This window comes from Urocitellus parryii, chromosome 12 (genome assembly GCF_045843805.1).
Source record: "Urocitellus parryii isolate mUroPar1 chromosome 12, mUroPar1.hap1, whole genome shotgun sequence".
In the NCBI taxonomy this organism is placed as follows: Eukaryota; Metazoa; Chordata; class Mammalia; order Rodentia; family Sciuridae; genus Urocitellus; species Urocitellus parryii.
In genome coordinates this window covers 5,577,584-5,721,762 of record NC_135542.1, presented here as the reverse complement: position 1 = coordinate 5,721,762, position 144,179 = coordinate 5,577,584, and the positions used below count along the sequence as shown (strand labels likewise).

At 44.4% G+C, this 144,179-nt stretch overlaps 2 protein-coding genes across 2 annotated transcripts; both read left to right on the top strand.

Annotated features, from left to right (window-relative positions):
- The first annotated feature begins 26,955 nt into the window (after positions 1-26,955).
- Rfx8 (regulatory factor X8) lies at positions 26,956-97,253 on the top strand. The gene is made up of 15 exons (XM_026408624.2): positions 26,956-27,033; positions 33,428-33,551; positions 40,595-40,656; positions 41,793-41,879; positions 60,930-60,993; positions 66,190-66,300; positions 66,852-66,929; positions 70,951-71,064; positions 71,869-72,019; positions 76,264-76,322; positions 77,782-77,938; positions 80,015-80,109; positions 85,891-86,005; positions 89,213-89,523; positions 97,059-97,253. The coding sequence occupies exons 1-15, from the start codon at positions 26,969-26,971 to the stop codon at positions 97,251-97,253; spliced, it is 1,788 nt and encodes a 595-aa protein (XP_026264409.2). The 5' UTR covers positions 26,956-26,968.
- A 12,668-nt stretch (positions 97,254-109,921) lies between these two features.
- Positions 109,922-143,038, top strand: Creg2 (cellular repressor of E1A stimulated genes 2). Its single transcript, XM_026408595.2, has 4 exons — positions 109,922-110,362; positions 112,666-112,835; positions 141,650-141,763; positions 142,891-143,038. The coding sequence occupies exons 1-4, from the start codon at positions 109,922-109,924 to the stop codon at positions 143,036-143,038; spliced, it is 873 nt and encodes a 290-aa protein (XP_026264380.2).
- The last annotated feature ends 1,141 nt before the right edge of the window (positions 143,039-144,179 follow it).

Sequence of the window (144,179 nt, the reverse complement as noted above, 5' to 3'; positions counted from 1 at the left end):
CCTAACTTACCTGGGCCCCCACTTTCAGCCCATTGAGTCTCGGATCCATGTTCACCCACGAACAAGGCATGGCCCATGGTGGGTAATTAGTAAATACGTATTGAACGATTGGACCCTGTGTAGCCTATTGCAACACATTACCAATGACTGCCCAGTTTTTCCTTTGGTTGCTACAATAGTTTGAATGTCCTTCAAAAGTTCATATGGTGCATACATAACCCCCAGATTCTTTATGTTAATGTTTGAAGGTGGGCCTTTGGAAGTTAATTAGAATTAGATGAGGTCATGCGGGTAGGTCCCCATGATGGCGTTAGTGGTTTTATTAAAAACAGGAAGAGAGACCAGACCTAACACACTTGCCCTCTCTCATCATTTGATGCCCTCTGCCATGTTATCATGCAGCATGGGGGCCCTCACCAGATGCCAATGCCATACTCTTGAACCAGGAGTCAAGCAAACCTCTGTTCTTCATTAATTACTCAGACTCAGGTGTTCTGTTATAGCAACAGAAAACCTTACCACAAGCTGAACTCCGCACAGGCATCTGTCCCAACATATAGGGATTCTAGTCAGAATTTGAGCAGAAAACTATGCAGACAGCATCTGTATCATAAAAAGAATTTGAGAAACACAGAGGAAAGGGGTTTAAATGACAGCCCCTAAACACAAACACCTTCTCTTATTCCCATCCCTCCCCCTTCTTACTTATAATAGAAACCAGATGGCTAAACAGAGTAGCCAAGGACCCTCCCTCAGGGAATCCTGACTCTGGATGGGCAATGACGTCTTACTGGAATATCAGAGGGTCTGGGGTGCCCATGGGCATGTGGATGGTCTGCTTCTGTACCCTGCGGCTCCCCTCAGGAGAGCCATCTGGGTTCTGCCTCCCACATCTGTGAACCTCCCCTGGGAGGAGCAGGCTGAAGCAGAGTGGGCACCATGAATGAAGTTTTCCCAGGACCCCCGTCCTACCTTCCTTCCCCTTCACCGTCGCCTTCCTAAGACAATACCTACGACACCGAGGATACTTTAAGCATGTGTGGGCCGGCTGGCTAGTGGACTTTTTTCTCACTTTCTTACTTACTTCTTTCTTTCTTACTCATTAGAAATGAAGACTTGGGCCAATGGAAACCTACTCTCCGTCTAGCAGTTAGCTAGTTCTCCCAGGTGTTTTGTTTGTGCCCAAATCTAGGTAACTCTTTGTTGCCCACTGACTGATCATGTCCCTCCCCAAGGAAATGAGCACAGAAAAGCCCCTGTTCACAGGGGAATCTGTGCAGATCCCCAAACATTAAGTGGCATCAAGAGACTTTTATGGGTAATGTTCTGGAATCGAATGGCAACTAAGTTTCTGTTCCTTAAAAAACGACTTGAACCGGGCCCTGTGTCTCTCAGGACCACCTTTCTATTCAGCTCTCCCATTTCTGTGACTGAGATCCGCCTACTGTCCACGTGTCGGTGAGCCTGACTCCCGGGTTCTGACCATCAAATCAGACACATCTTCTTGGGAGGGAGCAGAGCACTGTAGCTCCCAGTTTTAGCAAGTTATTTTGGAATTTATCTCAAGTGACATGATTTCAGTATGTGGAGCACAGAAGTGTCTGAAAGACACTTTTTGAAATAATGTGAAAGCTACTTCCTCACATGGACTCAAAAGAATTCTCTTTTTTGAAAAAGCAAGATACATTCTCATTGTGCCACTTACAGATGCAAGAGAGCAGCTTTCAGAAACCGTGTTCCCAAGGGTGACCAAATGCCTTGCGGCAGAGGTGGGTTCTTCGGTTTGGTAATAAAAAGTGGTCACAGTGACCTATTCGTTTACAGAAACTAGTTCAAGCCCGGGGACGCAGTCGGGAATTTTTTAGGCAGTTACCAACAGCTGCAAAAAGCCCTGGGAATCCTGAGCCAGAGCAGAATCATCGTAAAAATTGTAGCAATGGGATCTTCAAGGATTATGGAGCAGCTATGATAAAATTAGAGCCAAACTAATTTCTGTTATACAGATTGTGTCATATGGGAGACTGGCCTGCCTGGATTTAACTTCAGCTCAGGAAGTCACTGTGTCTACTCTGTGCCAGGCATGTACATAGAGGAATAAATATAAAGCAACCATGACAAGTTCAATCACAAACAAACACATTTCTTTGAGAATCATGTCAAAGGAATGACTAACATTCACCCAGGGGTTGGGAACGTTCTTTGGAAGGAAACATCATCTGTCCATCATTTAGATAAAAAAGTAAGGAAGAAGGGGGAATCCAAGATGACTCAAGGTTTTCGAGCATGGATATTAGAGCAGGTAAGGTTGGCATTAGCCAAGACATCAGGGGGAGGCTTGGAATGGAACCGGAGGCTGAATTAGTGCCCTTGTCATTTGAGGTGTCTGCAGAATTATCAGCTGGATCTTGGTAACTATGAGTGACAACGTATTTTTTTTACCTTTTCAGTTCTACTGAACTTTTGTTAAGCTACAAACACGATTTCACACTCTTTTTAAAGCCGAATTGTTAATGTTCTGTGGCCTCAGTTCCTCTCAGTTATTCTTGGCTATGAATTTGGATTTGTGGGAACCCAGAGATGTCCTCTGTCTTCTCATCCCATGCTGAGCGAACCCAGATAATTGCTGGTCACAGCTGCAGATCTGTGTTTGTAAGTGATCTCTTGGAAAATAGCCGTGAAGTTGCTGAAATTTTCCTTTTAAAGTTTTTATTTTGTTTTGTGACATAAAATACTTGAGCTTTGTTATTGAGACTAGATCTCAATTCCTGGCATTTGCCCAAACACTCTGTAGTATCAAAGAGCTTCATGCATTTTTAAACAAAATTAGCCTACTTTCCTCAGTATTTATTTTTCTAGAGACTTCAACTTCTTAAAGACCAGTTATACTACCTGAGAAATCCAGAGTCTTTTTTTTTTCTTAGCATGTGATTTTTCATTGCAAAGTAATTGATTTTTCTTTTTTCTTTTTTTTTTAAGATATTTATTTTTTAGTTTTAGGTGGACACAATATCTTTATTTTATTTTTATGTGGTGCTGAGAATCGAACCCAGTGCCTCACGCATGCTAGGTGAGTGCGCTACCACTTGAGCCACATCCCCAGCCCCTGATTTTTCTTTATGTACCTAAATTTGTTGCTATGTAATAATTGCCTAATTTCCAAAATAAAAATAAGAATGAAACATAGGTCCCTATCTTTTAAAAAATTATTTTATAAATATATAATTCTCTTAGCCTGACACTAGGATCTCAATAAAAGATTAGTATACAGTACAGAACTTGCACATGGCAAAAATTCACCCAAATAATAAACAAATAAAATTATCAATCAAAGGAAAAGCAAGGGTAAATATTTGTACCATATCTAAGTGAAATGGTTAATATCCAAATTATAATCCTTACTAAGGAAGGGCTCCTAAGACTCAATAAGGAAAAACCCAAACACCCTCATAGAAAAAGAGATTTTTTAAAAAGTAATCAATCAATTCACAAAAGAAAATTTAACAGCCATGAAACGTGAAAAAAATAAACATTATTAATATTCAAAAAGAAATAAAAACTAAAATAGAAATGAGAAAAATTCACTGATTTGATTGACAACATCTAATGTGATTTTTAAAATAAACCAAAGGCCTGGGGGTGTAGCTCAATGGTAGAGGGCTTGCCTAGCGTGCATCAAAGTCCTGGGTTCAATCCCCACTACTTCAAAAAAAAAAAAAAAGAAAGAAAAAGAAAAAGAAAACTAAATAAAAAACAAACCCAAAGCATCCCAGGATTGACTGGGATATGTATGAGGAAATGGGCAGACATTTGAAACTGGTGTGGCAGGAAAAGTAGAAATAACTTTTCCATAGAGCAATTTGACAGTAGCTATTAAAATTTTAAGTATGCATGCTCTTGAATGTGATAATTACTTCACAATTACTTTTGTGAGAAAATCATTCACTTGTGTCAAGAACTTAAAGAATTTTATTCATTGCTCTATTGTTTGCAATGGAGGGAAGGAATAAGATGTCCTGTTTGTTTAATAACAAATGTATATTTGTTTAATAGCAAATGTATATTTATTAACAATAATAAAGCTATTACTATTGAGAGGAAAAATAAAATATGTGATTGAAATTTTCTAAAAATGAATGGTAGAATTTTCCCCTTTGTATTCATAAGAAAAGCAATCACTGTGAATAAAACAAACTGAATTGAAAAAAAAGAAAGAAAAGCAATCATATCTCATTCATTTGGGTAATTTGGGGGAGCCTAGAGGAGACGAGCCACAGCGAGTGTTTGCCACCCAAAAGTCACTTTAAGCCAGCACAAGGTTAGTAGCTAAGAAAACAGTTCTGAAGTCAAGGTTCAGTGAATCTATGGTAATAAAAATGAGGATCATTTTCTTTTCTTTTTTTTTTAATTTATTTATTTGTTCTAATCAGTTATACATGACAACAGAATGCACTTCCACTCCTAGTACACAAATGCAGCACACTTTTTCACTTCTCTGGTTGTACATGAAGTAGGGTCACACCATTTGTGCAATCATACATGTACCTAGGGTAATGATGCCTGTCTCATTCCACCATCTTTTTCCTACCCCCATGCCCCTCCCCTCCCCAGCCTCCCCTTTGCCCCAGCCTCCCCTTTGCCCCATCCAAAGTTCCTCCACTCATCCCATGCCCCACCCCTCCATTATGGATTAGCATACTATCATGATGCAGCCACATCAATGTTTATAGCAGCATAATTCACAATTGCTAAACTGTGGAACCAACTTAGATGCCCTTCAATAGATTAATGGATAAAGAAATGGTGGTATATATACATAATGGAATATTACTCAGGAATAAAAGAGAATAAAATCGTGGCATTTGCAGATAAATGGATGGAGTTGGAGAATGTCATGCTAAATGAAGTTAGCCAATCCCCAAAGACCAAAAGCCAGATATTTTCTAGAGTATCATTTTCAAGAGATGTACTTTAATTGTTCTGTGAAAAGAATTCTTGTTCAAGTAAACATGTATCTGTGGAAAAATTAATATTAGTTTCTCAAATTCACTTTTATGTAGTGCAGAGTTCAGTTTGGGCCTGTGACTAAATGAATAAATGAATACTAATTTAGTATGAATTTTGAATATAGGTTGAAAGTGGCAATAAAATGGTTGCAATGTTCTTAAATGGATTTTGCAAATAATCTAATCTTGGAGCAATCCACTGAGTGAAAGTCAAAACAGCTAATTTCTCCCCTGCACACTCTGTGGTACTGAGTTTCCTGACATCTTGCATTGCCATTCGTCTCTTTTTGCTTATGTTTTGTATGTTATGCATGTTAAAAGATGATGCAAAAGTTGGAACTAAGATAAAAGGGTGACTTGCATCTCCTTTCAAAGTCCTTTTGGGAGGTTATTGAACTGGCTGGCTCTGACTCTCTGGGGAATGTACTGTTTTTTTAGTTACTAATGATGATGTGTTATGGCCCAGATTCTCAATTTTAGATTTTAGTCCAGGACATTTGCAAATGATTTCTGTTGTGTAAATGAGGATACACCAAAGATGACCTTTTTCTTGCCCTATTAGGACATTATTCAGTTTTGTTAATCACTTAGTATTATGGATATGTCCTATTCCCCAAAATTCTTTTTTTTTTAAAGAGAGAGAGAGAGAGAGAATTTTTTTAATATTTATTTTTTATTTTTCAGTGGACACAACATCTTTGTTTGTATGTGGTGCTGAGGATCGAACCCGGGCCGCACGCATGCCAGGCGAGCGCGCTATCGCTTGAGCCACATCCCCAGCCCCCAAAATTCTTACGTTAGGTTTCTAACACCCAGTTCCTCAGAATGCATTCGGAGGTAGAACCTTTATTCAGGTAATCAGTTAAAGCAAAGTCATTAGAGTGGCTCTAATCCAATATCATGGGTGTCCTTATACGAGGAGGAGATTAAGACAGACACAGAGGGAGAGAGCACATGCAGAAGCCAAGGAGAGGTCTCCAAGGAACCACCCTGCCAACCCCTGGATCTTGAACTTCCAGCCTCTAGAATTGCAAAGTCATAAATTTCTGTTGGTTAGGTCTCCCTGTTTGTGGTGGTTTTGTTTTTGTTTCTGTTTTTTGCAGTGCCAGGGATGGAACCCAAGGTCTCCACACATGCTCGGCAAAGTCTTTACCACTATGCCACACCTCTTCTTTGAAGCAGTTTCAGTGTCCTGTGGAGTCTCCTAATAAGGTGTTAATCAAGTCTTTCATGTGTGTATGAAAGTCATGTTTTTAGCCTCTTGAACATTATACTTTAACACACATTTTTTAAACACGATCAATTTATTTTCCTGATTTTGTCCTGTTTGACACCTATTCCGCCTGAGTGCTCACTTCCAAATGTCCCATTGTTCATTCCTTTGGTATCTGGGATATTGATCAATAGGCTGGGAGTCAATATTCTCATGGCTCTTTTTTTTTTCCTTTTGTTCGTAGCATCTCATCAGGATTTCAGTTTGAGTGCCCCATCCTCAGTCACCTTCCAGTTCATGCAAATAATTCTCATCCTTTTTTGTGTGTTATCTTAGGTCAAAGGAGCTGGGAGATTTTTTTTTTTTTTTACCGCCACATGTCCAAGTCCCAGGAGGCTTTTGAGAGTAAATGGGGACAGACAGGCGAAGGAAATGGAGGTGTCTCTAGCCTAAGAAAGTTTTCAGAGAGCAGTTACTCTGGTACTGGAGCTGCTCAGCAGGGGAGTATGACATGGAACACTCTGTATCAGCCTCATCCAGTGACATGAGCAGACATAAGGTCCCATATAACCCCTCTGCAGTTCATCTGGGACCATATCTTAACCTCACCAGTCAGATCTGACCCTCTTCCCAGCAAGGCCTCCCCATTTATATTAATATCATGCCTATTCCACATCATTGAGGTGGATTAAATTTCTCCCATCTTCCCAAGATAGAGAGCAGGCCCGATCTTCCCAATAGGATGGGAGGTAGCTGTTTTATTAAGAAACACATTAGATGATTTTAAGTTAGAAAACCATGTATGGGTTTACTCGAGGCCCTGGGAGCCAATAGTAGGAACTCTTAGGCCGAGGCAGAAAATGACATCGGGGTGTTTGGAATCATTAATGAACTAGTAATTATTTAATTAAATAGTTGACTTAAGATCAGATCGATAATTAAGATATTAATTAATTAATTAATAATTAATTAATTAATCATTAGTGGGTACTCCTGTCAAGGCAGACTGCAGACTGGTTGGAGAAGGCGATAGGAAAGTGGGACTCAGCTGCAAGACTAGAGACCCCAAGTGAGTAGGCCCTGGGAACAGAAGCAGAGAAACTGCCTCACTTCTTCTCTTTAATTCCCGAGAGGAAATCAGCAGTGAGTACTGTAAATGCCTGTGTCTGGGGGGTGAGCGGCTGTGGAGCCTGGGTGGTGGCAGCCTGCCCAACTCATTGCTGAGCACGTCACTTCAGATTCGGATAACCACCCACCCACAGCAGGCACTCACTACCACCATCTCATCTCTTGTCACCTTCACAAATAGCCCCAAAGAGAAGCTGCTCTCGTTCTGTTTACTGGAGGAGACAAAATTCAGTGTGAAGAATTCTGTTCACAATCACTTAGTGGCCACATCAAGTGACAGATTCTGACCCCTATTCTCGTTGGTTTCTGGAGGTCATGTTCTGTTCCACCACAAGGGCACCCGGAAATCAAACGTGGGTCATCCAATGAGTACCGGATTCAGGGAGTATTTTTCTTAACTGTTTTCTTGATCTCACAAGCAACATTATAACAATAATCACAAAGCATTTTTAAAAGAGAAAAGTCATAATAAACAAAAACCTGTTCATTGAACTTGGAAGGATAACCAAGATGGTCCCTATCTCCTGACCTTACACCCTATGCTTTCTTCCTGTCTGTTGGACCATGGATTTATTAATTTTTCTCACTTGCCCTACATGGATATTTCTTGCAGTTGTTTTCCTATCTGACCTTGACTGTGTCCCTAAAACCAACCTTTGCTGCACTGTACAAAATTGGATTTTGACCTGACACAAATGTTCTTCTGGTATCTTCCCAGAGATTAGGAGGAATTAGTCCACTCGACGAATGTTTAGTGAGCTCATAAAAAAAAAAAAAAAAAAATGTTGGGCATTCACAACAAGTCTTAGGTTCTGAGGCCACAAAAATAATACAACATAGACCTTGACCTTAATAAACCTTAGAACTGGTGAGGAAAGAGAATTGCAATTGCAAAACAATTGCAATACAGACGACAATAACTAGGTAATTCAGACCCACCTGCCTGCTAGAGAAAACTTAAAAACGATGTGTGGAAATTTTTTTTGAAGAAGAAGACTTAATGTATCAGTCACCTTTTTGCTATGATGACAAACAAACAAACCAAAACCCCTGAGAAAATCATCTTAAAGGAGGAAAGATGTTTTTGGCTCACAGTTTCAGAGCATGGCTGGCTGGCTCCATGGCTAAGGGCCTGTAATGAAGCAGAATATCATGGTAGAGAGGGCATGGTGGAGCAGGGCCACCCACCTTGAGGTGACTGGGAAGCAGAGAAAGAGAGACAGAGACAGAGAGGAAGGAAGGATCCAGGGACAAGTTATCAACCCACAGCATTCCCCGAAGGACCTACTCCCTTTAGGTAGGTTCTACCTCCCACAGTTTCCACCAAACTAAGAATCTCTCAGTGGATTAATGCACTGATGTTGTTAGAGCCCTCGTGATTCAACCTCTCCCCCAAACCCCACCTCTGAACACTGCTGCGCTGGGGACCGAGCTGTCAACACACGAGCCTTGTGGGACATTCTAGAGCCAAACCCTAACATTCAGATCATCCAGGAATCAGTGTGACAGTGAAATGTTACTGGGCCAAGAGGGAGAGCGGTGAGCGTCTGAGTTAATTTTGTGATACTATAATAAATACCCAAGTTTGGGCAATTTATAGGAAAACATGAAAGTATTTTCTTACAGTTATAGAGTCTGGGAAGTCTGAGATCATGGCACCAGCAGGTCTGGCTGCCTAGTGAGGGCTGCTCTCTGTATCCAAGACATTTCAGAGATTTCAGAGTGGAGGGAGGAATGCTCTCTCCTCATAGGGTGGAGGGCAAGAAGGGCAAATGACCCAGTGTGAAGTAAAAGCCTCTTTTATACAAGCACTAATCTTATTCACATGGGAAGAACCCCATGGACTAATCACTTCTTTAAGGCCCTACCTCGTAATACCGCCACGTTGGCAAACATTCAAATCACAGCCATAGGCCACGTGTCTGGAGTCACTTCCTTGTGAGTGCATTTGTTGAGGTGGGATAAATGACTCTGAGGCAGAGCTGCACTTCTGAAGGCCTCACGAAGTGGCTTCCACTTGAGTACGTTGCTAAATTAACTCCCTACTTCAAGCAGAGAATATGAAGTTCTGATCCTGAGAAGTAAAAGTAAATAAAAAAAAATAATAATAATAAAGAAGAAGTCTGCACTCCCATGGACTGCAACCAGATTTCAGACCCTTTTGGAGACTCAGAAAACCTCCACACCTGAAGACAGATTAAGATGATACTCTATTGCTGGAGCATCCAAGTACCCCACAGAAATAAATGAAAAAATCTTTCACAGGGGAAGAAAACTTTACTCTAGACTTCATATATTTCTACAAATAATTTCTCAAGGACAATGTCAAGCACATAATAAAAAATAACCAGTCATCCCTCATTTCCATTAAGATGACGTGTATACATCATTCCAGAAGACAACAGATGTCAATGAGAATGTGGAGAAATTGGAACACCTATGTACTGTTGATAGGAAAATTATACAATACAGCAACTATGGAAAACTGGTGGTTTTTAAAAAAAAATTAAAATCAGGTCTTGGTTTGTAGCTCAGTGGTAGAGCATTTACCTAGCATGCACAAAGTCCAGGGTTCCATCTACAGCAATCAACAACAAAGCTACAATTACTATCTGATCTGCCATTCCACTTTTTGTTATATACCCCCCAAATTGAAAGCAGGATCTCAAGGAGATATGACTACACCCATGTGCATATCAGCCTTAATCACAATAGCTAAAAACATGGAAGCAATGGTGAATGGACAAGCAAAATGTGGAGTATACTCCTAACTATATAATCAAAAGATATGAAAACATATGACCGCACAAAGACTTGTACATGAATGTTCATACTAGAACGATTCGTAATATTCCAAAGGCATGTAATACAGCAAACAGCCCAAATGTTCACCAACCAATGGATGGATTAATAAAATATGATATGTAAGAATTTGTCTTCTGAAAAAGATAGAGGATCTTCTATTTCTGGTAATTGAGTGGGCTAGTTTACTCAAAATGGCTCTCTTGCTGAAGCTCAATGACAAAGAATATATGAAATATTTTAAAACATATCAAGTGTTTCAAAGAGCTGACAAGATAGTAAGGAACTACCAAACCAAAAAATCTAAAGGGAAGCCTAGATGGGTAAGTGGAGTTCTGCTCTTCCTGAGCCTTGAAGACATCTGTTGATCTGGCCAAAATTGAGCCTGGATGTTCTTGGCTTCATAGACAATGGTAGGAAAATCAATATCCGGTGCATGATCAGAATGGACTTAGTCTTACGGGAGACTCTCCCTCTATAAAGATGGGATGACAAAAGGCTGTTCCTCAAGTAAAAGGAAAATGAAATCAATACCATACAGACACAGGAAATAAAAGTTTCCCAACAGAATCCTAACCACAAGCTAGTCTTTGTGTGGATCTTCAAACCAATACCATATTTCCTGTGTGGTCCAAACCACCGCAAACCTTGAAGTTAGTTTAAAGTTCTCCCAGACGAGTAGCATCCCAAGACTCTTGAGGAAATAAGCACAAATTCTCTCCAGAAGAAGTCACCTTAATCCTAGAATAGATAAAACTCCAAAGACAATTTTTCAAGGACAGTGGTCAACACACAGCTAAAGCAAAGAAGCAGGTAAAGTAACCAAACAAATTGAGCAAGAACCAGTAAAACAGTAGATTATGGAAACTGAACCATAAGAACTTCAGATAATTAGTTTACATGGAATATAAAACAGTAATATTTCCTCTTTTTTTTTAAAAAAAAAAAGAAAAGCTTATAAAAAGGCATAAACTCATGTCTCCAGAGAATAAGTAACTACAAAACATGGTCCAGCTGATTTGAACTTGTATAAATGAAAAATAGAAAATCAAAATTAAATACTCAACGAATTACACAAACAAGAGAAAATACATGAAGAGATATTTAAAAATCTTGTAAAAGGTTAAAAAAAATCTATTGAGTGATATTTTCAGAAGAAGACAGAGAATGAGGTAGAAGAAACATTTGGATATAATGGCTGAGAATTTTTCACAAGTGATGAAACCTTTTGATGTACTGATTGAAGAAATCCAACCAATCCCAAACAGGATAAAGTATAAGAACTTGACACTAAAAACCCACTTAGAGTGAAGCTAGAGAACTCTGGAGTCAAATAAAACTTCAAAAGGCAGGAGAAACAAAAGACATGTTATCTCTTAAAAAATATTTTTTAGTTATCAATGAATGTTTATTTTATTTATTGATATAAGGTGCTGAGAATCGAACCCAGTGTCTCACACATGCTAGTGCTCTACCACTGAGCCACAACCCAGCCCCCAAAGACATGTTACCTTTAAAGACACGGTGGGATGACCTCCTGACTATTTGGCGCCAACAATGGAAGACAGAAGACAGGGGAATGACGTCTTCGACATGCTGAAGGCAGCCAGGGCCAAGCAAGAATTCTGAAACCAGAGGAAACGTCTTCCAAAAGAGTGGGCAAGGTAAAGACAAGGTGAGAAAGAAGAACCGAGTTATCCAAAAGCATCCGATTCGGGATGATTCTAAAGCATGATCTTTGGGTAGAAGAAGGTGCTGCCCAGGTGGGAGTATTATAAAGAAAGATGTGGAGAAGCTAAGGGAGAAATGGAAACCACGCAGGGAGAATGAGACCAAGATCATTTGTTTAAAAAAAATTATACTAAACTGGAATTAAAAGAAATGACCCTTAAATGGGCCTAGTGGTCCACATCTGTGATTCCAGCTACTTGGAAGCCTGAGGCAGGAGGATCCTGAGTTCCAGGCCAGCTTCTGGAATTTAGTGACACTCTGTCTCAAGAAAAATGCAAAAGGCTGGATGGAGCTCAGTTGTAGTGTCCCTGGGTTTGGTCCTGGGTTCTAAAATGAATGGATAAATGAATGAATGAGTGAATAATATATCTAAAAAAAAAAAAAAAAACAGAAAGGTGGGTAGAACTAAGTGTTTCTAACTCTCTTTGATTGTTTAGGAGTAGACTAAATGTGCTGATCAATTTAAACTTTGAGAGGTTGAAGAATTTAAGCTGTAACTTTTAGAAGAATCATGAAGAACATGGAAACATAGGATATTACTTCCATACTACTAGAGGGCTTGAAAAATGCAATGATAGAAATATAAAATCAATCACCAAAAAAAAAAAAAGGCAAGAAAGGAGGGAATATATTTGTAAGCATATCATGAAACCAGAGGCGCTTGACAAGTAATGAACCGAGCACCGTGGACATCCTGGGAGGAGTCACTATGGAATCACGCGGCAGCAGCACTGCCATCCACCATGATCGGGGAGGGCACAAGAACAGGGCCTGCAGCAATGCTCGGTGAGACTCAGCGGGCTCCCAGCTTCTCCAAAACAATGATGCTTTCACGGTGGGTTTTCAAACACGCGTATCGTCCAAAGATGCTGCAGCTCATAGTGTTGTCCATCCCGTACTCAAAACCAAGTGCATCCCCTTCCCAATGGGGCCCTGACCACCCCGCCCTCTGCCAAGAGCTGTTGGGCTCACAAAGTGCAGAGCTGTTGGGCTCCGGACCTGGATCCAGAACACTCCCCTCATGACTGGCGAAGCTGCTCTCTCCAGGAAGAAGCATGGCCTTTGTTGGATGTGAGGAACCCTCTTCCTCGGTGCAAGACAAATAGTTTTTAGCCACACGAGAGCTGAGTTGGGGAGTCATTGTTTAAGCTTTCCTGTGCTGGGCTTTGTGATAAATTGAGACTTTTGTTTTGTCTTGTTTTTCTTCCTTGCAGAGGAAATCGAATGCAGCAGGCCTCTTTATGCCGGGCTGAAACTGATGTGGCAGAGCCAACTAAGTCAGGAAGTTCCAGGGATGGATCCAGACAGAAGCCCCTCCCCCACCTCAGGAACTAGAAACCATTGTGCCAAGGCGAACTATTGTGCAAGACATGAGAAACATGAAACTCCAGTTTCTGGACAATGTCTCTCTCTCTCTCTCTTTTTTTTTTTTTTTTTTTTCAGTCATTTAACAAACATTTATCGAGTATCTGACCAGTACTGTGCTAGTTAGGGCCACCCTGAAGAAACTTTAGGGAGAAAGGGCAGTCAAGCACATGGACGTTTGACCCCAGCCTGCATGCTATGAGCCCCAGGGGTGGGAAGGAAAGGGCAGTGAGGAGACTTCTACTAACACAGGCTCAAGAAGAGGGAGTCTTTGAAAAGGCTTTCATGACCAAGAGATTAGGCTGGGCAGCATCTAGCCAGGAACAAATAAGAAGTCTACAGACTGTGGCAGGTAGGACAGCTGTGCAAAGGCACTGGGACATGCAAATGTGCAGCTGCTCAAGGAACTGCAAGCTCCATACTTCAGAAGGCTAGAGGGGAGGTCAGGGGGTGAGGCCAGAGAAGCAGTTGTTCAAATCTGGCTAATTTTACGAATATTTCAAATGACAGACTCATCCTTGTGGAGAGGAAAAGAATTCCTCAGATGTGTGGTCATGTTGCTGTTCTCATTTTTGGTCAACCGAGAGCCCGGAGTGTGATGGAAATGTGAATGATGGCGAGAATCGAGGTAGGTCACAGATTTAGTTGCAATACAAATTGCAATTATATAATCTCAAGCAAACTCCTTAAATTTTTTAGAATTCTGTGTACCTATGAAACAATAAAAATATCCAGACACAGTGGCACACACCTGTAATCCTGGCTCCTCAGGAGACTGGGCCACTTAGCAAGACCCTCAGCAACTGAGCAAGACCCTGTCTCAAAACGAAAATATAAAAAGGGCTGGGGATATAGCTCAGTGTAGAGTGCCACTGGGTTCAAGCCCCACTACCCAAACAAACAAAAAAACAATAAAAATATCGACTCCCTAGGTGGATGAATTTTTGCTCATTTGTCTGTTTGGTGCTGGGGGTGGAACCCAGGGCCTTACACAAGCTGTGCTCTCCACCACTGAGCAACGCCCCCAGCCCCCCTGCCTGATGAGTTTTGAGTAAATGTGATGCAATGGTAATAACAATGGCATTGAGGAAAACTGTGGTTAACGTTCCCATTATTATCAGTCTGATCATCCCAAGTTTCTACCGCCCTGAGTGATGAGAGATGGAAAGGAAAAAAGAGTAGAGAAGAGAAGGAATGAAGGAGAGGGAGGAGGACCCCCGAGACCCAGAAGCCCTGGGGACCAGTCACAGAGGAGACTCAGTCTGAAGGCTGAGGAGGAAGGCGTGGGGGCCTCTGGCCGGGCAGAAGAAAGGCCAAAAAGCAGAAGTGATGGGTTGTGTGGTGGGTGGATGAACAAAAGAGCCATCTAGACACTCACATTCTGTGACTCGGCAGATTTCTTGAGCAGTTATCATCACACTCGTTGCAAAATGATGATCACAGGTTTGATTTTTTTTTTTTTTAATAAAACTTCCGGAGCAAGGAAATCCTACCTTACTAAGTGTGCTCAGGTTTCATAATGTTTTCATAACGGAAGCATGAGTACTGGTGCTAGCTAAGAGAAATGTATCCTATCAGAAAGCGGAGTGTGTACAACGTGGCTAAACGTGGATTTGTGACTTGATGTGTCTCACTGCCTTGGATAAAGCCAATCATCCCTGGAGAGGGCAGGCTGTGGGTCCAGCTCCTTACCTGGAGTTCCCAGGGCCAGAAATGTTTCCACTTTCCTGTTTCTACAGGCACAGCTGGAGATGGTGTGCGGGAGATCAGCCAAGTGTCCCCATGAGGTAGCTCTTTGCTCTCCTCCAGCTGTGTGCCAGGAGGCAGTGGAGGGACAGGAAAGTAGAGAACAGAAAAGAGACGAAGAAGCGCAAGAGGAGGGTGCTGTCTTGACTGTTTCTGCTGCTGTAACAAAATGCTCATGACTAGTGATTTATAAGTGGTCTAAGTTTATTTCTCACCATGCTGGGGAGCGGGAAGTCCAAGGTCAAGAGGTCATCGGGTTCGGTGTCTGGTGAGGGCTGTGGTCTCTGCTTCTGGGGTGGTGCCCTGAATCTGTGTCCTCACATGGCAGAAGGAGTGGAAGCTGGCAGAGCCAAGGCCTGAGCTAGTGCCTGCCAGTTCTTTTGCAAGGCATAAGCATGCCTGGGGGTCACTTAGTCACTCCCCCAAAGTCCCACCTCTTAATAGCACCTCAGTGGGGACTGCTGAGTCTCAATGTCAGTTTGGGAGAGGACACATTCAAACCAGAACGGCACTAAGTTTGCTTTCCATCAAACCTTTGGAAACCACAGCTTTTCTCACTGCTGTGACTGAAGGACCCGAGCGGAACAACCGTAAAGGAAGAAGAGTTTATTGGGGAGCCCACAGTTTCAGAGGTCCCAGTCCATAAGAGGCTGGCTACATCCCCCAGGACTCATGGGAGGCCTGACATCATGGCAGAAGAGTGAGGCAGAGGGAAGCAGCTCACATGGTGATCAGGCAGCAGAGAGAGAGGGGCCCCACTTGCCAGATAAAAAAAATATATATACCCAAAGCCACACCCCCCATGCCCTGCCTCCTCCAGCCACACCCCACCTGCCCTCAATCACCACTCAGTCCCATCAGGTGGTTAATTCACTGACTGGGTTAAGGCTCTCCTAACCCAAATATTTCTCCTCTGAACCTTCTTTTTTTAATTTTTTTTTTTTAGCTGTAGATGGACACAATATCTTTTATTTATTTATTTATTCTTATATGGTGCTGAGGATTGAACCCAGTTCTTCATGCACACGAGGCAAGGGCTCTACCACTGAGCTACAACCACAGCCCTGAACCTTCTTGTATTGTCTCACACATGAGCTTTTGGGGGACACCTCACATCTAAACCATAACGCCTGCTGTTTGATGTGTGAGTCCAAACTCCTAGGATAGCTTACAAAACCTGATTTATTCCATGATACCAAGTGTTTCCCAAACTAGGATCTAGGGAAGCTCAGTATCTTTTATAAGCAATAATCATAGTTTTATGAAAACAAATGAGATTCTGTAGATAAACTAGGAAACACTAAGTAAAATAGAGCTAAAAGGCTCGTTTGCTGCAGAAGCCTCAGATCCTTAATTCGGTTCTCTGTCTGTGAGTCATCAAGCCAGAAACACAGAACTTGAGAGTTTCTGAAAAGGAAGCGTTGGGGGATGGAATACCTTGTTGCAAGTGTCCTACAGAACACAAGCCCTAGTCCTGATAAGGCCATATTGATGAATTCTAGCAATAATTATGCTGCTAATCACATGCTGTGTTTTGGTATTCTACATGTTGAAGAGGGTTTGTAGGCTGGTCGAAAGCACAGTGTGCCTGTGTGTATCATTGTCATTCATATATCATCTCCTAGGAGATGATATGATGATCTCCTAGTGTCAAAAAATACATCAAAACTTCTAATCATGGGGGCTGGGGTTGTGGCTCAGCGGTAGAACACTCCCCTAGCACATGCGAGGCCCTGGGTTCGATCCTCAGCACCACATAAAAAAATAAATAAACAAAATAAATGTATTGTATACAACTAAAAAATAAATATTAAAAAAATTTAAAAAAAACAACAAAACTTCTAATCATGGACAATTCCAATACATAGATACAAAGAGCAAAGAGTAACAAACTGTTAACTTCAAGACCCTTCAGCCTCTGCCCACCCGTTTCATTGACCCTCCACATCCTCTCCCCTCTCCTGCCAACTGCATTATTTTCATTTCATCTCCAAATATTAAAGGATGCATTTCTAAAGGGTGTAAGAATTATCTTGAAAAGCACAACCATAATACCATTAGCACACTAAAAATCATGAAATAATGGAAACCAATTTAAGCATTTCTTGTTAGGGAAAACTAAACTATGCAGCAGTACAAAATTTATTGAGCACTTACTATGCACTAGGCATTGTGCTAAAAACCTTATTGGCTTTTTTTCCCCCCTAATCCTCACAGATTACACCTGGCTGTAGGTACTTTAGTATATGTATGAGTCATTATCCCAATGTCATGGTTCAACCAGTCCTCTGAGATCATGTCTAGTCTCCTTAGGCAAAAATGAGTTATCTCCCAGTTTCACTTCCCTCCTTTACCTTTCTCCAAGATGGCGCCAGAGCACATTAATAGGTTATGTACATATACACACATGCATATATATCATTACACATATATATGTTAGACATGTATGAAGGTATTTATTAGTGGAATGGCCTCATTCAATGATGGAGGATGAGAAGCCCACAAGAGGCTGACTACAAGGAGCAGACCCTGGAATGCTGGGAATGACTCAGTGCAAGTTCAAAAGCTTCCCAGCCACAGAAACCCTGGGTAACTCTGAGCCTGAGGCCAAAGGCTACTGCTCTAACACTGGAGAGCCCGAGTTTTGATGACCAAGGCCAGGACCTAAAGCCTATATCCCAGCTCCCTGAGGGATGGGAAATCGCCTCTTCCTTCTCCCTGGGCCCCCAGGGGACTGAGTGGTGCCTGTTCACACTGAGGGCAGATCTCACCCACTTAGTCCACTGACTCATACACCAGTATCTACAGACATTCTCACGGATGTGCCCACAGTGGATGGTCCACTGGTGTGGATTAACCGGGTGGTAACTGTAGGCGGGTGGGGTGTGGCTGGAGGAGTGGGTCACCGGGGCGTGCCTTGGGGCCTCATACTTTGTCCCTGGTGAGTGGAGCGCTCTCTGCTTCTCGACTGTCCTGTCCTGAGCTTCTTTCCTCCTCCACTCCCTTCTGCCATGAGGTCCTGTCTCATCCGAGGCCTAGGGCAATGGAGTTGGCTGACCACAAACTGAACCTGTGAAACTATGGGCCAACATGAAATTTTCCTCTTCTAACTAACTGTTCTTGTCGGGTCTTTTGGTCACAGCCACACAAAAGCTGACCGAAACACTAGGTAATAGTTAATCCGGTCAAGTGAACACGTAAAATTAACCTTCGCAGTGCCCCATTTGAAACCAGGAAACTGATTCCTTATTCATCTTCCAGGAGAGCGGTTAAACCAGCGTGCGGTGTCACTTATTGGCTACACGACTTCCTACAAAATCACTGCCAATCTCTCCCCCATTCTCTTCAAGTCTCCCTCCCCATCCCTGTAAAATGAGTTCATTCTAATGGTGTCGTAAACTCATGTGTAAGACCCTAACAAGGGGCTGATCTGTTGTGCACATGCTGTGTGGGAAGGGAGCAGGGAAACCTAGATTTTCGTCTGACTTACTAGAATTATCCCAATGTCATGGTTCAACCAGTCCTCTGAGATCATGTCTAGTCTCCTGAGGCAAAAATGAGTTATCTCCCAGTTTCGCTTCCCTCCTTTACGTTTCTCCAAGATGGCCCCAGAGCACATGGGGAAGAGGTCCACTGTGTGGGAGGACCATTTGGTCATCCCTCATCCCTTAGTGTCTATGGGGTACTGATTCCAGGATCTCTGCCAATATCAGTAGCCCAAGGATGTTCAAGTCTCTTACATAAAACGGTGTCATATCTGCAGAAAGCCTACATACATCTTCCCGTGTAGTTTAAATCATCTCTAGATAACCTGTAACATCTACTAAAATGTCGGTGATCCACAAATAATTATTAAACTGTATTGTTATTGTTTTTATTATTGTATTTTTTATTGTTTTATCTAAATGTTTGCTATCTGGGATTGCTTTCATCTGTGGATTTGGATCGTAAGGCTATGGAGGGAGACTGTGTAGCTCATGGTTCAAACCAAGGTACCCTTCAGAGTCAGAGAGGGAGCTAGCGAGAGTTGGATGAGGCATTGGGCATGAACTGGCCCTGTGCCCCGTGATCCCCGTGCCCATGGACTCCTCCCAGGCCCTTCTGGACGCAAAGGCCACTCCCTTGGCCTCATGGGTGCTGCTGGGTCTAGAGGCAGCTGTGGTCACTGTGTGTGTCTGGATATGGCTGGACCTCATTCCTGTCCCCCCCCCCACCCCAATTTCTTCCTGCTTGTTCCTGTGGGCTCTGTGGGCCCCTGAGGTCTAGCTGTGTGTCCCCTGGGAATCCTGTCCCAAGGCCCGTGCTGTGGTCCTCCACTCCTGGACACGCTCATCTCTATAATCTAGTGCCTTCTATTTTGCAGGACCCTTTGAGGCAGGCCCGTTTTCATTCTTGGGTCTTTGTCAAAAACAGTGGTGGCCCTGGATGCCACGAGGACAAGGACCACTGCAGTGTATCCTTCCTGAGGCCTCTCCAGCCCAGCACACAGGTGGGGCACAGGGGGCTTTCTAAATATGAACTCTAGCCCCCGCCCTGCTTGGCCATGATGCCCTTTGAAAGCACCACCTACAGGTGAACTACCTGCTCCCGGCCTCCTCACCGAGAGGAAAAGGGTGGGAGTCAGAGATGCCTGCATTCACCATAAGGAAAGGAAGCCTCCAAGCAGTTCAGGTGAGAAGGTGGCTGCGTGGATGACACAGAGTTATCCTACACAGCATTCAGGAGGGAAGGTGAGCCCCACGGTAGCCAGGAAGTTCTCAGGTCTCTGTCCCTCTAGCTCTCCCCACCTGTGACTGCTCAGCTCAGTTTCTCTGGGCTCATCTGCCTGAGCATCCCTGATCTGAAAATCTGAAATTCGAATCACCCCACAACCATAAACTTTTTAAGCAGTGACCTGATGTCACAAGTGAAAAGTTCTACACCATGAAACCTTGTTTCATGCACAAAATTATTTAAAATATTGCAGAAAGTTAACTGCAGGCGACGTGCGTAAGTTTTATCTGGAACCTAAAAGAATTCCATGTTTGGACTTGACTCCTATCCCCAAGAATTCTCATTATGTCTAAGCAGGTATTCCAAAATCTGAACAAAAGATGAAATCCAAAACGCTTCCGCCCTTGAACCTTCAGATAAGGGATATCCATCCTGAATTTGCATCTTGGACTGGCTTGGTGGGGGTCTTAATATTAGTGTGTTGTGTTTTTTTAAACCCAAATGGGTAGAACAATCTTCAGATTCTATTTGCATTTGTCTACTTTTGTTCTCCAGCAAGACTCATAGACAGATGCTCTTCATAAAGCACTTTCCAGCTTCTCTCTGCTGGGGAATTCCAATTGGTCATCAGCAGGGGAGTCACGTGACCGAATGAAAGGCAGCCTGCTGTCCTTCTGAAAGATGTGTCAAACATGTATTTTGTTTGGGGATGTTTTAGTGAAATTCATTTCATGGTGGGGATAAGTATCGGGAAATAATTCCATGCAGAATGGTGGGAGCAAGCAGCTGTTTGAATTTTTTTTTAATCAAAGAATATTTTAAACTGTGTGAAAAGATGAAGATTGTCTCCCCCCAAAAGCAGCTCATACTATCATTTAAAAACTGCTTTAAAAATAATTCCTCCATGCCTGTAAAAACCTTTAAAATAATATTTACACCAATCCAAAGCAATTGCTTTAGTGTGGTCTTTTTCCATTCTTTTGGAAAATTATTTAGCAAATTAGGGCAGGATTGATGATTTTGCACATTATTGAGATTTGGAAAAGGGCCTAACGGCCTGCCTCACTTGCATGACAGCCCTAATAAGAAAACTTCTTAAATTTCTACGAATCCTCTGCAGGAAAGGAAACCACTATTCATTTTGTTTTTGCTTGGTTTTCTACCAGACTTCCAGAAAAATCCCATTTTGAGTGTAACAAAAGAGTTCAGATGTGTTACTCTACGCATTACAATTAATAAGCATTCTGTGACGAACGAAGGCTGTTCCTTTTCATTCCACACATTCTCAGAGGTCCTCAGCAGATAATGATATTTGTCACACCACATGTGGCCAGCTTTCCACGTGACCTGGACAGAAATGGGGAGAGGAATACTGGGTTGGAGAAAACCACCTCGACAGAAATGGGCTATTTCCACAGTGCTCCAAATTATGGGTTTCAGATCCCAAACTGGCAGAAAGCTGAGCTGTCCCAGCTACCCAGGAGGCTGAGGCAGGAGGACCGCTTGAGATCAGATATTGGAGACCAGCCTGGACAACATGGAGAGACCCCTATCTCAAAACAACAAAAACCACACAAACAGGAAAAAAAAAAAAAAGAAAGAAAGACAAGACGTGCTTTATGTGAAGTTAGATTTTCCCATTATATACCTTCTCACAAATGCAGTGTTTCTATGCATTTCAACTGAGGCAGGACCCAGATACTCAGAAGGTCAATGCAGACCAAGGAGAATTGTAAGACAAGGGGCAGCGATGTGGAATCTTTCCAGTGAGGTTGTTTGGCTCTGTGGTCATTTTTGAAAGGCTGTACAGCCTGCAGGTTTACAGCCCAATATCGTGGACAGTTTCTTCCAGGCTAAGATGGAACACACCATTGTCTGATCTCTATAATGGTCTGTCGGTACGCACGCCAGCTCCTCTGTGCATTCCTGACCCGATGCATTACACACCCTCATTAGCTTCATTTAAAAATGCATCCATTGTCTGAAGACACCTGGGTACATCCACAGAAAGTGAATAATTGCAAGAATGAATAAAATCAAGCACCCTATATCATCAGGGATGGTCTTGTGAAAAGATAAGGCACAGCTGGTACCCTCTGAGAAGGTGAATTGAGACTAATTGGATAATCTAGAAACCAATTAGACTGAAGTAGGCAAAAGAAGTCACATCGGAGCTAAAAGAGATGTATTCTCCTGGAGAGGGAGAGAAAAAGCTTCGGGTGTATAAAATGCAACAAAAGGAACTGAAATTCTATTTTATATAAATTTAGATTTATTTTCCTTGCAATAGTATTCGATATTAATGATACTGAGCCTGGACTCAGATGGAAACTGGACTTTTCTGGTACAAGACAGTCATATGCACGACTCAGACTGTCTGGTTAATGAATGCTGCATAATGAAATTTTTGTTATGTCAGTTGCAATTCAGTGAAAGTGCAAATGGATTTTATACCTAATTTTACTTAGCAGTCTATGTGGCTATATGCTCGACTCAAAGGAAAGGCAGAATCATGCTGCTAGAAGAGTCACAGGCAGAGGTAAATGTCCTTTGCACTTTTAGCACATTAGGAAGTCATAAGTTGTGAATAAATCTTCTAAGAGTGTCATTGTATGAGCAGGTGACTGCTCAGGGTCTAAATCCTTAAGATGACTGGTCAAATTAAGGACACCAGCTGGCACCTGTAGTAGACAAAATTAACAGGCCCTCTGGGTGGGGGGGTGGGGTGTAAAATCAACCTCATGGCCTGGACTCATTCTTGAGTCCTCTAACCAAAGGACTCAATAGTTCTGGGCCAAGATGAGTGATATTTGCATTTCACAGTGTCTAACATTCAATGCAGTCAACAGCAAGGGACCACTGGTCAGTCCGAGGGTCGAGGTCCTGCTGTTGTGTTTCCACAGTCAGTTCCGGTGCCTGGACTGTTGGGTGCTCAGTACATGTGCAACTATCACAGGACCAGTAGTAGTGTACAAGGACCTCAAGCGACATGACATATGCTCTCGCCTTGGGTATTTTCAGTCTCTGGGGACATGCGTGGGCATCTTGGGATATTTCCTGGGTGGAAGGGATCTGGGAAGGAACAGCATGAGGGGTGAGGAGGAGCCATGCCCTGGACTTCAGGGGACCACTGAGCAGGACCAGCCCACCCCACTGCAGGAGGCCCAGGATTTGAGCACTCAGGACAAAGCACATCCGAGGAAGGGATCTGTCACCTCTGCTAGAGGAAGAGGCTGACCTGGAGAGAGCAGCCTTCAGAGAGTTTCCTCTGCTCCTTTTTCCTTCTTCCTGTTCTTCAGTGCCATTCAACCTGCTTCCTACCCACACAGCTGGCCTCCCATCCTCTGGGCCTCGAGGGATTCTCTCCAGAGGCAGGAAGCTCCTGGCTTCTGAGAGAGTGATACGGGGTCAACTGTCCCCTACTGGATGGCTTTTAAAAGCAGCCAGCCCCGAATCACGAAACCCAGCTGAGAAGATAAATCAGGGGGCAGTGGCCCCAGTCACCTGCTGATTATGAGTCACCCCCCCAATCCAGCCCACCCAGGCCTGCCTGAAAATTCTCCAAGCTTCAGGACCAAGTCAGCCCTTGCCACAGCTCCCCAGAGAAGAATCCGATGCCATCCTGGGTCGGCTCCAGGGCCCTGGCCCAATTTCAGGGCTCAGATTTTTCCTTGACAAGTGTCGTGGGAGCCCTGCCCTGGAACTGCCCAGGGACCTCACCCCTGGAGAGTGCTGTTCCTGGAGACCTCTGGTGGACCAATGACTGCTAGGGCCGGCTTTGGGAGGCAGTTGGCAGATTCTTTTGTCTGTGGACTGAGTCTCTGTCCTACTTCTAGAAATGGTTCTTACATAAATGTGCTTTTGGGGTCAGACTTTTTTTTTAAAAAAAAAAAGCAGTAAAATATGAATTCATGTTATGTGCATGTGTGAATGTCACAGTGAATCTCACTGTTAGGCATTATTGTGTATCAATAAAAGTTTTCAAAAAACGAAAAAAAGGGTGAAATGCACATGACATAAAACTCACTGTCATCATTTTCAGCTGTACGATTCAGGGCCATTACGCCTTCACCTTACTGTGCAACTGTCCTTACTACCCATCTCTGGGACTCTTCATCATTCCACGACTGAACCTCTGCATTCACAAACACATTTCCCCAGTTCCCTGTGCCACAAGTCCCCAACCACCATCTATTTTCTGTCTCTATGCATTTTACTATTGTAAGTACTTCGTATAAATGGAGCCATTCTTTTGGGTCTTGCACAATATTTTCAAAATTCATCTACATTGTAGCATGTCTCAGAATTTCATTATATTTCAAGGCTGAATACTATTCCATGGCATATGTGCACTACCTTTTATTTATTCATTCATCTGTTCGAAGACACTTGGTTGCTTCCTCTTGTTTGCTACTATGATTAAGGCTGCTATGAACATTGTTGCACATATTTAGCATCCAGTCCTTGTTTTCAATTATTTTGGATATAGGTTCAGAAGTGGAATTTGCCGGATCATTTGGTAAGTCTGTATTTGATTTTTGAGGAATGGCCATACTAATTGCCATAGCAACTGCACCATTATATATTCCCATGTGCAACGAACAAGCATTCCAATTTCTTCGCATCCTCACCAGAACTTCTAATTTTCTACTTTTCTAAACAATAACAAAAACATTCCAACAGATATGATTTTTTTAAAAGTTGTTCTTTTTAGATATATATGGCAGTAGAATGTATTTTGACATATTGGAGTATAACTTTCCATTCTTGTGGTGGTACATAATGTGGAGTTACTCTGGTCGTGTATACAAATACAAGGATAGGAAAGTTATGTCCCATTCGTTCTACTGTCTTTCCTATTCCTATCCACCACCCCCCCTTCTCATTCCCCTTTGTGAACTCCAATGAACTTCTTCCCTCCCCCTACCCCTTATTGTGTGTGAGCATCTGCATATCAGAGAGAAATATGGCCTTTGGATTTTTGGAATTGGTTTATTTCATTTAGTATAGTCTCTAGTTCTATCAATTTACCTGCAAATGCCATAATTTCATTCTTCTTTAATGCTGAGTAATATTCCATTGTGTATATGTACCACATTTTCTTTATCCATTCATCTGTTGAAGGGCACCTAGGTTGGTTCCATAGCTTAGCTATTGTGAATTGAGCTGCTATAAACACTGATGTGGCTGCATCGCTATCGTATGCTGATTTTAGGGCCTTTGGGTATATGCTGAGAAGTGGGATAACTGGGTCAAATGGTGGTTCCATTCCAAGTTTTCTGAGGAATCTCCATACTGCTTTCCATAATGGTTGCATCAATTTGTAGTCCCACCAGCAATTTATGAATATACCTTTTTTCCCACATCTGCACCAACATTTATCATTACTTACATTCTTGATAATTGCCATTCTGATTGGAGATGAACTCTCACTGTGATTTTAATTTGTGTTTCTTTAATTGTGAGACATGTTGACATTTTTTTATGTATTTGTTAACCATTTGTATTTCTTCTTCTGTGAAGTGTCTGTTCAGTTCCTTTGCCCATGTATTGATTGGGTTATTTGTGTTTTTGGTGTTAAGTTTTTTGGGTTCTTTATATATCCTGGATATTAATGCTCTATCTGAGCTGAATGTGGCAAAGATTTTCTCCCATTCTCTGGCTTTCTCTTCACATTCTTGTTTCCTTTTCTGCGAAGAAGCTTTTTAGTTTGATGCCATCCCATTTATTGATTCTTGATTTCATTTCTTGGGCTTTAGGAGTCTTACTGAGGAATTGGGTTCCTAAACTGACATGATGGAGAGTTGCTCAGCCCTTTTGTGTATTTTTTTTTATTTTGAGACAGGGCCTCAGCAAGTTGCTTAGGGCTTCCCTAAAAGCTGAGGCTGGCTTTGAACCTGTGATCCTACATCAGCCTCCCGAAATGCTGGGATGACAGGGGTGTGCCACTACGCCCAGCCAGATATGGTTTTGATTTACACCTCCTTCATGTTTAACGATAATGAGCGTCTTGTCAGTGTACTCCAGAGGCATTTGTGTATCTATGTCTATTCAAGTCCTTTGCTGTTTTTGAATTGGGCTGTTTGTTTTTCTGTTGTTGAGTTGTCAAATATGTTTTTCATCTAGATTGAGAAATCCTGACGGGGAGACTTTTAATCAGTCAGCAGCCACTGCAACGGCTGCATGACTGAATTCTTACTATGCCACATGCCTTAGAAGTGAGTATCATTTGAAGGGTGGGGGTGGGGGGGTGTTGGCGGGGCTCTGCTGAAAGTCACCTCCGGAGGCTGGAGGATTGCAGGTTCCAGGCCAGCTGGGGCAACTTGGCCAGCCCTGTTTCAAATTAAAACAAATAAATGAAATAAAAAGAGCTGAGGGTGTAGCTCAATGGTCCACTGTTACTGCAGCATGCCTGAGGGAGACCCTGGGTTCCATTCCTAATACACCAAAAACTACCCAAAACCAAACCAAACCAAACCAAACCCCAACCAAACAAAACACACTTGAATCTGAAGATCCAGCCACCACGAAAAGGAAGCGAGGCTCTGCGAGAGTAAGCAGCTCAGTGAACAAGAACTGGGCTGGCTGCAGGTGTGGGGGTCACCGGGCATCAGCTCTCCCCTGGTGGGCAGCAGCTCTCCTCTGGTGCTGCACACTGGACTCGCCTGGGGCTCCCCTCCCTGGGTCTGAGCTTCAGGGCCAGGGCTTCTCAGCAGTAGAATGCACAGCTGGACCCGCTGGGGGGCTTGAGCCGGTGTGCCCAGGCCTTCCTCCCTGCCATCCCCTGCCCAGGCCCAAGTACACCCACCTTCCTGGGGGAGGGGGAGGGGGATGTTTAGGTGACAGTATTTTTTAAAGTACTCCCCGGCGCCACCGCGGTTGAGGACCCTGGCTAACCGCACCCCTCGGCCCCATGGGAAAGATCCACATCGGTTTGGGTTGGCTGCTTCCCGATCTGGTTGGCACCGAGGTGTCCAGGGCACCGGGTGTTGGCACTGTGCCTTTCAGTCCCACGATCCAGGGGGAGGCGACCCTGACCCGCGCCGCGGGCTGCAGGGCGAGCGCCTGCGCGCGGGCCTGGCGGGTCGGCTCGGGGGTCTCTGCCCCGGCGCCCCGCGCGCCCCACCCCGCGCGCCCCCCGCGCGCCCAGCTCTAAAGTAAACACCCGGGAGCGGCGGCGGCGAGACGGGTGCAGCTTCGCCCGCGACGCGCCGCAGCCCGCTCCCCGCTCCCCGCTCCCCGCCCGGGCGCTGCGGCCGCCCCAGCCATGGCCGAGGGTGTGCCGCCCTCCCCCGCCGGCAGCCGGGGCCTGCACAGCGGCATCATCCAGTGGTGAGCGGCCCGAGCGACCGGGGGGCGCAGGGCGGAGAGGGTGGAAGAGGGGGCGCGGGGAAGGGGGGACCAGCGCCGGCAGCGGCTGCCCCCGGACATCGGATCAAGGTCAAGTACCTGGAGGGACCGTCTGCGCTCCAGACCAGGTCTAGAGGACGCCCGGACAGACGGACACACACACACACACACACACACACACACACACACACACAAGAGGGGTTTTCCACCAGGGGTGGGTCACACTTCCCCGGGAAGCAATCGGAGACCGGCCCCCACCGGGGGGCTTGTTGGTTGGACCTCGACCTAGACATCTGAAAGCACGTGGGCGTGGGTCCCTGCAGGAAACGGTTCTCTGCACATGGGATCCAGAATAGGATGTTTTCTAACTTAAAGCGAAGTTAAGTTTTAGCCTGAACAATGCATTCCACTTTGTTGGTGAAATTCACTTCTGGCTATTTAAATAGAGTCAGGGAAAAAAAAAACAACTGGAAAGAAAAATACCCTTAGCCCTTGGGACCGAGGAGTTCATGGGTTTGCAGCCCTTCATATCAATAGGAAAATAACTGAAACCAGTCCTGGGACCTTGGTTTTATAAGGTGAACAATTATTATACATCAGTGTATATTTTTCTTTTTTGTTAAGTTTCTAAAAGAGTCTTTCTCAGGGAAGAAGTCTTTCTGAAAAGAAGTCCTGCAAGTGAAACAGAAAAATGAAGGGTGTGTTTGTGATTATAACCCTCAAAGACCTAAAGGGTTACCACTTTTCAAAAAGAAAAATTGTGCTGTGTCTTATCTTGTATGAGAGGGGGCAAAACATCAAATGAAGAAACACTGAACTCACAAATTTTTCCGAGTTACATACCATCCCTGGATTGCTGTTACAGTCATAGACCTGGACCCTTTGTGCATCAGGCCTTAAAGAACTCTCAAAGAATGCCTTTCCCAACTATTTCAGGTCACCACTAAGAAAATTAGAGTCTGGGGACTTTGAATTATGCCCTGGACATTGGAAAGAATGATTAGAGATTCAAAAGTACTTGGACACCCTCTGTAGTTTGTGAAATGACAAGGCCGGTGTTCTAAATCTTTAGAGTAGTAACCTAAAGCCCATTGATTCAAGTTTGATGCCATTGATTCCTAACCTTACAGGCCTCTGACTCACAGGGTCATCTTCAAGATTGGAGGGAAGGGCAGTGGAAGTGAGGAGGGACTTGATTTTGCCATGGAGGTGGCTTTGGACATCTCTTCTGTGAGGTGGCATGTTTTACAGATCATGGACACTGGCACTCACAACTCAGCCCTAAACTTGTAACCCAGAGCCTTGGTATCTTCAGGAGGTACCCAGAGGAACAGCAGAGGGCGAGGGCAGGCCAGCCATCAGCGCGCAGAAGAGTACACGTGTCACCGTGTACTCAGGCTTCTGACTGAGAGAGCAGGTAGGAGCCTGGCTGGTGTCCTCTGGACAAAAGTGCTACATTTTCAGCATCACTCCATTGTTTTGTTAGGACCCCACCTGTCTTAGACACATTAATGTCATTATCATTGGGTACATGATAAATTCTCCTGGGGGAGAGGTCGAGGAAGCTGGTTAGTCCCAAGAAACAGAAATAATCGAAGCCTTCTCTTTCATGGACAGGAAGGACTGCAGAAATGGGGAGAGAAGCAGTCAGACCTCTGAGGAGCACAGAGAAATAGAAAATAGTAATACAGACACAGACCTCGTACATCTGACTGAGAGGGACCTGTGGTTTCCAATCTTAGAGGAAACCCTAAAGACTGTCTAATTCCTGTGCATGCTGAGCCCTGGTTATTTAGCCCTAAAGACTAAGTAACATCTCCTGCTTTCCTAAATATGGCTTTTTCCTATTTTTGTAGACTGTTAAAAAATGCAAATTTATTTAAAAAGCTACAGAACTGATGGTGTCTCTTGATGAGACAGAACCAAAAGGTGCTATAATTCCAAAAGGTAAGATGGCAAAGCCGCCAGCCCACTGGGTGTATGTGCTCTGCAGTCAGCCATCATTGTCGATCACTAGATACAAGAGCATCCTGAATGTTCTCAAGATCTTAGCAACCCACCTTGTCTTACTCAGGGACCTGAGAAATCATGATACTCGGCAAAGCTAGCAGTTTAGTGGTCAGATCCAGTTAAAACTTGGACAGGTTTGATGATTATCACCAAAGATTTTTTGGTGGCAAGTTTAAAACCCTTAACCATTGACGCTCTGCCTGACCCTCCCCGCTCAGCCTCTCCTCAGAGACACTCACAGTGGAGGGCAGACTCACCTGCAGCAGGTCTCCAGGTACTGGGCCACCTCCATTGTTCTCCTTCTGGCTCCCGCTCTGCATTTTGGTGGGAGACATCAAATGATATGGAGAAAGCTTCTATGTGTCAGCCAGGGTGAGGCACGGCAGCTACTTGTCTTTGAATCACAAAACTAATAGGTATCACAGAGTCAGAACTTAAACCTAGGTTCTAGAGGTTTAAAGTCCTGTAATAGTCCTGATTATGGTTTCTTCTAAGTGTGGAGATGACAGCTGAAGCAAGCACTGTTTGGAGGGAAGTCAAAGCAGGACCCTGAGCCAGGCCCAGAGTGTATACCTATAAACCCACTGACTCAGGAGGCTAAGGCAGGAGGATGGCAAGTTCAAAGCTGGCCTGGGCAACTCAGGGGGACCCTGTCTTAAAATAGACATAAAAGGATGTCAGTGGTAGTTTGGTGGTAGAGCACTTGCCTAGCATGTACCAAAAAAAAAAAAAGGCATGACCATGACCTGAACAGGACACATTTTGAACCCTGAATTCGTGTAGGTGATGGACGTTGACCGCTGGCCAAGGCCAGGCTTTGATATTTGGCTGAGAACATTGGGGAAACGGCCATGGTCAGAAGTGGGGTGATTCTCTGAGAGCAGCCAGGATCAAAGCAGCAGCACAGGCTGAGATCCGGAGGTGGCCTTTTCTTCATTTGGGTACACAGGCCTTTATTATTATCATTCTTAACACAGGTTAAGTCTCTCATATCTGAAATCCTTGGGACCAGAAATTTTGGATTTCTGATTTTTTTTTTTTTTTGTATTTTGGAATGTTTGCATATACATAATGATATATCTTGGGGATAGGGCCCAAGTCTAAATACAAAATTATTTTGTTTTATATACACTTTACATATAAACCTGAAAGTAATTTCATTCCCCCCCTCAAAAAAAATATATAAAATATATATACACATATATTTTTTCCAGTGGTGCTGGGGATTGAACCCAGGGCCTTGTGCATGCTAGGCAAGCACTCTACCAACTGAGCTCTATTCTCAGCCCCTATAATATATATTTTTAAAAAGAAAATGTTCATCTTTCCATTTTTTATTGGTGCATTATAATTGTAAATAATACATAAGGGTGGGCTTTGTTGTTACCTATTCATATATGCACATACTATATCAATATAATTTGGTCAATATCATTCATAACATTTCCCCTAATTTTTATTATATATATATATATGTGTGTGTGTGTGTGTGTATGTATGTGTATATATATATATATATATATATATATATAACTGGGAAGTGAATCCAGGGGTGCTTAACCACTGAGCAACATCAGCCCTTTTTTATATTTTATTTAGACACAGGGTCTCACTGAGTTACTTAGGGCCTCACTAAGTTGCTGAGGCTGGCTTTGAAACTCTTGATCCTCCTGACTCAGCCTCCTGAGCTGCTGGGATTACAAACATGCTCTACCATACCCCGCTTATGCTATATTTTTGATAGTTTTGTGCAGGGAACAATATTTCACAGTGTGGAATTTTCCTCTTGTGGTGTCATGTCAGTGCTTAAAAATTGGGGGGTTTGGAGAATTTGGGATTTGGGATTTTCATATTGGGGATGCTCACCTGTGATTTTCACTTGGCCTTATTGTCCATCTAGCTAACAGACAGAGTCAGTCATTTTGAAATAGAAGGATGGAAGTTCACAGGGATCTCAAACAAATGAGTGTCTATGACAAGGAAGAGCAATTAGCAAAATTTTAAATAGGAGTTCATTTTAAGGAGTTAGTATTTTGTACCATTCTTTTTAAGGACACTGTTCCCTGACTAAATCTGTAGTAACTATGAATAAAGAGACGTGAGTTTGAATTTGATGTATGTCATGTTTTGCTGCAGCTCCCCTAACTTAGCCAATATTTTTCTATGATTTTTCAGATATAGAGTTTTTTTTATATGTCAACAAGTGATGTCTTACAAAAGAAATACGGTTGGGTGTGGTGACATGTACCTGTAGTCCCAGCTACTTGGGAGGCTGAAGCAGGAAGATCATTTAACTAGGAATTCAGGGCGAGCCTGAGCAACACAGTGAGACCCTATCTCTTAAATTTAAAAAAATAAATAAATATAAATGCCACCTAGAAGCATGAGTTTTTCACTCCCCCACCTTGAGCCAAATAAATGAAGCAGTAGTTGCCATAATTAACATTGTGTATCTGAAGGGCCAGATTCCCATGCTGAGGTTACCTCTTGGGGACCTGTACTGAGCTGAATAGCATCTACCCCATGTCTACCTGGAATCTCAAAATGTGGCCTTGTTTTGAACTAGGGTCTTGACAGATGAAATGAGTTAAGCTGAGGTTGTACTGGATTAGGATGGTCCCTAAATCCAGTCCCTGGTACCCTTATAAGAAAACTACACAGAGCCCCAGGCATGCAGGGAGAAGGCCACCTGGAGATCCAGAGAGAGTTGGAAGGACACATCTACAAGCCAGGAACACCAAGGTTTCCAGCAGTCACCAGAGCTAGGAAGGAAGCAGGGAAGAGTCTGCTTCTGAGCCTCTGGAAGGAACCCACCCTGTGACCCCGACACGGGGCTCCTGCTGTCAGGACTGTGGCAATTTGTTACTACAGGAGACCCATAGGGGCCAGAGATTCCCCGTCTCTTATGTGTGGATTTCTCTTTCTTTTTTCTTTTCCCTTCCTTTCTTTCTTTCTCTCTCTCTCTCTCTCTCTCTCTCTCTCTCTCTCTCTCTCTCTCTCTCTCTCTTTCTTTCTTTTGAAATGCTAATGGGGTTACAATTGTGACTGTTCTTTAGTTTCTTCAGGAAAGTAAGTCTGGGCCTTCGTTGCCTCATCCCAGAAAATAAGCTGCATTTCATCAGTGAGAAAGGGGAGAATGTGTTTGCCTATAAATTTCCAGCTTTAAAAATTCCTGTGAATTCCCTGCTTTGTGCAAAGGCATCCCTGTCTCCACAGAGGAGATTGTTACCAAAACCTGCAGATACTCAGGTTCCTTAGAAAACGCAGAGCACTTGCCCTGAATCTGCACACCTCCTCCTGTGGACTTTAAACCATCTCTTGGTGACTGACAGAAGCTAAAACAACATCAACATTATGTACATCGTGATACTGCATTTGTTTAGGGAATAGTGGAAAGAAAAAAAAAGGTCACATATGTTCAGGACAGATCTGATTTTCTTTTCTAAATATTTTTGACTGGAGGCTGGTGGTATCCACGGGGGCAGGAAGCCACAGATAAGGAGGCTGAGTATTTCTTTAAAGGAAGGAAGAGAAATCTGACCTTCGGTTGGCAAGCAGAACAGGGGAGGTTGTCATGTTGTGACTGACATCACTATGGACACTTTCTGACCCAGGGTCACCTGTGCTGATGGTCCCCACACGGTCACATGCCACTGGTGGATCCGGTACCTGGTTGTTGTGGTCTGTGAACCTCAGGCAGAGTCCTTAGTGACCAGGAAATCCATGCCCCATCCAGGGCCAGAACATTTGGGCACAGGAAGGACCTACCTAGGGCAGAGGTCACAGGTTCTGCAGGTCACACCTAAATGCTGCTTTTGCTGTGCACCCAACAGGAAATTAAAAGAGAGCGAAAATCTACTGCCTCTCTGTGCCTCTCTGTTCCTGCCTTACGGGTTTACACCTCATTACAATTCAAAGAGTCAAATACAGTGTCCTTCCCTGAGTTGCAGGGGTCAGGGACCACGTGAGCCATTGCTACAGAGAGGGGAGAAGGCTGATAACTCTGAAGTGATATGGATCTTGCTGTCCTGTCAAGGCGGATGACCTCTGTCTGCCGTGACCTCTGAGTGCTGTTACCGCTGTCTGCTGAGCCCAGTAACGTGGGCTTGCTTTTAGCATGCCAACCCACCCAGAGCCAAACAAAAGCAAAAGCCCAGCCACAACTAAAAGCCCCTAATTCATATTCTTAGCCCAGGCTCGCAAGCAAAAGGTAGACTGGATGTGAGCCTTTCAGGAGTTCAATAACCCACAGGCTTCATTTAGCTGGATCCCACCATGCATCTGTCTGATCATTGGCTCTATCAGAATGCCCTATTCTAGAAAAATAGGTATTAACTTCCTCCTCTTTGTCCTGCTGTCTCCCCAGGTTGGTTGACAATTTCTGCGTCTGTGAAGGGTACAGTGTGCCTCGCTGTCTCATGTATGAGATCTATGTGGAGACCTGTGGGCAGAATGCCGAGAACCAGGTCAACCCAGCAATGTTTGGGAAGGTGAGTTAGGAAGAGCTAGCAAGACTGTCTTCACTGAGAACACTAACAAGTGACAGGCCAGGGTTGTTCACCAGCGCCCCCAAACTCCCAGTACTGAAGATTGAGCCCAGGGGATGCTCTACCGCTGAGCCACAACCCCAGCCCCCTTTATTTTTTATTTTTGAGACAAGGTCTCACTAGATTATCCTGGCTGGTCTTGAACTTGTGATTCGTCTGCCTCTGCCTCTGGAACTGCTGAGGTCACAGGTGTGCGCCACCATGCCTGGCCAAGGACGAAGCTGTTGGGTGATTTCATTATAGTCTGTACTTACATAAGCTCAGACAGTGGCAGTGTCACTAGGTAGTACAAACTTATGGAGCACTGTCATACAGGCAGCCTGTCAGTATCTAAGACGCCATCATGTGGTACATGACTACGCTGGAAAAATTTTTGGAATGTATTTGGGGCTAGTGGGTATAGCTGGCTTCATTCTAGGAAGCCCTCACTGGGCAGAGACATCAAACTGCATGAGGGGACCGCACAGTTCTGTAAAGGGGAAAGGGTTCTTCCCCTGGACAGACATGGCCCACGTCAGATTTGCAGCTTGGCAGGCAGAATACATGCTGATGAAAATCTCTTCCTCTCCTTGCCCAGAGCCTTGGTGCAGTTTACAACCTACACATCCACTTTGGGTGGCCCTGTAGCTTGAGCTTAAATAATTTGAGTGAAAAGGAGCTTGCTGACTAGGTCATAGAGATGCCAAATCATTTTCCTCTTTTCCTCCCTCCTACCCTCTTCTCTTTATTTCTTCCCCTGTTTTAGTGATCTTCAAGGGGACAGAATTGAATGGTCCGTGAAATACTTTCATCCCTAATGCATGCACGGCCTGATTTGTTAAAAAGAACTTGTCTAGATAAGAAAACTAGATAAAAAGACAAAAAGAACAAGAGAAAGATTAAAAAAAGAACTAGATACAGATAAAAGAACTAGATAAGTTATTTTTAACCATGTGGGAAACATCTGTGAACCCACTACCCAAAATGAACAGTACCAGCAGTTCCCCCCGCCCCCATCCTATCACCCTGGCTTTCCCACCGGTGGGAACCCCAACCCTAGTCATCATCATCTTGCCTTTATCAAAAAAAGTTTTAGGGGGCCAAAGGTGTAGCTTAGTGGGAGAGGGTGAGCTTGGCCTGGTGTTCAATCCCCGGCACCAAAGAAGTCAAGAGTTGTATAGTACATTTATATGTATTAGTAAAAGCCTGTTTTTCATTATTGTCATTTAGCTTTGTTAAAAGGAGTATTGTCTGAAATCTTTGGGAAAAAAATTTCATTTCTAAGTTTATTTGACTGTTGGGAAACATTTCACAGTTTACGCATCCACTCTCCCATGGATCATGGATTTGCGTTTGGGCTTTTTCCAGATGTTGCCATTGAGAACACTCATGTATCTGTGTCCTGGTGTGCATGTAAAGATTTTTTCTTGCACATGTGTGTGTGGGAGAGAACTAACAGAGTCACAGAGTGTTCAGCTGAGTGACATCAGGGCCCAAGGTGGTTGCTCCAAGTGGCTTCCCATCAGCAAAAAATCCCGTGGATTCCAGTTTTGTTTTTGAAATATTGAAATATGTAGATCCGTTCTTCCAACTCAGGTCCTCATCCCTGAAACTTCTGGTCGCTGGAAGTTCTTGTGATAATCACAGGATACGGGGTGGAATCTTCTAATACGTCCACTGCTGAAGTATTTGAAATGACTATTCACATCTCCCTGTCTTCCCTCCCCGACTGTGAACATTCTGGGCTCCCAAACCTTCACCTCCCTGCCCACGCACTTCATCATGATTTCAACTTCTTGTTGCTCCTCTTAAAAATGGCCCCAAGGGTAAGAGCAGAGCCCAGGTGTGCTTGGAAGACAGCAGCACTAACTCTTTTCTTTTGGAGCAGGGAGCTTCTCTTGGCCTTTGTCCTACCATGTCATTTTGTGTGTTTCACTTTAAGCTTGTGGTCAACGAAAATAACCCAAGTATTTTTTTTTCACATGAATTGAAATGAAACTAGGCCTCCCCAAACTGCTTTGTAAACTGTGAAATACTCTACGTAAGTATAAAAGAATGTTGTTGTTGTGAGCCGATGGTTATCATGGTGCAGTTAACTCTTTGGACCCAGGAGCTGCCACTTCTTGCAGTTCGCCTCTCCCCGTTTGGACCTGCAGCTCTGCTTAGCACCGTTTTCTGGAATCCCAGGGAGGTTGCCCAGCCTTCTCCACCTGGTAGAATTCACGTGTTTATAAGCAGATCTGTTTGTCACTCTCAGTGAGGCTTTCCGCCCAGCCCGGAATTCCCCAGGCCACGTTCTGCCGTTTCCTCACTCAGAATATTAGGCGACTTCATCAAGGGCCTGGCTGAGTTTGGGGCAGCCTGGCACCACGACCTTTTCTTGTTAGAGGGAAGGGAAGTGGGTGACTTCAGGTGGTCACGTTTTGGCTACATATGATCGCTGCTTCCTTTTCCAAGGTGGCAAAACTTCTTTTCCCGTGTCTTTTAAAGATCTGGTTACAAGGTTGTTTCAGTTTTAGAGCAAAAACTCTTTTCTCCATATTTTTGTAAGATCTTGGAGCTCGGGGTGAAGCTTCAAACGGCAGAGTATGTATTATTTTGCACTTTTCATCCTAATACCTCCCTTAGAATGCATTCCCTGAAACACCAAGGTGCCAACTTCTAAGCTCTGATTAGCAATTGGCTGGGTCTAGTTGAGCCAGTGCTGGGAGAGACCCTGGGCTGCCAAGTCTGTGACTAAATGGAGAAGGGAAGGGAAGGGGAAAAGGATATGATCCCAAAGCATGTTTACAAGAGAAACAACAAAGTACCCAATTCTCACTTCCTCCCTCCTCCCCTGGGAATGGCGTGGATTCCACAGCGGGTTCCTGCACAGATGTCGGAAGGCTGCAGTTTGGGGCAGTGTGGGGCATGTGATGGGTGATGCCTGTTCCCAGTGCAAGTGATGTCTTCCATGGGTTAGGGAGCTTCCGGAGGGCTGCTTCCTCTGTTAAAATAACATTCACTGATGTTTTCTGATGAGAACAGGAATACGTCCCCTTTGCAGGAAATGGGGAAATTGAGAGTATGAAAAAGAAGATAGTAAATACTGGCTGTGCCTGCACCGTCCAGGGTTAGAGCTACATGTGCATAGTGTACTGGCACACGCACACGCACACGCACACACAGCAGCAGCAGCAGCAGCAGCAGCAGAAGCAGCAGGAGCCAGGAAATGACCACATTCATCTTCATTTCGGTTTCCCCTTGGCCCTGCTCTTGGTGGCTCTCCCACTGTCCCTAGCCGCCCTTTCCACTCACCCACAACGAGGTGGAGTGAGGAAGAAGTGTCAAGGATTTCTTGCGCAAGAAATCCTTGACACTTCTTCCTCACTCCACCTCGTTGTGGGTGAGTAGAGTTGAAAACTTTTTCTTTTTCTTTCTCTTTTCTTTTTTGCTTTTTTTTTTTTTTTTTTTGAGTTTTACAGCTAAATTTTAGCTAAAAGCTCAAGGAAACAGTTCCCAGAGGTGTGTCTCACTGTCTGCTGCCCTGGCATAAAGAGACAATGTGAATGGACGGACTGAGAAATCAGTGTAAGGATGGGTGGTGGGCAGATAGACAGAGGATAGATAGATAGACCTCTGTGAAGACATTCTCCTTCCCAGTTTGATTTTTGTCTCTTCTTGAGGCTGTGGGTCCTGCAGGGTCTCTGATTATTCCCCTACTTCCTGGCCACATTTGTCTTAAACACTTATTCAAATTTTTGTTTCTTTTTTTTGTGTGTGTGCTGAGGACTGAACCCAGGGGTACTTAACCACTGAGCCACATCCCCAGCCCTTTTTAATATTTTATTTAGATTCAGGGTCTCCCTGAGTTGCTTAGGGCCTCACTAAGTTGCTGAGGCTGACCTTAAACTCATGATCCTCCTGCCTCAGCCTCCCAAACTGCTGGAATTTTAGGTGTTCACCACCACACCCGGTTTCTTTTTCAATTATTTTTGTTTGAGCACGCCTTTTCAATTATTGGTAAGTTGGAGCATACCAATAACATCTATAGATAGATAAATAGCCAGCCAGCATGTAATTTTTAACAGCACCAAACCCAGGATCAAATTTCTTAGGTTATAACCCTGGGCAAGTTATTTAACCACATTGTGCCTCAATTTCATCATTTGTAAAATGCCAACATTAATAATAGTAAGGTTAATAATAGTATCTACCTCATGAGACTGTTTAAAGGAATGAATGAGAAAACACAGTAAAGAGAATAAAACCATCCTGGTGTGTCTATAGGAAGCACATGAAATGTTAGCTTCCATCACTATCATGCTTCCTTTTGCTTAAAATATCACAAATGTTTTCACATTAAACTATTTTTCAGATGCATGTTATATTGAGGCACCATAATTAATTTAACCATGTCCCTTATTGGGAATATAGGTTGTTAGTAATTTTTCCCTGTTCTAAGCAACGTAAATCATCTGGTAATTTCCCTAGGATGGATTCTTGGACATGGCCTATGGATTTGCTTCCCACGGCGAACTGTAAACAATTATAACTAATTCAAAGCCCTCATAATAGCTCATAATATTCTTATCCAAATCTATGATATTCCTAACCTTGCAAACCTATTGGGTTAAGATTATATTTAGCCATTTCTAAGTAGATATTTATTGGATTATTGGAGGCATTTAGTACTTTTCCATGTGCTCTGGTCAGGTGTATTTAGGTGTGTATATATTATCATCATATCATTTTATCTTGGATACAACTTGAGTAACCCTGAGTAACCCTTATCTCAAAATATTTGGGGCCAAAAGTGTGGCAGATTTCAGATTTTTTTTTTTTTTGATCCTGGAATATTTCCATATATATATACATATACACACACACATGCACATACTGGAATACTTGTGTGTGTGTGTGTGTGTGTGTGTGTGTGTGTGTGTGTGTGTATGGAATGATCTGTCTTGGGGATGGGGTCCAAGTTTAAATATGAAATTTACTTAAGCTTCATATATACCTGAAGGTAATTTAAAACAATATATTGAATGATTTTGTACATGAAATAAATTCCATGGTGTGGATTTTCCCACTTTTTTTCATGGTGTGCTCAGAATATTTTGGAGTTTGAAGCATTTCAGATTTTGGAGTTTCAAATTAGGAATGTTCAACCCATAGTTGTATTTTTTCTATCGATTTTGTGATGTCTATATTAAGAATATAAATTTTAAACTAAATTATGTTTTTTTGCAAGTACTCACTCAAGCCTTCTTTTTTCCATTTTAACTATAATATATCTGTTCATAAAATGAAATCACAGGACATCCTGACTTTGCAGATACTCAATAATATAAAATGTGCTGATAATTATGTTGCCAGACAATCAGGCTTTTCCCTTCAAAATACCAGATTATTTCCCAGGACCTCCCCTCTGAGCCTGCTGCCTGCTTTCTAACAAACGTTTATAGCTGCCCACTCTTTGCATCTTGGTTTCATTTCACAATTAGACATATGGGAAGGTTTTGAGTGATTTGCACAAGTCAGAGGAGATGAAATTGTCAGAATGTCTTAAAAACAGGAGCTTCTGACTGTTGATCCTGCATTCACCGTTGGCTCACTTTGGCTTTTGTCTCCTGTCCTTTGTTTTTCTACTGTATATTTTGGTTCTTCCCTGAGAGAGCCTCTCCATTTTCACTCCTGGCACAGATCCTGCCTGCCTTGATCTTTCATTTCGCCTCCTCCACACCCAGGCCTGTGTTGGCTTCCTGTAGGAAGAGCCAGGCATGATGATGTTTCAGTGTAGGGTCAAATCCTGCTCTTGGGAGCCAGTAGGAAATCCAGCAGAAGCCGGGGCTGAGCGGTTATGGAGGGTTGTAGAAAAAGAGATCAATTCTAGCCAGCTCCAAACATCATGGCTTCCCTGCCCCGTGGCTTGTCATTTCACCACAACCCAGCAGGCACCTGGATGCCCTGAACGTCATTAACCTCTCCGACAAGGAAACTGGGGCAGACTTTTATTGATCTCCAAGTGTGATATTTGTGCCCTCTAACAAGGAGCACATCAAGACAACGGGGATGAGAAGTCCAATCCGAAGTAGTTATGTTATTAAACAGCTTAATAGCATTCTCAAAAAATAGAACCAAAAAAAACCTTGAGAATGAAAGAGATTGATAATTGAATAATAAAAAGTGAAAATAACTATTACGTTAGAAAAAGAGGGAAAACAGTATAATTACAGCATCTCACAAGACGGTCTAACTGTGATGTGTCTGTTAAATAGTCCCATTTGCAGAGAATCTTTCATGACAAGGGGAAATGATTATCATATAGAGGGAAGAAACTAGAATGAAAAGCTATGGACACGCGAATTGTAGGAAGCCCATTATTTAACACAGAGATACATAGAACACATACACATATGGAGGCTTGGGGGGAAAAGACTGGAAGGAATGACACTGGAGTTTTGTTTTCTTATTTTCTTATTTTATTTTTGGTGCTGGGGATGGAACAAGGGCCTCATACATGCTAAACTGTGCCATACACCGAGGCACAGCCCCTCCTTGACATCAAGATTTAAATGGCAATTTTTTTTCTGAGAAGTGTGTATACATGTGTGTGTGTGAGTGTGTGTGTGTGTGTGTGTGTGTGTGTATGTGCATATATAGTGTACATATATACATGGGGCACTCAACCACTGAGCCACATCCTCAGCCCCGTTTTGTATTATATATGAGACAGGGTCTCACTGAGTGGCTTAGCATCTCATCGTTGCTGAAGCTGGCTTTGAGCTCATGGTCCTCCTGTCTCAGCCTCCCGAGCAGCTGGGATTACAGGCATGTGCCACCTTGCCTGGCTGAGAAGTATATTTTATTTTTCAAACTGGTCTGACTTTTTTCAAGTTTCATTAACATTTATTTTCCTTATAGTCAGAATAGAGGAAATATAATTTAAACATCATAAGAATCACGATTGGAAGTTTGTTTCTCAGTTTTTAAACTGAATCTCTAAGTCTGGCTTCTTCTTTTAGCTCGTGCGCTTGGTTTTCCCTGATCTTGGCACTCGGAGGCTGGGCACAAGAGGAAGCGCCAGGTGGGTTTGTAATCTTTGTTTGATTTTAAAAGTTAAAAGCAAGAACTTGGAAAAAATCACAAGATAAGTGACAATATGTGTAACACAGAACAATCAACTCTTGCCAAATAGTGTCCATAATTCAAATTCAGTCCTAGTGTCTCAACTTATTCAGAACTAAATACTGGTCTCTAATTTCTTAGGAATTTTGTTAAAATACAAAGGTCACTAGGTATATATATTTGTGTTAATGCTTTAAATGTTTAGACATGTAAATGCCTGTATTGAAATATTTAAGTAATGGCACACACAGAAGAGTGGAACTGTTTTAATTACTTTTTGAACTAAAATTTCTAAGTGGTTGCCCAATCAGCATATCTGAATTCTCTTTGGGAGGCTAGGGCCCAAGGTCGTAGTTTTAAGAAAGGAAATTCCAGCGTTATCTGGTGCATCCTTATCACAGATGTCACTCAATGATTATTGTCATTGGTTGTTTGCTTTAAATCAAGATGGAAAATCAGTGAGAAGGGTTGGAAGCCAAGTTAGGGAAGGGCCTGCCACCCATGGAGGAATTGAAGACAGTGGAAGGGTTTGCCAAACCTAACATTGGGCAGTAATTATCTTCAAAAACATTTTGTTTTGCTCTTCTGAGTCTGGACAAGCTGCTGCTGTTTGTTGGGCTCAGCAGAGGAGGACCTGGGCTGCAGAGTGGGAGCCTGGCTTCCTTACTGGGATTCTGAAAGGGGAGGGGGCCTTCGCAAAGCTAATGGCCAGGAGGCTGGGCCCCCAGGGCAGCAGGAGGCATGGCTCATCCCACCGCCTGAAGATCAGATGGTGCTCAATCCCGAGGAGGCAGAGTTGGGATCCACAAGCCCATTTCAAGGCTGCTGTGTATGAAGTCTGTGTGCTCCTGGACTTGGCTGATGTCCCAGTAAAGCCGCTTGTCCACCTAAGTTGGTTTCTGTCCCAGTAAAGCTGCTTTGTCCACCTAATGGATCTTAATTAGGCTGAAGGGCCAGTTAGCTTTTCTTAATAAGTGGAGTCATGATGGAACCCAGGAAAGAACTGCAGGTCTTTCTTTGCTATCCTGCTCTGTGTCTTCCACAAAACCTGTCCAGTAGTTTGACATAATTTTAAAGACAACTTTTGCTTTTCAGGTATCATTATGATGGAATATACATCAAGAAAACTTCTTTCTTCTATGCCCAGTATTCATACCTGCTGGGTGAGAAAAGCTATCCCAGGTCAGTGTCTGCCCTTCGGGTGCTTGGGTCCTGTTAGAACCATTCCTGTTTTCAGTGGTGTCTCACTGGCTTGAGTCCTTCTTAAGGATGGAAACACGTCAGCGCTCTAGATCAGCACACCTTTGTTAGACTCTGGCGACATTATTGGCCAGATAAATCTTTTTCCGTGGATGTTTTTATTTTGATTCTTGTCCCATTTACCAAAGCCATGTTTCACTGAGTGAGTCTCTACTCTTCTGAACCTTTCTGTAAAAGGTTCTGACACAATTGGCTACTTCTTTCTGGAACCTTCCTTTAGCCCAGAGGACTCTGTGTCATCTAATATCCAGTGACTCTTGTCTCTTAACCTCTCCCCTCCCCATTGAGTGCAGATCTACTCTGATAACCACTGTCAACCTTCCTATTGTTTGGCCCTAAGATACCTCATAACTTTTTTTTTTTTTTTTTAAATCTTTGATCTATTGGTTCCCCCAGGTCCATGACTTCCAAATCACTAGCATTGGTCCTGAGCCCTCCCACTTCCTAGGATTTTATTTCTTAGCTCTCTACCGGACTTTTCCATTTAGATGACCCACTGGAACCTCACACTCAATATGCAAAAAAACTAAATTTATAATCTCCCTCCAAATCGCCTCTGCCACATAACTTCCTTATTTCAATCTATGATACCAAACAGAATCTGTACCCAGGGTCATCCCAAAAGCACCCTTGACTCCCTTGGGTCGCAAAGTTCTGTTAATGCCTTTTTTTTTTTTCCTCCGGTTCTCCTGATTCACTCTTTTCGGTCACTGCTCTTTCCTTTAAACCCTTGTCGTCCTGCACTGAGATTACTGTTGGCCCTACTTATTAGAGGGTTCCTCATCCACAGACTTGACCAGCTTCAGATGGTGCGCCATGTGGGTAGGCCTATGATGGCTACATCCATAACAAACGTAGACAGACATTTCCCATCCGGGTCACTGTCCATCTACCCGGCCAGCATTTCTGCCAAACTGTGCATTGGGCTTCAGTTAGCATAAATAGATGCCTGGCTGTCCACGTAGCTAAGACAATTCCAGTCTCACTTGTAGTCCAGCATAATGGTCAATCGTGCCCCTTTCACTCAGAACTTTTCAAGTGTGGACAATAAGTTATTAAAAACTGGATTGCCTCCCTTTTTATGAAGCACCCTCTGTGCCAGGCACCTGCTCTGGTGGAGAGATGAGGAACCTCCTGTAAGGACCAGACAAGGTTCCTTCTCTCTGACTGCTTGATAGGGGAGCTAAGAGGAACACTTATCTGTCATACCAAGCACAACATGATACATTTCAGAAATGGACTAAAGTCCCCATGAGAGGGAGAGCACAGATTTGGGGCAGGGGAACTTGAAGGACCTGTGAGGGAGTCGGGCTTTGAGCTGAACCATGAAGGACAGATGAGAATTTTGACAGGTGGAGTGGGAGATCGAGACAGGAGGTCCGAGGATGTGCAGACTGAGGGAGGAAGATGAGCAGAGATGAAGGGAGGTGGATAAGCACTCGGAATCTCCTGCTGTCCCGCCATGGAGTTTAGTAGAGGGTGAACCTGGAGGGCAAGTTCTGAGGGCCTGGGCTGCCAGGCCAGGAGATGAGGGTTACCTCCTCTGGAGGCATCTCTTTGAGAAACAGGTGGAGCCATCATTGAAACCTCCACCAGGGCAAGAACCATGGAGCTTGGCTTATTTCTGTCCTGCTGTGGTGTGAATCTTTGGGTCCCTTTAAAGTTCATGTTAAACCGATCCCCAGTGCAACCAGAGTAAGAGAGTGATCGGGCCGTGAGGACTCCACCCTCGTGAATTAAGTCGATGATGTTAATCAAAGTGGTTTCCTGAGTGCCTGGCCCTTTGGTCTCCTCTGCCATGGGAGGAGACAGCATTCATCCTTTTGCCTTTCTGCCTTCCTCCATGTGAGGATGCAGCAACAAGGAGCCCTCTTAGGAAGCAGAGAGAGAGCCTTCACTGGACAGTGGATCCGCTGGTGCCGCCATCTTGGATTGCCCAGCCTCCAGAACTGGGAGAAACAAATCTCTTTTGTTTTTGAATTACCCTGTCTAAGGTGCTTTGTTGTCGCTGCAGGGATGAAAACACATCCCCAGTTAGGCTAGGCACTGAAGTATCTTCAGAAAACTGGAAATTGGAGATTAAGAAGAATAGATGAAGGAGGAGAGGGTGATGGGCCTGGAGATGGGCCTGGGGCTCCTGCCGTCATTTAGAAGAGCACCGTGACCAAGAAGGAGGTGGGTCAAAGGGCCTCACAGAAGCAGAGTCCTCAGGATCTGGCCGTTGGCTGAGTCAGTGTCATGGTAGGGAGCACAGATGACTCAGCCTCATGTGCCCCACAGAGGCCTCACACACAACCCCAAATACCCCAGCTCTTCCTCCTATATCTCCTCATCATCCCTTAGTCACACACAAGGAAAAGTGACATGGACAAAAACTGAGGAGTCAGGAAAGGGAGCCGTCGTGATGAGAGATTCACTTCAGCTACTGTCCCTACTCATACTGTCCCTACTATGGGCGCAGAGGTCTCCACCCCTCTGCCAACAGTGCACTCCAGAGAGGCTGCGCTGAGGTCCCAGCAGCTTTGCAGGCCAGCGCACCCCGCGGCCAGTTAACTGCAGATGGCTTGGGGAGCCCTGCACACTCGGGAAAACCACTGACCGGCAGTCCCTAGTGTCCAAGGACACTGCACTGGTTTCAGAGGGGAACAAAAATAGGCATCGCCATCATGAGGGGGAAGAGGGCTACCAGGGGCAAAGATAAGGATAAGAGTGACATTGACTGTCCCATGAGATAAGCCCCGGGCTATTCTGGTGCTCCCTGTTGAACAAATAGTTAATAACTGATGAACTTCAGTGTCTTGGCCAATTAAGGGATTTTTTAAAAAAAGCATTAAGATTGAAGGGTAACTTTCTTACCAACGCCACCTTTCAAGAAATGCTAACTGTATATTTTTGAAGGTAGAAACATATTAAGTGCTACATTGCTAAGAATCAGATATGAAAATGTTGCCTATTGTGTTTTTTATGTGAGGCCCTGTGGGAGAAAGTCTTACAAATCAGGCCTCCAGTGAGCGAGTTCATCTGTGGTTTTCCTGTAACGGAAACTCTATAACTCATCCTCCATTCATTAATTCATTCACTCAGCAAATATTTGGGTGGCCACGCACGATGAGCCAGGCCTGCTGTAGCTACTTCTGGTAAAGCAGTGAAACAGATACCCAAGACCTCTCCTCTCACTGGACTGCAGTCAGGGAGAAAGAAAATGCTGACCCCAGACAAGGGAGGTTGGGAGGGGAGTAACAGAGATCCGCTGGATTAGGCGAAGGGAACCGAAGGGAAGGTTGAGGGGGCAGAATAGGGAAGACAGCAGAATCAATCGGTCCTAACTTTCCTAGTGTATTGTGTCTGAATACACCACCAGGGTAACTCCACATCATGTACAGCCACGAGAGCGGGATCCTGAATAGAACCAGTTATACTCTATGTATGTATATTTTGCCAAAACACATTCTACTGTCATGTGTAACTAAAAAGAACAAATTAAAAGAAAAAAGAAGCTGTGATCTGAAGACAAAAAGTTGAAGGCACGTCACTTGAAGGGCTCACTGAGACTGTGTCATTTCAGCAGAAATGTGAAAAAAGGAGCCAGACAATGAAGACCTGGAGAAAAACATTCTATAAAGGGAAAAGAGCAAGTGCAAAGGGCCTGAGGTAGGGATGAGTTGAAAGATGAGATAGGAAGGCTGAAGGTGGAGCTTGGTGGATGAGCAGGAGGGTGGGAGGAGAGGACCCTAGGCAAGGAGATGAGGGAGGTAATGGAGATCAGTTAGGAGACTTTTGCAGAAGGCCTGAAGAGATGGCCCATTAGATTTTTATGGAAACACTTTAATTCTCCCAAAGAGGCAGCAATAGTAGACAATGCTACATGTGGATAAGAGTTGTTCATATCAGTTGACAGCTCTACTAGTAAGCTGTGTGATCTTAGGCAAGTCACTCAACCTCTCTCAGTTTTCTCATCCATTAAACAAAGATAATAATAGTATTTAGTTTGTGGAGCTCTTAAAAGAGTTAATATAAGAAAACATGCACAGAACAGCCTCGGGCACATGGAGGAACATATTCCTCTTGGCTTTGAAGCACTTATTGTATCATACCTGCATGGTTTTCTCAGGGTGCTTGTAGATAGTTTTTATTCCAGTTACTGTGTTTTTCAGTTCTATAATTTTAACTTGGTTCTTGTGTATGACTTTTTTTTTTTTGAAGCTACTTTTTTATTTGTTTCGAGAAGTTCATAATTACTTGTTGGAACATTTTTAGGACGGCTTGACATTCCTGTCAGGTAATCCCAGCATCTGATTTGCCTTGGTATTGTCATCTGTTGACAGTCTTTTGTCATCCCTTGTGGGTTGCCTGGCTCTTGGGGTTATGGGTAGGTTCTGTTGTCTCTTGGGCATTGTGGTTGTGATACGGAACATTCTGGATCCTGTGAAACCCTCTCCTGTAGGTAGAAGGCAGCCTCCTTAGTTAGGCTTAGCAGGGAGCTTCTGGCCTGTTTTGTGGGCTGTGGTTCCAATGACAGTTCAGTTTTAGGAGTTCTCGCGTGCTCCTCTGCTCTTTTTTCTTCTGGTGCTGCTAGAACTTCTGAGCTGTCCCCGTCTATGCCACCTGTAGGGGCTGAACCACATCCATGGGTCACAGTCTGTGGGAGTGGGGAGAGCCAGAGTGAGAGGGCCTGGGCTCCTTGTGCCCCTTGTGGGATGGAGACACACACAGGTCCTGCTGGGCCTGCGCTTCCAGTGCTCCAAGTGTGTGCTGGGCGTTTGATTGGCCCAGGGCTGCACTGTGGTCCATGCAGATGGGTCAGTGCCCTGGGCATGGGTACGTGTGCAGTGGGCAGCCCACCGGGACTTTGAAGCTGCCGCTGTGGGCAGAGTGCGCCACCAGCCCATGCCCTGGTTGCAGAGGGAAGGTTGCGGCCCCCTCTAGGTCTCTGCTGGGCCCCCCTCCTCTCTCCTAGTCCTTGGACCAGAGAGTGAAGGCTCTCCTTGGGATTTGTTTCTGTGCTTGTTGACCATGTTGGGTTGTGGATTTCTCCAGGGCCCAGCCCAGGAGCATGTGGGAGTTAGAAGGAAAACCCAGGCAACTTACCATAACTGCCACTTTCTATTCCACCTTCTTTTTTCCAGCTTTTGGAATTCTTTTATCGTCATCTTTTGGATAATTTCCAGGTTGTTGGTTGTATTAGAGGACAGAAGCAGGAAAAAGTGAATCTATAGTATCTCGGAATCTTTGATAGAAATCTTTGATAGTACCATCTTTAATAGGAACTATCTCAGATACTTCTTGAAAGCAAAATATATACATATTTATATTAATATCTATATTTATATAAATAATTTGTTGCTAGTGAGTGGAATGCTAGCAATTGTAGGGCTGCTCCTAATAAGTTAAAACATGATGAGTTAAAATTGATGGAGACTTCAGTGGTATACCACAGTGGTGTAGGCATAGACCATTCCTCTCTTCCCCTCCATCTAAAAGAAACTCTAAATCCTGGAGCTAATGTAAGAGGCAGCTGAAGGGAAACCCTGACAGGTAAAGTGAGCTGCCCTGGGACCCAGGCCCGTGTGCCCAGCACAGTGGCAGGGCACCTTGCCTCCTCCTATGCCCCCATAGCCAGCCAGTGTCTCCCAGCCCCAGCCTAGACAGCAGAGTCAGCTCAGGTGGACTCATTCTTCCTCGAGCTCCTAACTATCAGGCAAAAAGTGGGGTGGAGGTAAGTTTTAATGGAGAATCCTGCAAAGATCAATTGCCAGGGGCAGGAACGCTCTCCTTCCTCCACGAGTGTGAGGCATCCCTTTCCCACCAAAAGACACTGAGGAATGCAAGCTCATCTATCCAGAGAGACCCAGCTACACAAGCCTCCTGGTCCAGGAAGCCTCTGTCCTTCAGCTCGAGGTCCTCCTTCCCACCCAGAGGTAGCGCACCAGTAGGAAGAAGGCCTCCTCCGCGGACCACAGAGAGGAGTCCTGCAGTCCAGCCTGGGAAGCCCTTCTGCCCCCTCAGGCAGCACCAGCAGGCACCAGGTAAACCCAAGAGGCAGAAATAACACCCAAAGATGCTAAAAATTAAGCTGTTGAAAACTAAAGACAAAAGAAACCCTGAAATCCACCGGAGGGATGACACATGACCCATGGCAGAGGCTCTGATGACAACACGTTTCTGGTTCAAACCACCAAGGGGCCATAAGGAAAAGGCACTGGGTTTTTCAAGAGCTGGAAGAGAATGTATTTCAACCACGAGTTCCCATCTGGATGGCAAAATTACCCTTCAGGAATGAAGGGGAGAGAAAGACATTCTCAGGTGCAGGAAAACAAATACACCTTGCCCTAGCTCACTAACCCTTAAAGATGAGCTAAAGGAAGTCCTCTGAAAGAAATGAAATGATAACAGCAGGAAACTTGGGGCATCGGGAAAGAAGAAACACGGAGAAGAGCAGAAGGAGCCTGGTGGGGTGGCACACACCTGCAACCCCTGAGACTCAGGGGGCTGAGGCAGGAGGATTGCAAATTTGAAAGCCAGTCTGGTCCAGCCATTTAGCAAGGCTCTGTCTTAAAAAATGAAAGAGGGCTGAGAATGTAGCTCAGTGGTAGGGTGTCTCTGGCTTCAATTTTAATACTGGAGAGGGGTGGGGGAGGGAGGGAGGGAGGGAGGAAGGAAGGAGGGAGGGAGGGAAGGAAGGAAGGAGGGAGGGAAAGAAGGGGAGGAAGGGGAAAGGAGGGCAGAGAAAGAAGGAAGAATGAGGAATAGACTCTTCTTTCTTTATGAATTTTATAAATCATATTTGGTGATTGAAATAAAGGTCATAAAAACATTTGATACTCAAAACAAAGATGTTTAAATCAGGGAAGGTAAGGGGAGCTAAGTGGAAAAGAGATTTGTACCTGTTGCTCAAAGCGGTAAAATCCTGCTAGCAATAAATTGACAAGACACTCACTTCAAGTTTAATGGAAGAGTCAGGTGGCAAGTGAAAGGATGAGGGTAGGAAGGAGAGTAGAGTGAATTGGACATTGTGACCTTTGTGCATATAGGTTGACATGACCTGTGTAACTCTGCGTCACGCGCAACCAGAAGAACGAGAAATAGTACTCCATTTATGTATGATGTGTCCAAATGCATTCTGCTGTCATGTATAACTAACTAGAACACATTTTTCAATTTGTTAACAGTAAAAGGATGAGAAAATATTCAGCATGCAAACCTGAATCCCACCCTCCACCCCCACCCCCGCCACCAAGAAAAAAGGCAGGTGTAGCTGTCTTGACGTCGAATCAAGTGAACTTCAGAGAAAAGAAAGTTATGAGGGACGAAGGGGAACATGACATGGGATAGAAAGACCAGTCCCCCAGGAAGACACAGCCATCCTAAATGCGTGCCCACCTAACCCATCTGGGGAATCTCTTTCTCCCAAGTAACTAGATAGCCCTATTTCAATGAGTGGAGGCTTCCTCTAGCAAGCTCGTCAATGCCACCACTGTGTCCTAGATCCCCAAGGTCATAGGTCCCCAAGGCCATCTCCACCTCTGGAGATCCAGTAGAACCCCCAGGACTTGGCCACAGTTGTCCTCATGACTAAAGTTCACGACAGCGATGTAGGCTACACAGGCAGAACCCAAAGGGAAAAGGAAGAGGCATGTGGGGGAGCCAGCTGGGCTCCTCCCTCCCTGTCCTTCCCAGAGAGAACATGACAACAGGCACTGATCCTTCTGCCCAGGGAAGCGCAGGAGGGCCGCAGCATCCTTCCAGGTTCTCATGGAGGAGCTGGTGACCTGAGCACCTTCTGCCTAGCACCTGCCCAAATTACAGACTCCCAGAAGGAAAGCAGGTGTTCAGCACAAACCATATGATTTAATTTCTAGGCACAGCGGACCACTCTTATCAGCTAACTGTTGACTGGGAACACTCCGAGAGCCAATTTCCCAGACGCCAGCTCACGGGCCAGACTTGCAGAGAGCCTTTCTAAGGACAGAAGTCCCAGGCCTGTTATCTCTTTTCTGCACAATTGTAGAACCCAGAAAGTAGACTAAGGAAACGTTGAATTGCTCTCTTTGTGTGGGTAAATTGTGTGGTATATGAATTATCTCTCAATGAGGTTGTTAGAAAAAAAAATCACAGCAGGGTTTTCCTTAGACACAGAAAAGCTTATTCTTAAGCTATATGGAAAGGCAAATAGTTCAGACAATCTTAAAAAAAGAATATAATAGGAGGAAACACGGTACCTGAGATTAAGGCCCACTGTGTAGCAGCTGTATTCAGGTTCTGTGATATTGGTGTCAGCATAGATATTCAGATCAGTGGAACAGAGTAGAGAACCTGGAACTAGACCCACTGTGTTATGCTCAGCTGATTTTTGACAAAGGTACAAGAGTCATTCAGTGGAAGGAGGGTAGTTTTTCAGCAGATGGTGCTGGAGAGATTGGACACCCCCAGGCGACACCACGAACCTCAACCTGTATTTCATGGGTTGTATGAAAATCAACTCAGAGTAGATCAGAGGCTTGAATTTAAAATACAAGAATACAGCCAGCACCTGTAGTCCCAGCTACTTGGGAGACTGAGGCGGGAGGATTGTTTGAGTGGGATCATCTTGGGCAATATGGTGAGACCCTGTTTTAAAAAAACAAAACAAGGGCTGGGGGTAGAGCTCAGTGCTTGCCTAGCAAGCCCAAGGCCGTGTGTTTGATCCCCAGCACGGCAAAACAAAAACAAAACACAACAAAAAAACCAAAGCAAAAATAGTATGGAATCACTGGGACCTACAGTGAGGCTGGAAGTTCTTAGATTTGACATCAAGGACCTGATCCATAGCAGAAAAACTTAAGTTGAACTTCATCAAAACCAAAACACTAGATCTGGGAAATCCCACGAGAAGAGGGTGGAAAGACAAGCTACAAGGAGACGTCTGTGAATCAGCTGACAAAGGACTGGCAACTATTTTTAAAATTTGTTCTTTTTAGATAGACGTGACAGTAGAATGTATTTTGATATGTTACACATACAGGGAATAGAACTTATTCTAATTAGGATTGCATTCTTGTGGTTGTATGTGATGTGGACTTTCACTGTGTATTCATATATGAACATAGGAAAGCGATGTCTGATTCATTCTATTGTCTCTCCTATTCCCATCCTCCCTCCCTTCCCTTCATTCGCCTTTGACTAGTCCAGTGAACTTCTATTCTTCCCTCCCCATTCCACTTATTGTGTGTTAGCAGCCACATATCAAAACTAACATTCAACCTTTGGTTTTTAGGATTGGCTTATTTCCCTTAGCATGATATTCTCCAGTTCCATCCATTTACCGACAATTGCCATAATTTCATTCTTCTTTATGGCTGAGTAATATTCTAATGTGTATATATACCACATTTTCTTTATCCATTCGTCTGTTGAAGGGCATCTAGGTTGGTTTCATAGCTTAGTTATTATGAATTGAGCTGCTGCAAACATTGATGTGGCTGTGTTGCTATAGTATGCTGATTTTAAGTCTTCTGGGTATCTACCAAGGAGTGGGATAACTGGGTTAAATGGTGGTTCCAATCCAAGTTTTCTGAGGACTCTCCATTCTGCTTTCCATATTTGTTGCACCAATTTGCAGTCCTACCAGCAACATATGAGTGTACCTTTTCCCTACATTTTCTTTAAGAACTAGTTTCTAGAGTATAGAACAAATGCTTTAAACTCAACAGTACAAAAACAAATGATCCAATTAGAAAATAAGCAAAAGACATAAACATGCATCTCTCACAGAAGCAGATAAACAGCAAATAAGCACAGGAAAAGACGGTCAGCATCCTTAGTCATTAAGGAAATACCAATTAAAACCATAATGAGATGTAAGTACCTACTTATCAAATTAACTAAAATAAGAAACGGTGACAACACCCCCCTCCTCAGCTTTTTCCAACTTTGGTGAGGATGCAGAGAAACCGGATCACCAATGAATTGCTGGTAGGAATATAAAATGGTTCATCTGGGCAGTTTCTTATGAAACTAAACATAAGTTCCATTCCAACCAGCAATTTCACTTTTGAGCTTTTATCCCAGAGAAATAAAAACTAATGTCCACACAAAAACCTGTACATGAACGTTATAGCATATTTATATGTTTGGGCTATTACAATAGCCCCAAACTGGAATAAGCCCAGATGTCCTTCAACAGGTAACTGGTTAAACAGATATACCCACACCATGGAAGACTATTCAGCATTGAAGATGACTTTGTATACACAACAACTTCAGGGACTCTCCAGGGAATTTTGCTGAAGGAAAAAACCTCCAATTTCCAGAAGTCATATCCCGTAGGATTCCACTTACACAACATCGTGCAATGATAAAGTGTTTAAAATGGGGGAACATGAGGGGTTGCCAGAAGTTAGGGACCCCGGGGGGGGCGGGGTGGTAGGAGCAACACACGGGTGTGGTTATAAAAGGGCAAACCAAATCTGTCCCTGCAGTGATGGAACCGTTCAATATCTTGTCTGTGGTGGTGGGTATGTGAGCCTACAGAGATACACACACACACACACACACACACTGAGAAATGAGTTTAAGTAAAACTTTGGAAATCTGAGTAAGATTAGTGAATTGTATCATTGTCAATATCTGGTTGTGATACTGTACATTTGACCCTTCATATCCATGGTGCCACATCCTCAGATTCAACCAACCATGAAGAGAAAATATTTGGGACAAATTGCATCTGGATTGAATATACACAGACTTATTTACATAGAATTTACATCGTATTAGGTATTGTAAGTGATCTAGAGGTGATTTTTAAATACAGAGGAGGTTGTGCCTAGGTGCTGTGCAAAGACTACCTCATTTTTTATAGGGCCTGAGCACCCCCAGGCCTTTGTATCTGCAGGGGTTCGTGGAATCAGTCCCTGATGGAGACCCAGGCACAGGGGAAATGAGACCCTTGGAGATTCCCGGAAACCATTTCTCATGGATACCAAGGAATGACTGCTCTCTAGTTTTTGTAAAATAATACTGTTGGGGGAAGTGAGTCAGCATAGAAGTGATCTCTCAGTTATCTCTTATAACTGCATATAAATATACAGTTACCTCAATAAAAATTTCAATTAAAATTAATCAAGCATAACCCTATAATAATAATTTAAAAAAAGAAATGTCATGGTGGAAATATCCCCCACCCATTTCGGGGTGGCCCAGAGGTTTTAGTGTTTGCTCTGCTCACACCTGGTCCCTTTTCTCAGTTGAAGTTCCAGCCTTTCCTTTCTCTGGAAGCATTCTCCTGGCGTCCCCATCCGTGTGGACGGTGAAATGGCGGTGCAGTTGCTTCTCCTCTGGGGACGTGTGCACTGTGCATCTCTCACAGCCAGAACAGGGCTCTTCAGCACTGGGAGGCCGGTCACCAAAGGAGAAGCAGAACCCGCACACCTGGAAGTCATCAGCCCCAGGGTGTGCAGCTGGCTCCGCTCACAAATGGCTTTTAAGAGATTCTCTCTCTTTCTTGTTTAAAAGCCAAAGGGGAACCCCCCTCCCCAACCCCCAGCAAGGCTTCAGATGAGTATTTTCATTGTTCTCCAAAATTTCATGCCTCGGGGAAGCAGGTATTTTTCTGTAGTACAGCAAAGACGACGTTCAGAAACCCTCTTCCTCTTATTTGATCTAAAATTGGAATTCAATTGGGAGAGGCGAGTTGAACATTCCTTGGGGTGCAGCCCAGTGGTCGAGTGCTTGCCTCGCATGCAAAAGGGCTTGGGTTCAGTCCCCAGCAACACACACACACACACACACACACACACACACACACACACACACCTAATTAAAATACACGGTCTCAAGACCAGCCCCTGTCTCCTCCCGATGGCCTCTATATTGTCCCCCTAAGAGCCATCAGTTCAGAGGCCCAGATGCCCAGGTCTCTGGGACCCCCTAGGGCACCCCTTCCCTGAAGAAGCAGCAGGACACTGAAGGTGGCTTAGCTCTGGACACCTGAAGCAGGGGCCGGCAGCAAAGGCCCCTGGTGTTCAGTGGGTGGCGTGGGGTCGTGGTGATTCTTCCTGAAAACTGCTGAGGCAGCCTCTGTCCTGGATCCAGGAGAGACCAGTTTGATTTTTAAAACAAATGAAACTCTCGAGGGCCTGGTGTCTGTTTTCATGAAGATGACCGCAGTGTGCCGTGCCCACCATGCCCACAAGGCCCCCACGACGTCCAGAGCCCTTCCTGCCTCCGGCCTCTCAAGGGCAGCACAGTTTGGCAGGGATCAGGCTTCTCGGACTCCAGTCTTGTTTAGCTGCCAACCAGACCTGGGTATAACTGCTGACCTAGAAATTCACCGAAGAATCGAGGCCCAAGTACAGTTACTGTAGTCTGGGGGGCCACGGGGGCCAGGGGCAGGCAGTGGAGTGTGTGTGTGTGTGTGTGTGTGTGTGTGTGTGACCTAGAGAGGAGCTATGCTGAACTCACTTATATTCTTCACCTCTTGGGCAAAATCCCTGGTTAAGGGTTTGATCGTTTTCCAGATATGTGAACCCCCATGGTGTTCACTGTCAATTCTGGAATCAGGTGTGCAGGGTCTCACACGGCTCTTCAGGATCTATGGAAACTAACCCCTGCCCTCACCCACCCCCCACAATGCTCTTTTTCTCTCCCCACTCCCCAGCTTGTCCAACTCTGTGCCTTAAAAGCCTTTAAAAAGCATCCAACGCTTTGCCTTCACCACCCTGTGCCTTTGTTCTTCGGTTCCTTTGTTGTACAGCCAACTCATGAGCTCAGGGGGCTGCCTGGGAATGTGGGCCACGGGTCCACAGCTGGCTCCGCCGCTGCGTGCAGACAAAGCAGAAAGGCCGAGGGCTCATCTTCCAGCCCCGCCCTGGGGAGAGCAAGTTCTGGGGGAGCCAGCCTTCAGCCTGGCCGTTGTGGGCACCCACTGTCTGACGATGCCAGCCCCCAGTGGTTCCCTCAGAGGGTCTGCCTCCTGCAGCAGGACCTCTTTGCCTTCTGTTGGTGCAGCCGATGTACCAGAAGGGGCTGAGAGGGGGAGCTGGGTCTTTGTGGGGCCAGCCCCCCACCCCCACCCCCTGCTAGGCCTCTGATGAACCCCGGGAGCCTAATTCACAGGTACTAATGAGCTGTCCAAGTTGCAACCCGCTTTTTGGCCCTGTCCACCCTATGGTTTTCAAGACTGGTTAGAACTTGTGAAGGTTAAAAAAATATGCATTACCTGGTTGTTGTCTAGCAGCTTAAAACATACATGTGGGGAAGTATGCACCAGACCACACCCTTGCCTGGCAAAGGCTTTGATGCAGATACCATGCCGAGTCCTCTGACATCGTCTGGAGGACTATATCATTTGTTCAAAGCATCCCTGGTTGTCTGTCTCCCCTGGAGAGACGCCCAGTGAATGCAACGTGTTATTTGCTGTCTGCCAGTGAAATCTTACCCCCAAGTGGCTGAGTTGTGACTCAAGAAGGCGAACGCGGTGGACTTATACTTTCCACCCCTTAGAGATTTCCCCTGGGTCATCATTTTGCAATTAAGTTGTTCATAAAAGCTAATCGGTCAGGATACAGTTAATTAGTAGGATAGCAACAGCCCATGATGCAGGAAATGAGCAAGCCACTCTGAGAGCGCACGCCAGTTTTTGAAATAATGTTGTTCTTGTTCATTTTGAGTTTCAAAAAACTTAGGTCTTTCTTTATTCTGTGTGTGTGTGTGTGTTGGTGGGGTGGGCAGAGAAAGAAGAGGAGAAGAGAGAGGAGAGTTTGTGGTTCTGGGGATTGAATCAGAGCCTTGTGCGCGCTAGGCATATACACTGCCACTGAGCTACATCCCTAGTCCCTGCATCATCTTTTTTAATCTGACACATGTGTATACTAAATAGTAGAAAAGGCAATACTCTACTCTGAAATCAGATCAGGGTCTCCAGCTCTGTGAATTCATATTTTCTCTCTCTGTGTCTCTCTCTCCCCCCCCACCGTATCTGTAAAATGGGATAATAATTCTCATCTACCTTCCTAACAGGCTTCTGTGAGGATTAGTGTAAACCAAGTCAAGCACTTAGCCATAAGTGCTCAGTGTATTTTAGTGATTCACGTTGTTAGTATAATCAAAATAACACAAGATTTTTGTAATCTCAATGACATATATTCTTATATGAATGTGTATATATATTTTACTGTTTTATTTCCTGCATAAAAATATTCATGAAGTTAAGGGTATCATTGTCTAATCAAAATCAAAAATAATTATTTTATCTGCGTTGGGAGAGGATTGCAGATTGGCCCTTCCTTGACTGGGAGATGAAGCACCTTTGCTCTGAAACCCGACCCTGAACAAGTCTGGTACATGAATTAGGTTTTATTACATTTTTATCCTCTTACCTTCGTAATTGCTTCAAGTTGTTTCCCTGCTGTTAGAGTGATTTGTGAGGGCAGATGACGATGCCAAAATGATGTAAATGAAAGTCTGGATTAGTGACAAAACGATGTCAAAACCTGAGAATGTAAATGCAGATTGTTAGCGAGACCCAAGAAGCAAAAACACCCCCAAAGCGTAGGAAGCGAATGTTACCCTTGAAAGACCTCGTGGGAAATGTTATTTTTAAAGTTGTGTGCTGTACAAGTGTGTCTCAGTCCTCTTTATGCCCATCCCTCCCTGCTTTTTTAAGCCAAATTGATCACAAAAACTAGTGAAGTTCACGTGATCCTCATGCCAGGTCTGTGCTGCACAGAGAGCAGGTTGTCGATTTGCTGATTCACACAAGAAGCAAGGCCTTGAGAATCTGACCTTGGGTGGATGAGCTGGGAGGAACTCGTAGTGTTAGTGGAGAGCTGGAAAACATCTTGGGGGTCATCAAACCCCATCCCCTCCCTTGATGGGGTGGAAGATTGAGGTCAGAGCTCAGGAGTCTTGCTCAAGGAACTGCAGCTGGTTTGCTGCAGAGCTAGAGAGGAATGCAGGTTGACCACATTGGGAGATTTCCTCCATCTTCCTGGTCCTTGCTCTCTCCCCTCCCATGCCTCCATTGGTCATTCACCTTGACATCCTAGGTTGGGATGCAGCAGATGGAGGGGACAGTCCACAAGGACCCCAAATGACCTCATGGTTCAAACTTGCCTCAGGTCATTCCTGTGCCACAAGCTTCGAGACCGCTAATGCATCTCAGGCCTCAGAAAGCAGGCAGCAGAAGACGTCCTCTGGGACTGGAAGCCCTTCCATCTCAGCAAGGTCAACTCTGGATGCTGTGTGTGGTTTCACTGGAGCCATAGTTTATAGTGGCTGTGCTTTTGATCACAGCCTAATAAATGACCCAAAGACCTGACTCAGAACCACACTGGGGAAAATCCAGGGCCAGTGAGCCTGGAGACATGGGGCCATCCTGGCTGGCACCCTGGCAGCTTCCTCTCCAGGCCGACTCTGGCCTCAGCCTCCCCATGCTGCCTCCTGGGTGGTAGACCCCAGTATGGGGAGGTGGGGCGCTGGTCTACCACAGCCTGACTTTTTAGCGCAGCCCAGCCTTGGCTGCCAGATTCAAGCACAGCCCACATGGGCAGCGTTTCATCAGCCAAATCTGCAGCTCCTCGGGGCACCACCACCCTTGACTTGGACCTCCTCAACGCCCACCTTGCCAGGAGGCTGGTCTCCAGCAGCGATTGTCTGCTCACCTGCCTTGTAGCCCAGCAGTATTATTACCTCCTGCTCACCCCCTAACTCTTGCATGTTTGCAAGAGGCCTCTGAACCGAGGTTGATTTTTTTTTTTTTATAAAAATGCACCTGACCTCACCCTTCCTGATGACCCATGTTATGCATCGTTCTCCTGAATCGGGGCCTCACAGAGGTGAGAACACAGCCCCACCATGTCTTTTTTTTTAATATTTATTTTTTAGTTGTAGTTGAACACACTACCTTTATTTTATTTAGTTATTCTTATGTGGTGCGGAGGATCGAACCCAGGGCCTCACACGTGCTAGGCCAGCGCTTTACCGCTGAGCCACAAGCCCAGCCCCTCACCACCATTTCTTTGAAGAAGCAAGTTGCTTCTGACTGGCCGAGTGGAGAAAGGCGCTTTGTTATACAAGATCCCATCTCTCTGTGAGGTTGGAATATTTTCTCTTTCCCACTATTGTTGTTCCAATGCATAAAATCCCCCAAAGTATTCTAAAAAGTGACATAGCTCCCCCCAAGAGGATTCCTGCCACACACACACACAGGCCCCCAATGGCAGGCAGTTGCCTTCGTCGTCCTTTTAAGACGAGGAGGGTAATGCCACCCTCTGTTCAATTACTGCTGAATTAAATCCACATTCAGCATGGACCACATGGCAGAGACTTGGGAGTTTCATCTAAAAACTTGAAATAATTGAGAGCCTTACTCAGTCAAGGGAGTATTACTCATTACTCCAAAGTATGAGAGTCAGGGGTGGGGGCGGGCGGCGAGTGGTGAGGCTGAAGGTCTCCCTCAGGGTTCCTTTTCATCGAACCAGGCCTGGACCGTACACAGAGAGCCAGAGGACTCGGTTTCTATAATCACAGGCTCCACAGTGCTGCTCTACTCTAGGTGGCGTGCCGGGAACTGAGGCTCTGTGGTGGGCGGCCATGTGCTGTTGTTCTCTAGCTGAAGAGGAGGGTAACTTGGCTCCTCGGTGGAATGAGTGTGGGGCTGATTGGCTTCATGAGGAGATCCAGAGAACTGGGGATGTCTAGAGAAGGCAGAATTGCTGGGTTTTAAGTAGAAACCCAGGGACATGGGGTTTAGTAATGGTAGGATTCACGGTGCTTCTGATCTCTACCCAGTGAGCCAGATTCCGATTTCTGAGTACCCCACGAAGATTACTGTCATCGTCTGAAGAGTTTAATAAGTGCTGTGCAAGTGTCTTGTACCAACCAAGTGAAGTTAACTAATCACAATGGATGCTCTCTTGAGACGGTCAAGTTGTCATTAGACATGCATGTGGACTGTTGAGCTAACGGAAGACCAGGATGCGACCCTGGCAAACACCCTAACAGTATACTTCAGCTGCCAGCAAATAGCCCTTACTAACATCTCTGCAATTGTTTGAGTGTGTGTGTGTGTGTGTGTGTTTCCTTCCTTAATAGATAAGGTAAGTCAGACATACTTTGTTTCAATCACACCTTTATCCAAGGACCAACACAATGCCTGACATACAATGAGCAATAAATGTTTGATGAATGAATGAGAAGTGGATAGATGGATAATTGAATGGATGGATAGGTAGATAGGTGGGTAGATGTTTGAATGGAAGGATGAGTGGATGGGTGGATGGATGAGTGAGTGGGTGGGTGGGTAGGTGGATGGATGGATGGTGGGTAAATAGATGAATGGGTGGGTGGTTGGCTGGATGGACCAGGTGGCTGTAGGGTGCTTAAGGAATGGGTAATGGATGGATGGATGGAGCTGAATTTGTTCACATTATGGTCTTGCATTCATTTTCCATAGCAAACATAAGGAGTAGCATGTTGATACAGTGTGGAATTGTAGAGAAATTGCACTCCGTCCAATTTGGTTGAAGAAACCCTTGCAATGATTTTAAAAACATCTCTAAAGGCTGGAAGTCATATGTTCCCGATTATGTTTCTCTTCTGTTATCCCTGTAGTCAGCAAATTTTCTTTTCTAACATTTTCTTCTGTCTTATTCCATTCTCAGCTGAATTCTACTTTAGTGATTGTCTATTGTTTGTGTTGACATAATGTTCCAGAATCTGTGATAGTGGGCTGCTTATAAATTCTACCTGAGGAAATTCTATCATTGTCATACTTACTCAAGATATTGAGACATGATGTGTTAGGTTGGGCTGTAGTAACGAGGCATCATAGAAGGGGGTCTTAAACAGTAGGAATTGACTGTCTCACTCATCGGGAGGCTGCAAGTCCAAGGTCAAGGTGTCAGCAGGTTTGGTTTTGGGTGAGGCTTTCTTGCTGGCTTGTAGATGGCTGCCTTCTCATTGTCCCCTCATACGGCCTTTCATGTGTGGGGAAGTGGGGCGGGGGGAGTAAGTGAAGAAGAGAGAGAGAGAAAGAGAGAGAGAGAGAGAGAGAGAGAGAGAGAAAGAGGGAGAGACACCACTCTTACTGGATTAGGGACATACTCTTATGACCTCATTTAATTTTAGTTATGTTCTAAAAATAATTCTATCTCCAAACATAGTCACATTAAGGGCTAGGACTTCAATATATGAATGGGGGGGTGGAGAAACACAATTCAGTTCCTAAAATGTGACAAATTCCCAACACACTGCAAATTCTTCTTTTAACTTTGCTGATTACGTGCAGGGTTAATGTATATATCCCTCCAAGTTGAATGGATTTCGTGTCCCATGAGCCTCCATCCATTGGAATATTCAAAGTAAAACGTAAGCTCTGGGCTGACCGGGAAAAGTGGGAAGGAGATGCCACCTGAGTCCCTGAGCTCCCAGTTTCTCTAATGCCCATAATTACATGAAAGGTGAACCATGCCGCAAGTATAGGACTGAATCTGTTCTCCATTTTATATAAATGTCTTCACTATATTATTTGAATCCAAGAGGCACAGTGGAATGAAGTTTGCATGTCTATTATTAATTTCCAGTTTCCTTGTTGTGTGCTCTGCTACATCCATTGGCTCTGAGGATATCTCCATTTCTGGATCGATCATTTTAAAAGCATTGAAATCAGAAAATAGTACAATTTCATTTTCATGATGATTTTTCTTTTCCCACAGGACTGCATTATACCCATGATGACATCATATCTTTGCTTCTGAAGGGAATTACCTTGAAAAATAAATATAGGGTTGTCCCAGTTACAGAAGAGGATTAAAAAAAAAAAAAACTCAAGCATGCAATAATTTACCATTTTTTGCAGATAGAAACTTGGAGGAGAGTTTTTCAATAGAAGTTATAACCCCAAACAAATAACCTGGCTGCAAAGGAAATTTCATTCCTGTGCTCAGAGACAGGCATCTTACTAAAATTACTTCTCTGTTATCTGTTCTTCCACAGTGAAGATGCCGTTGCCTTTGAAAAGTCTACTGACTACAGCAGCATTATTCAAGAGGAAGAAACTGTGAGTTGGTTGAAATAGATGCATTGTAATAGACTCAGAAATATTTAGTAATACTTAATCAGAGACAACTTTTTTCTGTGTGTGATGTTCTTGTGTTGGGTAAGCCTTAAGCAGCCACCCATTTGTCTTTTATTGCTGAGTGTTTCCTGTGCACCAAGCACTGTGCTGGGTAAGGTATGTCCTCAAGGAGCAAGGACACATTTGCTGTGTCACTCTTTCTTTAGCCACAATTTAGAAGGGTGTATAGGTTGTTAACAGTGAATTTGTCCATAAGGATCTCTTTTTTATTAATAATTTTTTATTTATATATGACAGCGGAATGCAGTACGATTCTTATTCCACATATCGAGCACAATTTTTCATATCTCTGGTTGAATCCAAAGTATATTCACACCAATTCATGTCTTTATACATGTACTTTGGATAATGATGTCCATCACATTCCACCATCATTTCTAACCCCATGCCCCCTCCCTTCCCCTCCCACACCTCTGCCCTATCTAGAGTTTGTCTATTTCTCTTACTCTCCCCCTCCCTATCCGACTATGAATCAGCCTCCTTAAATCAAAGAAAACATTCAGCATTTGGTTTTTTGGAATTGGCTAACTTCACTTGGCATTATCTTCTCTAACTCCATCCACTTACCTGCAAATGCCATGATTTTATTTTCTTTTATTGCTGAGTAATATTCCATTGTGTATAAATGCCACATTTTTTATCCATTCATCTATTGAAGGGCATCTAGGTTGCTTCCACAGTTTAAGTATTGTGAATTGTGCTGCTAGATAAAGGTCTCTATATTACAGTTATAGCTCTTGTAAGATCAAAACTTTTAATAGCTAATCTATGAATTTTGTGTTGAATTTTAATTGGTTGACCAAGGCAGCATGACATTCTCTGGCACTGTCTTAGCTCAAGCTGCTATAACAAAAGGCCATAAACTGGGTGGTTTAAAAACCACAGATTTATTTCTCACAGTTGTGGTGTTTGGAAGTCTGAGATCAGGGTGCCGTTGTGGCTGGGTACTGACGAATGCTCTTTAATGCGTTGCAGACAGCTGACTTCCTGGAGTATAAGAGGGAGCTGGCCTCCCCTGGCCTCCTTTAGGACACTAATCCCATAGGGGGGTTCCATCCTCCTGACACAGTCGCCTCTCAAAGGCCCTATCTCCTACCATCACTTTGGGGTGACCATCACATATGGATGGGGGGTGCAGACGTTCTCTCCATTACAGATGGTGTCTCGTTGACAAGTGCCATTGAACAGACAACTTTTTAAACTCCTGTTTTGTGACCAGCACTCTTGAGGACTGAACAGGGTGTGAAAAAACAGTAACAAAACAGCGACGAGGGACGCAGCCTCTCAGCTGGGCAGCTGTGATAGACTGAAACAATGGGCACCATGTTGGCTGGGCAGGGAGGCCATGGGTGCATTGGGAAACCCAGGGTGCTGGTGGGGGAGGCTGTGGTTGGCCCCACTGATGAGGGAGGACTTCCTGGAAGAGGTGGTCTGGGTTTATTTCCTACTGCTGCTGTAAGAAACTAGCCTACATTCCATGGCTATCAACAATACAAACCGATTGTCTTCCAATTGTGGAGGTCAGGAGTCTCACAGTGGTCCTCGCCGAGCTCAGGCCACGATGTGCACAGGGCTGTGCTCCTTCTGCAGATTCTGGCAGGGATCCCTTCCCGGCCTTTTTCCACCTCCCAGAGGCCACCCACATTCCTTGATACTGACCCCTGGCTCATGACCCCTTGCTTCATCATCCCCTCCAGCAAAGGCAAACTGAGTCCTTCCCTTTCTGCCATCTCTCTGGCTCTCTGTAGCTCGGAAAGGTCACCTGATTTTAAGGACCTTGGGATTGCATGGGGCACCCAGACAATGCAGAGTGACCTCCTTGTCTCTAGGTCCTCAACTTCTTCATATCTGCAAGTCTCACTGTGCCTGTAACATAGTCACAAGCTCTGGAGATCAGGATGTGGACTTTTATTTTGAAGGGGGTAGTACCGGGGATTGAACTCAGGAGCACTTGACCACTGAGCCACATCCCCAGCCCTATTTTGTATTTTATTTAGAGACAGGGTCTCACTGAGTTGCTTAGTGCCTCCCTTTTTTGCTGAGGCTGGCTTTGAACTAGCAATCCTCCTGTCTCAGTCTCCCAAGCCACTGGGATTATAGGCGTGTGTCACCGCACCCAGCTGATGTGAACATTTTTGAGGACCACTAGGTATCTGTGTATCGTACTGTCTTTTGAGCTCATCCTGGAAGGGATCACTGAGCTTCGTTGTTATGAGGGCCCTTATCTTGGAAGTGTAGTTTGCATTTGAGCAGGGAGGTCATAGCAGTAATGTGGAGGTAGCAAGGAGACAGGTGTTAGAATGTTGGGGAACATGATGATGCTAGCCTGGGAAATTTGGATTTGACCCAAGAGACTTTAGGAGACCTTCTGACATCTTCAAAAGGAGAATGAGAGAATGTATTAGCTTTGGTAGTGATAATTTCTGGGAGCAGTGTGTTTAAGGATGAAGGAAGGACAAAGGCATCCTGGAGAATTGGTGGAATAATTCAGGAGAGGCAGATGGTGCCTGAAGGAGTAGGTAATAGTGGGGAGGTGTTCCCCATTGTATCCTCAAGATCTGACATCTTAGTCCTGTTAGTCAGCTTTCTGCGACTGTAACAAAATAACTGAGATAGTCAACTTTTAAAAAGAAAAGGCTTATTTTGGTTCACAGTTGTGGAGGTTTCCAGTTCATGGCAATCTGGCCCTGTCTCTTTTGTGCTGATGATCAAGCAGTACATCATGTCAGGGTGTGAATGGTGGAGCAAAACTATGTAGCTCATAGCTGAGATATAAAAAAGAGGAAGAGGAAGGGACTAGTGTCCCATAATGCCCTTCAAGGTAATGCCCCCATTGACCTGAAGACCTCCCACTAGGTTCCACCTTTTAAAACTCTGTGACCTCCCAATAGCACCACAAGCCGGGGATCAAGCCTTTAACACATGGACCTTTGGGGACATTAAATATCCAAATTATAGCATGCATGCTCACTATAGGCTGAGTAAATGATACAAATCCCAATGGCATTTCTTGGGTCTCTTGAAAATTGTCATCTCAATTTAATATACCTGGAAAATCTAAACTGAATTTCTCACTTTTTTCTTTGCCATTTTGCTGAATTGTTTCTCCAGCACCCAAGTCCTCCCATTTGCTACCTGCATGCCTTCTTTTACAGATATTCAAACTTTAGTAGCTCTGCATCATGCAGTTACTTTGGCCTCTGATTTGTTGTAAAGAAAATATTTCAATTCATAATATCTAATATATTTTTCCCCTAAGGCTAGAGGCATAGCTCAGTGGTAGAGTGCATGCTTAGTTATGTGTGCAACCCTGGGTTCAATCCCCAGCACCAAAAAATTAAAATTAAAGCAGAATTTTTTTTTTCTGAAAGAACAGTTATTTTCACCGTGTATAATGAAAGAATTATGCTGTAAGTAATTTCTACAGAGGAAGAGACCTAAGGGAATCAGCTTCAGGAACTCATGAATTTACTTTTTATGATGTTTTGTAATAATGCACTTTTACATTCTCCTTGTAATCATTTCTTGAATATCCCAATACTACATTGCCAGATGACTTCTGATTAGGTGAAACAGGGATGTGTTCATTATGTTGAAATGCAAAGATTTTTGTAGCTTTAGACAAAAAGCAGTCTGCCTAGACCTCTAGTTCTCAACTACAGCATGCTTGGTTGGAAAGATGGTTAAAATTCTAGACTTCAGGTCTCTTCTCGTTCACTTAGGGCCCAGGGATATGGTCCTCAGGTACCCTAAGGGACTCTGGTGTGGATGGCTTCAGGACCACATCTTGAGAAGCGCTGGCTTTGGAAGTAGCAGCGGCAGTATTCAGAGAACACTGATGTCACCAGGAAGTCCAGCTGTGCTCTTGAGCTGCTGGGTACAGTTGGGGTTTTGCAGTTTGAGAAACTGGCCTAGAGTTGGAATTGAGAGTTCCTCAGGTCTTGTTTAGAGGAACTAGTGGATTAATCCACTGATGGGTTAAGTGAGTGGTAACTGTAGGCAGCTTGGATGTGCCGGAAGGAAGTAGGTCACTGGAGATGTACCTTTGGGGTACATACTTTGTCCTGGTGAGCAGAGCTGTCTGCTTTCTGATTGCCATGCCTTTCCACCTGGTATCATCCTGTATGTGTGCAACCCTGGGTTGAATCCCCAGAGCTATGGAGTTGGCCAACCACGGACTGAACCTCTGAAATTGTGAGCCTCAAATAAACTTTTTCTTCCCCAAGTTGTTGTTCTCAGGTATTTTGGTCATAGCAATACAAAAAAAAAACTAACTGAAACCCCCTCAGAAGTCATTCTACACATGAATAACTTAGTTCAGCTGTGGGTGATGTGAAGACCGAGACCTTCCACTGTACCTTCACCGAGCAGACACAGGGTTGGGGAGAGAATGAAAAATCACCCCGTAGGCTTTGCAACTCAATGTCCAACTTGTAGGAATTATTTTAAGCTACTGAATTATAAGGGAGTTTATTCCAAAGCCCAGGAAGATCCTGAGGAAGTTATTTCACATAAAATTGATGTCCTTTCTTCAAATCAGGAAGGGTCATGGCTGCCCTGCCCTGTGGATAACACAGAGAGGAATGGCAAATGCACCTTCTGCAATTTCACCTGTTTTCCCCCCTTACCGTTCTGTTATTTGTTCTTCTAAGGGGAAAACCTCATTTGCCTGATTGGCGATAGTCCTGAGATTTCTGATTAATTCACCATTTTTTTGATTCAGACATGATGATCCAGACAAGATCGAGTTTTATTTCAAAGAGCCACAACTGTATGGACAAAGGTTGTAGAAATAGACTCGTGACATTAAAAGATTCATCAACGATGTTTTTTATTGGTCATGACTATACTGCACTTGACCCTAACACTGCTATGTTTGGGTAGTGTATTAAATCCTAACTCCTCCCTGGTGAGCAAAGTTCATGGAGTTATAGAAAAAAAAGGTCAGGGTCTTCGGAATGAAAAACGAGGGGAAAGTCTCTGGAATCCATAGAATGTCCAGGAGTGTGGATAACAGAGCATTGACTCATAGTAGCAATGTCATTCTGACATGGATTATAGGCCAGAAAAATGCATTTTTATTTTAAAGAAATCATCCATTGTGTAAATTATTTCTAGTGTGAAAACCGTTCACCGATAAAGACAGACCCCGCTGGATCTCCTCTGTCTGAATTCAGAAGATGTCCATTTTGGGAGCAAGAGCTGGCAAAGAAACACTCCTATAAAATGGTAGGTCTGTCTCGTAGGGGAGACCCGCTTTCCCTGCTGGCTGCTGCTCAAGGCGGTAAATACCTTCTTGTACTGCCCAAGGTCATGGCTATAACACATGGGGTGATATGGCCTCTTCTGGGACCTGTGAGGACCAACGTTCCCTCCTGGGCTCCATGGTGGTGGTGGGCAGGACATTCAGGTCTGCCCTTCACATTGTTGGGAAAGGCCCAGCTCTGTCATCCTCGTGAGTGAGGGCCTCCCCATGACAGAGAGGAAACAGAGACACAGAATTTCTGGACCCTGGAGCTGGGAAATAATGGGGGAGTGTCAAAAGTGGGTGGCTTTGTGGTGGTGGGAAAAACCCTTACTCGTGTTGTGATACATGAGTTACAACTACCTGACCTACGTGTCCGGCATTACCCCACAAAAATTAAGAACTCTGTGACCCAAGTGAAGAGCTCAGCTAAAACGGCCATGTCAGAATTGCAAGAGCTTCCGCAGGGTCTTTGAGGGTCCAGTCGTTCCTGAAGGGGCCTGAAAGCTGGGGTAACCTTCCATGTCCTTCCTAGATGGCTTGCCTTGCTGACAAATACTGCGACTATTGTCAGGACATTTTACAAAACGTGAGGAACCAAGAGCTCCAGAGGGTAGGTTGCTCTCTGTAATATACAAGCGTTTGCGACTGAGTATTAACTGCTTTACCTGATGGGACCCCTCCAGGGAGATGGAGAGGTGATCCACTGTACTAAAGTGCTTGGAATGCAGCAGTTTGACAGGGAGTTCTTTAAGGTGGCATGGATACTCAGTTTAATCATTTGGAAATTCTCCAAGGTGCTAAATGTGGATAACTTTATGCTTTAAGTACAAATTCAGCTTTTCTTCTTTAGAACCTAATTCCAGCAGAGTTTGAATAAATTATTGATGGTTATGGACATCCTGGAATTTTTAATGATGCTAAAGGGTCATTTTATTAATAAGTGCCAACTGAAAAAGAAGCAGGTCGTCTGACATGGGTGGGGACTATAGATTTCATTCTAGAAGTGGCTGTGCAACAATGGGTGTAGCTCAGTGGCAGAGCATGTACTTAGCATGTACAAGGCCCAGGGTTCAGTCCCCTTTTGTTAAAAGAAAAATAAAAGAAAAGTATAATTGACAGTGGAAAACATGAATAAATCTTTAACTAACCTGAATTTTATCTTCTTCAGTATCAGATGAAAATCAGGGAAACAAGTGCACATTCAAATGAACATTTTTTTTCCAATGCATTAATATTCTAAGCGCTTAAACTTTATCTAATAATATTCAGCATAAGCCTATAAGGTACCTATGCACTTTGAAAGCATTATAGTGAGGGAGAAACTGAGGTGTCTTCAGAGTAGTCTGTGTTCTCTTTGTGCAACATTATACTAACCATCTACCCTGAGTGTCTGACATATTCCTTCACTCACTCACTCACTCACTCATCAAATATTTACTTAAATCAAATCCTGTGACCAGCACCATTTCTGAGAGTAGGAAGATAACTCTTGGGAAACTTGTAGTCTGGTAATAAAAGGAGATATATTAGCCAATAAATAGGATATGACAAGTTCTAGAATAGCTGTTTATTAATCAGCTTTTCCTTACTGTGTTAGTTTCTGTTACTATAACAAAATACCTGAGATAATCAACTTAAAAAGATGAAATGTGTATTTTGGCTCATGGTTTTGGAGTTTTCAGTCCACAGTTGATTGGCAACTGTCCATTTTGAGTCTGTGAAGAGGCAACATCTCATGGCAGGGAGCAAGAGGCGAAGCAGAATTCCTCATAGCTGGGAAATTGAAAAGAAAAAGAAGAAGAACAACAAAAAAACAGAAAAAAGGACGAGATCAGGGTCCTGAAATCCCCTTCAAGAGCTTTGCTAGAAGACCTCCCATTAGGCCTCCCTCTTACTATTTTTACCACTTTTCCATTCTCTGATAGCACTATTGCTATCCCAGATTGACCCTCATCCCTTCTCACCCTGACTGTGACAAAACCTCCCATCTCTACCACTTCCTAGAGGCCAAGCCTGTAACACATGGGCATTTGGGGAACAGTACAGATCCAAACAACAATAGTTACTGTAACAAAATACTCAAGGCAGGCTACTTTATAAAGAAAGAAGATTTATTTCAGCTCATAGTTCTGGAGGTGCAAAGTGTAGAGGCCTCAGAAGTGGTGAGAGCCTTCTTGCTGGAGCCCAGAGCAGCACAGAGCATCCCCACTGCAAGTAACAGGGTGTACATGGGTATGTTTACAGAGCCCCCAGCATTCCGTCCTGAGATCTCCACCCTGATGAGACTTGTCTAATTCTAACCACCTCCCAAAGGCTCCACCTTTAGTTCCCTGGTCAGATTGTCTCTACCTTCTTCTTTTTAAAAAGATATTTTTAGTTGTTGATGGATCTTTATTTTATTTACTGTTATGTGGTGCTGAGAATTGAACCCAGTGCCTCAAGCATGCTAGGCAAGCGCTCTACCGCTGAGCTGCAGCCCAGCCCAAGTCTCCACCTTCTTAATACGTCACAATGGAATTTAAACTTCTGCATGAGTTCAGTGAGGGACAAACCACATTCAAACTGTAGCAAACTATGTGATTAGAATATTCTGGGTGCCCAGGAAGAGCAACAGGGAATGTTATGCTCGAATTCGGGACCCCCAAAAGACCACCAGAGACCCAAGATCGATGTAAGCAGCAAGGAGGTGTTTATTGCGAGCTAGCTCCGTCCTCCTCGCACACACACAGCAACTGGTGACGCTGAGAGGCCCGAGCCCAGGGTTTGCAGCAGTTTTATACATTCTTTGGAGAAGGCAGGGACTTCCCATACATCATAGCATCTCTTAGCAAATCACCACACACCGCGGGAAAATCAATAACAACTCTAAAACATGATTAGCACATTCACTGGTGGGAACAAGTTGGGTAGGGGTGATTGGTTACTACAAGAGGGGGACTCTTTTGAACTGATTGGTTTAAGCCAAGAGGGGTGTAGTGCTGAACTACATGGTTTCCCAACATGTTATCAACCTCCATAAACTACTGGGGGGTCATCTGGCATCCCAGGTATTTTCCCTGTCTCATGCTGATGGGTGGCTGCTAGGGGGTTGCTTTGGGTCCCCACCTAGCCTGACTGAGTCGGGGACACCTGGTGAGCAGATCTCTCCTGTTATTTGTAGATAAACCACTAAGCAGGGTGGGAATGTGCCTAGGAGTGCTCTGTGGGTCTTTCCAAGGACAAAGGTCATGTCCCCTTCCTTGGATAGGCTTTGCTCTGAGGTAGAGGCTGGTTTTTCAGGAAGGCTAGAGAGTGCCCCCCCCCCCAGCAGGCCATGTTGCTGCTAACTCCAGTGGGAAAACTGGAGGCTCCACGGAGAGGAAACAGGATAGGAAATGGATTCCAGGTAGAGCCCGTGAAAAGTCAGCAGGATGTTCACGGGCCTGGCATGATAAAAAGCTCACCCTGGCCAGATTCATCTCTAAAGGAGGGGAGCTGGAGGGGAGAGAGGCCAGGAAGTTGGCACTGGAAAGAGAATTCCAATGCACTGAGGAGACGGTGGGGGAGCGGTGACCGGGTCAGCCCCCTGGCAGTGGGAGGATTTGTCACATCAAGGTGAGCAGGGATGAGGCTCAACCTGGGATAGCCAGAGGGCTATCAGAGAAGGGGCCAGAATAGACAGTGTCTCTGCGGCACGCAGTGGGGTGGATGACTGCACGTGGTGCTGAGGGAGTAAGCCCACGGGTCTGTGGTGGCTAACCCAGGTCCCCACCAGGCCAAGCTCCCCAGTCACCAAGGTGAGAGGCCAACCCATCCTGTGCCATGTTTTTTCTGAGTCTCTTTGGAGAAATCTTCTCTAGGATCTTCTCTGGAATACATGCCCCTGATGACAGGATTTCCCACCAGGAACATTCTAGATGGAGCTCAAGAGCTGACCCTTACCCCTTGAGAGTCCACGCGGGGGAATGGCTCATTTTCTTGGGAGTCACTCACTGACGGGTCCTTGCAATGCCTCAGGGTATCTGAGCCTGGGAACTGTTTATTAGCTGGGAACTCAGATTGGCCACCTCCTTCAGGAGTGGAAGGCGAAGAGTCAAGCTGGAGGAAAACAGGAAAAGGAAGAAAGCAGCCATTTTGTTCCTCCACCCAGTCGCCCCCCCAAGTCTTTAGCGATGGCTCCCACGTAGAATCACTCCCTGCTTTTGCTCATGCAGCCCTTGGGTGACTTCCCACTTGATGTCAAAGAGGAGACCTCTGTGATGAGACACACCTCTTTCTGAACTGAAAAATGATGGAGGAGATCCGTCCATGAACACTTATCCTCCACCCTTGGCCGGGCCACGGTGGCCCAATCCTCCTCCTATCATAATCACCCAGAGCCCCCTTGTGGTCAGAAACCGCTTTCCCTCTAGACACCACCCTCAAGGAAATAGATTCCAGGAGTCCTATCCAACTGGCAGGCTCCCTCCGAGGCGTTGCTGGAAAAAAAAAAGTATTTGCATGGTGCAGTTGGAAGAGCTGACAGGGAAAGCCTTAGAGTCATTGGAACGAGATTTATCCCATTTTCCTTTGGGGCTCATGGCGTCCCTACGGGGGGATTCGCCTCCCAGGGTACACAGTGGTTTCTGTGACACGTCTGTTACCTACATCAGGTGGAGGACTTGCTCACATCCTTCTGGAGATCTCTGCAGCAAGACACTGTCATGCTCATGTTGTTGCCCGATGTGCACCAGCTCCTGAAGTGCTATGATGGCCAGCTGTACAAGGTAGGGCCCCACTGGAGTCTCCGCTTTGTACCTATCTGGAAAGTGACCGCTCCCCACGTCCCTTGCAGTGTGGCTTTGAGTCCTCCGAGGAAAGCTTTTGATCTTTGCTTAAAACTTGGCTTTTCTTTTTTAATTTCCTCATATAAAGAAAAAGCCAAAGTACATGGTGAACTCTGAATTGAGTTAATGTTCTTTCTGTGCACATTTCAACCAAGGGAGGCGTCTGAGGATATTCATAACTGCCCTGGGTTTGGCTTGGGTGGGGTGGGAGCTCCTAACTCTGGAGTGGTTATTGCATTTTGTGTGTGTGTGTGTGTGTGTGTGGTGAAAATGGGTTCCCCTTCCACTAGTTGCAAACCTTACCTTTGATTTTGTTGCTGTTTTAGGAAACAGTCTAGGGCTCCCAAGTTCTGAAACACAAGGGAAGAGTGGAGGCAGGATTCAATGTTTATGTGTGTTGGATTTGACTCACCCAATATTGGCCAACGTGGGGCTTTTAAAAAAATTGAATCAGAGGCTTCAAGTGCAGCTCAGTGATAGTATACTTCCCTAGAATGTGAAGGCCCTGGGCTCAATCCCCAGCATCACACACAAAAACCAATCAGATATCAATATTAAAAAAAAAATTCAAACTCTGGCTGCACCAGCCTGATGTGATGTCCTGCCCAGAAAGCAGTGGCCGCCCTGCAGAGCAGGTGGGGGACTTCCCTCAGACTTGGCATGGCCTGTCCCCACCCTGTGGCATGCATGAGCTTTGGTACTTGTAATATTACGGGACACAGTGGCTTTATGCTTGTGTTGTAGGGAATTGAGGACGTTCTCCTCCATGACTTCTTGGAAGATGTTTCTATTCAGTACCTGAAATCTGTCCGGATATTTAGTAAGAAATTCAAGCTGTGGCTTCTTAATGCTTTGGAAGGGTTTCCAACCCTCTTACAGATCTCCAAACTCAAAGGTCAGTTTCCACGGGGGAAAAAAAATTCTGTAAAATGAAGACCCTAACATTCACACTCTTCAGCTGTGCTCTGTGGTCCCTGTGCTGTCACACACGGAACCAGGTCTGGAGGCCTGGCCTTGCTCAGGGTTGGACCTCCCCTTCGTGCCGGTGAAGGGGCGCCAGGGCTGATGCGTTCACACCCTTTCCATCTGCCCTCCTGAATAACTGTGTGGGCTTCTGCTGGGTTCCTGGGGTTGGAGATGTGAGTGTCATGTTGCTGGGGAGGGAGAACTGGCCGGCGCTGCCCTCCTCAAGCAGGGGAGCCACCTCCAGCTCCAACAGCCTTTCCACCTCTTGCTGCTCTGTGCACAGAATGTCATTTCCTCCTTAGAAACCCCTCCTGTGTCCTTAATTCCTCCTGTCTCTAGGGCCACCAAGGCTCTCCCACCTTAGTGGTCTCCTTGGGACTTGCATCATCTCCTTGCGACTTTCCAGAATGCCTTCCCCATCTGCCTGCTGCCAGGTTGTAGTCTGTGAATACACGCTGACCATCTCTAATCAGAATATCTGAAATCCGAAATGCTCCAAAATCTGTACCTCTAAACACCAACGTGACACCACAAGTGGAAGATTCCACACTTGACTTCACGTAATAGGTCACAGCCAAAATGCAGGAGCATTAAAAATACTGTATAAAATTATTTTGAAGCTCTGTGTATAAGATATATATGAAAAAAACAAATGAATGTCATGGTTAGACTTGGGTCTCAGCCCCACCAAAAAACTCATTTTGTGCATGCAGATATTCTCAAATCCCCCCCAAATAAAAAATCAGAAACACTTCTGGTCCCAAATATTTTGGATTACTCCTTCCACCAAGCTGCCTTTCTGCCAAACCCTGCAGGGGCTTCCTGTTGTGACCAGTCAGCTGTCTCAATTCTCCCTCAACCTGGCCTCTCGGTGCCCTTCAACTCATGACCCTTTAAACCCCAGCACACACCTGCTCCAGGGCACCATGTCTGACAGTCCCAGGAATATCCCTGCATCTTTCTGAGATGCTCAGCATGATCTATAGCTCTTTCCATGATCCTCCCGTACCCAGAGCCTGTCCTTCTTGGACCAGCTCACAGTCATCCCCTCCCCAAGCGAGCAACTGCTATCCCCCCCATTTCTGAGTCTTACTTCTTCTTCTTTTTTAATATTTATTTTTTAGCTTTAGGTGGACACAATATCTTTATTTGTATGTGGTGCTGAGGATCGAACCCAGTGCCTCACACATGGTAGGCGAGCGCTCTACCTCTGAGCCACAACCCCAGCCCGAGTCTTGCTTCTTTTGCAATTGTTTTCTGAGGGGTAACAGTGAGTTCTTTCCTTCTCAAAATGCTTACAGAACAGGACCGTGTGTAACTGCCACCCCCACCACCCCACCCATGTTCAGTACTCATGCTGGAAACCTTGGTCCCCGTTTCCTCCACTTGGAAGTTGGGGACTGCACAAGGTTGGGCGCGTGGGCCTGTGTGTTGCCATCCAGGCAGGAGCAGGGAGGGCTGACACCCGGGTTTGTGAAGCAGGGGCTTCTGCTCTAGTCTTCTCATGGCTGCTTCAGCACCTGCCCCAATTCAAGCCCTTGGTCTCTCTCTCTCTCTCTCTCTCTCTCTCTCTCTCTCTCTCTCTCTCTCTCTCTCTCTCTCTCTCTCTCTTCGTACCCCCCACCAATCTCTCCCACTCTCGGCTTCAGTAGTTCCTACTTGATCCGTCCACCCCTATCCTCTCCCAACCCAGGCACACTCCCTTGCGTCGGCGGAGATCATCCCTAAACAGCAATTTGATCAATGTATGTCCTTCCGGGCCCCCATTTGCCCAGTCTGTCTCCTGTCTCTCTCACTTGCCTTGCAAATTTACTCACTGTTTGGCCTGGGGCCCCACCCCTGTCTCTACCTCCCCAGGGACCCCTTGACCCACCAGTGCTCCCCAACCACACAAGACTTTTGGTGATCCCCCAAAGGCCCTGGTTCCTGATTGGCTCTGTGCCTGGACTGCCCCACCCCCACTCCCCAGGCTAACTTGTCAACCGGGATAGAACTCAGGGGCACTCGACCACTGAGCCACATCCCCAGCCCTATTTTGTATTTTATTTGGAGACAGGGGCTCACTGGGTTGCACTTTGCTTTTGCTGAGGCTGGCTTTGAACTCTCCATCCCCCTGCCTCAGCCACTGGGATTACAGGCGTGGGCCACTGCGCTGGGCCCGGACACTCTCTTTCAAACGGTGCCCTCCCTTCTTAGAATCCCTCACCTTCTTCTTCCTCTGACATTTGAGGGGTGCACTTAGCCTACTGTTGAGAGTTCATGTACATATCTGGGGACTCCCTCCTCCTGTGAGTGAACCCCGGGAAGGAGAGGCGGTCCTTCTTCCATCAATTCAGGAGACATCTAGCAAATATTCACTGGGCAAACAGTCTACCAATGTGCCCGGATAGCTGCCAAGTGAGTAAGTGGCACATCTAAGAGCAAAGTGTCTTGTCTTCTCCTCGACGTTTTCTCTTTTCATCTTTTCCTTTAGTTATTTTCTAAGAGATAAGAAAGTTGGGGGTCTCAGGGTTCTTGGGCAAAAATTCTAAACTCGCTGGAGCACCTGTCTTCCTCCTCTCGGGCTGTTGTAACAAAATTCCAAGCACTGGGTGGGCAGGTGTGGTGTCTGGGGATGGCCACTCCCTGTGCGTAGACGGCTCTTTTGCTTTGCCCTCAGGTGGGAGGAGAGGTGAGAGGTCTTTCTGGGATCTCTCTCTTTTTTAAAAAATGTCATTGTATAATATTCATTAACATTTTATTTAAAAAGAACAAACATGTTAGTCTTCAAGTAATTTCTAAATTTGACTCTACATCATAATTAATAGAGCTGCGTTTCTCAAAAGGAGACTCTTCACTCTACGTGAAATCAGTGGAACCATGGGGTTTTTGTATTGTTTTAAGTTTTCTCCTGATGTCATTTCACACCTTCTTGTCTGTCTAGATAAGAGTTAGTAGAGGTCCTTCTGTTGGATCCCTGCATCCTGTCTAGAAAATGAGGTAGACAGGGAAGTCTTCCTTAATCTTGGGCAACCACATCCATCTACCCAGCTATTTTGTAGGAATCAGTGGTTTCAATGATCAAAAGAGGACTGAACTGAGATGTGTTTATCTATCTTCTTTCTTTCTTTTTATTAACTTTGTATATGTTTATTTTTTTTTATTTCTTACATCCATGACAATAGTGGAATGCATTACATTCATAATTATCCATTCACAGCACAATTTTTCATAACCCTGTTTATAAAGTATCTTCATGCCAAATTCTGCCATTATACATGAGCTCTCTTATTATTATTATTTTTTTTTGCATTACAATTCTTTTTTTAAATTTTATTTTTCAGTTTTCGGTGGACACAACATCTTTATTTTATTTTTATGTAGTGCTGAGGATTGAACCTAGTGCCCCGCGCATGCCATGCGAGTGTGCGTGTTACCGATTGAGCCACATCCACAGCCCAAGAGAGAGAAATTTTTTTTTAATATTTATTTTTTAGTTATCGGCGGACACAACATCTTTTGTTTGTATGTGGTGCTGAGTGCATTACAATTCTTAATACATCTTTATACCACAATTTATCGTATCTCTGATGATATATAAGGTATATGTTGACACCAAATTCACGTCTTCATCCATGTATTTTGTATAGTGATGAGGGTCTCCTTCCACCATCCTTGTTATTCCCCTTCTCCCTCCCTTTCCCTCCCACCCTTATTCCCTATCTAGAGGTGATCTTCCTCCCATGCTCTCCCTTCCTACCCTACTTTGAGTCACCCCACTTTACATCAGAGAAGACACTGGGCATTTGTTTTTTGGGATTGGCTGACTGCACTTAGCATAATCTTCTCCAAGGCCATCCATTTCTTTCTGGGCTCTCTTTTACAAAATCTCTACTCCCACCAGGAGGCCTCCCCCCTCATGACCAGGCCTCACTTTCTGATCCCATCACTGTGTGGGAGGGGGTGACACAGCATTCAGACCACCGTGGCCCCTGTGTCAGATGCTGGGCTTACACGGGGATGGATGGAGATTTGAGTCTCACCACTGGGGAAAGGGCCAGGAGACGGAGGAGGTGAGGAACAGATTAGATAGCTGTGCCTGGATGCTCAACCCTGTGCACCTCCTCCTGGCTCTGGCACAGGGGAGCTGGAGGGTGCCATATTGGTAGTGACCATATGTGTTGTTCTTAACAGAAGTCACTGTGTTTGTCAAAAGACTCAGAAGAAAGACATACCTTTCCAACATGGCAAAGGTAGGTTGCAGCAAGGAGACGGGAGGAACAAAGTGGGTTCCTGAAGGGCCAAGAGAAGGCTGCAAGTCTCCCCTAAGAGCAGTGGTTGCTGCCTGTTCCACCCACTTCCATCTGCCCCTGGGTAGAGCCCATGGGAGGGCCTTGCTGGCCTTGGCTGGGGAGGCCTGGGGTCCTGTCCTGCTCAGCTAGAAGCCCACCTTCTTTCCCTCCTTGGAAAGCTCCATTGGCCTCGGCTCTCTCGGCACAGGAGAGAAAACAGGTCAGCATTGGAAAGGTGCAGGAGGGAGGCCATGCAGGTACTGCCCCAAGCCAGATGGTGTCAGAAGCCAAAGGGCATCGCAGCAGACCCTGGGACCCACCAACCGACATACAGACCCCTTCACCCCTGTGCATGGCCCTATGCATGGCCCTTCACCCCTGTGCATCTGGGCTGCCAGGTTCCTCAGCCTTCTCATGGGAGTTGGGGGTGACCATGTAGCTTCCGTGCTGGAGGAAGGGATGAAGAGAAGATGACATTGTCAGCATTCATGTCTGCAGGTTTCAACCCAGAATTGAAAGCATGCGAAGGCTTACCATGGTTATATCTGTTCTTAACACAAACAGACTTTTTTTCCTTGTCATTCTTCCCTAAACGATTCAGTATAACAACTATTTATGTAGCATTGACAATGTACTAGCCATTACAAGTCATCTAGAGAGGACTTAAGGCCTATGGGAGAAGGTACGCAGGTTATATGCAAAGAGATTTGAGTGTCCATGATTTTGGTATCCATGGGAGTCCTGGCATCCAGCCCTGTGGACACCCCGAGGTGATGCCGAAATGCCACATCTGGCACATGGGCCACTTAGGAATCTGTTCTGAAATCCCCTGGACAGCGGATCGGGACAGAGCGTGGGGACTGTTACTCAAGTCAGTGTCAGCTCCAGAGGAGCTCAGGAGGTCTTCCGCCGAGTTGTCCCCACCCTTCCAGCTCCAAGCTCCCCCTAGACTCTGAGTTGGTGGAGGTTGTTACCCACTTAATCCCTCAGGGCTGTCCTGTTCTGCAGCACTTTTATATCATGAGCTGGTCTCTCTGGCAGTGACTCAGCAGCAGGTTGAGGCTCTCCCCACCCTTCCCACCTACCATTTTCCTCTTTAGAGTAGCTTGGGCTTGTTGCATGGGGAGCAAAGAGTAAGAAACAGAAGAGCAGCCGTGCCCTTCGAGCCCTGGGCACCTGCCCCATGCCTTCCAAATGCTGATTTCCAGCAAGGCACTTCTAGAACGTGTGAAATTTGAATATTTGAAGTGTCACTTAAGTGTAAATGGAAAATACCCCGATTCACTTTTCTTTCTCCTCCTCAAAAATAAAATCTTGATAATGTGGATGGTGGCGGGGCGGGCGGGGCGGGGGCCGGGGCTGGCAGTCATACAAAAGTAAAATTGCACAACTAAGTATTTCACTGCCCTGTTTTCCTTAGACCATGAGAATGGTATTGAAAAATAACAGGAGAGTCAGCATCTTGAAGTCAGATCTACATGCTATTGTCAATCAAGGCGCTTTGGATATTTCTAAGAAAGCCCTGGCAAGTGACCCAAGCCATGCAGAGGAGCTGGAGAGCCACACAGAAATGAAATGTAATCTCTCTCCTTGGTTTCTTTATTGGAGCTTTGAGTGTATATTTGGGGATAGCCTGACCATCACTCTGATTTTCTTAATGTAGGTAGAATGCTCTTGGCTCTTGGCTGTGCTCATTTCCTTTAAGGGGTGAGGAACACCCCAGGGATCACCCCACAGCTCTGCGCTTCCAGAACCTCCCCAAGTGTCAAATGGGGCAAAATATATGTTTGCTGAGTGACTAGACAAGGATTGAATATTGATATTGTCCCTTGACAATATTCCTTTCCAGACTATCCTCTTTAGGAAAAAAAAAAATCTTAATTTCTGCATCTATCTTGTACATGCATATAGATTCAAATGTCTCTCTACCCTGTCTGAACTGGATTGAGTTAACTCTGTTTCCCACCAGATTCTGCTGTCACCCCTGTTAGTAGCACTCAATATCATTTTTAATGAGGTATAGTTTAGTAATGGTGCATTTTATCATATTGAACTGGTTTATAAGAGTGATACGAACGAAGCATGTGGATATTCTTGCCATTTATTTTCTGACAATTATTTTTTAAGAAAAAAAAAATCTCCTTTCTATAAAGAGCTCGGACTACTGGTCAATTTATTATGTTACATTTCTTGGGGACAAATGTAGTGATAGAAGGGACCCTCCAGACTCGAGGGTTCCTGGAGAAGTTTGGGGGGAGGCTGCACTATGGTTCTGACCCCGTCTCTAGATTACGGGGTCAGGAGCCAATCTCTAGGCCTTCAGATGACAGTTGCCAGGAGGGTATATGGGTGCCAGGCTCCCCTGTTTGTGCCCTCCCAGGAGCTCCCTGCCAGGGTGCCCTAGCTGCCCCTCCCTCAATGGCGTAACCCCTTCCTGATACACTCAGCTCTAGAGAAATTTAGCTGCCTGCCTAGTCCTGTGGCTCTTTCAGGGGTCAACTACATCTTGTTCATCTTGGGCCAACCAGCTGGGACACGGTAGCATTTCATAACCAGTTGTTGTCTTGATCACATTAAAGTACCACCTGGAAGTTATTCCACCCTCTGTCTTTGACCTTGAAGCAGGGCTGACCTTGGTAAGGTTGTACCAGTTGTATTGAATGTATGCATGTTGTTGACAAATAGCCTCTGCCATCCTCCCACAGGATGGGTCTCCTGACCCTTGTGTGTCCCTTTCCCCTATTGTCCTAGCTGTCCCAAATCTCAGGTCCCCCTGGGGATCCCCCTTCCTTCCAGCCTGACATCAGAAAGGTTAATGTCTAACCCAGCAGGCTTCAGAGCTCTGGACAGCAGTTCTGTAAGAGCCCCAAAGGTTTCCTCCTAAGACACTGTCTACCCCAGAAATCCCAGGTGGTCAGCTAAACCCTGTTTCCTACCCAGGGAGCCCCAGAAGGGCATGAGGTGGCCAGGTGCCTGCCAGGCTGGCCTTCCCGGGGATCTGGTGCTCCTGTTGGCATCTTATGTCCTTCAAAGAGCATGCAGAACTGGGCCAGAAGGCAACACACAGACTCTGGTACCTGGCAGGCACATGCTTCCAAGGTGAGAGGAACCTTAACCAAGCTGAGCCAGGGCCACACCCACCTACTGGATTTTCTAAACTGCTGGATGGGCATTGGTGCTCAGAGAGGTGGGAAGGCCAAAAGCTGTACTTCCTGCTGTCTGTGCAGGTGGAGGACTTCCCACTGGCTCCTGCAGGCTCCACCTGATTGAGTGCATAACCCCAGGCCAGGTGCTGGGCTTTGATGTTCCCCATCCCAAAAATGACATTCATAAACTAGCCTCTTTGTGAAAATGTCAAGGACAGGTGAGGTCATGTCTGCGTGGTGCAGTGAGCTCATCTGAAGACAGGGCGGTGTAATTACCAGGTGGAGTCATTGTTTCAAAACATTGCTTTCCATTTCAACAAGTGGCAGAATGTGGGGACTAGATGAGGTGACAAACCCAGCCTTAGAACTTGTCCTTTGTATTTTGAATGAGTGTGAGGCCCTGGGGAAATCCCTTTGAACTGTATTCCTCCAACCCTCAGGTTACCTAGGGCACCGGTGCCTACAAAGTCCTGCAGGGTTGAGAGCAATCTTTTTGATTCTTTTTAGGTTTAAGCTGTTTAATTTCTTTGCTGGGAACATCAACAGATCTCAGTGTATTCCTGAATTGTCTGTCTTCAAATCTCCAAGCCTTTGTCTTCCAGGTACAAAACTGTGTGTGTGTGTGTGTGTGTGTGTGTGTGTGTGTGTGTGTGTTTAACAAGAACAAAGAAGGTATGCGTTGATTGTTCTGACTAAATTATAATCTCCAGTGCCCATTACCTGACCACATGACTCCCAACTGGATGACCACAGAGGGTGACAAATCCAGCCTCAGAGCTCATCCTTTGTGTTCCAAATGAGTGCAAGGCCTTTGAAGTATTGTCCATACCCAGGGGGTATGAGAAACAGGTTCTCCAGCTATCAGCCAAAATGTGTGGTGTGGCAAAAGTGTTAGTGTAGAGAAGTGGCCTTACACTGCTTTGGCAAAGCCAAGTTGGGGGTGGGAGGCACATCACATGTGTGTGTATGCCTGTGTGTATGTGAGCTTATGTTTGGGTGAGCATGCATGTGGTGGGGTACACGTGTACATAAGTGCAGCTTATAAGTGGGTGAATGTGTGTACATGTGTGTGCGCATGCGTGTTTGGGAAAGTGTGTGTGCACATGTAGGTGAGTGGGCCAGCACATGCACCCAGGGGTACTGTGTGGAGACTGCAATGGTACCGTGTGGGAAGAACAGGTTTGTCTGAGTGTTTTGGAGACATGCCCACTAGACTGTCTAACTTGATTTCAAAAGCTCAGAGAAGGGGTGGGGGTGTAGCTCAGTGGCAGAGCACTTGCCTAACATGCATGAAACCCTAGGTTCAGGCTAGGGTTGTGGCTCAGCAGTAGAGCACTCACCTAGCACATGTGAGGTGCTGGGTTCAAGCCTCAGCACCACAGAAAAATAAGTAAATAAACAAAGATATTATGTCCAACTGCAACTAAAAAAAAAAAAAAAGAAAAAGAAAAAAAAATTTTTTTAAAATAAAGAAACCCTAGGTCCAATCCCCTGTACCACACACACACACACACACAAAGAGCAAAAATCTCTCTAGGATGAGTTGGTTGTGGCTGTGGGTGGCTTTGGTCCTTCTGATCAGCCTGCCTCTTGGCAGTCACTTCAGTAGGGTCAGTAAGGTTTGCCAGTCAGCCTTGAAGAGCTGAGAATGTCGTGAGAGAAGCCACGGCACCTTGCTTCAGGGGCCCCCAGAAGGTAGGGGAGCCCAGGGCTATGAGCTAAAACTTAGATGCAAGCAGGGCAGCCCAAGGGACCCCAGCCTCTTGTGACACCATGCTCCCCAGAGCTCGGATGACAGGGAAAGCCTTAAAGAGGGACCTGAATTGGGAGGTGAAGGTGTTACCCTGCAGAGAGCTGAGTCTGCTAGTTGCCTGATGTCAACCAATTGGCGAAGGGGCAAGGCAGACATAGAGAAAGAGCTTTAGTAGAAGCAGCGAGCTGATGAGAAGGTGGAGAGCCATCATCCTGAGGACCGTGGAGCTAAAAACTGCAAGCAAAGAGCTGCACAGGACATTGAAGGAAGTGTATTTTCAACCACAGACAGGGGTGGGGTGTACTAGGGTGATCATTCATCGTGTAGTGTCCATTTCTTTGACACATTCTGATGTTATCTTGAGGCCACCAGATGTCCTGGATCCTGTAAATCTAGAGAAAGATGACTGATTAGGAGGTCTTATGACCCATGTTTCTCTTTTCCTTCTTCCTGGAATAGCTGAATCTAGCAGTTAATATCTTGGTCATTTAGGTGAGGCTTTCCTTTAGAATCTAGACTGCTGGGCAAAGAGAAAGAAAAGAAAAGAAAGTTTGCAAAGACAATGCACAAAGGACAGATTAACCCCTTAGCAGCTTTAAAGGGTCATAGGATTAAAATTAACTGAGAGGAGCCAGGCGCTGTAGCACATGCCTGTAATCCCAGAGGCTCGAGAGGCTGAGGCAGGAGGATCATGAGTTCAAAGTCGGTCTCAGCAATTTAGCAAGGCACTTAGCAACTCAGCAAGACCCTAATAAAGTATTTTAACAGGGCCGGGGATGTGGCTCAGGGGTTAAGCACCCTGGGTTCAATCCAGTACCAAAAAAAAAAAAAAAAAAAAGTTAACTGAGAGGGAGGCAAGGCATCCCGGAGAAAGAAGCCACCAACAAAAGGGGCATACAGGAAAGAAAGAACACAGACCACAGTGGAGCGCAAGACTGGGGCCTTGGGGACCAGAAGGAAGGGTTGAACATTCTCTTTTAAGTCTCTGGCTACATTGCTGTCACTCCCTGTCCTACCCCATCTGACCTTGTGCCTGTGACTTCTCAGTCAAGGAGTTCACCAAGACCTCAGGGCACTTTGGGCTTTTCAGTCTCCTAGCAAGCTCCTCAGGACTGAGGTAGAAAGCCCTCTCCGACCCTCAGCAGGTATCCGTTTCCATTCTTCGCCTCTTAAAAACCATCGTTGCAGATCTCGCCTGGTGTTATTCGTCCTTGTTGGTCTTAGGCAAAGCTTGTTGTAACAGCCACGAGATGTCCAGGGTTGCCTTGCTACTGTGAAAGGCTTATGCCTCATCACTGTTCCTTATTTTAGGGACTGACTCAGCCTCCCACTTGAGCCCGGCTGAGCCCACTGACATTGTGAATACCAGTGCTGCCTCAAAGCAGCCTAAAAGTCTTCTCCTACATCGTCAACCGTCTGACACTACACACGTCTCAATCCACCGTGGCGTCGGCAGCCTCCACCAATGAGGCGTGTTAGAAAAATGGTGTTCGTGTGGCAGTATGCCTTTGAAGGACTTGTTTTTATAAAATAGCTTGTCTGGTAAACACTCACAGACGATTGTCAATAAAACACTCAGACTGTTAAAATGCAGACCCTGGGGCTTGTCAGAAATGACAAATGGTTTCAATTGTTAGCAATCTGGCAGCACGCAAGCAGAGGGAAATGGCCCAGTTTTTTGTGTGTTTTCCAGTGTTCTCATCTCCTGCAGCTGGGGCCCAAGTACAGTTTCTCAAAGAAGGAGCAAGAAGTGCCGACTGGGTGGTGGCGACGGGAAGAAGGCTCAGTGGGGTTTATGGCTGATGCCCAAACATTTGTGCAGAGAGAAGTCCAATTGCCCAGAGCTCCTTTCCTGGTTGCTTTCAGAACCGATCCTTGTGGTTTTTATAGTTTCATTGTCTCTCAAACTACCCCTAATTTCCACTCCCACCCCTGTGGATCACCAGGGGGAGGAGTTCCTCTTGAGCCCCATTTCAGATGGTGAGAAACACCCTGCTATTGAAGGGTATTCACATCTGCCCAAAGTTCAGGGCAGCCCTTTGGTGTGTCAGGGGCATTGGATGGGGGCAGAAGGGAAGAAAACTAGTGATGAGACAGGGTCTTTTGTCGTTTCTTGCCATCTTCCCTCTCTTCTTCAAAGACTGGTTGCCAGCCAGTAGGTGGTCCACTTGGGCTTTGGTTAAGACTTTGAAGAGGCTTTAGGGCATTCATAGAACACATGCCCAGGACTCCAGGCTGTGCAGATCACCTCAAGCATGGCCCGAGACTGCTGTCAATCTAGGCAGAGAGAATTTCTTAGTCTTTATGTAGCAACATCTCATCGATACCCAGGTTAGGGCTACTCAGGCCATCAGATGACCTTGACTCCACGGAATGCAGGAGTAGGGGCTTTCCAGTCCTGAGAATGTTTACACAGTGCAGTGACCCGCTCTGTCTTCCTAAGTAAGCATCCTTACTTTTCATTATTATGTGATTCTGTGTCCCCTTTTTTCAATCAGACATGATATGCAAAGGGCTAGTCAAAACAGCCGCCAGTCTTCTCGGTGAAGATTGTGTAGACTTTTTTTTTTTTTTTTTAGTATTTATTTTTTAGTTCTCGGCGGACACAACATCTTTGTTGGTATGTGGTGCTGAGGATCGAACCCGGGCCGCACGCATGCCAGGCGAGCGCTACCGCTTGAGCCACATCCCCAGCCCCGATTGTGTAGACTTTCAATAAGTCTACCCCATGGTGCTTCTCTGTGGCACTTGATAAAATAAAACCTGTAGACAAAATGAATTTAATAGTTTACTTGAACAAAGGAAAAGTCACGGACTGGGTAACCCTTAGAACTAGAAGAGGTTTCAGGGAGGACAATGAGGACAGCGTTTGCAAATGAGAAAAGAATGAAAAAGGCAGACATAAGCAACTAAAAGCAATTGATCAAAATTTCAAAGTGACTTACTTTCTTTGTCAAGGTCAAAGCAGAGGGCATTTCCTTGTTGTGGTGAGGGAAAACTCTCCTGTTTTCTCTCTGCCTTTTATTCTCAGAAGATCAAATAAACAGCTTAGTTTCAGCTCGGTGACTTAGCACTGTTGCCAGTGGGCTGAGGGTTCTTTTCCTCTATTCAGATAGAAATCAGGACTAGGCCAAGTGCAGCTCCCTTGGAGGATAGCAGCTCTGAGCTGCGCCTGCCAGCAGCTTTCAGCTCTTAGCATTGGTGGTTTTCCCCACTGCTCTCCTGGCAGCCAGAGCCAGCAGCTCTCCGTCCCTCCCTGCTGTCTCCTGGCTGTTAGCTGCCTTCAGTGCTACCAGCCCGGACAGCAGCCTCAGTTTTACAAGCTGTTTGTGCAACTATTTCAGCCTGCTTTACTGAGAAGAAATCACAAATAGCCAAAATATGACATCCAGAGAGGGTTTATTAGGAGTTATGCTGTAGCGTAAGGGGAAGCCGCACACAAACTATTCCAGTGAGGGTAAGGGAAAAGGCGGGCTCACACATGCACAGTGTCCTGCCAGCAGGTTTCAGACTTTCTGCTCAGTCATGGGCAGGGGAGGCCTATTAAGCAGGTTCTCACCACTGTAACCAAAAGATCGGACAAGAGAAACTTAGAGGAGGAAACGTTGATTTGGGGCACATGGTTTCAGAGACTCAGTCCCTGGTTGATCGGGTCCATTGCTCTGGGCCAAAGGTTTGGGGCAGAACATCAGGGCAGCAATGTGTGGTGGAGGAAAGCTGCTCAACTCAAGGCCCAGAAGCAAAGAGAGAAGGAGAGGGAAAAGGGAGGGGGAGAGGCAGAGAGGGGGAGGGGGAAAGAGAGAGAGAAAGGGGGAGGGGACCAGGGGCAAAATATAATTCCCAAGGGCACCCTCCCCAGGGACCTATGTCCTCCAGCCACAACCCTCCTGCCTACAGTTACTATCCCATAATCCATTTAAATTATTAGCTTTCAGCTCTCATAGTCCAATCATCCTGCTTTGAACAGTGCCCAACAGGAACTTTTTGATGGGGCACCTCCTATCCAAACCATAACAGGAGAGCTCCTCACACACCATATTGGGAACAGCTAAAGTGTCTGGAGCATCCAGACAGGCTACGGGATGGAGTCATCTGGGAGGGAACCAGATGACTTGCCACAACCGAAGCAAGATATCTCCAAGTGGCCTCATCTGATGCAGCCTCAGCCAGCCATGCAGCGGACTGCGGCCCCCGTAGTTTCTAAAGATGGAATAATAAAAAGAACTTCTTGGGGAGTCCTGGGCCCTTTTCTTCTATCTCAGAACTTTAGCGTGAGTGATTCCCTTCTGTTTAGGTCTCTTGGAGCCCCGTGCAGGTGTTTAATCCATAAACTTAATCCAACATTTATCTGATCTCTATTTTTAAAAAATTTTGGAGATTGTTAAAAAAAAAAAAATAGGCCAATTTTCCAGGCCCCTGCTTCTGTCTACTTACTTCAAAGGGTTCTGTCCTGGAAACATGTCTGTGGAGATGAAGAGAGACCTGAAAAAGCCCCACCCCTCAGTTCTCTTATCATTCTGTCTTCCTCGTGTCCTTTGGCCTTTTAAAAATGTCTGTGCATGACAAACTTGTGCATTTAAAAAAAATAGGCCACTCTTCATGACTTTGTTTTTTCCTCTCACAAAAATAGTCAAGCAGAAGCAAAGAAGAGTTTATAAAACTGGCCGCCAGCTTCCAGTTACGATGGAATTTCCTTCTCACTGCTGTGAGCAAAGCCATGACCCTCTGCCACAAAGAGAGTTTTGGTAAGTGAGAGAATGCAAAAAAAAAAAAAAATATATTTGGGGTTCTACCTTTTTAAAATGTTATTTTGGGTCTAGGAGAACAGCACAGTGTTAGGCACTGGCCTGACATATGCAAGACCCTGAGTGTGATCTCTGCCAACACACACACTCACACACACACACACACACACACACATAATGAAAATTTTACTTAGTGTAAGTATTGTGAATGTTGCTGTGTAGAACCTATTCATCTTCTTTTAACTTTTTAAAATTTAACAAGCATCACAGATAAGGAAAACCATACAAAACCACAGTCATCTTTTTATTAATGGCAAAGAGATAGTCCATCAGATGGATTGGGCTTCACTTTCTCATTCCATGATAGTTCGACCTGTAGAAGGCTACCCTGTTTTTTTACATTATGAACATTTTTTTTAAGAAAACATGGAGACACAACAGACAAAGGGGGGGAAACATGGGTTCTTTGGAGCATTCGTATTTAACTTCAGGAAATAGCAATTGGTAAAGTTGCCATTGTACGCAGATGGTAGGAAGAGTGAAGTCATTTTGCAGATTTGCTAATTCATGATTGATCTTCCTCTATTGAAGGAAGTCATGTCTTTGACAAAGATGCTCATAAAGGGGGTTATAGGAAGGGAATATATATATATATATTTTTGCTGCTTCCATTCAACAGATATTTTGATTTCCCTACAATGTCCCAGGTACCTTCCTGGGCACTTGAATATACAGCAGTGGAAAGACAAAGTCCCCGCCTTTGTTAAGTTTCCACAATAATCAGGGCAGGTCGTCTGTTTCCCAGAGCCAGATGTTCTCTGGGCCAGTAGGAGCAAGGAGAAGGCAAGCCCTCTCTCAGGTCCGTTTTGCAAACACCCTGAGAAATCACCCTGGAGCTCTTTTGAGGGTTATTGGTGTAAGCAGCCACATAGGTGACATCCATTTATAATCAGCTCCTCCCCTCTAGTGAGGTCCACATTGACTCTGCTTTACGCTGACGCTCTTCCAGAGCAACATGAGAGAGCAGAGTTCATATGCAGTCACAAAATGAAATCCAGCCTGTGGTTGGCTTTGCTTTTCCCAGTCTACCTTGCCTGAACCTCCATATGCATCAAAAAATATTTGCACCAGTAATTTTCCCTCTTCCTCTTTCACAATGTGAGAAACATGCTGACCTGCCCAAATCCAGAGAACGGATTCAGGGACATAAGGTACAGGGAAAGCCAAATGTTACTGAAGGTCTTGCAAGATCAGGTGTCTGGGTGAGCAGGCACACCCAGAGCAGCTGCAATCAGCGTTTCATCCCTTACTGAACTAGGTCCCTCCCTCGGTTCCTCACTGGTTGTGTACTGTGGCATGCACAAGATTCCTGAAGGCCGCCTAGGTTTTACGATCTCCTGTTGAAACCAGGGTTTTTGAGATGAGACCAGATTCCCTGCTTCTCAAATTCTCTTCTGGGTTCCTGACTCACAAATTTGAAGAATAAAACCCACAGACAATAATGGAAGGGAAGGATAAACAGTAGGATTTAGTTTCAGTTTTAACCCTTCCTTCCGGTGACTCCCCCCTGGGTTCACACCCACCTTCCAGTGTCCCTTCTCTTTGGAACAAGGGAGTTGGCTGGCGTGTTCCCACAGGTGGTGAACCTCAAGGTCTTCTACATTTGATCGAGGCCTTGATGGTGCCCATTAATATTTCTAGGGGCTAGCCTCCTGATGTGGTTTTAATAAGACCTTATTTGGGGTCTATTACCATCGCCTGACCATTATTTGTCCTTATCTACTGTTGGGTCATTTACAAAATGTTCTTTTGTGGTATGAGGATTGCAGATTCAAAGTCAGCCTCAGCAATTTAGTGAGGCCTTCAGCAACTTAGCAAGACCCTGTCCCCAAATAAAAAAGGGCTGGGGATGTAGCTCAGCAGTTAAGTGTTGCTGGGTTTCAACCCAGTATCAAAAAAGAAGAAAAGAAGTGTACCTTTAGTGTCTCCATCTCCCTTTGTTCTCTTGTGGCAGGAAGCCTTTTGGGGGTGAGTGCATTTTGCACATAGCGGTTCTGACTTTTTCAGTTACTATTTCTTAAAAGGGAGATTTTTATCTTGGTTAGTTAGGCCGATGCCTTCCCCTGCCTCCTGTTTGTATTGTATGAGTTAACTGTGACAACCATTCTGCTTCATTTTCTCTCTGGCTGCTTTTCTTATGTCCCCAGTACATTTACATTTAAAGCCAAATACCATATTTTGAAAATGAACCACCAGACTTTCTGTTTCTCACAACAAGGTTAAATAGGCTAGGCCTGTAGGTCAGGTTTATGGCAGACCAAGGCATCCCATCTCAGAGGATGTATCTCTCATCCCAGATCCATCAAGGAATAACAAACGTGTAGTGGGGGAAAATCTTGAAAGCTTTGAAATGGACTAAAGTATCACTTGAGATGTGGACAAAAGTCTTTGAAAAGATTGAGTACAGCCTTCTGGGCTGTCTGGAACCTGTCCACCTCCCATTGTCTGTGAGCAAATTATAGCAAACTGATAGCCATGCAAATGATTCCCATTCACAGATATGGCAAACTACTCATGTCAGGTGGTTGCAATTGATTGGGCCCCTGGGGACAGTTCTGATTTGCATCTATTTGTAAATTAATGTCACCGTTCTCCACTGCCTCTGTATGTTTAGTACTTTGAATTCTCCTTTGAACCAATTGCACCATCTGCCTCATTCCTTCATTTATTAACAAGTTAAATAAAATTGTGTAGGAGTCACAGTTTTATCTTCATGTAAAAATGATCTTTTAACAATTGCAGTAAGTGGGATATCTCCCACTGTTTCTCAGGCAAACATTAAGGACATCTTCTTTCTCCAAGAACAAAGGGACACCTTCAGCTCTGGGAACAGCATCCCGTCTCCCTGTAGGGTTCACTTTTCTCCCAGCTCCCACCAGATGTATTTACAGTTCTCTCTGTGGCTTAGGCTGTTCTGCAAGGATTCCCTGGGCACGGATTGCTTGCTGTGAGAGTAGTGAACTCCCTCACCCTGCCATTCCCTCACCTCTCCTCCCCCTCCGCTCCCGCTGAGCAAGGCTGATCACGTGCACAAGAGTTAAAAGCCCCCAGAAAAGTTGTTAGTTTCACAGTGATTTATTTATGCCTCTCTGTCTGTCTGTCATCTCTCCAATGTATTCATTTCTGTTTTTTTTTTTTTAAATGTAGGCTCCTGGCATCTGTTTCATCTGCTGCTTTTGGAATATGTGATTCACATACTTCAGTCGTACCTAGAAGAAGAAGAGGAAGAGGAGGACATGGGGAATCTCATCCTGCCAGACGACCAGCCTCTCATCCAGCCAGTCGAGGCCCTTTTCCATCCTCTAGATGCTCCACCAACTCAGGAGTGTGCAAGCCCCAGTGCAGAGCCACACTGGGTGACCCTGGAACACACCAGCCAGAGCCCCAGCCCCGAGGGCATGAGCAGCATAGTTCTCCGCGTCCTGGGCTTCCTGGTGGACACTGCCACAGGCAACAAGGTAGAGATGCTGAGACCCCCACCCCGACCCCAGACACACCCAGGGTTCTTCCATGGGAAAAAGAACTCTAAGGATCACGTGGTCCAAACCAGGCTGAAGGTATGGAATCGGCTTTGCTTGAGATCATTTTGCCCAGGATGGTTACAATAGCTTCTCTGTTGATTGCTGCTATGATTTTAGTTCCGTGATAGGTGCCTGGCCTGACGTTGTAAGCACGGTATGTCATTAACATGGATCAAACAAGCTTAGGTCTTTCCATAAGGTCAGATTTATTGAACGGCAACAAATTCACAGGCTACACCACTTTTATTAGTGGCAGTTACTGAAGACTTGTGGGTCACCTGTAGTCATAAGCGGGGCAGTCACAGGTTCTTTTATCCCAATCTTCATTTCTAATATCTGTAACACTCAAATCACACTCGCACTGCACAAATAGATGTATAAATATGTATGTCAGCAGAAAGCAGGGGTCCAAAACTCCAAACCTCGGTGCTTGTGTCCGGAGGAAAGAAAATTTAAAGTCAGACACCAAAAGCCGTGCCAAAGAACTTGGTTATCAGTGGAAGTGGAATGAAGGTAAAGTGAAAGCAAAGTAGGCTGAAGCAGAGAGCACTTCCCATCGGGCGAGAGTAGGGGTTAGTCCGTTAATTCTTTTATTTTGACGTATTTTCCAATGAGCTCTTTGGCTTCTGTGTGTTTTTTATAAATTAACTACCACCCGTAGCTTTCTTGTCCACTTTGGAAGTAGTTTAAAGAAGACCCTAAAGTGATTTAAAGGACACTTGTGACCTGGCCATGCATTTCACTGCTCATTGCTAGCTACTACTATATATATTTTCCAGAAAAGCTAAGGAAGGGTTAAGGCAGCCACAGGCGTTAAGAAGGCTGAACTGAGAGCAAAGGCAGAGAGCAGATATGAATGCAAAGATTAGGACCAGTGGGAGACATTTTTCATGAAGCAGAGCTGTCAAAGCACAAAAACTTATTCTAGGTCAAGGTCCAGACAGTGTCAGCTTGGAGTAGGACCCCTGTGACTGTCACAGGCAGGAGAAACCACACTCAGTGCTAAGGCCTGAGGTTCGTCTCAGTGGTGATTTTCCTGGGCAAGGTTCATGATGAGTGACCAGGTGAAAGGGTCGAGGTGCTGCCATGTGCAGTTTGGGGGTGCCCATCCTTTATGGGTCTCTAGTGAGTAGAGTGTCATTTGGTGGTCAGGTGTGTTCCAAAAGCCCACGGGTCTGGTTTTTCTGAAATGAGCTATATACACCCATGCTCTTATGTGCTTCTGATTAATCTGGTAAGTTCGTGGGTGGTCATTCTTATGAGCACAATTGATTTATTTATCAGTTTATGCCTATGATTTTGCCAGGCAGATGGTGGTCTTTTACTTGTACAAACAAGGTTTAGAGTCATTCTACCTCTGTACTTAAACTCAAAATGGAGTAGCTCATGGCAAACTACTGCTTTACAAAACAGAGTAACAGAGATTTAGGCTCAGCCTGAAAACTGCAGTTCTATACATCATGGAGTAACTCACAGAGAGAACACACAGCCTGCTCTCCACCCATGATGAAGTGTGGACCGTGTGGATGGCGAGCCTTCCATTCCTGGGCTCACTTGGCATGGCTAGAGTAACTGAGCATACGTCAAAAACCACTTAACTGAATGTTATGCACTGAAAATGCCACTTACATTCAACAAAAGGAAGGACTGAATAGAAATGAGTTTGAAAAGATTGAATTGTCATACATCTTAAAAGATTTAAAAATTAATTGCTCTTTAACACCTGCCTGATTTCAAGTCCCTCATGATTGCACACACTAGATCAGAGGAGAGGAGATCAGAAGCCCTGAGAAGAGTAGGATACAGGCCAGAGAGGTCAGAGATAAGCCCTTAAATGCCAGAAGAAGGGCCACACTAATGCAGGAAGCAACTGAATCTCCCGCCTTGAGGAGGAAAGAGTGAGATGGTTTTTTTTTTAAAAAAGGGTCACAGCAACGATTAGTAATGTTTTCTCAAATGTCTATACACATTGGATGTCAGCCACTCTTCATAGTCTTTGTTTTGTTTCCAATTCTCTCTTGAATTGATGACTTGTGCTTAGAAGAACGCCATTCGAATAATCAGGTGTACTCCCCTTGATGCAGGTTAGTAGTGTTCCTGGCCACGGTGGTGAATCATGGTCTCAAACTGTTCACACCCTATAGTCCTCAAAACAATCAGAACCTTCCACGAACCTTCCCTTTCTAAACCCTCATCTGAGTTCCCCAGAGTTCAGAGATCTCATACAAACTGTTTGAGAGCATGCTCCGATGAGACAGCAGGCTAGATTGGAATGATATGGACAGGAGCCCAAGACATGCTTCCTTCGGGTTTATACATTCTCTTCTGTCTGTACTTGGCCTTTCCTTTTTGACTTTGAGATAGTAAGTGCATCTATCTATCCAGCTGCGTTCAGTGCCCTCGGTGCAGTAGATTCAGACATTATTAATGGAATAAGTCTGGTGTGCTCACTGCTTGACGGGCGATATTCGGGGGGGGGGGGGGGGGGGGGTAAGTGCCTAGGGAGGAATCAGGTTCATACAAAGGCTGGCATCTTGAGAAACAGAGGAGCTATTGACCTTGAATTTCTGTCTTGGGGAACTCAGGGGAGGGAAAGCAGGGAGCAGGGCAGGAAGGCTCCTTGCTGAGCAGGATCTTTGTCAGGACCTTTGTCGACCAGGGGATGTGTCTTCTTTTTCCTTCTCTAGAACATGGCAATGGACCTCATCCTTCCGGGAGTAACCCCTGCAGTTCTCCTTAGACAGGCATTTCACTCTTCTGCAAGTGAAACTCACATGAATTTACATGCTCTGTGTTAGTTAAAGCATAGAACTAAAGACTAAGGAGGGGGACATCAAGATCACCCAGATGCTCTGGGTTCTGCCCATTTAAAGAAAGACCTAGCAGTTAATCATCTTCACTATTTAGGTGAGGCTTCTCTTTAAAATTCAGAATGCCAGGCCAAAGGGGGGCTGTAAGAGGAAACCTCTTGCAGAAGGGCAAAGGGAATAACTCTGCCGAGGGCATCTCCAGAGGAGCAGCCCATCCCCTCTGTGGGAGAGCGCGTGAAACAGGTTATCGTCATCGTGAAACGTCGGATAGCGAGATGCTGGCCCCAGTTTTGAAACCACAGTTTATGGAAGAAACTAAGTTCCCCATTTCACCAATTTCCTTCTGGGTTCTTGTCTTGCAAATTTGAAGAATAAAATCCACAGTCAATAATGAAAGGGAAGGGTAAACAGAATAGGATTTATTTAAGAGAGAGGAGATAGAACTCCCGCCAGGAGGGGGCCTGAGAGCAGGAAACCCATTTTGGAGTGCTAGTTCAGGGGTTTGTGTGGTTTCCTGGTATGAGCATGGATCAAATCTATGTTAAACAGGCATTGGATAAGTATGAAGGCTATTGGCTGTGTCCTTCCTTCCTGTGACTCCCCCCTGGGTTCACATCCACCTCCATTGTCCCTTCCCGTTGGGACCAGGGAGTTGGCTGGCGTGTTCCCACAGGTGAGCCTCATGGTCTTCTACATTTGATAGAGGCCTTGATGGTGCCCATTATATTTATTTCTAGTGGCTGGAGACCTGGTGTGGTCTCTGCCTTTGAATAAGACCTTAACTGGGGCCCATCACTTCTGATTGCTGACCGTGGACTATTCTTACCCAGTTCTTTGGATGATGTGTGGGTAGGAGCTGGGCCTCCTCCACACCATGGAGTGAGCTGATGTTACGGGGCTGTTGGTGGAAAGAGGTTCCACTCTCTGACAGGCCTGCTTGGCCGTGTTGTCCTTGGGAGAATGACTGTCCTTGCTCCCTGACTTTCTGGAAAACACACCCTGGCCTGGCAGCAGAGCCCGTCAAGGCTGGCCAGCAGCCAGCTCACCCAGGGCTACTTTGGAACTTTCCTTAGAGCCCCAACAGGACCAGCATTAGTGCCAGGCCACAGCATCCGGCTCCTAGGAAGTAGTTCTCTCCGCTCACTGATGGGGTGAGAGGACAGACTGTAGCATGGCCACCTGGCTTAGCTCCTAGAGAGGGGAACCTCTATCCAGGACAAGTGGGGTCCTCGGTGTATGCAATTCAGCACATGCCAAAGACACAGATCTATCGAGGAAAGCAGGTCCACATCCAAGGGCAAATGTGGGGATCTTGAGAGTGTGAAGCTGTTGGGGTGAGGCAAGGACTTCACGTTCAAGGGAATACAAGAGCCCCTTGATCTGGGGTGCTAATATTTATAGAGGGATAGTATCTAGGGGCTGGACTAGAGGTGGAGCCAGGGTGGAGTTACATGCGTTTGCGCCAGTTTTTCTAGCACTTGCCAATGGTCTTTATCATGTTATGTTTTATTTGCAAGGATGTGGGCCCAGGGTATGAACTTGCTCATAGTTTCTTGTTCTGCAGTTCCAATGGTGGTTCATGGGCACTACTGTTTTGAGATTCAGTATTTTTCTTTCTCTGTCTCCCCAAATTTCTAACTCAGCATGAAGATTTATTGAAGGAAAAAAAAATTCAGTGACCCTTGTTAAAGCATTGTAAAGAAGACGTTCTTCAGGGCCATCTCAATAGGTTCAGGGGCCACTGCGACAGGGTCTGGCAGTGGGGGAGAGAAATTGGTCCCCACTGGGAATACATCATGGGCAAGGAGGAACAGGGTGGGAATGAGTGGATGAAAATCTACTGAGAGGTAAAGCCTCAGAGGCAAGGGGGATTCTAGCTAAACCAGCTGAAAGGGTTCTTGCCGAAGACCAGTGATTGGGTTCAGAAATCACCTGGGGGACGTGGAGGATGAGGATCCTGATGGTCCATCAAGGGCGGGGATTCTTACTAATCTGACTTAGCGGACTGTTTGCTAAACCTGGACTTTACAAGGAAGTGTACAGATGGGCCTAGGAGAAGGTTCAGGGGCCTACTAAAGTTTGGCCAAGCAGAGAACCTCTGTTAATTTTACAGTCAGAAAGGTGACCAGCCACTGTTGGAAGTGGGTACAGAGCAGCCTCCTTAAACGCACCGTTTAGTCTCAGTGACATAGGCGCCACCACCCCCACTTCACAGATGGCATAACTGAGACTCGCGGAGGGGTTGAGTGATTGTTCTCAAGGTCTCTTAACTAATGATTGGGAGAGTAGGGATTCACACCATCACAAATCCCCTTCCAAGACTGTCTGACCCTCTCGGTATCCTCTCTCCCCCTAGAGAGCATTCTACCGTAGGCTGTGATTCCAAAATCAGTGACTTGGAAGTAAATTAAAAATATCTTCAAGTTTGATAAGTAGACAATTCTTGAACATAAATTCCTGGCTTGAAATTCTACCTCTTCCACTGAGTAGCTGAGGATCTTGGGCAATTTGCTTAATTCATGAGTATGATAACATCTAATTCCATAGAGCTGTCATGAGGTTGAAATATTTCACAAGTGTGAAATGCTCAGAAAATTCCTTGGAACCCAGTAAATACTGAATAATCAGTAGTCATCATCATTATCTTTGCAACAAAACCTCCCCATCTAAGCACCTTCTCTATCACTCTGCACCCAATCCCCTAGCTCTTCTGAAGTTCATTAGGGTGAGGTCTAACCTATGTTTTAATTGGTGGCAACAATAGTAAAGATATTAAATACTTAATTGAATTGCATAAAAAAGCAATACAAGCAGATGAATGATAGATAATCCAAGGTAATGTGCATTAGAGATTAATTAAACCCGCTTCTGTTCCTTCCTGCCTGCTGAATTAGCAATAATGACTTAAACAAGCTAACACCAAAAAGTTACGTTCATCTAATTTTCATTGTGTTCATTATTCAGCATTTGCTCTCATCGTCAACAAAAAAAGCATACCCCCTGTGTCCCATCTGTATTCATCTGCCATAAGTTAATGCCCCATTCGATGCACATCTGTGACAGCCTCATTCTCTGAACAATTTAGCGCTGCCCTGCACCTACAATAACAATTGGAGTCAGCATCCTAAATTACAACATCCATCTGCCACTCTTCCACATGCTAGCAGCATCTGAAATGATGCCAAGGTGTGTTTGAGAATATGCAAAAAATCATTTTAACAATATTAAATAAGAAACATTCTTTTAAAAGAACAAACTACATGGCTTTACTTAGGTCACATGTTCAATATCATGCTAAATGAAATAAGCCAATCTCCCCCCCGCCACCCCCCCGCAAATGAAGGCCAAATATTCTTTCTGATAGGCGGATGCTAAGGCATATTGGGGGTGGGGAAGAAGAATAGAAGTGCATTGGATTAAACAAAGGGGAATGGAGGGAAGGGATGGGGGATGGAAGTAGGAAAGACAGTAGAATGAATTGGCCATAACTTTTCTATGTTCATATATGCATACACAACCAGTGAAACTCCACATCATGGATCATGTGCAACCACAAGAATGGGATCCCAATTAGAATAAGTTATACTCCATGTATGCACAATGTGTCAAAATACACTTTGCTGTTGTGTATATCTAAAAAGATTAAAGCATAGCAATATATATATATATAAGAGAGAGAGAGAGAGAGAGTCCTGCCTAGGAAGAAAAACACCTTTTTCATTATATGGTGATGGTTATTGTTGAATTTGGAGAAAGAACAACATAGTTTCATAAATCTTGCATCTGACATTGTCTTATGCACACCTTTGTCAAAATGCATTAGCTTATAGCGTATGGGGGATTTATTGATGCAATTAGACCAAGAAAATACACTTCTGCTGGTTTTAAAGTATTCTATCCAAGGATTTGCAAGTCTTCAAAGTTCCCGTGGAGCTTAAGGGAAGGATGATGTATTATCCCCATTTCTCTGATGGGAAGACTTGCTCAGGCAGGTGGAATGAAAGCTGGCAGATGAGCGAAGTCAGAACCTCTAATTTGTTTGAGAGATTGACCCATCTGAGGGTCAGTTCAACCAATATCAGATGACCATTCTTCACAGGGTTCCCCCTTTCCGTCTTACAGTTGTATTTGACAGATCACGGAGGTGGGGGGTGTCTTTGTGGAACTTGAGTTCTTCATGTCAGCTCCAAGGACCGATGAGAAGGCAGGGATTGGTGTCCATCTGGAGGGCAGCCAGAGTGATGGGCACTTTAGCCACGTGGGACCCACGGTGCATTTCACAGGCTCCCTTCTGAGGCTCATAACTGATCCACGCTCTCTCGTGTCTAGAAAACAACAGTGTTGGGTTTTGCTCTCAAAGGATCTCAAGGACATTTCTCAAAACTTGTAGCTCCCCCTTGCATTCCCTTTTCCTAAAGGGAGTCCACATGCTTCCCATGCCCCCCACCCCCTTGCCTCATCTCCATATTGCGAGTTTTCCTGTGAAACTGGCACCAGACCTTGAGCATCCCCCTGAGAAATTAGAATCTCCCTTAGTAGGGTAAATGCACAAATTTCCTGGTTAGGTCCCTGATGAGGACAAGGATGTGGTAGACGAATTCAAATAGTGGTTCCTACCGCAGGAATGTTTATCTTTTCCTTTTGAACTTTCCTTCCTTGCAGCTCATCCAGGTATTGTTGGAAGACAAGGCTACCGAAAGCACTATCAAACTCAGCCTTCCTGTGGGACAAGAGGCCCTCATAACCCTCAAAGACGGACAAAAATTTGTGATTCATATATCAGATGTACCCCAGAGCTCTGATAATATTTATTTCAGAGAAAGCAATGCTAATATGCAAGATGCTTTATTTGAATAGGGCATGAGGAAACAGATTTGCATTCCTACAAATGTATTCTAATGCTTTTTTAATTGGTAAGAAAGAAAATTTTTATGTATATAATAGTTGTAGCATTTTGCGTTTATATGTATTTCAAGGAGTTGATTTTGATCAAACTATAAACTGATTTGGAGAATACTTTTTGCTTCCATTGCTTTTCTTTTGGGGTCTCTCCAAGTATTTCTATTCGGTGACTCAACAGAAGAGAAACCTGAGAAATCTTGTTGGGAGTAAGAAACAGTTAAGTCTCCAGAGAAAGATAAAAGTTTGAAGAGTACAAACTGGTACAAACAATAAAATACCAGTGGTAATATTTTTCTTCCCCTTAGTCCAGACCCAATTGAAACAGATTTTGTAGAAGATCCCTCAGGCATTGAGGCACAGAATGTAATAGTCCTGTTATGCTCACTCATTAAATGCTTTTGGTTCACCATCCCAGTTCTCTTAAAATGAGACAAGATTGGGGATGCAGAAACGTCTGCAACAAATGCCAACGTCCTTCCTGCTTTGAATCACTTTTCAGTTCTCTTTTTGAAGCAAGATCCTAAAAATGCTGAAATGTAGACTCCTTTCATTATTACACCAGATCCATTTTTATGTCACTGACTATGATATTTAAAAGGAATTTAAGAATTCACACTTAACATGATTTCTGGTAAAAAATGGAAAGCATATAGAATATTTTATTGATCTCATATTGCATAGGAAAAGAACTAAATGACATTTACACTCACATATGAAACGAATTAGATTTCCTACAAAATAAATTCCACTTCCCTAAGTGCTTAGAAATTTTAAGGAAACAAAGGAACAGTATGTCCCCAGATTCACTAAGAACTATTCATTGTTCATGGTTTAAAAAATAATGTTTTGGAGACCTTTACAATTGTATTTACTAGATCATCTCATTTCTTGAGCTACTGGGAAGGAGTAGCTCTTGGTGGAAGAATAATGTGGAAACACTGATCCTTTTCTTGCTTCTCGTAGATTTGCATGTACTTTGTTTGCTCAGGTGTAAGCAGGACAGTTGATGGTCTGAGTCATGGAATAAAAGCAACAACAGGATTTATAAGTCTGGGAACAGTTAGTTTTGTTTGCATATTTTGGGGTAAACTGATTAGCTAAGAGCTAGCTGATGTCATTCTGGACATTCTGTTCTTGAATGCCCTGATTTATCAAAGAAAGCAATCCGTAGGGTTTCAGGTTAGGATGAAAGATGAAGATTGGTAATAACAGAGGGGAGAGGGAGGCTTCTGGAACTGTTTTTTGTTTTTTTTTTTCCAGTGCTGGGGTGGAACCCAGGGCCTCAGGCATGCTAGGCAGGTGCTCCACCACCGAGCTCTCTCTGTCGCTTAAACAGTTGTGATTTCTTATTGTTCTTATTTCTGACTTGATCTTGAATGGCCATGAGCCAAGACAGCCACTCTCTAGGATGGGGGATAGAGAGGTAAGAGTTAGGTTCGGTTGTACTCAGGTGACTCACGAAGAGGGGGTAAGACCAAACTGCATGAAGCAGAAGAAATGTATTTCTCACAGACTCCTAGAGAGGCTTGGAATGACGTCGTCAGGAGGCCAGTGGAAAGTCTGGAGGTGTGCCTTTATGGAGTCCCTTAAGGTTTCCCAGAGGACTACGAATTGGCTAGTTGAAACACTGGTGAAAAGGGGAAAGGGGATCTTTTACAACTCTGATGCTGACCATTAGGATTTATTGTGGTCAGAAGATGTGGAAAGTGTTGGGTTTGGGGTCAGTGAGATGAGGAACAAGCTGTTTTATATGGCAAACACCCATAGCGGGAGGGGAGTTTTAACTAAGCCAAGGATGATGGCCTGTGTCTGGGTTTCAAGCAACTTGTACTAGGCCTAAAATCAGATGCTGTTATGATTTGGATCTGCAGGGTCCTCCTGAAAACGCTTCTGTCTGGCAATGCAGGAGTTTCAGAGTTGGAAAGATTGGGTCTTGAGGGCTATGACCTCATTAGTGAATTGATCCATTTGATGAATCAATCCTTTGAATGGACTCACTGGGAGGTGGTGAAAATGATAGACTCATGGGACGTGGATGGAGGAAGTCGGTCACTGGGGACAGGGCCTTGAGGACTATATCTGTCCCTGGCTCTTTGCTGTCTCACTTGGCTTCCCAGCTGCCATTAATTGAGCAACGTTCCTCCATCATGCCCTTCTGCCATGTTTGTGCCGTGGAGCTGATTAACCCTGGACCGAATCCTCTGAAACCGTGAGATAAAATTCATCTTTTCTCCTCTAAGTTGTTCTTGTCAGGTGTTTTGGTCACAGTGACAAAAAGCTAACACGTTAGTCAGCCATGTCCTTATAGCAACTCTACTGAATTTATGCTCCAGCTCTTGGTCTGGAGAATGGCCGGCAATACAGTGTAGTGTGTTTTTCATGGATTCAATTACTTTTTAAAAAATATATATTATGTTTGAAAATGTGTCTTAAAAAATAAAAGGAACTGTCTATGCAATGAGAATTAGACTGGAAATTCCTGGTGGGAGAAGGGTTAAACGATACCCAGAAAACTTCCAAGAGAAAGTAAGCCAGGTTTGGAAAGCCACTCGGGCCAGAACTACACCTGTCACATAGATGTGTCTTTGTTTTTAACCCCCTTGCAGAGGCAGGAGGCCAAGCAAGGAGAGAGAAAATCCAGCCACATCTGTCTCTCCCACTACAGGCCTCAAGTCTTCCAGATGTTCTCAGCCCCGCAGGAGAAGAAGCTTCTATTGTTAATCCAGTTTAGCATTTTGATTATTACCCTGGTCTGGACATTTTAATTACTGAACAGAGATGATTTCCTCTTATTTGAACACAAAATGAACAATCTTCCTATCCCATGCCTTGAAACTGAATTTTTATCCAAGAGCCAGGAAAAAAAAAATTCACAAAGCAGGTTGCAAAACTTGTTTTCTGCTTATCATGGGTAGATTTCAAGGGTGGGTTTGCTATTGCAGCCACACAAACTAATCCTCAGTGGCCTAAACCCACCTCTATTTACTTATGATTCCTCACCAGTCCACAGTTTGCTTTGGATATTTGCTGGTCTCGTCTTGACTTAATGAATCTCAGCCGGACTTGCTCAGCCATCGAGGTCCCCAACAGGTTCACTAGGAGCTGGCCAGTCCCAGATGCCTTGGCTGGGGTGATTTGGTCCACATCCCTCCAGCAGGCACGCCTGAGCACATCCACACGGCAGAGCGATGTTCCAAGAGAACAGAAGTGGAAAAACATAAATGCATTGTCACTCTTGTGCTTGCATCAAATGTGTCCTTGTGCCTTTGGCTCTGGTCATTGCCAAGCTGAGTCAAGGAGAGGACACCACTAATGGATGGACACTGGGTGGCCTTCAACAACTGGAGCTGTTCAGCTCACTGCATCACACATCTTATCAAGTTCGGCTAAATCATTATCTGAATTGTCGTGTTTGGCAAACAGGCTCACGGAAATGACCTGCTCAAGGTCATCAGGTGGAGGCCAGACCTTGACCAACTGTATGGGTTCCACAGCCACCACCACAGTATTCCCAACTGCGACATTATTGCAGCACTGCACTGCATGAAACTGACTTTGACATGAAACAGACACTGGGTCCTCAGATATGCATACCCGCAATAGTGTTTTCTGAAACAGTAGTTTAAAATAAGAATAATAAGGAGAACAGAAATTTCCCCAGGGCATATCACTGATTGTCAACACGGTACTTACAGAAAGAGGCACATCACCCTTCTCTTCAGAAAAAAAAAATAGCTACGCCCACATAGATCTTGGAACATAAATTTTCACTCATGATGATAAGTTGGAAGCCCACTACCGTTCCGGCAGCAGATTCTCTAGAAATACATTTGGTCTAAAATTTATAGCACTGTGTTCTAAAATTAAGTAACTGTCATGTATTTATTCTTTCACCAGGTACACTTTAAATACTACCAGTCATCCGTGAAGAAAACAGGCAAATCCCTGCTCATACGAAGCTTATGTTCCCAGTAGGGAAAGACAAACACTGAACTAATCAACAGATAAGAGCAAAATATCTTAGGTGTGAAAAATAACACACAATGAGAGTGAAAGGGTTATGAGAGTGTGGGTGTTGCTTTTTGTTTGCATGTGTAGTACTGGGGATTGTACTCAGGGCTTCACATATATCAAGCAAACACTCTACCACTGAGCTATGAGACAAAGGCTCACTACATTGTAGAGGCTAGCCTCCAAGTTGCAGTCCTCCTGCCTCAGTCTCCCAAGTAGCCAGGATTACAGGTGTGCACCACACCTGGTGGATGTTGCTCTCTAAAGGACCAACCAGAACCTTTCTCACAAGGTATGATTTGAGGAAAGTAGGAGAAAGAGAATATGTAAGACTTCTAGAAGGGCAAGAGAATCAGAGAAGTGGGGTAGCCCTGACAGGCAGCTCAATGTCCCTCTGGAAGTTGATGGCCATGAATAAAAAGTGATGAGGGATTCATAATCATTATTGGTTCCCAGGAAATAAATGTGTATGTGTGTGTGTGTGTGTGTGTGTGTGTGTGTGTGTGTGCGCGTGCCTGTGTGTGTGTTTTAAAGTGATCAAGCAACTTGGAGGACACAAAAGAGTCCATATTATAATCTAAGAGAGAGTGGGCAGAGCGGAGGCTGCTTTCTCTAATCCATGCAAACATGAACTTCAATTTTGGTGACTTGGGGTGAAGAGGGCTCACCCAGAGTGGGGAGTCCACAAGCAAACCCTCTCCATTCTAAATCAGAACAACCAAAGGGCAGCACGTTCCGGGTAAAGATGAGCCGGAGGTAAACTTCCTCCTCCCCTGGAGAAGAAAAGGAAAGTTGCTGAGTAGATTGGAGAAGGGGAACAGCTGCCCTGAGAAATAGTGGCCAAAAGCTTGCCCCAGAGCTTATTCTTTAACTTGGAATTTTAAAAAAGATGTAACATACATTCCCTAAAATCCTCCCATTTAATATGTGCAATCTCAAGTTTTTAGGATGTTTAGAGTTGTGACCTAATTTTAGAACCTTCTCATTGCCCCAGAAAGAAACCCCAATGCATTGTCAGTCAGCTCCTCTTCCCCCTTTTCCCCAGCCTCCAGGAACTGCTCCTTCTATTGGCAGACATTCCATTATAAGAATGTATCACACTTTAGTTGTCCATTCATCCCTTGATGGACATTTAGGTGGTTTCCACATTTGTCTATTATGAATAATCTTCAGCATTTGTGTGGGATCTTTTGTGGGCACATGTTTTCATATTTCTTGGGTGTGTACACAGGAGTAAAATTTCTGGTTCATATGGTAAAACGTTGAACCCTTAGAGGAACTGCCAAACAGTTTTCTAAAGTGGCTGCACCATTTTGTATTTGTTATGGTTTGGATATGAGATGTCCCCTGATTAGATTATGAGAGCTGTAAGCGCATCCGTGGATTAATCCATTTTATGGGCTAGTAAAATTTGAAGGGATGACTATATTGGGCGATAACATGGGTGAAGTAGAGGGTGTGTTTTGGGGGCTTATATTTTGTCCCTGTCCACCCCCATTCTCTGCTTCCTGACTGTTCTGAGCCACAGCTTTCCTTTGCCAATCTCTTCCACCATGATGTTCTGACTTACCTTAGCAGAACATCATGGTGGAATGGAGTCAGCCAACCATGAACTGAACCTCTGAAACCATGAACCACAATAAACTTGTCAGGCATCTCAGTCATAGGGACAAAAAACTGACTATCACAATATTCCCACCACCAGAGTACTGAAGAATCATATTTTTTTTTTCACATTTTGCCAACATTTATTATCTGTCTTTTTTATTATAGCCATCCTAATACATGTGAAGGGGTATCTCATTGTGATTTTCATTTGTATTTTTCTGATGAATATGGAAGAGCATCTTTTCCTGTGCTTATTGGTCATTTGCATATCTTCTTTGGAGAAATATTTATTCATATCCTTTGCCCAATAAAAAAATGTGTTTTTTTTTATTTTCTTGTTATTGAGTTGTAAATAATCTTTGTATATTCTGGATTTAAGTCCCTTGTAGATACATGATTTGCAAATGTTATAACAGTGAATACTTCCATAACAAAAGTCTTTTGTCACACATAATAAAAGAGACAATATTATCTAATATATAGCCCATATTAGCAAACAGATAGAAGATACCAAAAAAAAAAAAAAAGAACCACAAAGAAATTTTGGAGCTTAAAAAAAGTAGCTACATTGAAAAATTCACTAGAAGAGCCAAACAGTGAACTTGATCAAGCAAAAGAATAAATAAGCAGGCTTGAAGACAGATCATTGGAAATTGTCTAATCAGCAGAGCAAAAAGAAAAATTAATGAAAAAGACTAAGGAATTTCTGAGCACCATCAAGGGTGCTAATAAATGCATGACAGAAATGCCAAAAAGAAGAGAGAGAAAGAGGGATGAAGTTTATTTGAAGAAACAGTGGCTGAAAACTGCCCAGATCTGGAGAAGGAAACGAACTTCCTGATTCAGGAAGTTCCATGGACCCCAACCACAAAGAACCACATCAACATACATGGTAACTGAGTCACCAAAAATCAAAGACAAAGAGAATTTTGAAAACAGCTAAAAAATTTAAAAAGTAGAATAAAAAGTGGCTTATATCGTGCAAGAAAGCTCTCCATAAGACTATCAGCAGATTCTCAGAAGAAATTTTACAGGCCAGAAGGGAGTAGGATGATATATTCAAAATACTGAAAGAAAAACCTACAGAAAGCCTATCATCTTTGGCAAAACTATCCTTCAAAAATGAAGGAGGACAAAAAGACTGTCCCAGGTAAACACGAACTAAAGGAATTCATCATCACTACGCCTACAGAAGATGCAAAAGGGCATCCTTTAGGTTCAAACAAGAGGACACTAGATAACAACAAGAAATCATGTGAAAGTATGAAGCTTACTTGCAAAGGTAAATATACTGATAAATACAGATTACTGCAAGGGTGTTATAGTGTGTAAATCACTTTTAATTCTGATATAGAAGTTAAAAGACAAAACCATAACAAATGACTATAAGTCATATTAGTCATATACAAAATAAAAAGATGTAATTTGTGACATTAATAGCATGAAGTTAGGCTGGGAGTAGAGCTTAATAGGAGAGCACTTAATAAAAACCCGGGTTTGATCCCAGTGTGGCAAAACAAACCAATCACAATACAGAACTGGGGGGAGGAAGAAAAAGAGTAGGACTTCTTTTTTATGTAATTGAAGCTAAGTTGTTACCAGTTTCAAAAGATTATTATAACTCTAAGACGTTTTGTGCAAGTTTCACAATATCCCTAAAGAAGGTTATCTGTAGGTTTCTATAGATGATGCAAAAAAGAAAATGAGAAAAGAATCACAGTCTGTCACTATAAAAATGTTAATGTAGCACAAAAGCTACAAGGTAGAAAACAGGAACAAAATGGCAGTAGTAAGATCTTTATTTTCATAACAATTTTAAATGTAAATGATTTAAACCCCCCAATTTTTTTTAAGAAAACACAGTAAATGGACTTAAGAAAAAAAATCCAACTATACTGTTTATTAAAGACTAAAGTTAGACCTAAGGACTTACATAGACTAGAAGTGAAAAGATAGAAAAGATAGTTCATGCAAATGGTAGCCAAAAGAGAAACTGTTTTTATGACACAAAATAGATTTTGGGGTCAAAACGTGTCACAAGAGGGGGCTGTGGCTGTGGCTCAGCCGTAGAGCGCTCGCCTAGCACGTGCGAGGCCCTGGGTTCGATCTTCAGCACCACCTAAAAATAAATATACAAAATAAAGGTATTGTGTACAACTAAGAAATAAATATTTTTTTTAAAAAATGTGTCACAAGAAACAAAGAAGGACATTATATAATATTGAAAGAATCAATTCACCAGGAATATAGAAAAAATTATAAATATATATGCACCCAACATCAGAGTACCCAAATATAAGGACTAAGTACTGACAAAACTGAAGGGAGGGGCTGAGAATGTACCTCAGTGGTCGAGTGTGTGCTTACCATTTAGGAGGCCGTGGATTCAGTCCCAGCAATGCCCCAAACAAAACAAAACAACAACAACAACAACATCAAAAACCAAAACAGAAAAACCTGAATACAGAAATAAATACTAATAACAACAATAATAGGAGACTTCAATGCACTACTATAAATAATAGATCATCCAGACAGATAAGATAACAGAGTATTTGGACAACATTATAGACCAATCAAGCATAAGAGACATATGTAGAACATTCCACCCAACAGCAGAACACACCTTCTTCCCAAGCAAACAGAATGTTCTTCAGACTAGATCACATGGTAAGTCGCATGACAAGCTTTAACAACTTAAAAAATATTGAAATTACACCACAAAGAGATGAAACTAGACAACAGTAGCAGAGACAAAAATGAAATAAAATAAAATATACTTAAACTTATGGGATGCAGCAAAAGCAGTATCAAGAGAAATTTATAGCAGCAAACATTTACATTTAGAAAGATCAAAAAACCTAAGTTTACAACTCAAGGAACTAGCAAACGATGAAAATCCAAAGTATAAAATTGGTAGAAGGAAGGATAATGAAGATTAGAAGAGAAATAGACAAAGCACAAAATAGAAGAAAATTCCATGCTACAACTCAATAACAACAACAAACCCTCATTTCAAAATGGGCAAAGAACTCAATGGGTTTTTCTCCAAAGAAGATAAACAACTGACCGACAGATGCATGAAAAGATGCTCATATCATTAATGATCAGGGAAATGCAAATCAAAACAACACACACACACACACACACACACACACACTCATCCCAGAAAATAACAAGTGCTGGACCCTGTGTTAGTAAGCATGCAAAATGGCATGGTAGCCCTGGAAAACAATGTAGAGGTCGCTCAAAAATAGGATTGCCATAAGGTACAACAATCCAGCTTCTGTATATTTATTTATTCAAGAGAATTAAGAGCAGGATATTCTGCCCCCCTTTTAAATTTTTTTATTGGTGCATAATAATTATAGTTTCATTGTGGCATATTTATACATAACATCATTTGGTCAATTTAATTTCCCAGTACCTCCATTCCTACCCCTGGCCCCATCCCCTTCTTCTACTCGACTGACCTCCCTTCCATTTTCATGAGATCTTCCTCTCTTTCTCCTATTTTCTCTCTAGCTTCCACATATGAGAGAAAACATACGAACCATTTGTTGAAGAGACTGCTCTCCCCTGAGTAGAATGACTAAATCTGACTTACTTTGCTTAAAATGATATTCTCCCTTTCCACTTATTTTCTAGAAAATGACATAATTTCATTCTTCTTTATGATCGAATAAAACTCCCATTTGTGTGTGGCCAGGGGGATTTGTTTATCCATTGACAGACACCTAGGCTGGCTCCATAACTTGGCTATTGTGCCATTGTGAATTGTACTATAATAAACGTAGATATGCATGTATCACTGTAGTATGCTGATGAATGATATAGGTGGATCATATGGTGATTCCATTGCAAATTTGCTGAGGAAATTGATTTCCATAGTGGCTTTACTAATTCACTTTTCCACCAAAGTGTAGGCATTCTTAGCTCTAAACTTTCTTCTTAGAACTGCTTTCAATGTATCCCACAGGTTCTCATAAGTTGTATTTTTATACTCATTTGATTCTAAGAATTTTTAAATTTCTCCTCTGATTTCCTCAAAGGTTAACTTATCATTCCAAATTGTATTGGAGAACAGAATCTGGAAGAGATATTCATACTCCCGGGTTCTTTGCAGCCTTATTCACAATAGTTACAAGATGGAAACAACCTAAATGTTCACTAGTGATGAATGGGTAAAGAAAATGCGGTATACATAGACAACGGAATGTTAGCCTTTAAGAAGAAGGAATTTGTCTTATGCTGCTCCATGGGTAAATGTTACAAAAATGCTGAATGAAATAAATCAGTCACAGAAGGACAAATACTTCATTATTACATTTATCTAAGGTATCTAAAAGAGTCAAATTCATAAAAAGAGAAAGTAGAGTCTTGGCTCTCAGTAGCCATACAAAAAAGAAATGGAGAATTACTGTTGGGTGGAAACAGTTTCAGTCCTGCAAGATGAAACAATCCTGGGATCTGCTGCATGATGGTGTGCACATAGTTGAGAATTCATCTGATGTGTTTCTACCATGGTAAAAATGAATAGGCAAGAGACATTAATAGGTAATCAACAAAAGACATTAAAATGGCCAATACATTAGAAAAGTGACCTTCTAGAGTGGTCATCAGGTAAAGCATATTAAAATAAAAAGAAGACACCATTGCTTATCCACCAGATTTGGGGGGGGGCGTGAATAAAAATTAAAAAAACTAACAATCATCTACATTGATAAAAATGAGGAAAAACAGGAACTCTCATACTTGATAGTAGCTGTTGGTATAATCAATTTCTAAATCAGTTTGGCTTCATGTAATAACATTAAACACAGTCACACCCATATCTTGACTAACATATAGGTTTAAGGAAATAGGTATCTGAATCTCTCCTAAACGATACACAATCTCTAGCTTTTCAAAACTATTCCAACAAGTCTGAACTCTATCAGTTTAAGAAATCTCTGGAAAACTATCTGCTAAAAGTTGAGTGACCTGTTAGATATTTGGGATAAGTAGCCAAAAGATGAATAAAAATGTCTATCATGTATTGAGCATTCACTTGGTTCATGATATATGGTGGGTTTGGTAGGTGATTATTGTTCACTCTCTTAAATCCCCTTCAAGTTTGGATCTAACTGGGAAAGTATCAGAAGGCTTAATAGAGATAAATCTAGTAAGGAAATTTTGACCAAATAAGACTCCTGCATAACTCTTAAGATTATTGCCTTAGTCACAGATAGGACATGGCAGTCACATATCTGCATTTTCTTGACAAGACAGTGAAGACAGAGGGGTCAAATGATGTACCACTATCATCCATGGAGGAGGTGACAGGGTAGGATAGGTTAAGATGGTTATTGTCCTTAGAAAGAAAATGAGCTTTAGCATTAGATAGAATTGCTGTCAATCTCTCCCACTGCTGACTCGGTTTTCTTTGTCTAATAAGATGGAGATAAAATTCCTACCTTGGGTTCAGTTAACAAAATACTTTCTTGAGTCAGGACCCATGCTTTTCATGACGTACTATACTGCTTCTCTCAAGACTGTGACAGCATTCCGAGCTGGGCATGGAGGATCACACCTGTAATCCCCACAGTTTGGGATGCTGAGGCAGGAGGGTTACAAGTTCAGGGAAAATTAGCCAGGTGCTCAGTGGTAAAATGCTACTGGGTTCAGTCCCTGGTATTAAAAAAATATATATATATATATATATATATATATATATATATATATATATATATTCCACAGGTAGGACAGGGGAAGAGTGCGAGCCAGAAAGTTAGAAAGTGGGAGCCATGGGAGTAGACGGAATTACTCAGGAAGGGAATGGAGAACAGAAAGGAAAGGCTAGGTACAACAGACTAGATAAGTTAGAAAAGAGACTTGTTTTAGCTCAAGGTAATGGAGGAGCAAGGACCAGTAGCCACTCTGGTGATGGCCTTCTTGCTAGCAGTATTGAGGTGACCAAGAGCATTGCATGGCAAGAGAAAGGGAGTGTGTGTGTGTGTGTGTGTGTGTGTGTGTGTGTGTGTGTGTGGTCTCTCTCCCTCTTCTTATAAAACCACAAGGATTCAATCATGGGAGGAAGAACTCCACCCAGAGGACCTTTCAATTCCAATCACTTTTCAAAGGGCCCACTGCCTAAACACAATTGGATCATGTCTCCAGCCTTATCATACCTCAAAATGGGAACTGAATTTCAACACATGAAGCCTTGGGGGACACACTCAAACCACATCCAAACTTTATTAATAATACTTTAATACAACTATTTTCCCACTCTACCCATCACCTGGACCGTAGTTCCCCTTTCCTTTAGCTTAGATGTAAACAACTTGCTTCTGCTTTGCGATTAATTGGGGGCAATGCCGGCGAGACAGAGCAAAGTGTAAGATGGTTATTTCCTTAGAAAGAAATTGAGCTTTGGCATTAGACAGAATCGCTGTCAATCTTTCCCACTGCTGACTCGGTTTTCTTTGTCTAATACGAAGGAGATAAAATTCCTACCTTGGGTTCAGTTAACAAAATACCTAGTTGGCTCCGTGTCACACACTGTTCTAAGCCTGTTCAAAATATTAAATAATTTAACCCTCCCATTCATCTTGCCTTTGAGAATCTGTCTTCATTTTCTAATGAAAGAAATGGTCCACGGAGGAGTTAAGTGACTTGGCAGGGTCACCCAGCTGTGGAGCAGAGGAGTGTGATCTATCCATCCTGCAGAAGACGAACCCACCCCGGGACCTGGCATGCGATGAGGACTCTGTACCCTGCGGCTGCGGCGGCCGTACACGCAGCATTTGAGTGGCATCTGGTCTTCCAGGAACCTCGGTTTCTCCAAGTGGCGTGGGGCTGTGAGGGCACCCCTGGGGCTAGCCCCGGGACCCCACCCAGGAATCCTGCGGTGGTCAGCAGGGCTTTCCGCTCCTCTTCTCCGCCTCCGGGGGGCGCTGTGGTCCTGGCCGGCCGCGAGCTCGCTGCTAGCGGTCCCCGCGGCCAGGCTCGCTGCCTGCAAGATGTCCGTGCGCCGGGGCGAGCGGTCCGCGCGGCTCGGGACCCGCCTCTCCTGGCTGCTGTGCTGCAGCGCCCTGCTGTCCCCAGCCGCCGGGTACGTGATCGTGAGCTCCGTGTCCTGGGCTGTCACCAACGAGGTGGATGAAGAGCTGGACAGCGCCTCCACCGAGGAAGCGCTGCCCGCGCTGCTGGAGGACTCGAGCAGCATCTGGCAGCAGAGCTTCCCCGCCTCGGCTCACAAGGAGGACGCGCACTTGCGGCCCCGGACCGGGGCTGCCCGCGCCAGGCCACCCCCGGCGCCCCCGGGCATGTTCTCCTACCGGCGGGAAAGCGGCCCGGCTGCCGGTGCGCCCCCTGACCCGAGACTGCGCGCTGGCACCGCCCGCTCCCTGGCCCACGCCAGCGCCTGGGGCTGTCTGGCCACCGTGTCCGCCCACGAGAAGGTAAGCCACCCCGGCTGGGCCCCCCATGCGGTGGCCTGGCGAGTAGGCGGCGCGCCCAGGGGCCGGGGAGATGCTAGAGACCCCTCGGGTGCTCAGATCTGGGTTTAACAGACGTGCCCAGTGGGCTGCACTGGGCTGTAGACGCCTTGCAGATAACGGAACCAGACGGTGCCTGGGTGGGTTAGACTGGCAAAGTGTGGGAGCGGGTGTGGGGGAGCCACGGAAAACCAGGCTTCGTGCCAGATGGTTGGGGACTAAGTCCCTGTCTAGAGATGGTCAAAGAAAAATAAACGGGCGTCTGACTCGAGAGAGACGGACAAAAGGAGTCCGAACCTTGGAACAGCGGAGTTGGCAGGAACAGCCCCTGCGGCTCACGGAGCAGAGAGTCTTCCCCATCATCTACTGACATGGAACCGAGTGGGGATGGGGAGAAAAACCATACCGCTGCTTTGATGGAAATTCAGATTTACAAAAGTGAAACTTGATGATTTTTTTCTGGAAAGAAGACTTACGCAGATGTGTAAATGCTGGAATGAGCTGTCATAGGCTGTATTTTCTATGGTTCAGTCCAAACATGTTTGATTCACCTGTTAGATAAGATTGTCCCTGGAGTGCCATGGAATAAGAAATAAGAATGTAACTTCCATAAGTATACAGCCTCAGAAAGGCTTTCGAGCCCTTCAGGTGGATGTCAATGTTTTATTGCAGGGCAATATTTTGAACTCTATTTACTTCATGCAAAAAATAATTAACATCTTTAAGATGCAATGGGCATCGCCTAGGAATCTTGACCCAGCTCTGGGTCTCTATGGCTTCCATCTGGCCAAGTCACTGGCTTCTCCATTTTGCTTTCCTCATCTATAAAATTAAGACGTTGACTAGGCAGTTTTGAAGGTCCTTTTTGCTTAAAAAGAAAATCTAAATGACATCTATACGACAATGATCTGAACCCCTTTTGTGTCAGATACTGAGCCGGTTGGATATGCCCAGCATACAAATGAGTTTTCATGGTTATAGCTTCACTCCTAAAACACAGCTTAAGAAAATACAAAGTTTAAATATAAAACTAATCTTTGTTTAAAACAAATCTTTTCGAATGAAAGTCTAGTGCCAATGTATTAAAGATATTTTTACTTCCAACCAAATATCTATCTTAGCCTTTTCCAATACTGACATTTAACCCAAACTTAATAAATTCAGAAAACGTTTGCATGCATGTAAAACATGACGCTGGGCAATTTATGACATGCTGAAGACGCCATCTGTAAATGATATTATCGTACCATTTTGGAGGGGTCCTTAACATTTTATATGCTTAAACCATTACAATTCTTCCTTCTACAATTTTACACCCCATTGCAAACTTCAAAGACAAAGATAGTCCTAGAATTCTGAGCCAAGGAACAAAGAGGTGTCCTTTAAGGAATAAAGTAAGATTGAGATGCTACACCAGTAGGGTTTGGGAAAACCTAAGACTTAAATATTTTTGTCTATATCTGAGTCACAAAAACATGATACACTACCCTTCACCCACCCTATGATCACGAACAAAAACTGGTATATCATATTACTGTGACTTCCTTTATGCTAAAATGGTTGCATCATTTTCCCCATAACTTGCCAAGTTATATAATGAAATGTTACTGATTACAATAAAAAAGCAATCAGTGAATGAGAAAACTGTATAGCCCCCGAAAGAAACAATAATAGAATGTTCCTGGTGTTCAAACAGCAAGCAAGATATTAAAGTGAAGAATTAAATTCTATTCCCAAAGTTGCCAAAAATTTGGGGGAGGCAGTGAAGGCAGTTAAGAGGAAGTTTGAAGAAAGGCTCAGCACCACTCACACCCCCAGAAATTTCACTGCCCTCCCCCAAAGAACATTACATTCAATAAAGTGACTCTGTTTGCTATTCATAGGCAGCTTCAAGAATAATTCTTTAGCTTTCAAACAGAATGTCACAGCTAAGCATCACTTACAGAGAAATCCTGAAGCCAGCACGAGGTGATGTGGATAGATTGGTACCACCTGGCCCTAATTTACTCCTTGTCAAACTCACTGTGACATCATGGTCCCCCCCCCACCCCGCACGCGCGCGCGCGCGCACACACACACACACACACACACACACACACACACACAGTTCTTGGTGCTGTATTTCCTAGACAGGCTCACACCTCACATCAATCCACAATTCTGCCATTGAAAAAGACTCTTTTGATTTTTAAAATATTTATATTTTAGTTGTAGTTGGACACAATAACTTTATTTTATTTATTTATTTTTTATGGGATGTTTGTTAGATCCCAGGACTGCCGTTTGGGAACTGCCTGCCCATCAGTGACGGTCCCTTCAACAACAGTACTGGAATTCCTTTCTTCTACATGACAGCCAAGGACCCTGTGGTGGCAGATCTGATGAAGAACCCCATGGCCTCGCTGATGCTGCCTGAGTCGGAAGGAGAGTTTTGCAGGTAGACAAGGGTACCACTTCACTGGCACCTTAGGGGACATTTTTGGCAGAGAGTTGGAGGGTGGGTCACACAGCTGTAACGGAACCTTGAAAAGTAGATCCATGTCTTTATCCTTGGAATCAGCTGAATTAGAAGTCCACCCTGACCAAGCAGTGTGATTTAGAGCAAGTTACTTCACAGTTGTGAGCTCAGTTTCCTCATCTGTGAAACGGGAACACAGATGAACCTTGTTTTACATTGGGTCTGCATCTCAATAAATCCATCCTAAGTTGATAATATCATAAGCACTGAATACACCTCACCTACCTAACATCAAAACAGCCTCGCCTGCCTTCAGGGTTCTTGGAACACTCACATTAGCCTGTGGCCAGGCAAAATCATGGAATGCAAAGCTTTTTTTTATAATAAATGTTGATAGCTCACGTGATTTATTGAATACTTGTACTCAAAAGGAAAAAAAGTGAATGGTTATCTTTTATCAAGAGCCCAGGAAAAGGCTAAAATGTAAAATTTAAAGTACAGTTTTTCCTGAATGTGTATCACTTTTAAACCATTATACAGACTTAAAAACAATAAGCTGAACCATCTAACTTGGAGATGTTTGTAATAATTTCTACTCCACAGGGTTACGGCAAGTGTTGGACATGAGTGCACAGCACCTGGTTCAATGGCAGCTGGATAAATGGCCATTCTTTGTACTATGGAAAGGGTGGAGTGGGTTGGGATTCAGTAATGGAAGAGTCCGTTGTTTGCCTCCCTGGCACAGGCAGCATAAGCTTATTTATTGCTTTTGCAATTCATTTATATCCCATTACCCCTTGTGAGATGTATCAATACAGATTCGGCACCCTTTAATCCATTTGCTCAAGAACTCTACAAAATAAAAGTCTTCTAAAGACATCTAAGCAAAAATGGGACATACATCCAGGCTCCGACATCTGAACTCAAAATGCAGCACTCAAAATCCTATCTTGCTGGGAAGATGTCTGCACCAAGCTCACCTCGGGACTGTATGGGAGAGATCCCTCCCTCCCACTCTAAGGATAGCAAATGCTACAGGTTTGCACGGAGTGAGGGACACCTTTAACCTCCAGAACTTTAGTCATTTCACCTTTAAAATGTAGTGCTGATTTAGAAAATTAAGAGTCTTCATCCCACCTCTGAAATTCTATTATCCTTTATGCACAGCATGAAAAACATACTAACCAAACAACTTATTGGTTCTTATGGAAGCTAATCAAAGCCACAACAGTATAAAGTGCAGCCTGCGTAAGACCCTGCCCTCCTAACTCCCACCCTAGTTGTTTACCCTTGGCAATGAGAGACTCCAGTGGCAACACTTCAATTGACCCAGATCCCCTCCAAGTGATGGCAAGAAGCCAGAAAAAGAAATGTCTCCTTTTTCATGGAGTGCTCTCCCAGCTCTTGACCAGTCACACTTGCTGTGACCAGAAGTCTATTTCCAGGATTTCTTTCTAAACTTACAGGCTTTCCTAATTCAGGCATCCCCAAAGCCATCAAGCCAGGGCGTGTTGATCCCAGAACCCAGAGCAGGTGTGCCACGGACTGTAGATCTGTGAACTTAGCTGTAGCAGTCCTCCAGCTGGGGGAAGGATTTGTCTTCTGGCAGGCCTAGGCAAACATCAGCAGGAGCTGAAATCTGGAGAAGTGACAAATTTAGCTGAGGGGGATAGGTCATAGAGTAACTTCCTGCAGCCTCCTGAAATACTGGGCATGCTGGCCTGCACAGTCCAGGATCATGCATGCAGATGTCGTATGTAGAATATGCAAACCTCTGTGCAGCGCACTGGGTAAAAGATGAGGGATCTCAGGACCAGACGTGACCACGCCACAGCCAAGGGCCCACCTGCAACTCTGGCCTGGGAGAGAAAGGTTGAAGCACACCAGTGGTACCTCTGTTTTTAGCAAAACTCTGTTTCTCAGAACTGCTAGCCCCTGGCACTTTTTAAGCTTCTGAAGTATTGAAACATGATGTAAATATTTACAACATGAGTTTTGCCTTAGTAAGCATTATACTTCAAAGCTAAAGTTATCGAGCAATCCCAGGGAAGACAACTTCCCATGAACGGCGTAAGCATAGATGGGAGGTTCACATTCCAAGTTCAACATTGCAGTTTAGGTTTCACTTAAAACCCACAATCTGAATAATGTTGAACCCAGGGGTTTAAGTCCGAACCAGGCTGCCGGCACTGAAAGACAGACCTAGAAGTCAGTCCCAAATAAATAAGCTAAGCGCGGAGCTTCTGGGGCCACCAGAGCATAGTGTGACCTCTGGCAGTAGCATCTGTAGCAAAGTGATACCCAGACAAGCTTTTAGGTAGTGTCAAAGGATGCACTAGCAGGAATCCAGCAAGCAGACCCTCCTACCTGATCCTAAGTCCTGATCCTAAGTTAGTAGCAGTAGGACCAGGTCCATGGTCAAGTACTTCACGGCATTTCCTATGTAGTGGGAGGAATTGGGAAAACATCCATCTCACGATGATGATGTCGGGATAAGGCCACCTGAGTCTTCACCTTCGGAAGGCAGCTGATAGTCAGAAAAATGTAAATTGCCTTCGTTCCATGAAGAGGGATGCTGATGAACTGGAAACTTGCAACGTCTCTTTGTCGTCACGGTTCACACGTTCCGTGTGCTCGAATTTCTCTGCTGGTTTGTGCACAGACTGTGCTGCTCTGGATATCCCCACCCTGAGTGGAAGGCAGTGCTAGGACTAGACCTTTCAGCAGGCTTCAGCCCAGGACTCCTGTGGGCCTAGAGGGCCTTGTTGGGGCTGGCTGAGGAACCCTCAGAAGTTAAACCATAAATCAAGTTCGGACAGAGAGGAAGCAGCATGGCCACTGTCCTCTGAGGAAGGATAGCAGGACCTTCCTAGCCATTTCTTGTGGACCTTGGGCATCTCCAGGAATGAAGGATTTTCAGCTGCAAGTCTGCCTCTCTCTTCATCAGGATTATCTTTGGTTCCTGCAGGGTCTGGTGGCCTCCAATAGACAAAAAAAAAAAAAAAAAAATCCAGGCGAAGGAGGCTTCTAAAAAATGGGGCTGAGCACAGTTCAGGCCTAAAGATGGGAGGGATGCAGGTCTGCAACTACTGCAAGGGAAGGCTGAACTGGCCCTCTGTACTTTCAGAACTCCATTTGGCAAATAAGACAATTATAGTTGTGATGTATGTGTGTGTTTAATAAGCAATGGATGGATGGATGGATAGGATAGATAGATAGATAGATACTTAGTTCATTTTCTGTTGCTCTAATAAAACCCCTGAGGCTGAGTGCCTTATTAATAAAAGGAGTTTATTTAGATCACAGTTCAGAAGTTCAAGTGCATAACACTGACATGTATTTGGCTCTGGTGAGGGCCTTCTGGCTACATCAGAACACAGTGGATGATTTCATGGTGGAAGCACATGCGAGAGGGAGAGATCACATGGTGCATGGTGAGACCAAGGAAGAGGGATTCAGAAGCTAGGCTTGCTCTTTTCGTAACAACTCACTCCCATGAGAAGTAACCCACTCTGCAAATATGTGGTGCCTCCATGACCTAATTACCTTGCAGTAGGCCCCACCCTTTAAAAGTTCCACCATCTCAACACTGTCACACTGGAAATCAAGCATGCGAACCTTTGGGGGGGGGGTGGAACACACGCCAACCATATGCAAAGTGTGACAGACAGACAGACAGACCCTTTCCCATATTCAACTATTCTCTCTCCTGAGAACATGTACCACAATTTTCCCCAGTTGGTTTCCCAGTTGACAATTACCTTGAATTAATTCTCAAACCAGCAGCCAGGATAATCATTTAAAACCCCAATAAGATCCTGGCTAAAACCCTTGAGGAGGAAAATGAACAGAATCCTCTGCATGACAGAGCCCCTGCCTGACCAGGTATTCGCTGCCTCTCAGAATCTAGATCAGGGTCTGCCCTGTTGCTGATTGACTTAATATTTTATTTATAGCTAGTTTTGCAAATTAAAAGTATAACCTGAAAGCTCGCTGTGGTCAAGACTGACACATGGGCTTTGGCACAGAGCTAAGAAATGTCTTCCACTTGCTGGCCCCTGTACGCCTGTTGACGCAGCATGCTGAAACTCGAGTTTGAGATGAAACTCAGTCTCTGCTTCAGCGGCAGCTCTGAGGGTCACAGCCACAAAGCCCAGTTCTCCTCCACTACCACTGAGTGGTGTGTGGCTGGGTCTCGTCTCGCGAATCCAAAGGATAAAATTCATGGGGCAGCAGGAAGGCCAGAGTGAAAGAAGTAGGATTTATTCAAGTGTGAAGAATAGAAACAGGACTCTTGCAGGGACGAGAGGGGACTCCCATGGGATTTGCTCCCTGAATGCGCTAGTTTTGAGGTTTATATAGCACTTGGGCCAGTGCTAATCAGGGTTTGGAAAAGCGCTAACACTACTGGTTAACCTTTGAGCCTGAACTTCCAATCTGGTGGGCCCCACTACTGTTTTCTTGCTGCTCGTGGGGAAGTAGGAGGTTGAGGTTGGCGGGTCATGGATCCTGGGGGTTCAGGGCTATAGCACTGTGTGGGGCAGGTGCTGCACTGATTGGGCAGTGCCACCATGGATGACATATCGGAGTGCCCTGGCTTGCCTCATCCCTACTTGCCCCACCTCAGGCCCGTGCTGGCATGGCAGGCTCTGTGCACTCCACTCCACCTTGGCCACCGCCCTGCAGCTTTGAGACAAGGGCTTGGCTACAATTCTACCCCCCCCCCCAAATTTTTTTTCTTTCCGGTCCAGTAACTGGCCTGCCTAGTAAAGATAAAATTATGTCCAAATTGAAATGAGTGAAGGAGACTGAGTTTCCAGCACTCCATGAATCTCAGGAAATGTATTGAGGCAAAAAATGTACGCCACATGGAATTCCCTCTACTGAAGCTAGGAGAAGTTAGCATCTTGAGAATAAGGAGAGGACGAATGCCTCTTTTCATGTGACAGATGTATAGGGACCTGAAAGTTTTTAAATGAATCTATAAAATGCAACCTGGTACACACCACCCCGTATAGTTAAGGATTTTTTTTGCAAGACTTTTCATCACCCTGATCCAGTGGTCCCTGGACTCTCTCTAAAATGTTACAGTAAAGTGACTAGATTCAGTTGGGTGACATCATCTTGATTCCAGGGCATAATGAATTGGGAGCTTTCAGTACTGGAAATGTACTAGCCTGGTGTTTCTATGAAACCAAGTGGCCAAGAAGGGTTGCTGGGGTAGAAGGAAATAGATTATCTATTCAGCACTTCAGTTGGTGTACAGGAAGCGGGGAGAGGAGGAGGTCTGAAGGCCCTCTGGCTCCATGGCTGATTGGATCAAGACTGTTAATGACAGATACATGAGAATAACTATGTCGGTGACTCTGTATACAGCAAACTCTATCTACCAGGTTCCTCATCTGCAGACTCAACCAGCTAGAGAACAAAAATATTCAGGAAAAACATGGCCTCCAGACTGAACACGTACTTACTTTGCTTGTTGTTATCCCCTAAACAAGATAGTACAACAATTAATTTACACAGCATTTACACTGTGTTTGGTATTATAAGTAATCTAAAATGAATTAAAGTATGTGGGAGTGGGCATGTAGGTTATGTGCAATTACTGTACCATTTTGTAGAAGAGACTTGAGCATCTGCAGATTTTGGTCTCTGAGGGGCATCCTAGAACCACTCCCCCCGCCCATGGATACTGAGGGGCAGCTGTATGTATATTCTACATAGATCGCTTCATAGAATACTATAAAGTACAATCTCCCACAAATTGAGAATAGAAAAGTGACTTTCAATGGCTTAGAGGGCCAGAATGAGAGGGACATGTCTGTGGCCTGCAAAATCTTGTCCCTCCCCAACACAAAGACCAGAACCTCTTACAGGATGAGGGTTTGCAGCCTGAAGGAGCCGCAGGGTGATTTTGACATTGCTTCAGGATTATGAGGCCATTAAGTGGGTCTTATCTGCATTTCCTGTGTTTCCACTAAAGACCTGCTAAGAACTATAATTTAGCCCCCAGGAAGGCTCATGTTCTTTGCAAAATGAAGTCAAAATTAGAGTCTGACAGAAAGACAAATATTGTATGTTTCACTTATATACAGAAGCTACAGAAGCAGAACTCATTGAAGCAGAGAGTAGTACCCTGGTTCCCAGGGATTGGAGGAGAGAGGACAGGACCGGGGAGATGGTGGTCAATGGGTCTAAACTTTCAGTTACAAGATGAACAAGTCTTGGGGATCTAATGTGCCGCATCGTTCGTAATGAACATTTTCACGGTGTATGCACGCATCAAATCAAACATGGTACACCTTGAATACATTCGCTCTTTATCTGACAATTAAATACTTTAAAATTTAAAAATATGACAAGATGGAAGACATAGTGAGGGAGGTGGCTTTCCCACTTGGCAGACGTCACACCCCTCCAAACCTCAACCTGCAAACATGTCTTGCCTGATAATTGCTAGTTTATCCAGTCTGTTTTCATCAATTATTCTGTTTACTCCCAGGTGCTACAATTTCTTCATTTAATTAATTAGATGAATTAGGGATGGGAATCTATCTGCTAGCTGAGGTTAAGACGGCAAACTGAGAATGATTTCAGTTCAGAGCTGGGGGTGTGGTTCAGTGGTAAAGCATTTGCCGAGCACATCTGAGGCCCTGGGTTTGATCTCCAGCACCATAAATAAAAGAGAAAAAAAAATTCATCTTAAAAATTTCTATGTCAGTTAGCAACACACATAAGCATGGCCTCTGCACTAAGTGAATTTGTGCTAAGACCAGAGGCATGGTTTAATGAACATTTAATAAATATTCATTGACAAAGAAAGGACCCCCAAATCATTTTTCCATTGTAACATCTTCCCTTATGGAACAGGCAAATTTATACACCGTAGGTTTTAGGTTGGCTCCTCAGGGAGACAAGGAGACAAGACCTCAGGACTCGGGAGGACACTTTTGTTGAATTATATTCTGCTTGTTGATGTTGGGTCAATTTTCATTTTGAAGATCAAGATATAAATGAAACCCCAAGAGATTGACCAGAGGTGTTTCCTGAAATGGAAATATCTCAGTGGCTATTCTGGACAAAGGCTAGGTTCCTAGGTAGACTTGATTTGGTTTTCGAGACAGGCGGGTCCAGAAGCACTTTTCCCCTCTTCCCATGAAGGCTTTTAATGAAAAATTTCTGTGGATGCTGCCATGGCTCATCACCCCTCTTTACCCCCCCAGGTTGAAGACATCTCTGCTTTAACAGTGAGCAGCATCTTTTCTCAGAGCTCTTTAATCGACCACGCCCAAGTATGGTTTGTCGAGAGAGAAGATGCCAAGTTCTGGGTTACAGAGGAATCTAGTTTCTGAGGAGGTGCCAGGCTATGAATGGATTGAAACCAAGGGCGACATGAGACATAGCCTGGACGCTGTTTAGAAATCAGATTCCTTGGAGTGACATACTGGGAGGGGTGCAGATGGCAGAGAGTCAATTCCGCCCTAGAGCCATTGGGACAGTTTGCTTGCATGTAGATATAATGCCTGCATTTTCTCATAAGCAGCTCCTGAATATTGGAGGCACATCTGCAGGAAGAGGACTCCTTAGTGGAACAGGATAATTAAGGGGGAGGGTGTAGGTAAAGGGTTGGTTTGTCTTATACAAAAGAGATTCTGGAAATGACAATGACCTGTAGCCACTTCTCTCTGTCCCTCCCCTCCTTGCCTCTATCTTTTAATTTTAAATAACAGATGAATAAAATTTGGAATAAACATGCAGTACAATAGATGGAAAGCTCAGCTCAACCTAATTCTGAAGGCAGGCTCTGGGATTTGTCCCCTAGATCAGGTTTTGGAAGGCACTCTGCTCATTGAGTCACTCTCTGGATGTGCACCGTCAAGTCATGTACAGAGCAGGCACGTATTTGCAGTAGCTTGACTGCTGATAGCCAAGATGAATCTCCGTCTGGAGTCTGGTTCACCTGAGTCGCGCTGTGAATCTCAAATCACGGGGCCTGGCCCTAATCTGATACTGAAGCTGAATCCAATTTCTCTTCACAGATTCTTGTTCATTCCCCTTGGAGGCAATAGATAAATCTTCTAAATAAATTGCCCTCTCTTCAGATTTGCCTTACCTCTTCTCCTCCTGTGTCCAGACATTCCTGTATTCCTGGAGCTAGCATCAACCTGAGAAACCTTTAAAAGAGCTGTCTAGGAAGAGTCTGCAAGGAGAAAGCTAGAGAAGCAGGTATCCCAGTATTTTCTCTGCGCTCAGCTCGATGGGATCCTATCTCATAGCCACTTCTCTATCACAATTTTATGGCAGTCCCATGAAGTTTTGTCCATAGGGTTCCAATCTAGTTGATGAGTTTGCTAATAATTCTCATGTCTCTGTCCTGACACTGGCCTACCCCCATCTTCTAACCGCCTCTCCCCATCCAGTTCACAAATGATTGACTCACCTGTTAGACATGACTCCATTGTAAGCAGAAATGACATAAATACATGAGGAGAATGCAACTTCCATAAATATATGCCCTCCTGAAAGCTTTTTAGTACTGTGAAGAGAGATGCATGTGCCGGACTTATACCTGTGATTACTCGGGAGGCTGAGGCAGGAGGATCACGAGTTCAAAGCCAGCCTCAGCAAAAGCAAGGCACTAAGCCACTCAGTGAGACCCTGTCTTTAAATAAAATACAAAATAGGGCTGGGGATGTGGCCCAGTGGCTGAGTGCTCCTGAGTTCAATTCCTGGGATGCCTCCCCCCACCAAAAAAAGATTGCTCCTGGCAATCATTAATCTACTTCTGTCTCTATGGATTTGACTATCCTGGATATTTCAAATAAATGGAATTGTACAATATGTAGCATTTTGTGACTGCCTTGTTCATTCACATTGTTTGCAAGTTTCACCATGTTGTAGTATTATCATTCCTTTTGATAGACAAATAATATTCCATTGTATGCATATATCTCATTTTATTTATCTATTTATATTTATATGTTGATCAGTGGATGAGCACTTGTTCCATGGTTGACTGTCATGAATAATGTTTCTATGAGTATTCGTGTACAGGCTTTTGTTCAGACCTGTTTCACTTCCCATTGGTATATCCCTAGAAATGGCATTGCTGGGACCTATGGTGTTATGGTTTGGATCTTGGGATGTCCCCAGAGAGTTCATGTGTTAGGAAATGCAGCAATATTCAGAGGTGAAAAGACTGGATTATGAGAGCTGTAATGTCATCAGTGGATTAATCCATTTTCCGGATTAATAATTTGAACGGATTTCTGGGTAGTAACTGTAGGCAGGAAGGGCATGGATGGAGGAATTAGGTCCGGGGGGGGGGGCATGGCCTGGACTTCAGTGTGTTTAGAAGTCTCTATGCTGGAAGGGTCCTGACCATCCACTCCTGCCTTTCATTTTACAGAACAGGAGATTGAGGAGTTGGGAAATGCAAGACAGAAAAATGGATAGTACAGTATTACTTTCCATAACAGCCCCTGCTCTTAGCTGCAGGGTCTCTACAAACAGCTCTAACCAGCACCCAATCTTCCATTCCCTTGGGCGTCGGCTGTCCCTGTAGCTACCTCCTTTCCTTTCAAATGAATCAGATATTTGAATAGCAGGCAGTTTCTCTTTTATAGTTCATCGTTTGCTGAGCATCTCCAAACAAGATGAACAGTGTGATTTTGCAAAGGACAACTGAAGGTGCAATGCAGGGATGATGTCATTAGATAACGCATATACAGGGATGACTCCTGGATCCACTGTAATGTGAAATGAGGAAATAAGTGAAGCACACCCTGATGGTTTCTTGGGCCTAAGTGAGCCCCTCTATGGGGTGGTGGTGAGAAGGGTTTGCTACTGTTCGGACTCAAACAGCTGAAGCAGGGGAGCCAGGAGTGATCTGAGGAGCTCAGCCAGCCAGGGCTCAGCATGTCAACCACCTGCCTAGGACAGGTGCTGGCAGTGGTGGCAGAATGCAAGTGGGAGCTAGATGCTTGCTGGGAATGGTCTCAGGGAGGTACCCAACTGGAGGTCAGAACTGCAATGAGACCCTCGGGCAGCAGGGGACCTGGCAGGGCATCATGGGTCAGCTGATCCTGGGAATGTGGAGCCAGCATGGCCCCTGAAGAGATGCTGAAGCCCTGTAGCTGCAACCTGATTCCTATCCCTGGGCCTGGGAACAGGATTGAGGCCAGCCTGACCCCACTGGGGGTCATTCTGGAGTCATCTGTTGGACTGCAGTGTAAACTGAGCTTGGGGGCAACCCGAGACCAGAAGAGCTGTCTGATCTGCTCATAAATGCCTGTTTCTGGGTACCAGCAGTTTCTGAAGCTAGGAGGCTTGATATCTATGTGTTTTCAGGAATGGCCAGGAAGCTTTTGATGCACATTTAAATTTAAGAATGACTGCAGTAGATGAAAGAGCTTCTGATTTGCATTTGATTGGAATCCTAAATTCTCCAATTAATATCTGCCTTGCTTTGAACAATTCACATAAATTGTCTGATTCTTTATTTTCTTAACCCCAAAATGGGAATAATAGTACCTGTACGTTTGCTGTGGGAATGAAATGTTTCCATGTTTGCCAGCTTTCTAGCACAAGTTCAGTATACTGTTAAATGGTAGCTATTCTCCTTAATAGCTGTTTTCTCAATGCAGAATTGGGGATGGTAGGAAAAAAATGGGAATGAATATTGACAGTGCCCATTTACTCCAAGTCTCATAAGCATAATATGAAGTATATTGTGAATATGAAATATAAGATATTCATTGTACTTCCATGCCAGGGTTCCAAGCAACTGACAAATAACTCATGTGATATAAAATCTTGTGGGAGACGTTCTGTTGTTGGTCCTATTTCAACAATGAGGAAACTGAGGCAGAGCAGATCTAAGGAACTTGCACAGGAACCCACAGGCCGGATTCTAATGGGACACCTGCCTCTCTCTATAGCCACATACTGGAAGCACTTAGAATCCCCAACCACATTTCAGAAAGAACTGACTCAGAAACTGCAGAACCTACCCAAGCTGAGAAGTATATTTTAAGTGGGTTTAACTCGTTGGAATACAATTTCTATCCTGTGACTCGCACTGCAATTTAAGGCGAGACACGACTTTCTTTAAATATGTGCATACAGATGCACACAGGCGGCATATTCCAATAAATTTGTCACTTCAACAGATATCCACCGAGCATCTACTGGGCTATGTACTAAGCACTGTCACAATAAAGATGAAAGCAGACAGTATTCACACATGGAAATACTCGTTCAGTCTGGATGTGTTCACTTCTTTGTGGGACATTGATCTGGAGGTGGTGGAGACAGAAGCTCTCATGAACCCATCTGGAGTCTTCTCACTGTCCTCTTCTCCCTGTCCTATCCTGTCCACCCCTAAACATCACCCCTATGTGCCAGTGACTCCCAAACTTACATTCTCAGCCCAAACCTCTCATCTGAACTCCGGACACCAAGTCTGCTTCCTGGACACCTCAAACAGCCTCCTCAAACTCAGCCTCCTCCTCATCCCCCAGAAGGCTCCGCTGCCTAGGGCTCCTCACCCAGGTGGTCATTCAGAGCAGGGGCTCTGCCTCCCTCTTCATGGCCCACAACAGCCACAAGGTCACCTGGTCTTCCGGTCTCACCTCTCCTTGACCCCTGCTTATCTCCAGCCCCTGGCGCAAGCCGCCACTGTTGCTCACTGTCTTCTTTAAATCCTCCCCGCTGATCTACCTGGATCTCCACGGACCCCGTTACTACCCAACCCAATCTTCACCCTAAACCAGAGGGATAGTTTCAGCATGCTCATCTCATTATTCTACTGTCCTGCCTAAAATTCTCCAGTGCTTTCCTATTTAGGATGCACCTGGCACATGCTAGGAAAGGGCTGTATTACTGAGCTGTAAACCCCAACCCTGCCTTTTTAAAATTTTTTAAATTTTGATACAGGGTCTTACTAAGTTGTCCAGGCTGGCCTCCATCTTTGGATTCTTCTGCCTCAGCCTCCTGAGTAGCTGGGATCGCGGGGGTGTGCCACCATGCCAGACTGGGACACCATTTTGATATGACATCCTTCCCAACCATAATTGCCTGTATGTGGTCACTTCTTCCTCTTTAGGCCCACAAACCGTCTTTTCAACAGTCTGTTTCAGTGTAATTTATTTGTGAAAGACACAGACCCACCCAGCCTCTGAATTTTGCATCCCATTTAGGATGCAATGTAAAATGTTAGTTAATGTGTCCTTCTGAACATTTGCCCATTTTCAGGCCTTTTCTATGCCTGAAAAGTTTTCAGTTCAATGTTTTTATCCATGAATTCTTGGGATGAATTTGATGTATTGTTCGCCAGCCTTGGATATACGCATCTAAAGGAAGTTCTCTTATTCATGTCACTCTTGGGTCAAATCTTAAGATTCAACAGACACTGACTGGCCAGCCACACACAGTAGGACAGGATGGGGGACTAGAGTCCCTTCCTGGGCTAAATCCACTCGGAGGGGCAAGTCTTGCAAGATGCTTCCATTTATAACCTCTTCCTCTTGAGTTTTCATATTTCTTTCACTTTGATGTGCTTAAAATATATTAAAGTTCATCTTCATCCATTGAATAGCACATGCATTTTAGCCAGTATTTCACTTCTATATTTTAAAATATTTATATTATAAATAAGTGCAATCAGGACATACCAAAAGTACCAAAGAGAGCCACGGCATACGTTTAAATAAATCATCATGTTTTTATCTCCATCTGCAAGTACATTGAAACTCTCACACCCGGGTATCTGTGGTAGGCTGATTTAACAGCTCCCCCAAAGATGTTCATGTCCTGGTCCCCAGAATGCATGACTACTGTGCTTTCTAAGGCAGGTGTGATTAAGTCAGAGATTGTGAAGGGAAAGGTCATTCCGGCTAATCCAGGAGGCCAAAAATAATCAGAAGGATTCGCACAGAAAGAGAAAGAGAGAAAATTAAAGTGAGGAGTAGGATTTGGAAGGGTAGAAACAAGAGGGTGGTGTGATGACAGAGAGGGCCCTGAGCCTAGGACTGCAGGTGGCCTCTGGCCGCTGAAAAAGCAGAAGGAAGCAGCCCAGGATAAAGATGAACAGACGACACCCGCCTTCCAGAGAAGGGAAAAGATGGAGACATCCATGTCAATGTTTTTAATCCATCTGGACGTGGGTCTACTTAAAGGAACTTTAAATAGGGTGTTTCTGTTTCCTTGACTATTTATAATCTCTTTATAATTTTGGTTTTGTGAGGCTCACTTTGGGCTTCTGACCTCTACACCTATAAAAGAATAAACTTGTGCCTTTCTAAGCACAATGTTTGTGGTTATTTTTTACAGCAGCAACCGAAAAATAAATGCACCAGCCCTCAAGGCCCGCTTCAAATAGTCCATCCAACAAGTATTCACGCCCCACTCCATGTTCAAGGCTCTGTGTTAGCTGCTAGAGTTGTGGAGAGCCAGGGAGGTCCGGCCCCTCAGAGGGCTTGAACTCTAGCAGGAGAGGAGACCCCAGAAGGCTTACTACATAATTCAGGACTTATTCACTAGCTGCGATGACATGGATCCTGCTGGTTTTATAAGGACCTCACAGTGTACTAGTGTCCTTATAGAAGAAGCCAGAAAGAGACCCTGGCCTCTTCCACCCTGGAGGACACAGCCGGAAGGTGCCATCTGTGAGGCAGGAGCAGCCCCCTTGAGACCCTGCGAATGCCTTGAGAGTGAACGTCCCAGCCTCCAGACCTGTGGAAAGTCAGTATCCACTGTTTATAAGCCACTCAGGTTTTTTTGGTAGCTAAAACAAACTACTTGAGAGAGTTAACTTTTTTTAGTTGTAGTTGGACACAATCTCTTTATTTATTTTTATATGATGCTGAGGAATCCAACCAGGGTCTCACACTTGCTAGTCAAGCGCTCCACGGCTGAGCCATCACCCCCAGCCCGAGAGAGTTAACCTTTAAAGAGAAAAAAATTTATTTTGGCTCCTAGTTTTGTAGATTCTAGTCCATGGGCCTATTACTTGGGGCCTATGGCAAGGCCGCAGGGCAGGAGTGGAAGGGGAAGGAAAACCACTCACTCCAAGTGAAAGAGAGAATGAGGGAGGGGCATGGATCCCCTGATCCCTCCAAAGACACGCCCCCATGACTAAGGACCTCCCCCAGGCCCCCCCTCAAAGATCTCACCACCCTCCCAACAGTGTCACCCTAGACCAAGCCTTGAACACAAGGGCCTTTAAGGGACCTTCAAGATCAAAGCCATAGCAAGGTCCCTGAGTCATTTGACAGGAACCTGCATAGTCACATGCTCACGGACCAGACGAGCTAATAATATTGGGGTAGATTTATATTTGTATATTTCTCTTACACCTAATTTCACAAAGAATCTGAAACTGGGTGGACCAACAGTGGTTGAATGTCCAAAAGGGGTTTACTTAAAGGGTAGAGTTTATTCTGAACTTCAAATAGAGTGTTTCTGTTTCCTTGACTATTGAGAATTCCCTGAAAACTTCGAGGTACCAGGGATCTGGGAGAAGAGTTTGGGGTTGAGCTGATTTGGAGTCTGATAGAGTGGATTCTGTTTGGGAGAGAGAAACATTGTCAAGAGAAGCTGCCGTGGCTTGAATAGGGTTTGTCCCCCCTGAAACTCATGATGACATTGAATCCCCACTGTAAGATATTAAGAGGTGGGACCCTGAAGAGGTAGTTAGGGCTCTGTCCTTGAAAATGAATCCATTCATTCATGTGATCAATGGAGACATTGATTGATGGGTTATCTCAAGAATGGGTCTGCTCTAAAAACCAGGTTGACCAGGTCTCTCTTGCACTCCCTCTTATGTGGTACTCGGGGACCGCCAGCAAGCTTCTCATCATCAGATGTGGCCCCTCAACCTGGAACCACAGCCATAAGCCAAAATAACCTCTTTTCTTTATAAGTTATGCAGTTTTGTGGTGTCGTGTTATTAGCAACAATCCACAGATTAAGACAAAAGCCAAAGTCATAACCAGGAAAATGGTGCCAAGAAGGGAGGACAAAATTAGGGAAAAATTAACAAGACAGGATATGGCATGATATGGGTATGCCAGGCAATAAAATTATAATTGCATTAAAAAGGAACTGAAATAATAATGGACTTGCTCTTTAACTGCTTCCCTAGAAGGATGGAACAGAGGGCGTGGACTCCATATGCTGCCTCCACTTTGAATACCTGCTAGAGTATTGAGGTCCATGGTTCTGGATATCATGGTTTAGTAGAAATAGCTCAAACTAGCCTGGGTAAGAACAGCCCCAGGAACAGCATATGTGCTTTCTGCAGGTGTCTGAAAGACTAGCACAGCAGAGGGGAATGATATTTATCCTGGGATTACCTTGGAGGGCACCAGCAAAATTGGAAAACAGAAGCTACAGAGACCTCACCATTTTCTTCTCTGCTGCCACTCTGACTCAGCATTGTGTAGATGGCCCATCCTATACACCAACTTCCCGAGCCAAGTTCTCACCACCTACTCCCAGGGTGACACCCCAGATTTGCTAGCAAATGCACCAAATCCAGAATCTGCATTCTGAGAATTTTACCCTGAATCCTTCCTGTTTAAGTAACCCTTTCGCAACCTAATAGGACCAAATACCATTCCTTTGCATCCATCACAAGCTCACTGCCTGTTGGCACCTCCCGACTCCCCTTTCCCTTTTCCCAGATTAGATGCCATAGTTTACCTTTATTACCTCCCCCCCCCATATTCCCTCTGCCTCTCTCACCTTTGAAGTTCCTCCCTACCCTCATCCAACTGCATTACATCAAGTTTCCCCATCCTCTATTCCTGCACCCAGACAGCTCACCATTGCCAGGGCAAACCACACAGTTGATACTTCCCCTTCAATTCATAAACAGAATCTTCCCATGCGTTTCCTGCACTGCTAGAAAACCTCACTTCATTTCTGAATGAGGTTCCTTCCCTCCCTGTTAAATATAATAAAAAAATTTCTATACTTTAAAGAATCTAAGTCAAGTTGAGCAAATATTTTAATACCCTTTTCTCAGTACGCTTCTGCACGTTGGTATAGCTTCCTAAATTCTCCGAGAACATAATATTCTTTCCTCTAACATTTTTATTAAAATTTTCCAACATTTCTCTAAATAAACACATAAAGATAAAAAAACAGATCTTTAAATATACTAACCATTAACATATACAGTGCTTGGGAAGGTTGCATGTATATTTATTAGAACAATGTATCCCTTCTGAAGCTCTTACAAAATAGTAGATCATAAAAATGTATCAAAGAAATTATTATAGAAAGAGGAGGATTCCTTCTCTCAAAGGAGGTTACATATTTGGAAGGCAATCCTCTCTTTTAATTGGAAACCATTTGCATACAAACTCACTCTCTCAATGTGTCTTTTTGAATTTCTCAGGTCATTGATCCCCTGTTTTGCACATAAGCAGGGCATGGCTGATCATTCTCCCTGTTTAACAGCATTCTGGAACCCTGATGGATGAGGCTCACATCTGGGGCATGAAACCTACCGGGCACCCAGAACAGAACCTTTTACTATTTTGGTCCCCTGACTCCCCTAGACTAAATCATCACATATCGTATTACAGTCTTTTATAGGAAAAATTTAAAAGGTCAAAAGAAGTTCCTGGCTGGGTTCAAGCATGCCGCCCAGCACAGGCGACTTGCAGAGCTCGGGGTGAGCATCAGAGCTGCTCAAAGTAGCGAACACAGGCAGGAATCACGTTCCAGGACAGCTTCTGCCACTCTTGACCAGGGGTCTTTGAGCAGGGCAGACTCCCTCTGGCCTCTCTAGGTGGCCACCTATGAAGGAGCAGACGGGACTTTTCCGGTCCTACACTTGAGACCTAAATGCCCTTGGGTCACAAACTGTTCATCCAAGAAGAGCATGGGTGGGGTGACCTCAAGTTCAGGTGAAAAGAGAGACATGCCCCTGAAGAATGTCCGCTGACCTCAAGGAGAGACAGAATCCACACAGCTCAGGTTCTCACCTTCTCCAGCCCCACAAATCACCCGGGCCAGCAATACAAACCTGAAATCACTAAGCCGGCCCCAACTGTGGGAGGCAGGGAGCCGCCAGACCTCCCCAGGATTCCCTCTGGTGCCAAGGATACAGGCAGTGAGGGACCCTCCTGCTCCTTTGTCCTCCCTTTCCAGTCACCACCGGAGGTCTTATCAGTACCTCTGGAGGCTGCTGTCTCCCACCACCCAGGGATATGAGATGCAGCAGCTGGCTTTTACTGGAGAATGGTGGAGAGGAGGGCACAGCTAGGGGTTGTGTGGAGAACACAAGGTGCCCATTAAATGTGTATGAGTGTGTCCCATCCACTGTGTTTAAAAAAAAAAAAAAAAGTTGCTTATCTGAAATTCAGATTCAACTGTCAACTGAAGAACCTGTGTTTTTATTTACTAAATCTGACAACCCCAGGTATAGCAAAGGACAGAAACCATGTCACAGGCCATCCATGCTCCACTCGCCGGCCAGACCCTTACCTCCTGCCTTCTGCCGTGCGGAGGGTCCATCCCTGCCAGACTCAGGTCTCCTCTCTGGGTCTGTCTTTTCTTCTCTGAGTCTCAGGAAACTCCTTCTGCATCTCCTACAGGTTAAGAATCTGCAAATTCACTACCGCTGGGGAATGTGCCTCCCGTTTACAGTATTGTACACACTCGGTTCCTTTTCTCTCTTTCTCTCTCTGACTTAGTTGATTGGGACTGCTGTAACAAATTTTCATGCTGAAGGGCTTAAACAAAGAATATTCCCTTCTCGAAGTCTTGTGGCTGCTTCTCATTGTGTCTTCATGTGGTGGGAAGAGGCTGAGAGAGCTCTCTGCAAGCCTTACCTCCGTGACCAATCCCTATCCATTTCTTGATACCATCAGTTTGGGTGTAAAGGATTTTCACACAGGGAGTTTGGGTTGGGGAGACACAAACATTCAGTTCATAGTGGTTTCCAAACACTGGCCTGTTGTGCACTGGGAAGAGGGTCTCACCTAGATAATCAGACTCATCCAGGTGCCTTCCTAAACAAAAAGCACTCTTTCCAGACAGTTACTACTTTCTGCTACCAACACTACCATCTCTCTCCTAAAAATATGCAGATGCACAGATTCAAAAATAAGTTATTGTTTCTTTAATAGTGTTTTTTTTCTTACTCTGTCAGGCACCAAGGAATGGAGTTTGAGTTGGAGGTCAGGAAATAGCAGATGGTGTATAAGACCAGGGGGCTTGGGCAGAATGCTAGACAGGGGACCAAAGAATATGGAGAGACTTGGGAGAAGTTCTTGCAGACATTTTGTGCCAATGCTACTTACATCTGCTGGCTGAGGATGTACTCTTAAAGGCCCTGAACTAAGCCAGCGAGGACAAGGACAGCAGTAGTTTCCAAACTTCATGCCAGCAAGGGTTCTTTCATCACCCTACCACATAAACCCAATAATAGGAAACATCTCTGTTTAAAAACGGCATTTGTAGGGGCTGGAGGTGTGGTTCAGTGGTGACGCATATGCTCAGCATGTGTAAGGGCCTGGGTTCATACATAACAGGAAGGGAAGAAAGGAAGAAAGGGACGAAGGAGGGAGAGGAAGAAGAGGGAGGAAAAAAGGAAGGATAGCATTGAACAGGCTAGGCAAGTGTCTACCACGGAGCTACATTTCTCAGCCCTTAATAATTGATCTTTGTTAGTCAAAGACTGACAGATTCAGTCAACTCTCCACATTCGTAGCAGTGGATTTAGCCAATGGGGTGGAATATACTTGAAAAATATTGCATTTGTATTGAACATGTACAGGGTTTTTTCTTCTCATTATTCCTCAGACAATACAGTATATAACAACTATTTGCATGGCATTTACATTTTATTGTGTATTACCAATAATCTAGAGATAATTTAAGGCACATGGAAGGATATACATTGGTTATACACAAATACTATATTTTATATAAGGAACTTGGGTGTCCTTAGATTTGGTATCCAGAGAGGTTGTGGTTCATGAAACCGATTCTATGTAGATTCTGAGGGGCATCTGTATTTGCAAATCTGGGCTTCTGATAAGCTAAAAATATTAAAGATTTTTATCTTATTGGTTCTAAAGTGATTCGATTCCAACCCAAACCAAAGACTGTGGTATTTTTACCTGGTATCAAGAACTGTTTACCCTATTTGCAAACACGCTAGCCTGCCCCAGTTTACGGATTCCAGCAGGAGACAAAAGACTTCTGGGTTGGAGACAAAGAACTTGATTACTCAAAGCAATCACAGTAGCCAGAGTATCTCTCTTCTATGGTACCGCATCTCTGAGTCCCAGTTTCAACAAGGTGACATGAAAAGAGTGAGGTGTACACACAAGAGTGTGCTTGACATAGTTCTATAATAACTTCATTGCCTTTATTAAATAAATGTGGACGTGATCACTAGGAATACCACTCTACATTAGGTGGACATGTCTTGATCATAGCATCCATTCTAAGAACAGACACAAACATATCCCAGAAACTTGAACCTCTTCAGTTAGTGAGAAACTTTTCAGTGGAAAGAATCAGCAATAAACTCAAGTGGGCTTAAAGAATTAAGAAATGTATTAGTTCACATGACTGAAAGGTCCAGAGGGAGCCTTTTCTTAGGGACTCTTCAATTTCAGCCCAAGAGATTTTTTCCCCCTCCTCTCTCTGCCTTCTGCAGTGTCTGCTTCATCTTAAGGGTGGCCCCACTTGTTAATCCAATATGGCAGCCAGCAACTCCTGGGTACCCATGCCCCCCTGTTTATATCCAACGAAAGTGAGGAGCTCACCAGAAAGAGTCCAAAGAAGAGTAAGAGAGTTTTTATCCCAGAAGTCCTCAGGAGTAGCGGCTGAGCTTTAACTAGCAAACATGCCCTTGTGCAAATCCATGAATCCATCACTATGGCTGGGGATAAGAGAGTCTAGTTGACTTAATCAATTCAGGTGCTCAGGACCTGGGTACGGAATAGAATTCCTGTGTGAGACAGTGAAGTGGATGACTACACAATATTTGAGATGCTTCACCAAGAGGAGGAACTTCCCATAGTTTATGTTTATAAAAATGGTCCATAAACCGACAGCCATCAATCAGGGTCCCAGGGTACACAGTGTCCTCTTTCCTGGTTGGCCTTGCATTTGCTGGTCATTCCAGGAGCAACAGCTGTCAGTAACCTCAGGTGTGTTGGACACATGTGACTGAGAGCAGGTCACCATCTAGTTTCCTCAAGATTAGTTTCCTGATGCTGCTATAACAAGTTACCCCAGTTTAGTGGTTTAAAACAATAAATTGATCACATTGTAGTTGTGAAGGTTAGAAGCCAAGGACTAAATCCTACATGCGGCAGTCTGTCTTCCTTTCGGAAGGCCATGAGCAGAGTCCATTCCCTTAACTATTCCAGCTCATAGAGGCTGCCTGTGTCTCATACTCTTGTGCCCTTCCATATTCAAAGCTAGGAATGCCTGTTGGGTCTTCCTCACATCACGTCACTTCCATGTTCTTACCAAGTTCTTTACCTCTCTCTTCTACCTGGTGATTACATTGGTCCAGCCAGTTAATCTGGAAAAATCTTCCTAATGAAAGTCAACTGGTCACCAATGTTAATTCCCCTTCATCATATAAGGTAGCCTATTCACATGTTCCAGAGATAGGAATGTGGACATCTTTGGGGGGCCATTAGCTTGCTTACCACCAGGGAGAAGAAAGCGATACAAAGCTTAGCTGGGTTCCTTACTGGGTAAATGGAAAGTACTCTATTTACCTATTTAAATATATAATTCCCTTTTTATTCCATGTAACCACTGGCAGTAGAGAAGCAAAAATACTCCCTATTTAAATGTAATGTATTATTATTCCATAATGACTTACTTAAGGGTGTTAATCCCATTGCATTCGAGGCTGAGCAATTTTGTTGAAGAAATTAGCTTTAATAGTGAACAAATAAATTGGGTAAAACTGAGGACAATCTTGTCTGGACAGATTCTAATAGTTCCACTACAGGTATATTTAGTTCCTGCTTACTATTTTTACTTATTTTCTTCTATGCATCTCAGTTTTATTTTACAAAGCCCAATGTAGATTCTCTTTTTACAGTTATTTTCGTAATTACATTCTGTCATTCTTAACCAACAAGAAAATTCCCAGCTCGGCAATTACACTTTTGCCATGTCAAAAACACGGCAGATTATGACACTTCCAAATGGAACACAGTGTTCCCGCATGAAGCAATTTACCTGAAGATGTGGGCAGGTCCACTCTTTCCCTTTCTCCAGACGACTCAATGGCATGTATAATAAAGGAGAAACGTCAGGCAGGCAAAGACATGTTTCCTAAGTATAAGCAAAACATATGCTTTGTTTGACAGAGGCAGCTTTCTCAAGATTTTAAGGTAATGTGCTGGATGAGAGTGAGTTTTAGTGATTCACGCCTCAAGACAGAGGCGTGAAAAGAGGAGCTGTCAGAGTCTGCTTGGTCAGGTGTGTCGGGGTCCCCAACACCACCCTCAGGCTGAGGGATTTGCTAGGAAGGCTCACAAGACTCAGAAGCTCACAGTGCATAGGGCAGGGTCCCAGAAAATCCAGACGTATGCCTCCAGGTGTCTCCTCCCTGTGGAACTGCGTGGGGACATACTTAATTCTCCCAGACACGATGCGTGGCAATATGTGCAAAGTGGTACCAACCACGGAAGCTCACATGGGCTTACTGTTCAGAGATTTTACTGTAATTCAGTCCTGTGTACACGATAGTCCTGTGCATGACTGATTGCGGTACTTAGTCTTCCAACTCCCAAAGGTCAAGCTGATACAGTGGAGCTCAGGACTTCAGGCATATAAAAAAAATGCTCATATCAGGAAGGATATTTCACAGGAGCAAAGGTTATTTCTCAGGAGCTGGTCAAGAGCCAGTCCTCCTGAAGATGGGCCTTTCTTTGACATGGGCAGTGTTTGAACAACCCAGGCTGCTGAATTAAGTCTTTATTTCTAGTATTGATCTATTGCTACATCCATGTATACTGTATCAAAAGAAGATACAGAAGATAAGCACATGCTAAATAATTGTACTTGGCTTAAAAAAATGGAAAAAGTTGGCATTTGTATCATTTGATCTACCAGTGATCACATTGTGAGATGAGACAGATGAATAGTGAGTTAGTATGGAGACTGGAACTGACGGGCACATCCTACCAAGAACCTGTCATGGTCTACTTTAAAGGGGGCCTGGCCTTTACCATGATGCTGCTAGGTATCATCCTATCATTAGGATGGTAAAAAGGCATTTCTAGAAGCCATATAAAATCTATACTTTCAAATTTTGTAGATCAACCTCTACCCACATTATACATCATCCACAATCCCCTTCATTTAATGCTTTCTACCACCATATCAACCTACTTCTACAACACTCTTAGCAAGAGAGGCAGAGTGGGAAGCCTTTGATATTCATCATTTCAAGAGCGCCATTCAGTCCTTACAATCTTTGTATTAGTTTTCTCGAGCTGCCATAACAAAATACCACAGACTAGGTAGTTTAAAAATACAGAAATTTATTTTCTCACACTTGCAGATGCGTTTCTCCTGAGTTCTCCTGCCTTGGCCAGGAGATGACTTGTCTTCTCACCTTGTCCTCCTGTGATTCTCCTCTGTGCCCATGTTTCTTTGGTGTCTCTTCTTCTTCCTGTAAGAACACTAGTCCTGAGGAATCATGGCCTCAGCTCTGTGACTTCATTTAACCTTAATTATTTCTTTAAAGTCTTTATCTCAGGACTAGGGTTGCAGCTCTGTGGGAGAACATTTGCCCCTTGTAATTGAGACCCTGTGTTCTACTCAGTGACACAGCTTCCCTGCTGCCAAGCCAGGAAGCCACACCTGATACTCCCTGCCAGATGGCAGCATAGCAGTGGAGAAGCCGAGGGGTGGCCTGGGTGGGTGTGAGCGTGGGCAGCCAGCGTGGGCCTCCGCCAAGTGGAGCCTGCCATGCAGGCACTGTGAGCCAGCATCCAGGTGAGCCAAGGCGCTGACCTGTCACCCTTCAGCAGCTAGGCCTGGGCATGGCACAAGGCCTGCTGCAGAAGCGCACTCCAGGCAGCGCGGCAACCCCATCCAATGCCCTCAACCTCCTACTTCCTGACCTGCCTTGAGAAAATGGAAGTGGAGCACACTTGAATCCAAGTTGAAACTCAAGACGTGACCAATAGTTTTAGTGTGTCTCCAAACCCCAAATGGCATAAACTTGGACCAACAGAGTCAGTACTTTTCCAAATCCTATTTAGCATAAGTTTGGACCAATAACAGTGAACCAAGGGCTAAACTAGCACACTCTGGGTGGGAGAAAAATCAGGTCCCCTCCTGCACTGCAAGAGTCCCTTTTTTTTTTTAGTGGTCTATGGACACAATGTCTTTATTTATTTATATGCGGTGCTGAGGGTGGAACCCAGGGCCTCACACGTGCCAGGCAAGCGCTCTACCACTGAGCCACACCCCCAGCCCGACTGCAAGAGTTCTATTTCTATTCTTCAATAGATCCTGCCATTACACTCCCTCATCCCGGTCTGTGGATTTCAAATTCTTAAGACAAGAACCCAGAAAGAAGAACAAACTGAAGATGAGCTGCCGGGGTCTCCGCAGCACTGGAGGGCGTGGCCTGCCCTTAAGAGCCCGCAGCACCTCCCAGCTGCAGAGGCCTGCGGCTGGGGCAGACCCCACCCACCAGCAGAAGCAGCGAATCCCGTTTCCTCTCAAAACTTCAGTTTCATCAGCTCCACAGAAAGAAAAAAATAAATAAGTAAGGTCTAACTAAAGGTCCTATCTCCAAATATAGTCACATGGGAAGTTAGGTCACTAATATTGGAATCTTGCAGGAACACAAATGAGTCCTACAGTCTTCAATATTTTCATAATGGATCATACCACAAATTTGGGCACAATCCCGGGCCCTCCAGCCACTCCCACATAAAAACTGAACAACAAAATGGTGGCAGCATCCTTCAGGGTTCTTACACAGCAGGCACTATTCTAACACACTATGGGAATGCGTGCATTTCATCTTCATGGAGGGGCCCAAGGAACGCCCCCTCTTTCCTTACCACAACCTAAAACAGAAGTTGGCAGTGATTTTTTTTTTCCTGTAAGGAGCAAATAGAATTTTTTTAAGTGCTATAAGCCACACAGTTTCTGTCAGAACAAAACTCTGCGGCTGTATCATGACCGTACACACTATGGAAGCAGATGTGTGTGGTTGTGATCCAATAAAACTTCATTTCCGCATACCAAAAGGTGAACTTCTTGTAACTCTCATCTGTCATAAAGTATTCTTCTTTTGATGTTTTTTTCCCCAACCTTTTAAAAATGTAAAATCCATTCTTACCTCTCAATCTGAACAAAACAGGTGATAATCCAATTTGGCCCAGAGGCTATAGTTTGCCAATTGAGAAATAAAATGAAGAGTAAGGCAGACAGAATAGCAACTTAATGCTGGTAAACCAACGTGGAAGTTGCAGCAGAACAGGTATCATGTGATGTATGTATGTTAAGGGTTAAATATGCAAATCAACAAGATGTTGCTTGTGGTGCATCCACAGTTATAAAAGCATGCATGAGTGTAAAAAAAAAAAAAAAACCACCAAGTTTAAAGTAATAAAGAAGGAAGAAATTGAAGGGCATCTGGGTGAATTGTGGGGAGTTTCAGTTGTATATGTTGTCCTTTATTCTTTAAAGAAGGATCTGGGGCAAAAGTTACAAAATATTGAGATGTGACAAAGTTGTATGATGGATATTGACAAAATAAGTCCAAATGGCTGCAGAAGGACCTAAAAGAAGAGACAGCCATGTCTTCTCTGAGTCTGAGAGTTACTGACAGGAGGAAGGTTGTCATGCAGAGATCATGTCAGGAAACTAAATCCACCAAAGTGAACATTTTTCTTACAAGGTTTGAGGAATACTGGAGCGACCAGTTTTGCCTCCTGACTTGGACACTCCAGTGGACTACCAAAATTCACCACTACCCTTATTTGTGTTGGTTGTCAAACTGTTGGACTTGTTAAAAGCCCAGGCTCAAAACACTGGGTTGGGTGCCTTTGCTTCATTTTAACCTCATTTATTATTTCTTTGTTTACAGTATGTATGGAAGGAAAGGGGTGATCCCTTTTCTGTCCAGCATAAAGGGTAATGGTGCTAGGTATTGTGGTGCACTCCTATAATCTTGGCTATTTGGGAGGCTAAGGCAGGAGGATCACACATTGGAGGCCAGCCTGGGCAATAGAGTTGTAAAGGGCTGGTAATATAGCTTGGTGGTGAAGACCTCCTAGGTTCAATCCTTAGTACCACCAAATACAAAAATAATGAAGAGTTATGGTGATGTGTCACCCTGTGATAACAGGTGAAAAAGAGGAAAGCATAAGTAATTTATTTAATTATAGTTTTACGTGGCATGGAGACTTCAGGAACTGCCCATTTTTATGCTTAGGCTGATGGACAAAGTCTGGACAGTCAGGTAGAAGTTGAATAAAAAGCTAATGGAAATAGAGTGGGGAACCCAGCGAGGCCTGCCTGTTCAAACTTTCCCCAACCCTCTGCAGCCCTCCTTCCTCCCAGGTACAGGGCAGAACCCCTTCCCAACTGGGGGGGGGGTCTTATGACCTACTCTCAGACAAGGTGGGTCACAGAATTGCTTTACAGGCAACTCTTGTACAGAAAGGCAGGGGAAATTTGAGTACTCTTTTTAGGTTCCATGGTCAGCTTTGGGGAAAAGGGGTTCTGGTCTCTATGACCTGCCTTGAGGATAAGGAATTCTGGTTTCCGTGGCTTGACTTGGGGCAGAAGGAGGAGAGAAAAACAGGAGGTGGTGATGTGAATCAAGGTGTCTGATCACCGTGTGGTTGCGGTGTGATCGCCCTGGGATTACAAGAGTAGGGTTAACATTTCCCTGGGCAAAAGCACAGGGTTCAAATTCCCCAGTTGCTATATGGCACACCAGCCCTTGGTCTCTCCAGGCAAACGCCCAGAGACGTCCGTTTTAACCTTGAGTCGCAGACACTGTCTCCTAGGAATAAAAGATTCTGAACTTAAGAAGATAACCATCATGTGTGCTGTAAACGTCAAGTCTGCCTGCTTTCTAGAAAAATTCCTCACAAATAGCTTTTTTTTTTTTTTTTAAATCTTATTTCTTTTTTGGTGGATTTTTTTTTTTTTTGGTCTTTTTTGGAACTGGGGGTCAAACCCAGGGCTTTGGGAATGCAAGGCAGATGCTTTGCCACTGAGCTACATCCCAGCCCACAAATAGTCTTTTGATGATAAAGCCTATATAATAAATGTGTGGAGCCAGCTCTGGGTCACTGTTCCTCCACCAGAGGATGGTACCACCTGATCTCACCTGTCTTTCTAAGTGCTTACGTGTTTTTCTTGATTCCCCATCACCCCTCACAGTCTTCTGAATTAACAGCCATGCAGGTCACCGCAGGAGGGCAGGAGAGGGTCAGGGAGGAAACTGCCCTCTCCACTTTCAGGTATCCTTTTCTGAGCCCCAACAGGAACATCAGTTTTAATTATTTTATTCTTCATACTTTCTTATGAGCTTAAAATACTTTAAAATTTAATAGAAAAAAAATTTTAAAAATCTAAAAAAGAAGGGCTGGGGATGTGGCTCAAGCGGTAGCGCACTCGCCTGGCATGCGCGGGGCGCTGGGTTCGATCCTCAACACCACATAAAAATAAACAATAAAGATATTGTGTCCACCTAAAAAAAAAAGCTAAAAAAAATCTAAAAAAGAAAGGTATTAAATCTAGCATTTGTTTTGTGTTTAGTTAAGGCTTTTTTTCATTGAGCTTCACGAATGTCTAGAGTTTGAACCTGAGTGCTTCCCTTAGTACATTTTTCATCACTCACTGTACACGCAGTGAACTTCCCAAATCAGTGTCAAACCAAAAACATTTGAATAAAAATAGTTATATTGCTGTAATGGAATTAATTGTCCCACCCCAAATTCACACGTTGAGGACCCTCTGGGACCTCAGGATGTGATTATTTGGAGACAGAATCCTAAAAGGGGTAACTAAGTTAACATGTCATCTTTAGAATGGTCCCATATGGCTGCTGTCCTTATGAGAACAGGAAATTAGGACACAGACCTGCACAGGGGGAGGATCGAGTAAAGACACAGACAGAGATGGTCACCTACAAGCTGAGAAGAGTTGGGCAGGATGGCAGTATTATTTCAGAAACTGACTCCTTAGTGGGTCTTGTAGATAGTAGGCATGGTGTGTGTATTTTTAAAAAGTTTTACTGAGGTATAATTAATTTAAAGAATTGCACATACTTGTAGTGTTCAATTTGATGAATTTAGACATATGCAAATACCAGGAATAGACACATTCAACACCTCCCCAAATTTTCTTGTGTCCCTTTGTTTTGTTTTGGTTTTGTAGCACAAATACAAAAAAAAAAAACAAACAAACAAGGGAGGGGGGACAATATTGTATTGTTAATTCTAGGTACGACGTTGTACAGAAGATCCTAGAACTTATTCCTCTAAGGTAACTGTGTTAATTAGCTTTCTGTTACTGCAACAAAATACCTGAGATGATCAACTTATAGAGAAGGTTTTTTGGGCTCACAGTTTTCAGAGGCTTGATCCATGGTCAGTTGGCCCAATTGCTTTTGGTCCTGTGGTAGAGCAGCACGTCATGGTGGGAAGCATGTAGCATAGTAAAATTTATCACCTCTTGGCTACAAGGAAAACAGAAAAAAAAAAAAAAAAGAGGGACTAAGGCCCCACCATCCCCTTCAAGGGCATATTACTATCGTCTAGAAGACCTTTCAGTAAGCCTCATCTCTTCCTGTTTCCACGACCTCCCAACAGTGCCAAGTTGGGCACTAAGGCTTCATTACACGGGCCTTTGGGGGACATTCCAGATACAAATTAGAGCAGTAACTGAAATGTCATCTTTTGGTAACAAATTCCCATTTCTCCTGGCACATGCATCCTTGACTTCAAAAACTTCTAATAGTCTCTCAACTGTAACCCTCAACTTATGAAAGCATACCTATCATACTGCCCATGCTAAAGTATTTTAAGATAATTATAGTAAAAATGTGAATGAGATATTCAGAAATATGACAAGCACTTTAAATTTTTCACAAAATCCCTAGTGTTTCAGACTGATGTTTTGTCATTGTTATTTTAGCTCAGTTGGTCAGAGCTTGGTGCTGATAATGCCAAGGTCTTGGGTTCAATCCCCATACGGGCCACCAAATGCCGCAGTCTGGCTGGGCACAATTCAGGAGCCACTTGTCAAAAGAAACAAACTTTATTTTTAGAACACACACACTGCACCACACAGCTCTTCAGGAAAACCCTCAGAGCCCAACTGCCACCACCAGCTTCCCACAAGCCTCTCAACCTCCCCCACTCCTCCTGCTCTTGAGGCTGATTGGCTGGGTTGCGTGGGCGGAGCCAAAAAAGTCCCCCAATGAGCAGCTCTGTGGTCTGAAAGGGCAGGGAAACAGCCCAATGAGCATCACCGCAGAGGAGCCAATCAGTTGCAGCTGGAAGTTTGCTGGGGCCCCTTCAGCTGTGACTCTCAACATCTTGGTAGCAGGGTTTGAACTCAGGGGTATTTGACCACTGAGCCACATCCTCACCCTATTTTATCTAGAGACAGGGTCTCACTGAGTTGCTTAGCACCTCCTTTTTGCTGAGGCTGGCTTTGAACTTATAGATTCAGACTCTCAAGCCATAGGGATTATAGGCTCTGTCATTGTTTTAATATGTGAAAAAAACATTCCTTACCTGCAGGAAAAATATCGTGGACCCAGAAGATTCCCGATGTGTCCGGTTAACGCTCACTGGCCAGATGACTTCAGTATCTCCAGAAGAAGTAGAATTTGCCAAACAGGCCATGTTTTCAAGGTGTGTAGATACTCTAAAATTGGTTGGCCCAGAAATATACGATAATAAAACATAGCTTTCATGGTTGTGCCATTGGATGCCTCGGATGGATGCAGTGGCAGTGGTTGATCTGAGTGCCCTTCAGTGGCAACGTGGCCAACTTTGTGCTGGCCACCATGATCACTAGCAGGAGCAGTAGAGGCCATGGAGGCCAGACAGGTGGCCCACGGTGGGCTGACACTACCTTTGGAAAACACCCCACATTGAGTGTTCCAGGCACAATTGCTACCAATTTTCATCCTTTGGTAATATCCTGCCCTACCATGAAAATAACGGAACCTGCCTAATCAAGTCAATGCAACAAACATGGTCCCATGTCCCCTCTTGGCATTTACTTGGTTGCAGATGTTTTTCCCTGTTTGGACTCGGTCTTTGAACTATGTTTATAACATTTTTAGTTATAAAGGACATTTTTATGAAGTTAAAAAGATCAGTGAGCCACAACTTCTACCCTCAAGGGTATGACAATGTGTGCCGGGGTGCCCGTGGGGGGAGAAGGCAAGTCGGTCAATAACAGAAGGTGAACTGGAATGTCTCCTGTCCACTCTGATTGGTTCTCAGCCTGGATCCACAGTCCTGAGCTTGCTGCAGGAACAGGAACCTTGCCATGAGCAGTTCCCTGTTTTGTTAACATTTCACACAGAGAAGCATGAAGCCTTTCTCGATGTTTCCTACTAACAATCACCGACATCCACTGCAGGTGTTTTATGGGTGCCTCCTTATTTGCTCCCCACATGCCTTCCTGACCCAAGCACCATCAGGCTCACCCAGGTGACAGGTAAGGACACTGGGGCTTGTGAGCACTGAGGGCCCACAAGTCTTCGCGGCTCATCAGCAGTTGAACTTGGTCAAATCAAGGAGCCCGGCTCGAGATGTGAGATTTTTGCCATTCAGTGTAGGGACTGTGAGCTTCCTGCCTTCCCAAAGCTGTCCCAGGCCCTGACACCCAGCTACTCAGCTTCTGCCTCTGGCTGAGTCGAGCAGCTCTCAGCCTAAATAAGGCTAGGAGTCTGAAGGTCCGTAACCTGGCCCAGGGTGCACCCCTGTGATAAGAACATCTTTACTGTGATCTCTCTTTGCTCCTTCAGGCACCCAGGGATGAGGAAGTGGCCCCGTCAGTATGAGTGGTTCTTCATGAAGATGAGAATAGAATATATCTGGCTTCAGAAATGGTATGGAGGTGTATCTGACATTTCAAAGGAGGAATATTTCAAAGCCGTTCCTAGAAAGGCCTGATGCAATGGAAGGAAGTCCCTGCTGTTTGCATTACGGTGAAAACCTTTTACGTGACAGCTCTTGAACGCTGTCTCTTTGTTGAAGGCTTCATGGTGCCCTGTCACCTACAGCAGAACGAGAGGATGAAGAGGGAGCCTTGTGCGCGACTTGAGACTCAAGGGGTCATTTGAAGATCCTCCACTTTCACAGGTACTTCACAGAGATCGTCTTCGTTTCCATTGCGTTCAATCCAGACTCACCTCTTGGTTGTCAAAACGGCACACTGAGACCTTTACTGGTCCATTCTTTAGGGAAAAAAAAATTATGCCTGTGTGTACAATATGATTGCTCTGTATCGTGAGACTGTTTTTGTTGTTTTCTGTGCCAAATGCAGTGTCTTGGATCAAAGCTTATTGCCACCACAAAGGGGTTGAATATGCACCACACAGCCTCAAAACTGTGTACAAGGTGAGGGTGGAGGACTTTCTGTCTGTGGGTCACTCATCATGCTCCTGGATTGCAAATACACCATTGAGTCACATTGGCTAGATTGTAACCAAAGTCACTTATAATCACTTATGGACTCTTCCCCCCTCTAACGTGATCAGCAATGTAAGAACGGGCAGAGTCTGCAGCACAGGCCCATTCTGTAGAAGCAGATGTTGGTAGAACACTGAAAAGAATGGGGTAGATTTGGCTTCAAGCTTCTTAGATCCCAGCTGCTCACATTTTTTATAGAGAATTCCCCGCTCGCATGCATGAGGAATGGCATCCAAAATAAGAAGCACCTCATGCCGTGGGTTGTAGAGAGGAAAAGGGAGAAAGGTGAGGCTGTGAAGCAAGCAAAGACAGAGCCTGAAAGGAGGATGAAAGAGGTCAGTAACTGAGGGTGCTTTCCAGAGGTCATCTCATTGAAGCCCCACAACCAATGAGGGTATGTCCTCATTGCCACTTCCAGACAAGGAAACTGAGGCTCTGCATGGCCAAGTCAATATTCAAGGTCAGACTCCTGAACTCCCTGCGCAGAATGGATGAGTGCTTTCGATTTTAAGAACAAAAAGTTACTAAAATGCTTAGTTGCTGAAAATCCTTAAAGGGAGTATGAAAGACAGTGACTGATTTGTCTGGAGATGATTTGTCACTGCTTTCAGGATTTAAAAAA

Coding starts and splice junctions, on each gene's coding strand:
- Rfx8 (XM_026408624.2), top strand. CDS start 26,969: ATGGCCGAGGGTGTGCCGCCCTCCCCCGCCGGCAGCCGGGGCCTGCAC. Junction 41,880..60,929: donor GGTGAGAAAAGCTATCCCAG/GTCAGTGTCTGC, acceptor GTTCTTCCACAG/TGAAGATGCCGTTGCCTTTG. Junction 72,020..76,263: donor ACAGATCTCCAAACTCAAAG/GTCAGTTTCCAC, acceptor TGTTCTTAACAG/AAGTCACTGTGTTTGTCAAA.
- Creg2 (XM_026408595.2), top strand. CDS start 109,922: ATGTCCGTGCGCCGGGGCGAGCGGTCCGCGCGGCTCGGGACCCGCCTC. Junction 110,363..112,665: donor CCGTGTCCGCCCACGAGAAG/GTAAGCCACCCC, acceptor GATGTTTGTTAG/ATCCCAGGACTGCCGTTTGG. Junction 112,836..141,649: donor TCGGAAGGAGAGTTTTGCAG/GTAGACAAGGGT, acceptor CCTTACCTGCAG/GAAAAATATCGTGGACCCAG.